This window comes from Mus musculus, chromosome 16 (genome assembly GCF_000001635.26).
Source record: "Mus musculus strain C57BL/6J chromosome 16, GRCm38.p6 C57BL/6J".
Classification (NCBI taxonomy): domain Eukaryota; kingdom Metazoa; phylum Chordata; class Mammalia; order Rodentia; family Muridae; genus Mus; species Mus musculus.
This window is the reverse complement of record NC_000082.6, coordinates 77000555-77144733: the sequence shown is the minus strand read 5'-3', so window position 1 is coordinate 77144733 and position 144179 is coordinate 77000555. Positions and strand designations below refer to the sequence as shown.

The following is a 144179-nucleotide window of genomic DNA, read 5'->3' as shown; positions in this document are numbered from 1 at the left end:
ATAATCTAATATTTTTCTTCCCTGATTCTCCACTTTTTTCCAAATTCCCTTCCACAAAGGAGTTCTAAAATGTCTAATCAACAGAATATCAATAACTGTCCCATTACAGGTAGCAATTTTTACGTTATATAACTTTGCATTACTGTGGGAATTTATCTGAAACAATCACCTTACCAAGAGGAAGCTTCAGTTTTGTATACTAGTTTGAAAGGCATCGATCCATGATAGTTTGTCTTTTTAGCCCTGTTGAGGAGCATACAGTCATAGTGAAAATTGTGCAGTAAAGCACAGCTGCTCACCTTCCAGCAACCAGAAAGCAAACACTTAGAGGAAGGAAGAGGCCAGGGTCGCAGTAAGGCTGGCCAGGGCCTGCTGCCAATGACTTACTACAGTTTGCCACACTTCTTAAAGCTTTCATCACTTTGTCAAAGCACCATCAACCAGAAGTCAAGTCTTTAACAAATCAGTTTGAGGGGACAGTTAAGGCCGAAGCCAGACATGGAATAAGCACAGTATCTTCTGACATACTTTGGTGCAATTTGAGCAAATAAAAAGCTGTACAAGATTTCAAAATCCAAGCATGGATGAGAAAGAGGGTCCCAAAGTCCTTCTTTCGAGGAGGCACATTGGCAAGATGGATGCTGAAAGATAGAGAGTCTGTTTTCCTCAGGAATATGGCTCTTAAGAGTCCATGTATGTCTTAGTAGATCCCATACACACATGACCATACAGCACTCAGTGGATTTTTAAACTGAATCTATGAAATTGGAAGGGATGGTAATGGGAAGGTTCAGGAAGGAGTGAAGGGGAGGTACCATGGGCAGAATTTATCAAAACAGCTATATGCATGTATGAAATTCTTAATCAAAAGTCATTTTTATTAAAAATTAAAATAACTACAAATGGAAAAAAGAAGCAACTGCCGATAGCTTATTTAGTCTTTAACCTTGTTCATCTGCAGAAATATTTATTAATATTTTTGTGACTGGGTGTTACTAAATTCGAAGCTATGATTCCAGTTGCAAGGGATTACATATGAGTCTGGTCATGGCATTTTTTGAATATGTATATAAAACATAATTTTATGAAGCAATATGATTTTCTGACATGTTAGAGTTTCATTGAGGGTTTTACTATGCATAATGTGTTTTACTGGTTTTCCTAGAAAAGGAGTCTCTTGAGAACAGTAAACTGCTATCTAAATCGCTGCTACTCACCTGGGAGAGAACTTTCAGTCCAAGAACTCGGCAGACAAGATCGTGGGAAGTGAGAACTGCAATTTATATTTTCTCTGAGCTTTCGTTTCAGAACAATGTGTATCATCTTTCAGGGTTTGCAGAACAGTAAACTCCGTTCGCGAGTTCCATTAGTGTTTTATTAAGGCTATATTTTTCTAAAGGCTGGAGGAAGGAATGTGAGTGAATTTTCCCACTGTATCCTAATGAAACCACTCTACTCAACACCTGAGGCATCTGAAGCAAGGTGACTAATCCAGTGATAGCACCCTCCCATAGCATGGGTACCAACACTGTTAATTCCCTGCGTTTGTGTTCATTGTCTGCCCCACGAAGGAACGGCATGAAACGCCGACTAGCATATGCTTTTCTCCTGGTGCTCACCAAAACGTGTTGCTGTGGAGTTGCTGACCCTCAAAGTTCACAAAACACAAACCTTGCCGATGTTAAGTACTGGGGTTGGGAAGAGATACTTGAAAGGCCACAGGGCGAGGACAGGCAGCAAGCAGGTGAGGAACCACCAGGAGTCACTGTCATGACAACCGTCATGACCCCTTCTCTTCACTCTCACAAACTGCAAACTCACAGATGACTGTGCCTGCATGAAAAGGAAACCATGTGACAACACAAGTGTGGGTTGGACTTGGCAGTGCAGTTTTGTGGAGATATATTAACTGAGAAAGAATTAAACAAACAAACAAACAAACAAACAAACAACAGCAAAATAGACGGACCTTGTTTTCCACAAGAGAGACACAAGGGAGACCATTTGACCCCAAACAAATCTTAACTACACTCTTACTTTCTCATCAAAGTTTTTTTTGCCTTTTCATTTATAGTTAACGTTAATTCTTTTTTAACATAAACCTTTTATTGTATTTTTCCACAATCTACTTTTTTTAATCAAAAAGCTGTATAATGACCATAAGGAAGGAAATATGCCAATATTGTTTTTCAAATGGTTCCAAAACTATAACAAAAATAAAAGTTGAATAACTTTATGTATTATTATAATTACCAAATAATAATATAATTAATTATTACCAAATAATAAGATAACTTACTTTCTCCAAATTTTAATAAGAACCAAATTGGTATCAATCAGTAAATAAAAGACCTACTTATACATGACCTTTAAGAGCAAAGTCATGATACCATAGGAGAAATCAGAAGCCAAATGCTTAGATTCTGTTGTGATTTACACAGATAGGAAGAGGGTCAAGAAACACACAGAGAATTATGTCATACTCTGTTTCTGGCATATGCACTAACTCTCATAGCGTGATGTTGAAAGACCTTTTTCAAGATCCGATTTAAGAAAATGTTAACCTTAATTCTGAAATATATATTAAGTATTATTAAATAATTTCCCCAGTCATTTCCAAACATAAGAGTATATATTTAATGTTTATTCAGCAAATTTCCAAACCAAATGAAAATATACATTCTTACATGTGCTGCCAATTCCAACATAGAATATTTAAGGTCAATGATAATTAAGAAATATCTGATAAAAATCTTGGAAATACTATGTAGACACTTTCATCTTATCTCTCTTCTTGATGTGTGTGTGTGTGTGTGTGTGTGTGTGTGTGTGTGTATGTGTGTGTGTGTGTGTGTGTATTCATCAGGGGCTAACCCTAGGAGCTGAATGAAATATGCCATCATACAATAAACATAGATGCTTATTTAAAGAAAGAAAGAAATAAAGAAAGAAAGAGAGAGAGAGGGAGGGAGGGAGGGAGGGAGGGAGGGAGGGAGGGAGGGAGGGAGGAAGAAAGGAAGAAAGGAAGAAAGGAAGAAAGGAAGAAAGGAAGAAAGGAAGAAAGGAAGAAAGGAAGAAAGGAAGAAAGGAAGAAAGAAAGAAAGAAAGAAAGAAAGAAAGAAAGAAAGAAAGAAAGAAAGAAAGAAAGAAAGAAAGAAAGAAAAAACTTATGTCTAGTGAATACTAACTCTGTTTATTACCAGAGACTGATGTATCCTAACACAGACCCAGAATTATGTTTTGTTGTATTAAATAATGGCGTCTATTCTGAGAAGCTGACAGCTGCATGGATCACACGGGGCATACAACCCTTGTGCTCGAATGCTTCTTAGATATCATTCAGGAGAAAGCTGCCTTCTATCCCGCAAAGACTCCCGTTGCAAGCTTTCTCATTGTGCTATCATCAAACACCTCTTGTCTGCAGATTCAGAAACATCTATATTAAATAAGCAAAAAGTTGCGAGTTCCTCCTGAAATGCACCTTTTTAAAAAAATCATTGTGGAAGAGACTCAAACACTATTGATGGGATAGTTTGGAAATAAATTAATAATGATTAACTGGGGAGGTAGCAAAGAATGCTAACAAAGAAAAAAAAAGGATGAATTTCGTGTAGAAATTCAAGTGAGAAGTTAGCACACTGCTGCCTGTGCTTTGGACTGTTCACTGCCCAATCCTACCTGCCCTTGGGGTTGGAGGTGCCGTGGCACAGTCAAGAACACAGACTCTGGGAGCAGGTGAGAAATGCCCAACAAACTCTCTGAACACAGCAGCAAGCTCCCTTAATACCCTCCACCTGTGCCCCATTGGTCCCAAGAAAGCGTCTCTTCTAAACAGCAGTTCTTGATTGGCTGGCATTGTTTACACCAGCGATCCTTGGTCTCTTAGGCGGTCCTCAATTAGGTCCTCCTGCAAGAGATGCTTTGGCGGCTTGCAGCCCCTGGCATTTACATAGAGGTGGCCCAGCCATTCTTGCTACAGTACCCCATGATTTTTGCAGATCACTGCCAAACCTAACACAGGTTCAAGAACTGCTTTATCCGTCAGGGTTCTGCACCCACAATATCGAGACTATGCTCACTCAAAGAGATTATATCCTTGGGATACCAAAGAATTTAGTCAGTACACACATGTTAATTGAACGCCTACCAGATGGGATACTTCAAGCTGCAATAAAAATCAAATAATATCTATATTTTTCCCAAATATAATTTCTTTGCAGAGACATGCCTCCTTCAAGCATAGCCCACCATAAGATGGTCAAGGAAGACAGTCCCATTGCAAGTTTCCATCACTCTCCACAGATGTTCCCATGAATGGACGGCTGATGTGTGCAAAGATGAGTGTGGTTTCCCTACAAAATTGCTGGAAAGTTATTGGTACTCTGAGCCTTTCAAGTCTCAGTGTGACGTAAAATGCACTCTGGGGAGAGTATTCATGAGCTTTCATAATGCAAAACTTTCAGGAAAATGCTGGCTGTTTGGACCTTTTCCAGCCCGTGCCTCCCTCCTTAAACCGAAGCAAATGAGCACATAGTCAAATCGTAGACTCGGAGCTTGATTGAAGAAAGTTTCCTGATTAGACATGTTGAGGACATTTCAACACTGATCCCAGGTTGTATGTGGGAGCCAAAAGTTTTCTGAGATCACTTTTTCCTGGTCATTATCCTGGCTGTAAATATCCATACTACTTCATGTCTCACTGAGCTAAGAAAGCTGAAAGAAGGAGAAAACGAGAGCCACATCCACATACCATAAAGATGGGAATCGCAGTTTCAATGCTAGGTCTTGGGAGAGCTTAAACACCAACAATTCTAATGTCTCCCTTGAATTTCTTTTTTTGTAAAGCAACTTGGTTTACACGGATCAGGATATCTTGAGGTTATAAGCAATTGTGTCAAAGGAACTCTTGGTGCTCACAATTCTGACAAAAGTCACAAAGTTCTGCTGTAAAGGGAATTTCTGGCAACACAAAACTTTGAGTTTCTCACACTCAATACTGTAATAAAAAAAATGTCAACTTGGCAGCATGAGTAGAGAGAAAACAAGCCAGTTAGCAGTGATTGCTTAGCACATAAGCGCAGTGCACACAGGGACACACTTTGGAGCTGGTGCTACCTAGAAGTTCTGTAGAAAAATTCAATGAGCCATTTCTACAGCTTCCATCAGCGACTTGCCAAAGAGTTGGGCACTCTTGTCCCTTCATCTTTGATGATGCTTTGGGGGACACATAATAGGTATGAGTGCCAACATGCAGTTTCACCAAGTCACATCCATCTCTACCTAGAAGGCCTCAAGGAGTTTACATTTTCAATCTGCTTTATTTCTTCCGTCTTCTTTTCTTCCTCCCCTCTCTTCTTCATGCTGATCTTTCTGTGACTTCCTTCTGTCCCACTACCACTTAGAAGAACCTTTGTTTTTCCTTCACACCTTTATTATTATTATTATTATTATTATTATTATTATTATTAATCTTATGTTCAGAGTTACCATATATGTAATTTTTGACAGTCTCTTACACTTATGCCATTGTACTTTGTTATAATTTGTGCTTCTCCCCCATTTCCCTTCCCTATTTTCTCACCCCTCCTCTGGTCCTCCTCTTCATACTTAGTAGCCTCGATCTCTCGTCATGTCATATTCCAGTTTTCCACACCCACCCTTACTAAAATGTCTCTCTGCCTCTGAGATCCCACTTTTAGTTTCATAAATTATATCCATGTGTACATAGGCATATAAACCCAGATTTGGTACAAGAGGAAACATGAAGCATTTGTCTGAGTTTGGCTTCTGTTAACACAATGATCTCCACTTCAGAGGATTTTCCTTCAAATGACATGGTTTTCTCCTAATGTACCAAAACATCTTTCTTAGGTTAGAGAAATGAATGAGAGGCATCTCCCCTCTCCCCCATTATGTTCAGTAGTGACTCTAGACACATATGTACAAAAGACAGTAAGAAATATCAGGGATAGAAAGAGATTTAAAAAGTCAGTAAATGTGAGAACCCAAGCAATGACATTATAGTAAGATTATTGTTTGTGAGGACTTGCAGGCTGGTATCCAGTCGAGCTGAAGTCTGAACCCCCATGGTCATAATTCACCTACATGACACAGCAGGCGTTCCCTCATGCTCCTGGAACTCTAGCCCCTGCCTAAGTTACTGCCCAACACAGACCCCACAAGAGAAGCATGGTCAGTAGTCACATAAGCAATGGCCCAAGCTTCTGACCTTCAGGCTAAACTCCTCCCCAGTTACCTAGCAACAGTGAAGACCATAAAAGGGGCTGTTAAGCCCCCACCTTGCTCTCTTACTCTCTTGCTCTTACTCCTTTGTTTCTTTACCTCTCACTTCTCTCTCTCCCCTCTCTTTGTCTTCTCTCCTTTCTCCTTTCTCTTTGTCTTCTCCTTTCCTGTTTCCTCTCCTTCTCTCTCTCTCTCTCTCTCTCTCTCTCTCTCTCTCTCTCTCTCTCTCTCTCTCTCTCTCTTCTCTCTTTCTCCCTGCATTTCTATAATAAAGCTCTTAAAACATATAGAGTCTCTGCTCCATCAAGATCCGCTAAGCACTCTGGTTAATGTTGGGAACTTCTTCCCCTATTCCCTCTCTTCTACAACCCTGGGGCTTTAGCAAGGTAGCTCCGTGTTCCTTGGTCGGGGGCTGCCTCTTCTCCACACCCCACTGAGTGGGGTCAGCCTTAGATGCTCATCCAGGGTCGAGTGGAAAAGTGTCCTGCAGCTCTGCCTACATCCACCTGCCCAGAGCACAGGAACTCTGGCAAGATGTTAGGCCCCTTTTCCTCCCCACTTTTCCCCAGGTCCCACAGGCCCCCCCCCCTTATTTTGTTCCCAACAATTGCTTTCACTTTTTTGCATATATTCAAGGCTCAAATTGAAGAAGCCATTCAGAAATGCTTACAACCATCAATATAATAATGCTGTAGCAAAGCCTGCATTTCCCTGTCCACGGGATCTGGAGATGAGCATCCTAATTTACAGTAGCTCAGTTCCCAAGTCCTTTCCAGGACAAGAGTCAGTAGGAATTCTCACTTGGCCAGCAGTAAGAGGCAGTTCTTTGTAAGTGACTCTTGTAATAGGTCAAGGAATGCCAAAGGGAATTAGGAAGTCTAGCTCCATCCAGCTGTACGAACGCCACACAAATCTGTTGTATCCATGCCAACTGGATCCTGGCATTCCACGTCAGTTCTGTTGTAATGAAACCCATAAATAAGACAGAAAAGTGGAACAAGAAATTACTCTGGATGAAGAAGATGACCAGCAGAAGAGGGAAGAAAGAACAAGAAAGCATGATAAAGAACAAATATGGAAAAAATTTCATAATTATGAAAAATTTTCATTGTCAAAATAGGCATGACAATGTTAAAAGGAAATTCATCATTTTATACAACGACTACCTGAAGATAACAAGGACCAACATGAAGAAGTGAGAAAGGGAAGGAAGGAGAGAGGGAAGACAAGAGGAAAGAAGGAGGAAGGAAGGAAGGAAGGAAAGGAGGAAGGAAATCCCATTAGTTCTCTCTGATTCACCTAAAGAAGGCCTACTAGGGGGTTGGAAATTTCAACAATGCCTTTCTCCCAGTCAGTGTTAAAGCTTGCTCTCTATGAGGACATGTCAGGCAAGCCTTCAGGCCAGAAGGTGTTAGAAATGTCAGAGCAGGATAATCTAAGTTCCTAAGTGCACCCTTCAGTAATGCAGTGTCCCCTTCCCAAACACAAATTTCACCGACCTGAAAGAGAACCCAGATTTCAACTCTCGCCTCACACAAAGGAAGAGGTGATCTCAAGGTCCTCTCTAACTACAGAGGTTGCCTGCTAACCAGATATATCCAACTATGTGATGCCTACTCTTATAACAATGTGTACAGAAATGCTCAAGATACAAAAACTCAGATTAACAAGAATTAGGAAAATCTGAACCCAAAACAGTAGACAAATACTAACATAGTGCAAATGTTGAATTATAGCTAAGGAAATTAATAATAATTCTAGTTTAGAATATTTAATGGAAATATTGGTTTCTCAGTGTAACGGGGTAGCTCAATTAGAGGTTACTAATAAATGAAAACTAATATTCTATAAAACATGTTTATAAAACAGTCAAACATAAGCAACTATTAAAAAAATTTAGTGGAAGCAATTAAGAACAGCCTAAAGTGAAAGAAAACCATGTGGGCACTAAAATATCCATTTCACTTCATCTACATACCTGATTTTCAACTAAAGTATAGATAGGGTTCATTACTCACAAATACATATTTTTCTTTAGCACCCCTCTAACTTGTACACAGTTATCCCATAATCACTGTAAGTGCAATTATTATAAATTCATACCTAAATGCTCATAAATTAGTATTACTCAAATCCTGTCAAGTACAATTATGCCCATTATTTATGGAACCTACTAGTTAGTGAAAGTAGTCAATCAAAATGGAAACTTAAGTAGTTTTCTGTCCAGCTTGAACTACTTTGCTTACTCAAAGGCTCTTCGGGTCTTTTAACCTCCAGTTCCTTTAAAACAAACCCAAATTATTTAACTGAGTTTCACAGCCCTAAGATAATCTTTCATTAAACGCTCCTTCTTCTCTCTCCTTTCAAGTCACTTTTATTGGGTCCTTATTGATGAGACAATGGCATGACACAGGGAGTTTTCTTCCCCTGAGAATAGATGATAATGTTCCTTGTAAACTTTTCCACTGTTAAAATCAGCCAGTGGCTGAGCCCAGTGTGGACTGAACCAGTTGGCATCTTCCAGACCATGACTGTTCTCCTCTCTGGATGTTTCATCTGTCGGAGTTTTCTAAAGTGGAAAAAAATCTGAATGATTAATTTTCAAAGTTAAATGCAAGTAATATAAAGTTACCCATTTCCCCTTCTGTAGATTTTGTTTCAAGGTGCATTGACCTTGGAGATAGGTCTTATGGGTAAAAGAGGTTTCAGTTTTATTATTAATATAAACAAAGGAAGGAAGTTCCTTTTCTGTAATCCTTTTTTGTTCTAATGTGCTACTGCACTCATGAAGAATTTTATCTGAGAAAACAAATAAAATCCTCTTCCATGGAAATAAGGAAGACTACCCAAACCACAGAAAATTAAACTTTATTTTTGCTAGACTCCATAGTATTGAGATAAAATAAAAAAACATAAGTTATAATTATTTCAAAATTAGTAAATCACAAAAGTATAGGGGATGTAAAGTTACTTATATGCAACATGAAGATAACATTTATTTCATTTGCCAGATATTTTATTTTAGAATAAATATCTGGAATCGTCAGATAACAACTCTATGACAAACACTTAAGGAGCTCGTCACGGCCTTGTCTGCTGGTTAAATGTAGGCTCAGACTCACACACGCGTTTAGCTGTGAAGTTTAGAAAACCCAGGGCATCCCAGTGCCTTAGCTTTAATGATGCTTCCTTTCCTCTTCCACTTAAATTACAGATTTGTTATGCATGATTTCAAAACATATAGAAACTGCTGAACCTTTGAAAGTACAATATGCGATATGGCTGAAATCATAGGTAAGCTCCAGGAATCTTAGCATAGCAATATACTTATCCTCGTAATATATTTGTTTTAATTTTATGGTTGTTAGATTTTTTTTTTTTTTGAGTAATACATCGGCAGGGGAGCAAGTGTTGCTTCCAGTGACTTCTGCCCTCGTTGCTTTTGTAGCTACCACAAAACACACCTGTGACAGTAAGAATTTAGAACATTATGAGGGCCCTATCCTGAATACAGGGTTTCTGCAGAGATGCCCAAGAGGTAACAGCTATGTGAAGTTCTACTCATACCAAGATCAACTTCGGAAACAGTCCTTCTTTTCCCTCCAGCCAACATCTAGAAGCTATTGTTTTATGTAAATCTCTATACTCATAGAGACTCACCATTTATATTTGTCCTGCCTATGTATGGGGCCTTACTCAGTCACTTCAAGGACCTTTGAGAATTCTCTTCACAAACAGAAGGGAAAATTTTATGGGAATTAAATGGCACTAGGAAAAGTAGAGCAAATTAGAAATCGTTCCGGAATAACTTTCATATGTTACTTTACAGTGTGTTATACACGCAAACATAACTGGTGGCTTTTTCCTTACCCAGTCGGACCGGGTGAGCATAGTCCTGTGTCTTCGATGATGATTGAACAACACACGAAAGTCATCTTGGCCCTCACTCTGCATATGCAATCTGAACTCAATTTTGAAGAAACCACAGATTTTTCCTTCAGGGGAGGGACTGTTTGTGGCTTGGTGGTTTCTTTTGTAAGAAAATTATGCTCCGGCAGAACATTTTCACGGGCTGAATATGAAAAATTACGACACTGTCCCCGATTGGAACCTAAATATTTCAAATGCGTGTTACAAAAATGAGACATTAACTATTTCTTTTTTTTTTTTTTTTCACAGTTAAAGAGCGTACCTAGCAATACGTAAAATTGGCTGCCCACCAACTGGTATGGCTTGATTTATGAATCAGTAGATTATGGAATCTTTTGCCAAATCTTTTCTTTTTATAGGGAAAGTAATCTCACTTGCCTTTGCCAGTTGTAAATTGACTGCCTAACAGATCTCACCCCACCCTCCCCTGCCCTGCTTTTGACACTGGAGATGAACCTTGCAAATAGCTTTCCCTTGACAAATGGTATATTGCTAAGTGTTGTGAAGAGGTCGCTCTAGAGGTCAATCTAGGGGGGAAGAGGTTTTCTCCCTGCTTGGTGAGGCAGTGCACAGCATCTTGGACTACAGGAGGAACCCACCCTTGAGTTCTGCTGCATGACAGGGTTTCTTAGGGGCAACATCACTGGTATTTTAGAAACTTCTTCCTAACACTTCAGCCCCTTAGCCACCTTCCCAGAGAATTATACAAAGTAACACTTCCTGGAAACAGTTCCGAGACACCATAGAAAGTAGCCACCTAGCAATTTCTCCTGGCAATGTGTCAGGGCGAACTTCTCCCCCACTGAATAGACTATGGTCCTAACAGGCCACGGCTGTGGTACTCCAACAGCAGGAAGGAGTATCGGATTATTCTATCCTCAGCTGCTCTGCCTTAGTCTTAGAGATAATGGCTATTCACTCCATCTATGATTCGGGATCGTTTAGAACTCTTTTCTCCATTGGTGGGTAATGTGTATAGACTATACTTAACAGCGTATACTTAACTCTCTCTTTTAAATTATGTTAATGGCCCCTTTCTATTGATTGGTTCTTGAATAATGTATGCTTTCAAACCACCATAACTCCAGCAAGTATAAATCTTATCATTTAAAACATTACTTATAAACTATAATAATGTCCAAATTATAAAACATTCCTTTCAAAACTTGCGGTCTCTTCTCATGGAAGTTGAGATTAGAGTTGTGGTAACCGGGATGGGAAAAAATAGGGAAGAAGGAGGGATGGGCAAAGGTTAACCAATAGGCCGTCCTTTAGAGTCACAGAGAAACAGGAAGCACTAGTGATGCGTGCACACAGCTACACCGAGCTGTGCACTCCAGAAAGCTGGACAGAGCAAAAGGAAGTTTTAAAAAGCATTTTGATTTTTTTGACTTTTAATTTATTCTTCTTTCATATATTACATCACCACTGCAGTTTACCCTCCCTCAATCTCCTCCCCCCACATCCCCTATACCCTGAATCCAACTGCCTCCCTCTTCACCTCTCCTCAGGCCTTCTAAAGGACATCAAGCAACCAAATATAACATAACAAACTACAATAAGACCAGGCACATATTCTTACATACAAGCTGGATGAGACTACCCAGCAGGAGAGAAAAGGGGTCCAAAAGGCAATCAAAAGAGTCAGAGACAGGCACTGCTCTAACTATTAGGTGTCCCACAAGAACACTGAGCTATACAACCATATTGTATATGCAGAGAAGCTAGGTCGGACCCCTGCATGCTTCCTGATCTCTGTGAGCCTCTGAGTCCTAACCACTTCTTGTAGTGTCCTTGATCCCTCTGGCTCCTCCAGTCCTTCCTCCCCATCTTCCACAAAGGGTTATTACCATAGAGAGTTGAGACAATTCACATTTATGCTGATGGAAAAGTTAAAACATACCATGGATACATGTGTCATAAGTATTATATGGAATGACATGTGTGTCTATAAATATATAGCACATTTTCTTAAAATTTAGTGCCTGATAAAAACAAATTTAAACAAAAAAAAATGTTGTCCCACAGCTTTTAGGCAGACATTATTTTAAGTGTCTGCTTAGTTAATAATGCAAATGTGCCACTCAATATATATTATGTATATATTATATATAATAAAATGTATAATATATTACTAAACTAATAAATGTGTCTCCTTTTGAAAGCAATTTAACTTAGTGAAAAAAATGCTATAATGTTTACACAGACATAGATTATTAAAAATACTAAGTTAACGGCATCAACTTCTTCAGTTGGGAAATTAGACCCAGGCTTCTGCATAAGCCAGCTGGTTCTCTGCCACTGGGATACATCCCTAACCTGTCAAATAACTGTGTATCTTTAAGAAGTAAGTTTCTCTACATTAGAAGTTGCTAGAGTGGAAAGTCATTCCACATCATTTCAACTATAGAGGTCAACAGAATTCTGATTATATTGTTATTAAGGACCATGCTCACATATTTAAAATTAATTCTTTCATACCATCTCCATACAAATGTCTGCTCTTTCTCTTACCTGATACAGAATTCATTCAAAATTTTAGAGCTTACTTTCATAACGTCTGAGATTTATGATTACTTACTTGAAGGCAGTAGATATATAGGCTGTCCAACATAGACACACATGGAAATATATGCAGTTCTTATGGAGTTGGCAGGAGATGTAGAGAACGAGGCTCAGGAGAGCCCCAAGAAGATCTTCTCTGGAGATCCAGGGAGCAGGCACTGCTGGGCTACTCTGTAAATGAACTGCAGGAAACAGAGGACTTCTGGGAACATTCCTCCGTCCGTTCCTCCTTCCACTCAAACTCTGTTATCCTCAGAGGGTTAGCCCAATTTCTTCAGCTCAGATCATATGGCCAACCCTTTAGGAGAGAGCACAGATTCATGGATTCCTTGTCTCACCAAATAACATACAAAGGAAGAGTTAATTTATATAATGGGTGTCAAGATATTGTTAAAGCAGATCTGAAGTTCCCCCAATATCAGCAACTTTCCAATACACAAACCATTTGCCTCAAACTATCATTCTGTAAATACCATGAAGTGTCTAAGTAGAATATAGAATACACATAGACAGTATATTTTGGGTATGTATGTTTTAAAAAAGGAATGCACAACCTCCCCCAAAGACCAAAAAGACCCATTTTGACTAACATTCTTCTTAGTTTTTCATGAAAGACTACTATTTACACTGTTGCCATCTGTCTTAAGGTTTGTATTCTTGCACAAAACATCATGACCAGGAAGCAAGTTGAGGACAAAAGGGTTTATTCAGCTTACACTTCCACACTGCTGTTCATCACCAAAGGAAGTCAGGACAGGAACTCACGCAGGGCAGGGCAGGAATTTGGAGGCAGGAGCTGATGCAGGAGGAATTTGGAGGCCTTGGAGGAATGCTGCTTACTGGATTACTTCCCCTGGCTTGCTCAGCTCGCTTTCTTATAGAACCCAAGACTACCAGCCAAGGGATGACACCACCTATAATGAGCCCTCCCACACTTGATCACTAATTGAGAAAATGCCTTACAGCTGGATCTCACGGAGGCATTTCCTCAAGGGAGGCTCCTTTCTCTGTGATAACTCCAGCTTGTGTCAAGTTGACACATAAAACCAGCCAGTACACCATCATACCAAAACTATCAGACACAGCGATGTGCCACCTTCTACTAAATGACCCACCCCACCCCCTTTTCCAGCATAAGAGGAGAGGAGGTCCTGATGTCTGGTTCTATCCTTTAACCACTTTATACACTCAAAAACTTGATAACTCACTATCTGAGTGATTGGGGTTTTGTGGTTTTGTGCAAATAATCACAATCTTGGTTCTTTCAAACAACTGATTTTTTTTTTCATAATCAGTACCTTGTAGGTACTCAGGGTAAGTCCTCAAAATCAGTCAGATGTAGTACAATTAATGAAATAACCAGGGACAATGGATTTTAGCTTTGAGGTGTTATAAAGAGAGTTACGAAAGATTTGGTATCATGCAGAGAGAAAGCCCAGGATCTTTCAGCACTACACAAGCCCCCACCATCTGCTAATGAATGTTGAGAGCAGGAGAAATAGCCCAGGGAAGGGTATACCAACTGTTTTTTAAATAACAAATGGAGAACCCCCAAAACATACATAAAGTAACATTTCATAGCCTGAGATATTTGTGTTTATGTATTTAGGATCACATATATGTGTGTGTGTGTGTATATACATATGTATGTATGTATATATGTATGCATGTATCAACAATTAATGAAAAGAGGCCAGGTATTTGAAAGAGAAGTGGGAGGGGGAGAGAAGTACTAGGGAGAGATGGGTCTGTATGGAGGAAAAGGATGGAGAAATGATACTATTTTATAATCTCAATAAATAAAAGAAAGAATTTTAAAAAGGAGTGTTGATATTTTTATATATCAGAGAACGCCAGAATTTAGAATAAAGTGCAGACTGTCTTAAGAAAATGGTGACTTTATTCACTGATGCAATAAAGGGACAATGTTCCTAGGACACTGCAATCTTCCTGCACTCTGTCTGTCGCACTGCTGACTTTCTCTGTCTTTCTCAAGGACAGACATGTTCAACATCTGCTCAAGTTTGGTAAGATGTCTCAGCAATTTTAAAATAGACATAACTTTTATTTAGTGTTATCCCAGCTTAATTTTTAGTTATCAGAGGAAAAAATACAAAGGGAACAGGGCTTTTACTTCCCTGCTGAGCTTATCCATAAGGGAAATATAATTTTGCCACAAGAACGTACAGTGTCCCACTAAAGATCAATGCATAGACAGAGAGCATGCCCTTTCTGGTTCTGGATTCCTGACTGGTCACAAGCACTAAATTAACTAACAATAGCTCTCCCAAGGCAGCTACTTCATGTCTGTAGTATAAGAAGATAATTATTTAAATTGTATCACATTTATTCAATATTTACTATACGTGTTTGCTGAGTTGAAGACAAGCCTATGTTCAGGCCACAAAAGTATACTAAGGCACTGATCTTACCATGAAAGGTTGTATATTACAGTCCTGGGGATGCTAAAACACTGGGATGTCTCATGAAGTATTGGGAGCCATCCTTGGACAGAGATTGTGAGAACAGCTACGTGAGTCCAAGCAATGGATTGCCAAATGGAATCAAATGGGCTTCGGCAATATTAGGTCGAATTTTATATCTATATTCAGCTGAATTACAAAGAGTGGCATTGCAGCATGGTCAACCATTTTTTTTCTGAAGACAGTTGAAAAACAAAGCCACAAATGAAAAGCATTCTGCAAGCAAAATAGAAGTGATGCTAGTAAGAACGGCAGGTTCGATTCTCCTGTTTTATTTCCAGGACAGGCACAGTATCTTTTCAGCTACAGCTAAGAGGCATGGGTACAAAAGGATCATGGAAAATTGTCTCTGTTAACTCTCTTGCTCATCTTGTTCTATTAACTAAGTAACTCATTTTTTTTATAACTCTTGAGAATAAAGGAACAAAAATACACACAAATATATATAAATATGATTGGAATGTAAATTAAATAAATACACATGGAATGAAAATGCTCATGGATTTCACAACATAAAAACAGAACGACTTTTGAAAATAAAAGCACACACATTTCAGCAAAGATAGGCATTCTCTCTTCCGATTTTATTTTACTATTTAAGTTCTCAAATGCGGTATTATAACACCACCTACTGGGAAGCGAGAAGAAAACAGCTCAGCTATCTAAAGATCTCTTCCTCAAACTAGAAGCATTTTAACAGTTAGCATAGAGAAATTTAAGGAACGGCCAACATACATGGTGACAAATAGCCAGAGATGACAAATAGCAACAGATTGCCATCATTAACTAAACCCCTCACAGGTCTTGCTGCCCCCTTATTTTGGTTTTCTCTTCTGTTGTTTCATGGAGAGAAAAAAGCGTTTTAGTTCTCTTAGCAGTGTTTATTAATTAGAACACAGCCAGGTTTTTCTTCTGACATTGAGAAAAGTTTGCTTTTTTCCCTCGTACAGTGATGGACTGACACTGTTTTAACATTTTTCTCTGGCGTCTGAGGCGTCTTGCCTTCTGGCTGTGTGGCCCGAAGTCCTGTTGTAACTAACTCTCTTACACCTCCTGAACTGCTGAAGCCACTGCGTGCTTCCTGCCTCTGTTGTCTTAGCACCTCTCACCTCAGTGCTCTTACTCAAGGATGTCTGTTCCTAATTTTAAAAACAACAACAACAACAACATACAAACAAACAAACAAACAAAAAACTTGTCCCTTAAAGTAAACATCAGAACTTACCTACTTCATTTGACACTCTATTCTGTGGGTTTCCTTCAAACATAGGCCTGTTCTTTTTCTTTTGGGGGTTAATATAATCATCTCTCCCTTTCCTTTCCTACCCATAAGACCCTCCTCTCAGCTAGAGAAAGTACCCAAGGAGCTAAAGAGATCTGCAACCCTATAGGTGGAACAACAATATGAACTAACCAGTACCCTGGAGCTCTTGACTCTAGCTGCATATGTATCAAAAGATGGCCTAGTCGGCCATCACTGGAAAGAGAGGCCCATTGGTCAGGCAAACTTTATATGCCCCAGTACAGGGGAACGCCAGGGCCAAAAAGTGGGAGTGGGTGGGTAGGGGATTGGGGGGAGGGAAGGGTATGGGGGACTTTTGGGATAGCATTGGAAATGTAAATGAGGAAAATACCTAATAAAAATATTTAAAAAAACCCTCCTCTCCTGGCTTTCAAATCCATTGGCTTTTTTTTTCATTAATAGATATTACGTGCATGTATGTATATACATAATATATACACCCAAATACAAACTGCTCAATCTGTATAGTGTTACTTGTGTGTACATTTTCAGGGATTACAATTTGGTATTGGATAACCAATCGGTGTGTTCTTTTCTGAGGGAGACTGTTTCTCCCACTCTGAGCATTCCTTGTTTGCCTGTCATTCTTGGTGTAGGGCTGCAGCCTTCAAATGCCCTCAGAGCTCAGTTCTGGCCCTGCACTTCTCTGTGTCATCATATTAAGTTACAGAAAATATGCTTAGTGCATCGCAGAGCTGAGCCTTCTTTTCCACTCCCCAAATTGGCAGTGCCCATTGAAAGCGTGCAAAATAAACTTTAAAAATGAAATCCCATACTGGAAGCAATCCCGAAGGACTCCAGATATCCCTTTCAAATCACATATCACCCTCAAATGGAACCATTTCCTGAAATGGCTGGCCATCTTTATGCACCTTCCATTTTTAATTTAGTTTAACCATCTGTGAGCGCCTTCTTGTAACTTGGCTTTAACTTGGGTTTTGGAACATTTAATACATGAAACTCTACTGGGTGCACAATTGTGCGGCGGCGTTCATTCATGGTTTCTTCCCATTGATATAAGTGGCTTCAGTGAGCATGCTTTTAATTCTATGTAATAATCCACTGCATGCATATGGTGCAATTTGTCAGTTGACTGCTGACAGATGTAGGTTGTGCCCAGATTTGAATGTTATTTCTAAGAATTCTTCGGACATATAAACTGAGGCATGTGTGTCTCAAATATATTCAATATATAGGATACAGAAGATACATAGGATCTGCTGAATGATGTACTATCAACTTGAAATATTTTGGTTGCGAAGTGGTTGCACTACTTTAGACATTCACCTACATTATATGGTGAGTTTACCCTGTGTTACATCCTTCTGCAGCCTCTGGCAGGGACAAAGCCTGACGTCAGTCTTAATGTGTTTGTAGTTTCTCCCTTGGTCTAACTGAACCCTGATTGCTAATGAAGTTGACTATCTTCCAGGATTATCATTGGTTGAGTATTTCTGATTTGGTGAAATGCTGCCCATGTGCATATATATATATATATATATATATATATATATATATATATACACATATTGCATATACTTTATTTTTAATGATCAGGTATTTTCAGAGATTTTAATGCATTTCAAATCATATATGCATTTTTCTCCTTTGCAACTTACTTCCTTTGATGCCCCTTTGTCTTCTGTGACTTACAAAGTCTTTCAAAACCACCATTGCTGCTTGCAGTTTGGCACTGTACTCTTTCATACTTTCTGGGCTCTGTGTTTCTATAATCAGTTTATTGACTCTGCTAAGTCACAACTTGGGAATATCTCAAGGAACATAGCATAATGATCTTAGCCAACTCTAGCTTTCACAGTCTTGTTACCTGGACACAGTCCTCTTGCACCTTGCAGATATCTCTGTCGAGTGCATACTTTCTGCGTTCCTGATCTGTAGGGAGTCTTTTTGTAGCTGCTCTGCAGTCCTGCAGATTGAGTTCAGTGCTTCATTCCCAGAAGCATACACCATCTCTACTGAGTCACACCCCCAGCTCGAGGGACTTTTTGCCTGAAGCTGATGAGATGCTTCAGCAGATAACCATAAATGCTGTTCTTGCAGAAATAACACACTTGCCAGAAAACTGCCTGCAACTTCAGCTCCAGGGGATCTTACACCATCTTCTGGAATATGTGTGTACTTGCAGGATATACACAAATCAAAAATAGCATCTTTTAAAGATATCATTCTGGATCAATTTTGATTGTGGAGAAATTCATGGTACTCTAAGATCTTACTAGTACACTGCCATCTAAAAGATTTCTATGATTTAGCCATCATGGAACATATTTCTAAGAAGCCTTTCTGCCACAAATATAAACATAGAGCTGAATGCAAATACATAGACAACCATACTGGCTGGTTTGTGTGCCAACTTGACACAAGCTGGAGTTATCACAGAGAGAGGAGCCTCCCTGGAGGAAATGCCTCCATGAGATACAGCTGTAAGGCATTTTCTCAGTTAGAGATCAAGGGTGGGAACCACATAGACTTATACAGAAAATTTCAATCACAAGCACACTTTAAGACCCAGAGATAATACACAAATCCCTGCATACAAGTTTTGGAATCAGTTTCAGTATAAAAAGGGATCCTTACAGGAAATGAGTGTACAGCTCTTTACCTCATTTATCTGAGCTGTAACTGTGTCCTTCTGCTCTAGGCTCTGGGTGCTGAGGCTAGACCTCTAAGCTTCTGTCCTCAACTCCTCAACTTATTTCAACGTTGCCTTCATTTCATTTCAGGTTTTGACAATTAGTGCTACAGGAAAGTTGGAAGGTAGGAAAACCAAGGCTATTTTCTTCTCGTCATTGCTGATTCTATCAATGTTGAACTAAGAACATAGTTAGTTCATTGTAGTTTTGAACAACTCTCAGGACTTCCAGAACTAGCCAAATGATGTGTCCAAACAGCCCAGTTGTGAGTTTCCCAGCAGAACTGAACATCAGTGTCCAGCTGACTTGTTGAAGCTCCGTCGTTCTGACATCATTTGTGCTTCCCTGCTCTTAGGACTATGAGATGTATCCTGCATTTAAATTTCTGATTCCATTCTCAAGTCAAGGTCCTTACAGCTACTTCACAGCCAGTCTGGCATTCCTTCATCACACGTGTGGTTAGAGGTGCTACCTACACAGACAGTAAACTAGTTTATGGCAGACCTGAGATAGAAATCAATACTGAAACCTAATGTGTTCTAATTAGGATTTCTAAACATGCTTGACAAAGGGATATTATTTCAAAGATGAAAAGTCCACATAAGTAAGGTGTTGGGATAGTCTTGTAAAGGTCTTTGTATTATTCAAATGTTGATTTCTGTACAGGCAGAGAGCTGAATGCTGACTGGATTTTGGTATTATTTTTATGGATAATCAACTGCCTGAGTATTTTGTAAACATACACCTCCCACCTCCATCAACTTCTGATTGGCTTCATAATGATCTGATGGACAACTGCTGGGCAAAGAGGAAAGGCAAGACTTCTGGGCTGACATAGGAACTCTGGGGAAGAATTAGGCATGGGGGATTTGGCTATTGCGACACAGAGATGCAAAAGACAGAAACCAGTTCTGAATGAGAGGCAAGAGGCCATATGGCAAGACAAGGACTAGAATTAGTCAGGTTAGAGCTAGCTATGGGCTAGCCAGCTAAGACCTAAGCTCTAATAAATAATAATAAGTCTCTGAGTTGTTATTGGGACAGGTGGGTCAGAGACAGTCCAGTGATACTAAGGAACTGATGCTTCATCATTTAAATGAGAACATAGTAAAAAAATTATAAGTGGCCACAAGTCATCTGATACTACTGAGTATCTGAAATACGGCCCGAGTGACTAAGTGGTATTCTTTTAAAGTAGCTAAAGGCAAACACATTACAGATTCAATGTCTTGAGGGTTAGAAAAGTTGCAAAAGTGAATCAGAAAAGTTCCCAGATAGTTTAGCAGGTACTTGAGCTATTAAAAAAAAAAAGCATCATCTCGCTTTAGAGGAGTCCAGTCCTGCCATGGAAAACACACACATGAAACCAGCTCCATAGGAAGGTCACCGAGTCACAGTGTGAAAGGTGGATTGCAGGGGAAAGAGCCAGGACAGGAGGCTACTCTTCAATAAATCCAATCGTCCAAAGGCAGAGTTGGGTGATAGCCATGAGATTCAGGAGCTCCCTCGACAACACTTGGCATTAGTGAAGATAGAATATATATATATACTGGATTTCTAGACTTATATCCTTCACTGAAGCAGAGAAGAGCATCAGATCCATGGAACAATGAGGAGTTTAATTTGGATTAAAGCTGCCTGGTTAAAGCACCTTTGAAATATCCAGGAATATCTACAGCTTTATGGCCATGAACATGCCTAGCTTGTCTGAAACACCCACTTCTGAGGAGACAGACAATAGGAATACACCGGTCTAACACCAAGAGGTGTTTTCAGTCAGAAATCACTGGCTTATGAATAATAAAGAATACAAGTAGGAAAAGTCAATTGAAGAAATGTTTTAGGAAGTCACAGACCTTGGAAAGCAGAGCAAGAGTAACTAACACCAACAAACTGGAAAAAAAAAGATGGAGGACAATAAATTAAGTGTGCGAACCCTCTACGTGCAGCATCAATGGAACACATGGCAAAATGGGGGTGCTTCCTGTCTAGGGGAAGTACAACACTTTCAGGCCCTGTCGTCACTGAAAGGCAGTAATAAAAACCTAACTCGTCCACGCTCCTTAATTACCCAGTCTGTCAAAGTAGGATTAAAATCAACAACAGCAACAAAAAACAACAACAAAAAAAGTGGAACAACTATGTAATCTTGTGTATTGAGTCAGTTCTCACCTAAGAAGCATTTTAATAATACAAAGATGCTCAGCTGAGGGAAGAGGCTTATTGAATGCTAGGACATCCTGGGCTATATAGAAGAGTGCTAGAGCTGGTTAAATAGGAGAGCCTGTCTCAACTAATATGACATCAGCACTTAGTAATTAAAAAATAGTGGCTTACACATTCCTGATGCACAAGTTAATACTACCGGAGAAGCAGTAAACAATTCGAGAACAAAAGATATTTTTAAAGGCAAACCCAAAGATCTGAGACAACTCTGGGGTGGAACAAAGTGAATTGCTTCTGCCAAAGAGCAAGCATATTTTTGAAGCCTCGATAGAGATGAATAAAGATGTACAAGGTCACGAAGATGGGGTCTGCATGAATGCAGGGTCAAGAACTCCCTGTGCTAACATGATACCAGTCAGGTTAAACAGTGCTCTGGAGCCAACCTCTTGAGAACTAATACCCTTAAATGCAGTGTCTGCAAACTCGGGATTTAAAAGGATGAGATACTGCCAGAATATCTTAGGTCTATTCATGGTTTCTGGTCCCCTTAAGCCATGAATATTTAAGTCTTAGGTTCTTTCTTAACTGACGTATATCCTGAATATTTCAAAATGTAAAAGGGGAATAGGAATACTTACAGGAACCAAAATGACCCTGTTTGAATGTTGACCCCGTCATGGATAACTGTTTTATGAAGCTCCATCTCTCAAGTCACAAGCTACAAGTTACACTTAAAACTCAACAAGTAACATAAATTCCAAAGACCTAAACCTTGAGAACAGGGGAAACAGCCTCAGGAAAACATGTTGAATGTCTAGGTGTGGGTAAATTTCATTTATATTATAACTAAGCTATTTCAGATTCAATCCTAGGGATGAATACACTTGCTTATATGATTCTGTTTCGTTATTGTTTAGTGTCAGCATGTCCGTGTGTGTTCACAGGACAGCCTGTGAGAGTCAATGCCCTCCAGCTACCCTGGGGGGGTTCCCGCACTGAACTCGATTGCCAGGCTCGGTGGCAAATTCCTTTGCCCACTGAGCTGTCCCACAGGATCAAGAGCTAGTTTCTTACGAACTAAATATACTGCTTACCTCATGCCTAAGAACCATGCAATTCCTTGGATGTGCTTCTTGACAGAATAATGTCCACCTGGTATTTGACTCCTTTTGTGCCCTGGCAGGCAACTGCATACATCAATATAAAGCAGTTCGCCATTTTAATAGGATATCATAACATGTGTAATAACTAGCAAAGTGGCAACCACAGTGACAAGTTTCTAGACCTTTAAAAGGACAAGGACTCTAAACCCAAACACACTTTGATGCCCACGATATGCAACACCTCATTTTACACAGGTCGGGTCCCCAGGATTCCTCCTGGCTGCCTCACTGCACAAAATTCCCTTGGCCAAATGATCACACAAGTGGCTGTGTTAGCTTTCTCTAGTGCATTGGCTGTCAATCTGTGGGTCACGACCCCCTTTGCAGTCATAATCTGATATCCTTCATATCAGAGATTACAATTCATAGCAGTAGCAGTTATGAAGTGTTGGGAGCCGCGCCCACATTCGCCGTTACAAGATGGCGCTGACAGCTGTGTTCTAAGTGGTAAACAAATAATCTGCGCATGTGCCAAGGGTATCTTATGACTACTTGTGCTCTGCCTTCCCCGTGACGTCAACTCGGCCGATGGGCTGCAGCCAATCAGGGAGTGACACGTCCGAGGCGAAGGAGAATGCTCCTTAAGAGGGACGGGGTTTCGTTTTTTCTCTCTCTTGCTTCTTGCTCTCTTGCTTCTTGCTCTCTTGCTTCTTGCTCTCTTGCTTCTTGCTCTCTTGCTTCTTGCTCTCTTGCTTCTTGCTCTCTTGCTTCCTGCACCCTGGCTCCTGAAGATGTAAGAAATAAAGCTTTGCCGCAGAAGATTCTGGTCTGTGGTGTTCTTCCTGGCCGGTCGTGAGAACGCGTCGAATAACAATTGGTGCCGAATTCCGGGACGAGAAAAAACTCGGGACTGGCGCAAGGAAGATCCCTCATTCCAGAACCAGAACTGCGGGTCGCGGTAATAAAGGTTCCCGTAAAGCAGACTGTTAAGAAGGATTCAACTACATGAATTCAGAACTTTTCAGCTGGGGAACGGCGGTAACCCGTAAGTATAGCTTTACGAGGTAAGCCTGGCCTTGAACTTTCTAAGGAAATTCAAGACAGTCTATCAGAAGTAAAGTGGAAAATAGCTTTATAAGGTATGTTTGGCCTTGAACTTTCTCTAGTGTTAGAAGCCCTTTTGTTCCTTTTCACATGTTATCAAGTGGTTAAGGCAGGGCGGATTCTGGATGAAGTTCAGGACAATCTATCAGAAGTAAAGCGGGGAGAGAGAATAGGAGCAAAGAGAAAATATGGTTCACAAAATAAGTATACAGGCCTTTCCAAGGGTCTTGAACCTGAGGAAAAGTTTAGGTCAGGTAAGAATACCTGGGGAGAGATTAGAAGGAAGGAGAAGGAAAAAGAAAAGAAAAAAGATCAATCAGCAGAGGTTTTTAGGAGAAGGAGCCTATACTCATCACTAGGTGAGCTCAAGGAGCCAGTTCTTAGTAGTTCTGAATCAGATGAAAAGGCTATTAGGGCCTGGAAGGCGCTCTCCCGAGCAGGTGAAGCCACTGGACAATAATGACAGAGGCAGGCTCTTGCAGCCTACAAGGTCTTATTGTCCACCCTGGAGTTGTAGATCAGGATTGTAAAGGGGAACTTCAGGTTCTCTGTTCTTGTCCTCAAGTTGTCTTTTCTATATCACAAAGAGACAAAATAGCTCAACTAATAATTTTGCCAAGCCTACATGGCTGTTTTTTCTTCCTCTGGTATTCCTAGAGCTGCCAGAGAGATTGGTTCTACTGAAAATGATTCTGATTACTTAATAATGCCTTTAGATTGTTGTCAAATTTTATCTACTCACGTAGGGGTAAACCCTCGTGGCGTCAGGCCATTACAGGTCTGACAAATGGATGTCACGCATATTTCCTCCTTTGAGAGAAATCAATATTTACATGTTTAGATAAGAAGAGATCACCTCCATACCTTAAATGATTTTCAAAAGCTGTTGGGAGATATTAATTGGCTTAGACCTTTTTTAAAGATTCCTTCTGCTGAGTTAAGGCCTTTGTTTAGTATTTTAGAAGGAGATCCTCATATCTCCTCCCCTAGGACTCTTACTCTAGCTGCTAACCAGGCCTTACAAAAGGTGGAAAAGGCCTTACAAAATGCACAATTACAACGTATTGAGGATTCGCAACCTTTCAGTTTGTGTGTCTTTAAGACAGCACAATTGCCAACTGCAGTTTTGTGGCAGAATGGGCCATTGTTGTGGATCCATCCAAACGTATCCCCAGCTAAAATAATAGATTGGTATCCTGATGCAATTGCACAGCTTGCCCTTAAAGGCCTAAAAGCAGCAATCACCCACTTTGGGCAAAGTCCATATCTTTTAATTGTACCTTATACCGCTGCACAGGTTCAAACCTTGGCAGCCGCATCTAATGATTGGGCAGTTTTAGTTACCTCCTTTTCAGGAAAAATAGATAACCATTATCCAAAACATCCAATCTTACAGTTTGCCCAAAATCAATCTGTTGTGTTTCCACAAATAACAGTAAGAAACCCACTTAAAAATGGGATTGTGGTATATACTGATGGATCAAAAACTGGCATAGGTGCCTATGTGGCTAATGGTAAAGTGGTATCCAAACAATATAATGAAAATTCACCTCAAGTGGTAGAATGTTTAGTGGTCTTAGAAGTTTTAAAAACCTTTTTAGAACCCCTTAATATTGTGTCAGATTCCTGTTATGTGGTAAATGCAGTAAATCTTTTAGAAGTGGCTGGAGTGATTAAGCCTTCCAGTAGAGTTGCCAATATTTTTCAGCAGATACAATTAGTTTTGTTATCTAGAAGATCTCCTGTTTATATTACTCATGTTAGAGCCCACTCAGGCCTACCTGGCCCCATGGCTCTGGGAAACGATTTGGCAGATAAGGCCACTAAAGTGATGGCTGCTGCCCTATCATCCCCGGTAGAGGCTGCAAAAAATTTTCATAACAATTTTCATGTGACGGCTGAAACATTACGCAGTCGTTTCTCCTTGACAAAAAAAGAAGCCCGTGACATTGTTACTCAATGTCAAAGCTGCTGTGAGTTCTTGCCAGTTCCTCATGTGGGAATTAACCCACGCGGTATTCGACCTCTACAGGTCTGGCAAATGGATGTTACACATGTTTCTTCCTTTGGAAAACTTCAATATCTCCATGTGTCCATTGACACATGTTCTGGCATCATGTTTGCTTCTCCGTTAACCGGAGAAAAAGCCTCACATGTGATTCAACATTGTCTTGAGGCATGGAGTGCTTGGGGGAAACCCAGACTCCTTAAGACTGATAATGGACCAGCTTATACGTCTCAAAAATTCCAACAGTTCTGCCGTCAGATGGACGTAACCCACCTGACTGGACTTCCATACAACCCTCAAGGACAGGGTATTGTTGAGCGTGCGCATCGCACCCTCAAAGCCTATCTTATAAAACAGAAGAGGGGAACTTTTGAGGAGACTGTACCCCGAGCACCAAGAGTGTCTGTGTCTTTGGCACTCTTTACACTCAATTTTTTAAATATTGATGTTCATGGCCATACTGCGGCTGAACGTCATTGTACAGAGCCAGATAGGCCCAATGAGATGGTTAAATGGAAAAATGTCCTTGATAATAAATGGTATGGCCCGGATCCTATCTTGATAAGATCCAGGGGAGCTATCTGTGTTTTCCCACAGAATGAAGACAACCCATTTTGGGTACCAGAAAGACTCACCCGAAAAATCCAGACTGACCAAGGGAATACTAATGTCCCTCGTCTTGGTGATGTCCAGGGCGTCAATAATAAAGAGAGAGCAGCGTTGGGGGATAATGTCGACATTTCCACTCCCAATGACGGTGATGTATAATGCTCAAGTATTCTCCTGCTTTTTTACCACTAACTAGGAACTGGGTTTGGCCTTAATTCAGACAGCCTTGGCTCTGTCTGGACAGGTCCAGACAACTGACACCATTAACACTTTGTCAGCCTCAGTGACTACAGTCATAGATAAACAGGCCTCAGCTAATGTCAAGATACAGAGAGGTCTCATGCTGGTTAATCAACTCATAGATCTTGTCCAGATACAACTAGATGTATTATGACAAATAACTCAGCAGGGTTGTGAACAAAAGTTTCCGGGATTGTGTGTTATTTCCATTCAGTATGTTAAATTTACTAGGGCAGCTAATTTGTCAAAAAGTCTTTTTCAGTATATGTTACAGAATTGGATGGCTGAATTTGAACAGATCCTTCGGGAATTGAGACTTCAGGTCAACTCCACGCGCTTGGACCTGTCGCTGACCAAAGGATTACCCAATTGGATCTCCTCAGCATTTTCTTTCTTTAAAAAATGGGTGGGATTTATATTATTTGGAGATACACTTTGCTGTGGATTAGTGTTGCTTCTTTGATTGGTCTGTAAGCTTAAGGCCCAAACTAGGAGAGACAAGGTGGTTATTGCCCAGGCGCTTGCAGGACTAGAACATGGAGCTCCCCCTGATATATGGTTATCTATGCTTAGGCAATAGGTCGCTGGCCACTCAGCTCTTATATCCCATGAGGCTAGACTCATTGCACGGGATAGAGTGAGTGTGCTTCAGCAGCCCGAGAGAGTTGCAAGGCTAAGCACTGCAATGGAAAGGCTCTGCGGCATATATGAGCCTATTCTAGGGAGACATGTCATCTTTCATGAAGGTTCAGTGTCCTAGTTCCCTTCCCCCAGGCAAAACGACACGGGAGCAGGTCAGGGTTGCTCTGGGTAAAAGCCTGTAAGCCTAAGAGCTAATCCTGTACATGGCTCCTTTACCTACACACTGGGGATTTGACCTCTATCTCCACTCTCATTAATATGGGTGGCCTATTTGCTCTTATTAAAAGGATAGGGGGAGATGTTGGGAGCCGCGCCCACATTCGCCGTTACAAGATGGCGCTGACAGCTGTGTTCTAAGTGGTAAACAAATAATCTGCGCATGTGCCAAGGGTATCTTATGACTACTTGTGCTCTGCCTTCCCCGTGACGTCAACTCGGCCGATGGGCTGCAGCCAATCAGGGAGTGACACGTCCGAGGCGAAGGAGAATGCTCCTTAAGAGGGACGGGGTTTCGTTTTTTCTCTCTCTTGCTTCTTGCTCTCTTGCTTCTTGCTCTCTTGCTTCTTGCTCTCTTGCTTCTTGCTCTCTTGCTTCTTGCTCTCTTGCTTCTTGCTCTCTTGCTTCCTGCACCCTGGCTCCTGAAGATGTAAGAAATAAAGCTTTGCCGCAGAAGATTCTGGTCTGTGGTGTTCTTCCTGGCCGGTCGTGAGAACGCGTCTAATAACAATGAAGTAGCAACAAAAGAATTTTATGGCTGAGGGTCACCACAACATGAGGAACTGAGCTAAAGGGTCCGAGCAGCAGGAACATTGAGAAGCCCTGGCTGGCTGGGCTGTTGGATTCTTAGTGACAGGCACTTGTAGAGTGTATGGTGACGCTACAAGAAGCAATAGACACACAGCATAAGGATATATTTTACTATGCTAACAAAGTATCAGTTATAAAGAATTTTTATAAATTCAAAAATAGATCGGTGGTAACATGATTACCTTTAAAGCATGAATCTAAATTTTCATTCACAACATCACTTCATTGATCTTAAAACAGTAGTTCCATTCATAAAATAGTCTACGTCTTTTACGGTTTTTTTTTTTTTTTTTTTTTGGAAAAAAAAAAGGAGGCAAATAAAAAGTTAAGATTCTTATAATTCCTAGTTGAACAGTATCAATTTCATTTCACAGCATTGATTAGTAGAGGACATTTCTCAATTAAAGTAGTATATAATTTACAAAAATAGAATAATTATATAATGAAAAACATTGCCCTCCATTATGAAGAATACATGTATGTGCATGTATGTGTGTGTATATGTGCACATTTTTTTTCTTTTTAAATTTCACAATAGCCCTTATTCAAGTACTTTTTCAGGTTTCTCTTGAAATAATCACCTTGTATTATTTATACATACAGAAAAGAACAAACGTTTAATCTAAGTAAAGGTTAAAAGTTTCAGTGCAGTTTGACTTAAAACCCAGTCGCTCACTTTAGTGAAATCTGACTGAACATAACATGTTTAGGTCCAAGAACTCAGTGGATATAGACACAGTGAAGTGCTAAACACTCAGTACATTTCCAATATGGTTCCATTATACTAACACAAAAGGGCTATTATTGTATGCATCATCCAATGTCCACCCCATGGCTAAACTCATGTATATAACTAAAATACACACCATTATACAATATACCTGCTTACAAACACTTAGGTAGCCATAAATAAAACTTTATTCTTTGATTTCATTTACAAGCTACCAAATATTATGTATCATAGACAGTGCTAAACACTTAATGGCTTAGTCTTGGAGGTCCCAGACTAAATGGAAAGCTGTTTGTAAAGAAAACTGAGAGGCAATACTGCAATAGAAGGCAGCAAAAGCATACTTTTGCCACAAGAAATCAATTCATTTGTAATTATACATTGGTTTCGGATAAAACAAGGTGAGTGCCATGCGATTCTCGGGTTTATTGTTTGCAGTCTTGGCTAAGGTCGGCATAGTCGTTTTGTCTTTTGCAGTTATTAAAATAAAAAGTTAAAAACTCTAGCAGCAGCAAGCAATCCCCGCGGCAGGTAGCCGGGGTGAGAACAGAGTTTCTATGGTGACCCTGGGAAGTCCGGGCAGTTTATCTTCCATCAGCAGGCGTACGACTGAGGGACAACATGATCCGGGCGAATCGCTCACAGAGTTCGTGCGCAGAGTAGGAAGGTAACTTTGGTGGCTCGTGGAAACCTTTAATCTCTGTAGAACAATCAAGCAGTTTTGGCAGAAAATCCGTGAGCTTTTCTTGGAGGTTTGCTGCAAATACAAATAGATTTTTCTCAGCACAGAGAGAGGTGAAAGGGGCACCTCTGCAGGCTTCTTATGGGAGAGGAGACAACGGCAAACACATGAAATTTCCTTCATTTGGGGATCTGAGTTTGGCTTTTGTTGATTTTTACATACATGGCAACGGAAATGTGCACTTGCTAGCTTGTAACGGAGGGAGGGGCGTGGCCATAGAGTGAAGGAGGCAGGACTCCAGAATATCAAACCAGGCAGAAGATGACAAAGCCCTCTTCTGCTGCCGAGCCCCTCCCTGGGGCCTAACGGCACTGCTCAAACTTACCTTCCATTTCTTGCCCCAGGTATGAACACCAGCGATTCCTCATGTCTTCCACAGCAAGGATATCTTTCTCTTCCATGTCATCCACCAGCAACAAGGGCAGAAAGGGAACGATAAACTCATTCATAATAATTAAGCCATTGTTCACGTCTCCGTCCTCTCCAGACTCAAACAGCTCGGCCGCTTGCTCGTTTAATTTCTTAATGGAACAAGAGAAGAGAACACATTTTGCTTCATCGTAAGTTAAGAAAGGAGAACCTGAACATGATGATACTGCAGACAACCTCATCAATATGTTCAACGAGTAGCAGAACAAACAGCCATCAGGTATAACGCTACTAATATACACACCAAACACACACCTCTCTCAGAAAAAGCTATGTAGATAACAAAGACAATAGAGAAAGAAAAGAAAATCAGAGTCTTTCAGTTGTCTGATTGAAACCTGTAAAGACAACACGTCACACTAAAATTGATGTAAACTGAGTCGTTCTAATATCTAAGAGAAAATATTTCATGAAAAGAGTCACTTAAAAATTCTTTTCCTACATTTAATACATATAACAACACTAGAGAGGTTTTTTCTCATCTTTCTTAAACAGGGAAAACAATTATTACTCAGTGGCTTACATTATAGATGGGAGCAATACTGGCAGGAAATAGTGAGTTAAACGTAATCAAATACATTTTGGCGGAATTTGTAATTCCATATGGGAGAGCTAGCTGATTTAGTATGCATTAATCAAAGTCTCTACATATGTAAAGTTAGGTAATGTAGACTAAAAGCATTTTTAAAGTAACTTGAAAAACGACAATAATAATAATAATAATAATAATAATAATAATTTAGAGAGACAAAAATATCTGAAGAAAAACTATCAGCCTCCCACTGCAAATAGAAGCTAGTGTGTTCAAGGAAAGTTTGCAACTTCAGTCCAGCATGATTTACTACTCTCAGGAAACTAATTGTTTGCTGTAGAGAATATCTTTCTTCATGACTAGTCCTCCCGTTTGAGCAAAAGGGGAGTGGCAATATGATGATAAAAATCTGCTACTACAAGGAACGCAGTGTTGCATTAAATCAAGGAAAGTGTTTTATCATTAAAAATACTTTTATGCAGATATCATGATTTTTATCCGACAGTGTTTACAGTCAATTACCTATGTGCAAGCCTGTAAACTGTGTCTAACATAGGAAAATGCACACACCTGCAATTTATACTCACCAGTAAGCACTCTCTTCTGTAATGTGATATCAGCTCCCCATCGTGGCCTCTGTACGGACCCTTAGACAAGAGCTCTTTGTTATTCTGATAAGCACAGAGAAGGAACAGCAAGGAGTCTATATAACTTGAAATAAACACACAGTATTAGTATTTCAATATTATAATCTCCAATTATAAAACAATCTAAGTGTATGTTTAAATGTCTATTTTCTACAACACAATAAGTTCGGCGCATCAAATGAACAAACACACCTTTCAACAAGAGCAAAGCATGAAGGTAGAAGAGTAAGACAAAAGAAGAAAGAACATGGGAATGGCCTCAGCTACAGCACTCAGGAGTCCTCCTGCTGTCTTTGTATATGGGGGTTTGATGGTTTCCACTTAGGACCAAAATTTAAGCCTGATGTGAGACCAACAATGTTTTTAACACAATATTTTTCTGTAAACAGATTGTTTTTGTTTACTTTATAGTTACATGGATCATTTGGCTCATGCAGTGACTATGTAAGCCAGGTTTTTGTATGAAGAGAAAAATTTCTGGCCTCTGAGAAAAACATCAAAGAAAAATGCCCAAAGGAGATGGTGAGGTAGAAAGCAGAAAACATACTTCCAATTTGGAAACGTATTAGCATAAATTAAGAATGGTTAAATTGGGAAGGGCGAGTGAAGGGAGGACATAGGAGCTGGTATGGGGAGGGGTAAACACTACCAAAGATCATTTTAAAAAGATATATACTAAATAAGCTTAATACATACATGCATGCATGCATACATACATAGATACATCTACACACACACACACACACACACACACACCTTAAAATAGAGTTACACTATAACAGGTCAACAATGCCTCTACTAGACACCAGAAGAGAATAAATGAAAAGCTGAGTGCCCTGTCTGAGTTATTTCTTTTGGAACTGTTGACCACTGAGTTTTCCACAGACCCCCAAACATTACAAGCTGCACTGTCTTTAGTAACACTTGACTTGAGGGCAAGCTCCTACTGCTGAAAACAGCACAACTACAAAAATGACTACTGACAACAGCAGCACAAGCATTGTGGGAGTGGCTGACCACTCGGATAGTATTTACATACCCAGGTACAAGACCAACCTCATAAACGACAGGCAGCGTCAGTAGGCTAAGGGGCTGTGGCTAGACGGGGGTAGGTCCTCAGCAGAAACTCTACTCTATAGAGTGGGCACTGGTCATAAATGGATCAAAGAATGTGGCCAGTACTACTAAGAAACTGAATCTATACCTACAGAATCTGAACTTGTCACTCAAGGTTAGTAGTACCTTGGACAGTTGGACAGTTACATCCTAGAAATAAGTGCCTACTTGTCATTAAAAACACGCCATTGCCTTAGTGGGAATTTCCTACAGTTTATTAACACAAACGAAGGAATAGGTCAGTAGTCATTTTGCTTGGCTTCAGAAAGACACTGCATTGAAAATAAAGCAGTCACTTTTAAAAAAATGACTAGGTTAAGTATTTTGATACTCAGTTAGAAATTATATAATATATGGAAAAATGAATATAAGCTAGCAAATAACAGAAACAAAAAGTACATGAAATGTTTTCATAATACAAGTTAAAATACTGATGTTTTTATTATTTTAAGATGACTGTATTATATAACAGAAAGAAAAGGTATGGATTTGGGTGGGTGGGAGAGTGTGGAGGGTATGGGGGAGGGGAACAAATAATTATATTTAAAAATCTACTTTCAATTAGAAAAAGAAAAAAGTAAAATAACAAGTTTATACATTGAAAATTTAAAATTATCTTCAATTTAAAAGTATCATTTAGAAGTTTTTACAGAAAAACTTGTTTGTTTGGGTTTTTTTTTTTTTTTTTGTTGGTGTGCAATGGGACTAAACCTTAGGCCTTGTGCATACCAGGCAAGGATACTATCACTGAATACCTTTCAACCACAGATGCTCTGTTTATGGTACCTGGGGATTCAGATGAAGACAAAGACTGGCCTCTGATGTAAGTCAAGCTTAGATGAGGAAGAATATAGTAACCAGTGACGCCCCAGGTTCACTGTAGGGAATGCAACTAGTTACATATGCTGGGCCCCTTTGTTCCCATATTTTATGGATGGGTTTCATACAAAACTTTCCATTATAGTCCACTAGGCTCTAAAAGGCGTATCCAAGCTCATGGTCACAATAAACCATGTTTTAACTCAGCCCTGGTCAACTCAATGGGCAAGGAAAAAAAGAAAAAGAAAAAGAAAAAGAAAAAGAAAAAGAAAAAGAAAAAGAAAAAGAAAAAGAAAAAGAAAAAGAAAAAGAAAACCAGACAAGAGCAGACATGAATGCTTGTGGGAACTTGGTGGGGCAGAGTTGCAGAGGTCAGGGAGGGAGATGGGAGAGGGTCAAGGGTCAATATGACTGTGAACATGCAATGTGTACATGTGGGAAACTATTGATCAAACTTTAACGAAACAAAAAAGTAACTAATGAAAAACAAAAACACAAATGGCAACCTTTTGGATTTAGAGTAAAAACAAAATACACTTTATAGTGAGGATATTTAACATTGTACTAAATTTGAAATATTCTATCATTTAAAGTTGTTTTGAGCTAAAACTTTCCCTAACGTGTATTCTATGGATATTTTGCATCAGATGTGAATTACTGAATAGCATTAATGATAAGAACAAACATTTTTCCCATATTCGTCCTCTCTGCCTTACCTTTCTCTCTGAAAGTTTTCTAGTCCAGTTATGAGATACATAGTTGTTTCTCGGAATTTCTTATAATCTGCATGCCACTCCTGTATATAAAATAGTAAAAATGAAAAGAATAAAACTATGGTAAGAATATAAAACAATGTATTGTTCTGATAGTTTTGCAAACAAAGAGAAATGAATTTAAAATTTAAATAACTTAGCACACTACTTTTTAGTTTAATTATAATAATTATAATAATTATAGTAGTAACAATACTTATCAGGCATTTAGTCAGGGGTTAGAAATTAATATTACTAGAAGGTTAAGAATATAAGGCATAAAATAATGAAATGGCAGGATGACCAAATGTTTTTTTTTTTTCCCAGAAGACATTCTTCAGTATAAAATGTACTAATATTAGAAGAGTCCAGACAGGAACATTCTATTGATGCAGTTCTGTCCAGAGCTCCAACTTGTTGCTTGATATAGAATTTTAAGGAAATAAAAAATGCCATAGTTCACTTATTTATTATGAAATATGGGGGATTTCAATCGTGTTGCCAAGCACTCTGCTGACCTACGGTGAAAAGTAAGACTCCCTCTCCCACAAGCAATGGTAGGCAGGGACACTCAGGGCCAACAAGCCACAGCAACAGCAAGAGCCCCTGCTTTTTAAAGGATGCTTAATAAAAATTAGTTAAAAAATAAAAAATTCAATATAAGGTTTATCTAGAGATAGTTCCACCAAACCTTGTAAACTTGCTCCGACTCCGTTCTGACGGGCAAATGCAGAGGAGGGCATTCTTCTCTACGTCGCCCTTCCCCAAACACACAATTTCAATTCTTGCAAGTCATAATTTTGATACTATGAGTTGATAACCATAAAAAGGTAAAATCCTACAAGATCCTGTTACCTATTCTGAAGTTGCCCTTAGAAACTCCAAGCAGCAAAGTTAAAAGTTTGTAAATAAGACCAAAGATTAATGAAAGACATACGTAAAAGTAAATTTTTCAAACTTAATTTTAAAAGCACAAATAGACACTACATTTCAAATTTGGTAAGTTAAAATATATTTTCAAACCAATGTCAACAAAGGATTTTGTCTATACACCCAGACAAATCTCATTAGCCATGAGACAAGTGTGCATGTACACACTCAGAGACAGCACTGTCTGAGGATCACCATGTCAGATGCCACGTGATGGCTAAAATGACTGTTTAATGTCTTTCTAACATGTAGGATGGATCAACGGGAAAGCAGAAAACATAGCAAATAATCAGGATAGACAGAAGGGCAGTTAGACTTGTAGGTTCTGTGTGCAGTCAGAGAGCTGTAAATTCCTACCTGTGAAACCTTCAGCCCGTTCAGCTCCTATCCCTATACCTCCTGTGTTCATGTACAGACCAGTAATAATAAAACAAATAATAAATAAAAAGCATGTACCACCACATCTGGCTGTTTTTAAACATTCTCTTACAAATTTATGTGTGTGTGTGTGTGTGTGTGTGTGTGTGTGTGTGTGTGTGTGTGTGTGTTGGCTGTGGGGAAGAGAGAGGCACGCTTCCCAGGGTAATTGTGTGGAGGTAAGAGGACCTCTCTGTGCCATTGTCCCATGGAATTGGAGGATAATATCTGGATTAAATTAGTCAATACACCCGCAGTGCTTAGAAGAACATTCAGCAGGCTCTTTATTTGCAATTTCAACATTAATGCAGTAAATTGCACTTATTAAAGAGAAAAACTATGTATAGAAGTAATTGAAAACTGGTTTATGAAATACAAGAGCACTTATAAACATAAAAACCAAAGGTTTTCTTTAAAACACTTTAGCCATTTAAAACATTTTGTTCCATTCTCCATTATGACGTATGCAATGTGTCTACTAGAGGTCAGTATTTCCCAAAAGCACACTACCTCATATTCTTCCAAGTTCACTTCTTCAGGTTTGATCATTTCCAGTTTGGCTTGGGCAACTTTCATTATGTTGTGACACCTTCAAATATAAGAAAGGCATTTCTAAATTAAAAACAAAATCCATAAAAACCATAAAAGCATGTTGCATAAAACTAAATTTCCAAACACATAAAAACAAAATCTTCACAATTGCCAGTGGGATGACGCAAAGGTTTGGTGGCCTGATCACTGTCAATCAGCAGTTCTCACAAGTGCCTAGAGTGGTCCTCTGATCTTCACACATATACCACAGGAGGCATGTCTCACCCCCTTCACCACCCCAGCAACACACACAAATAACTTCACACATATACCATGTCAAGCATGTCTTACTCCCAACCCCCAACAATGCACACAAACATGAACAAAAATTTTAAAGATTTAAAAAAGGGCTGGATACAGTGGTGCACACCCTTAATTCCAGCACTCAGAAATCAGATTTAAGATCTCTGTGAGTTTGAGTGTATCCTGGTCTATACAATGAGTTCCAAAAGACAAATCATGGTTATAAAGTGTTTCAGAAAAAAAAAAAAGTAACATTTAGTATCTTGAAATTCTATACTTGGAGTCTTTTTTAAATGATATTCAGACTAACAAGAAAAAAAATAACATTAGTTTTATAACAGATTCTGACAAAATATAGTTGCAAGTGAAAAAATTAACTATTTTATGTCAAAATTTCTGTATACACTCGACTTTCTTCATGGATTGTCTCAGAGAAGCAAACTCACCTCCAGCTTCCAGTGGCTACTGGGAATATATGGGAGATGCTTGGGTCTTTCTAACCCAAGGGACTGGCTTCTCTCAGTATTGGTTAGAGTTGCTGCTGTATCTGATAAGCCACATGGAAGCCTGACAATAAAATTACTTAGCCTAAAATCTCCACAGTATAGACGGTGAAAAATCACATTTTCTTTCATAATTTGAATTATCCAAATTACTTTTAGGTAAAACTTTAAAAGGCCATAGATAGAAACTTTAAGAGAAATGGAAAAGCAAACAATCAAATTAATGGAAGGTAGGTTTGTGCTATATTTGTTATAGTTTTTGTGCAAACAAAAGATTTACACTTGAGATTAGCAAATCCAAACCAAACCAGAATAAGACAAGTATGAACACATGAAGTAGATGCTTTGGGATTTTAGGTTACCTTTCATCAAAACTCAAATTTCTATCTCCAAATTGTTCGAGTAATGTTTTCTCAATGATTTTCTTTGGTGCCTGGTTCTGGATAAAGTAGACCAGGACATGATGTAAACGATAATCTGTTTCTGGTGGAGTATCTTCTTGGGCCAACTTAACCAGCCTAGAATACTCTAATTTAATTGCCTAGAAAACAAGAGCAAAGAATTTATTAATTATTATTAATTAACTTAAACTTCATCACTGTTTTAATGGTAATTATTTAAATGTTCATTTTTACTTTTAATGTGTAAGTAAACTGGTTCATTTAAGTGTCCCCAAATTCCATACTTTAAAAGAATTTTCTGAATGATCAACTACATAGGCCCTTCACTATCCCATCATCTTCCAAATGTCCTTATGTTTCTACACACAGAAGCGATGACGCAGTGTATCTGCATATGGTGTGGATCACTTTGTGAAATTCAGACTTTTGTGAAAGAGCTTTGCCAAAGTCTCTCTTGGGACATCACTAGCTGTGTTGTGCATCTGTGTGCATTTGCCACACTAGATTACATACCAAGAGTTCCAGGAGTTGAACATTCCTAGAACACCCAGACCTGTACAAGAAAGCGGGCTCTTGCGAGAAGTTACATTAATACAACTATTTCACAGGCAGTCACAGGAAGGTGCTTTGGGGCCTAGTCACCACAAGGGACTATGACTGCTATTACAGTATTTAGATTTTATGACGATAGTAATAGTGATGATACATGCTATAGTATCACTTGTTTCTTTAACCATAAGATGCTTCAAACTTGAGAACTAATAACACAAAATATTAATATATTTTTCCACATATGAGCACAATCTAGATGATATATAACTGAATATTTGTAGACTCACATATCTAATACTGATGAATTAATCCCATGAAGCCCACATGATTAAAAATAACACATTCAAATTTTCCCTTTATTTTTGTGTCTAAGTTGTAGCTCTGCTAGTCATAAAAATACTTGCATACAACACACATTACAAAAATTTCATTCAATTAAAAAGGTTTATTAGTTTCTTCCCTTCACTTTCTTTTTGTTTATAACTTCAAGTAATCCTATAAGCTATGTTGCTATATTTTAGAGGGAAAATAACTAAAACCATGGGTTGAAATATTTTATTTATGGTAAATAATACTTAAGGTTAGTCAGTCCCTCCTACACAACAAAGCATTACAAATAGAAGATGATGTTCATTTTTTATAGTAATAAGATTTTCAAAAATACTTTCCCTGTGGGGAAAAATGACTTTCCCCCTCCAGATATACTGTCAAGTCTTATTGCTGTGCTTAAAGATCACAATAAAAATAAAATGTATTTTGACATTTAAGATTATCAGGGTTACTGCATATTTAAGTAGCACATATAAAGTTTTCACAATGATTTCTTTTAAAAATCTTATTTTTCAATTTTTGGTAAGGAGAGCTACATGTACTTTTAAAAACCAATGTATCCTAATCACCATTAAAGTTATATGCCCCTGCATTTTAATATGCTTATCTCCTGGATTTACTCAGTGAGTCTCCTAATTTTCCAAGGTGACTCCAGTCACATCACTTTCCATGTATACTTTCTCAACTAGTAACAGAAATGGACAGATTTCTGTGCTGTTTCTTCTAGCAGAGTCTAACTGCCACTGGATTAAAGCGAACATGATAAACTGTCTCAAATGAGTCTCTATCGTGTTTCTGATTATATTTTTCATTATTTTAGCTGTCTACATTGAGAAATATTTTAGGATAATTACTACAGATATTGCAAGAATATAACATATTATAATGTGAAATATTAAAGTAGTCAATAAACCTGGTTGACTCTAAAAGGCCCAATGTCTACATTCTAGTACTAATTATAATAGAATAAAGCCTTCTACTATGAACTTGATAATGTGTTACTAAATAAATGAATTTCTTACCATGACTCTAACATTAAGAATATGTACTAAAGTCTATAGTCAACATGATAAAACCAGATATTTTTATATCACATAAACAGATATTATGAAAGTAATGAGATACTTTTGGGAGAACAGTTTAATGGTATAATCAAGAGACTACACTGTAAATTTGTTAAAAAGCATAGGATTATAATAAAATAAATATTCTAAAATGTATTATCCTTGTTCATCCTAACTTGCATGTACAATTTTGTAACAAAACATTTATGCACCTAAGAACAATGTAAAATATAAGCAATTTACCTAACAAAATGATGAAAACTTATAAAAAGACATAGCAAAGGATGACAGATTGAAAAGTCATATCTGTGTAACTTTAAAAAAATAATCCAATTATTAAAACATAATTTCCAACTTCATCTTAAATTAACACATGAACTCAAATTCATTAAGAGTTCGGGGGGGGGGGGGGGAAGTAACAATTAATTCTAAAAAATCATAAAAACTTAAAAAGGTTCTTGAAGTATTTCATTTATAAAAAATAAAAATGAGGTGTTTTTATATAAAACATCAAATATACTAATAACACATGAGGCAATATGTTCATTGCTTAGAAAATACACGAGTAGAATACAGAAACACGTACAATCCTAGTTGCCAATGGAGAATTATTATATGATAAACGTGGGATTTTAAATCAGTATTAAAAGATGGATTAGACAAAGTTCTTTGGAAGTGTTAGATAGTTTTCCATTTGAAGAAAGTTGAAATCCTATAAACTAAGTCAAGGTTCAAAGCATGAAATCATAGGAATGAATGATTTCAGTAGTTTTAGCAGTCATCAAGACTTTTATATTTATAAAAAAGGTACTTATTAAAGTTCTTACCACAAAGAAGCATAAAATACAGATTATAAACCACAAAATACAACTGGAAATCTACTGTTGAGTTATCAAATCTCACTTAACATGAATAAATTTTTATTCATATATTTATATTTATATATTTCCACAATATAAAATGAACGACGACAGTTATGTTAAATACCAGCACACAAAATATTTCTGCAAAGACACTGATGCTTAAGACAAACCAAATAGAACTGTCAATGAGCTAAATTCCAATAAAGTAAAGTAATACGACAGTCATTTAAAGGATTCGGAGGAAACAGCTGTCAGAGAAAATTATTCAAAGTTTATACTTCCATGGATGTATTAGTTGTTTAAATATTACTTCCTCTAAGAAGATTTCTAGATACCAACTCAGTCTTTTATTTTATGTAATCCCTTCTTAATTCCGTTTTCCTTTATCATATATTGCAATTTAATAAATGTTTGCTTCCCCACTAGAAATCAAGATTCACTCAGGAAGAAGTCCAACCCAAAACTATACTAACGGTATCCACTGGGTTTAGGGCCATGTCTTTTTTTTTTTTCCTTTAACAAAATGCTTTATTAGATATTTTCTTTATTTACATTTCAAATGTTATCCCCTTTCCTCATTTCCCCTCCAAAAATCCTACTATCCTACCCCCATCCCCCTGCTCACTAGCCCACCCACTTCCGCTTCCCTGTCCGAGCATTCCCCTACACTGTGGCATTGAGTCTTCACAAGGCCAAGGGCCTCTCCTCTTATTGATGTCCCACAAGGCTATCCTCTGCTACATCTGCAGTTGGAGCCATGAAGTCTTTCCATGTATTGGTGGTTTAGTCCCTGAGAGCTCTGGGGGTACTGGTTGGTTCATATTGTTGCTCCTCCTATGCGGCTGTAAAGCCCTTCAGTTCCTTGAGTCTTTTCTCTAGCTCCTCCATTGGGGGCCGTGCCTTATAAACCGTTAAATCAATCAAGTGCCTTACAATGGAATACCATTATGTCCACATGGTATACTACAAACTACAGGTACATTCAATGATACAGAATTCTAAACATGCTACTGAGACACACTAAGAAGAATGAAGAACAAAGCATTACAAGTATATAAGGTACAGTGTCACACCAACAGAAACACTACCAACAGAAGGGCACGGCTGCAATTGGTCAAGAAGCTTACAGGGAGGAGCACAGGTGAGTGACCCAGGAGCACCTCAGAGTTCCACTTCACGGCCTGATTGATAGTTACATGGGCATCTGTCCCTTCTGTGATAATCTATTGGGTTGTAACCTACTACCACTGTACTTTTAAGTCATTTTATAAATGAAAATAAGTTTACTTTCCATATCAAAGTTAAAGAAAGGTGCAGCAGTGGTAATAGGTACTAAGGTGTAGAAGGAAGTGACCTTCAGCTTGGAAGGTATCAGCTTGGAATAATTACTGTGAGGCAATGATACCCTATCAAGAACCTTATTTCATAATACAGAAGTCCACTTATCTCACAAAACCCTGAGTATACGACTGTACGAGCTACAGACAGCTGTTTCATTTAAACAAACAAACAAACAAACAAAAGAAGTTTTATGTCTTTCAAGGAAAATAAAAAGCTATTCTCATATTACCGTATGGTCTTTGCTTCCAGCATGTACAAATACTTAATAATAACCAGTCCTTTACAACTGTTCTTTGATTTTTATATCTCTTAAATTTTAATTTTTCTCATTGGAGCAATTTTAATTTGCCTTTTCAGGGAACTTTCTCTTTAAACCATTTCACTTAAAGGTTTTATTCTTTTTTGTTTGTTTGTTTGTATGTGCATGTGTATGTTTGTGAGTGCATTTCCATGCAGCATGTGTGATTGTGCACGTGTGTGTGTGTGTGTGTGTGTGTGTGTGTGTGTGTGTATACAAATGTATGGAAGCCAGACATTAACCCAGTTGTCTCCCTCACCACTACTTGATTTTTTTGAGACAAGATCTTTCACTAGAATTCATTCACTATGTTGTCTGGCCCATGAGCTCCAGGGATCCACTTGTCTGTGCCTCCCCATTGTGATTCTTGTAAGCTAGCATTACAAGTATGTACCTTTATGTCTACACTTTTCATGGGGTCCTCGGGATCACACTAGAGTCTCATGCTTGCACACCAAACACTTATCTACTGATTTTCTTCCAGACAGTGTTTGGTTTTATTTGTTTGTTTTGTTTTTGGTTTTTAATTTTTTATTAGGTATTTTCTTCATTTACATTTCCAATGCTATCCCAAAAGTCCCCCATACCCTCCCCCCACCACCACTCCCCTACCCACTACTCCTACTTCTTAGCCCTGGTGTTCCCCTGTACTGAGGCATATAAAGTTTGCAAGACCAATGGGCCTCTCTTTCCAGTGATGGCCGACTAGGCCATCTTTTGATACATATGCAGCTAGAGACAAGAGCTCCGGGGTACTGGTTAGTTCATATTGTTGTTCAACCTATAGGGTTGAAGACCCCTTTAGCTCCTTGGTTACTTTCTCTAGCTCCTCCATTGGGGGCCCTGTGATCCATCCAATAGCTGACTGTGAGCATCCACTTCTGTGTTTGCTAGGCCCCGGCATAGTCTCACAAGAGACAGCTACATCTGGGTCCTTATACCAAAATCTTGCTAGTGTATGCAATGGTGTCAGCGTTTGGAGGCTGATAATGGGATCTATCCCCGGGTATGGAAGTCTCTAGATGGTCCATCCTTATGTCTCAGCTCCAAACTTTGTCTCTGTAACTCCTTCCATGGGTGTTTTGTTTTATTCTTAAAATGGAAACCGGTCTTAACAAAAGAAGACAGCTTGGGAAAGGATTTGGTAGAATACCTTAGCCCAGTCTGCCTGCCTATTAACTCTTTCATACTACGTACATACAGTAGACTCCTTAGTGGGAAGGCCTTTGTGTGACTCTAAGTCAAGGTTAAATCATACCAGTTCACATACTCAAGCCTATTTCTTGTAAGATGACATTCCCACAGGATAATTTCCTATTATCCTGTAATTCATAAGGTAACCACTACCAATCAAATATATCATTTGAAAACTAATGTGTGTGGTGAGATGTCTCACCAGATAAAGGCACTTGTGCTGTAAGCCTGGCATCCTGGGTTCCATTCAGAGCCCACATAAAGGCACAAAGAGAGGACAGACTCCACAAAGTTGACTTCTGACTTCTACATGCGAGTTAAGGTGTGTGTACCCTGCCACGCACACATGCATTCTAACAGTAAATAACATAAAAATTGGTCTGATGATAACGCATTAATAAGTAGAGCTGAAAGTACTTAATCAAGCTCAGAGTTAAATTTTATTTCTCTCACAATAAAAAAGTTCTATAAAGTCAACTTAAAGTTTTTCTGATAATGTTAAGATACAGAGAAAATAACCTTTCCTCCCAAGTTATTAGCTATTAGGCCCTGAAAAGAATAACATGTAGAGTATATAGTTCAAGGAGCACAGGTAGGGTGGAGACGCCATCATGGGCCAATACTAGGTTTTCATCCTGGTACGTGCCGGCTCATCCTTACAAGTGATGTGAGCACGCAGAGCTGGTAAGGAGTCCCAGGGAATTGTGGAGAGGTGGATGCATGGGTTGGGAAGGAGACAGCGGAGGATTCTAAATGTAATAAAGGTCACAGGCTCATATGTTAATAGCCACTAGTGAGTCTTCAAACTGCCAGTTTTCTGTAATGATTCCTGAAAATTCTTACTAATCTGCGATTCAAAGATTATTAAGTGTGGTATTCACTATATTTTGAAAGGCAGATTTATTGTATTTAAAAAGGTAGAACTTATCGAACAATCTGTCTAACCAATCCCTGTTTCAGAACCTCACTTCTCATTCCCTTTCTTAGCTCTTCCTTTCATTGTACATAAGTACCTGGTACTCGAGGAGGCGAGGAATGGATGAAATATAGAAAACGCATCAAGTGAATATCCACGGTAACAACAATAACAGGTTTCAAATCAATGAGCTATGCCTGGCTAAAGGTAACCTAGGTTTCTATTGCTCTGAGAATACAAAATTGTAACAGCAGGCTGGAGAGGTCTCCGTGGTTAAAGCACTGGCTGTTCTTCCAGAGGACCTGGGATCAATTCCCAGCACCCACATGTTGGGTCACCATCATCTGGGACTCCTGTTCCAAGAGAATCTGATGTCCTTTTCTGGCCTCTGTGAGCACTGAATAAAAAGCTGCAATTGAAGTAATGCAATGTAACAGAAATGTATGCAAAATACCGAATGACAGAAAATAAAAGTTAAAAAGCATTTAAAATTGGTAAAAAGAAAGTAAGAGAAGACTCAAGCAACTGGTAGAGGGAGGAACTGATGTCAAATATATTAAGTGTATGGGTGGGGGCAACTAGAGGGAAATGAAAGGTCCAACGGAGGGAAGGAAATAATGCCACCCATAAGGAGCACAGCTAGCAACACATGCAGAAGCTACTCCAATCTCCTTTCTTTACTTTTTTTCTGGTGGCCTTGTCATCTTTCTTCTTCTTTTTTTTTTTAAAGAAGAGATTTTTTTTTTAAGTTCTTACATTTGATCTTAAAAGGCTGCTCAATTTCTCCTTTAGCCATAGTAACAGAAAGTTGCAACTTAACACTTCAAGTTGGATATTCAAAAAGGCCAGGGAATATCAGTAAAATTGATAATTTCTAACAAATCCATAAGGACTTATTGAGAAGGCAAATTAGTACACTGCTTCTGTTCTGTACACTGTTCAGAGGGTCTGGCTTCTGAGGAAGAGAGCAGGTGATGACAATGTAGAGGTGATGACAATGTAGAGGTGATGACAACCTATAGAAGGTGAAGGGAAAGCTTTAGGGTATTGGTAAACGAGTGTGTGTGCGCTCACATGCACACACGAGGTCTTTGGTAAATCTCAGAAAGTAATGCCTTGGACATGATGTTTCTTCTCTTTCCAATGAAAAGGACACACAATAAGGCTCTGGAGAGTGCACACACTTAAAAGGGAATGAATGCGTGGGACGGTGAAAGGAAGCAACGGGACGCTCTCCCATTTCTTGAGTTGAGGAGAATATTTAAAACTCAGAATAGATGCAAAGCAAGGAAGATGAAGCAAAACCTAAGAATGGAATCAATAATTTTGAGAAACAGAACTAGTTTTGAGTCAACGGGAAAATTAAAGGGAGCATATTGCAATACTGACCTGCAGTGTGACCTCTACACAAGAAATAAACCGTGACCAGAGGCAATTCCACAGCCCATGTCATTGTTTTCCCGTACCCTTAATGTCTTGATTACATTACTGGCAACGAGGGAGAGACACGCTACTGCAATAACTCAGGTGAAATATTCTCATTGTTTTTTAATTATTTGCATTAAAAAAAAACAAAAGAAATGTTGGATTCTTACACACAAGCAGCTCCTAGAATACCAGATTGTCATAATTCAGACAGGAAAAGAGAAATTTATTTAAAGAGATAAGGTGCTAGAAGACAATACATTAAAAAAAAAAAAAAAGAAAGTGGTAATAGTACCTTAAAGAACCCTGCTTCAGGGCCACACCTGTCATACACACTCCTGGATTTACCTATCGCCATGATAACGCCTTGCATACTGGGGGTCATCATGACCTGCCACGGGGGTTGAAAGGAAGCTTGCTGAACGGTTAACAGGAAAATGCAGAAACAAAAGCAAAAAACCTTTAACAAAATGAAACAAGCTGCTTGCATGCAACTTAAAAGCCTTTGTTTTCTACCACTCATGCGTTTATAAAAGAGCAAATGGTTTCTGATGTATGAGTCAAAGCACCATTCAGTCCTCTGGGCAGTGGCCCAGCTGGCTTGCAGGATGCCCCTGTCTGTTCAAAGATCAGAAAGCATTCTCTCTAAAGTGCAGAATTGTAAGAAGGCGCCCCCTTCTGGACAAAGCAGAAAGTGAATACTTCTCCAAGAGAACCATTTCAAAACTGGCACCAACACTTAGTAAATAAATGAATAGCCTGAAAACTCCAGTTGAATCTCATTCCTGCTCCCAGGCAAAGGCCCTTCGTACAACTGTGCAACCAGTGTATCTGTAAGCAACCAAGAGTCTCAAGGCACATGCACTGTTAGGCAAGGACGCCAACAGAGTACATCAAAACATACAGGTCTAAGGGCAGAAATTTCCCCACCAAAGGTAGTATATTCAATAAAGAGAGTAGTCACAATTCTTTCACAAATGCCAAAACCAGCTCACACTGAAAACAAGCAACTGGATGCTTTGTAATACGTGAGTACTTTCATTAAATTGGATCAGTTTGTATGAGAGCAAACACGGAACAATGTAAGGCAGTATTACATATACTATAGACAGTTCTAGAAAATGGCTCATCCTTAGCTGCTTGCCTTTCCAATGTCTTAGAAATAAGTAGCACGACGCTGTCTCAGTGCAGCTAAGAGTCTGTGGTCACTCCCTCGAGTTCCCTGAAACTGTCCCTCATAGTTTATTCTGGATCATACATGTAAGGTTGCACGTGTCCACCATTCATTGTCTGCTTACCGAAGTCCTTTGATCATTCCTTCTCTCTTAAATCTAGCCTGTCAGTAGGCATGCTTTCTCATAACGGCACAGTGATACTATGTCTTACAATACTTCCAAATTTGATGATTAATTTTTACATAATCATAATTAAAATTCAGGAATACATTTTTCAGGAATTAAATATATTTCACACACATTCAGTTCTTATCCAAAGATACAACCACTAAAAAGCTGTGGTATCTCTCTGACCACAAATCATCCAAGCTTCCCCATCGCTTACTTAAAAAATTGCTTATCTGTCCTCTCTCAAACACAGAAAAGAACCACCTAAAGAATTTCAAGGGGAAAATACATCCCAAGTAATGATAGATAAATAGTCCGATGAAGCAGACTACTGGGTGGAAGAGAACTTTACCATGAGAAAGAACAAAGCTGGAGGCTGGTGGAACAACTCAGTAGCTAAGACAATCAGCAGAGAAGGAGGAAGACGGGATGCCCATAGAGAAGAAGGCGCTGCCAGGCATTCAGTGATGCCCACCAGGCATCCTGTTTGTTGTTACAGCATGAGTCAACAGCAGCAAGACTATCAATTACCCATCTTGCAGCCATTCTGTAGGGCTTTCTGGTGGTAGGGGATGATGGACAAAGTCTAAAGTGAAGTATACAAGTAATTTAGTAGTCTGCTAGGAAAATATCAGTTATTTTTAAAGTAATATGGGCATTATATAATTAAGCAAATCTTACTCTAATTATCAGCCTGAGAGTAAACTGATGTTAAAAAAAATCATTCTTTTCATCTATTCTCTAAGCTTGCTGCTTTCATCTTATATTTAATATCCAGGTTCTGTTAGTAACTGGCAAGGCTTCACACCATCAGAGGCAAAGCTGTAGGTTATGCAGCAACAGACATGAAGCGTGTGGGTACAGTCATGCCTACGGTGTTTGTACATATCTGCAAAGAGTGAGAGCAAACCGTGCCGAGCACTGCAACCAAGGTACCTCGTCATCGTACCCTCCCTCTTTTGCCTCAATCACAAATTTCCCTAAGTGGGGAATCTCCACCTCTACACCTTGCTGGCTAGAAGGTGGTTGGCTCGTGGTGTTTGCAGGTTTCTGTAGGAGAAAACCATTGGCAAGCAGATTAGAAAGACAACAATGGAAGCGATCTCTTTACACACAGAGGTTTATAATCTCTTTATATACTATCTCTATTCACTACATATAAAATGAAACCACTTTAAAGTAAATATTAGACGCAGGTTAATTAATCAAATTGTAATACAAAACTGTAGCCTTTCTTTTTGCATACCAGATACTTCAGGTAGCTTTCACCAAAGCATTTTAGACTTAAGGGTATATAAAAATACTAAAGACCAGAGTCACATTGAATGGTAGTATTTGAGGCAAACAGTCCTAGTTACTCCAGAAAGCTTTTTGTTGCAACTCTATGAAGTTAAGATTATGACCTACTCTAATCCCAGCAGTTTGCAAGGGTAAGGCTTTCACATAGTCTTGTTTAACCAATAGGCTTAGAGCTTGAATGCCCCCAATGTCTCAGTCAGCAGGCGGCAGAAGCGCAGGGCGTATCTGGGCAGCTTGCTTCAGTCGTTGCAATGTGGACCAGAACTTTCTTCATCAAAAATAGACATGAGTTCAAATACAAAATATGAATAAGGACACTTACAAGTTTTATTCCTATTTGAAATATAAGTGAATTTTAATGTTGTGCACATTTTCTTCCACTCTAGAAATACGTATCCAAATAGACTTTGACAATGGAATCAGAAGTAATGGTCAAGAACAGTATTTTGTCTTTTAAAAGAAAGGTTTATCTTAAGAGTGTTATTTTGTAACACATTTAGGGTGCTCTACTTATCTCAATTTTCATCATCTCCAAAGGAAATTCCCTGCTTTGTTGTTGTGATCTTGAGCTAATATTTAAGTATCTTGTGTTTATCAGCTGTAAAACTGGTAGATATTGCCAAATCATTAAAAAAATTATACTGTAATTATTTTAAACCAATCTTACTATCTCACATATTTTATAGAGATGAATTTGTTACAATTAAGAATTGTTAATACTTCTAGCATTTGAGACAACGTGCAAGATCTCCATTAACAAAAGTGAACTGTAAGCTCGTAAGTTGCAATCCATGTTGAGACTTCGATATTGACTTACTAGCAGCTCAATCTATTATTGTAAAGACAGAAAGGGGGGCCTGGAGACATGGCTCCCTGATGAAGAACACATCCTGCTCTTGCAGCGAAACTGAGCTCAATTTCCAGCACCCACATCAGGCATCTCACACTAACCTCCAACTCCAACTCACAGGGACCCAATGTCCTTTTCTGGATTCTGTAGGCACTTGCACTCACATGTGCACAAACCTACATGCAAAGACTCACATACATAGAACTAAAGGTGAAATAAAAGAAAAACCTTCATGAAAATAGCTACAGGGACACTGTAAAAGAACTGTCTGGAGGTGGCCCTAGACACCCTTTAATAACAAGCCCTTTGTGCTACTGTTCAGTCTCAAAAGCATGATGTTGGTTCTGGCAATCCTGGAAGCACAAAAGAACTCAAACTCATGCAGGATATTTTTCATATAAACTAGCTGAAGGTGTACTAAAGTAAACACTTATTTTTAATGTCCTATTATTTCAAGCATAGTGAACAAATTAACACAAATAAAACAAAGGCTACAAAATTAGGAAGGTTTTCCGTTAGCATGATAGAAAAAATTAAAATAGCCTGAAACTCACTGGCTGTATGATTTTGTAAAATGTTCTCATGGAAGGGATTGAGAACATGAGTCACAGGACTACAGAACTTACGTCTGACTAGAAATCCCTTCCAGGGTAAACTGTTTCTTTCAGTAAAACTGAAGTAACCATGAAGTTAATGAGTATGTTTGTGTTTTATTTTGACATCAGGTGTCACTTTCATGTCACCAGGGCACTGATATGGAACCCTGTTTAATAAGTAAATACAGGGACTCTATTCTAAAAAACCATAGAAAACGGGTAGGCCAAGTTGCCAGTGCCTATGCACTGGCCAGCAACTGAAGCCAGGCACAGCATCTTCCTCTTGCCATCTGCTTTCCATACTCACAAATATCCTAAAGTGTTCACTTAGAAATTAAACAACTCTCTAGGAAAGCAAGCTGCCTCAACACTTGAAGGCTGCTCATATCTTCTGTAAGTCTAAGTATTATGGGATGTCATGCCTACTCTACAGCTGGAACGTAAGGTGCTGTGAGAAGCCCAGGGCTGAGGGCAAGCAAGGAACCCCCACACTGACACCCACTATCAAAATAAAACAAACCAGATAAAATCTTCAGCGTTAACCTCAGAGGCACTTCAATTTTGCAGAAAAAAAAAAAAAAAAAAAGAAGAAGAAACCTGAAAGTCAAGTAAGAAGTTTCCTCAAGATTGCATTTCTAGTAAGAAATGAAGTGAATACGCCAAAGTCACGGAAATGGTATCTGAAGTCTGAAGATTCTCACTGTAGTTTCTCATATATGCTAAGTATAACTGGAAAAAAGATAACAGGAAGTGGTTGTAGAGGCCTAAGCAGTGGTCCTGAGACCAAGAGCCACAAACTCATCAGATGGTAGAAGCTCACAACTCTTCCACAAGTCCAGACTTCAGGGGCAACAATACAGGTATTATTTCAGGAGACAAGGAACGAGGAGAAGAGCCTTCCCACGGTAGTCCCCTGCGCTATTTATAAAAAGGTACACAAACCAGTGAATCTGGGGAATGTAAATTTATGTGATGACTGCATGAATTAAAACATTTAAGTAGTTGAACTGAGATGAAACATGATTCTATATTACAAGTTATGATTTTGGTTTTCTGAGCCCAGATAAAAGCATGATATATTTTAGGCTTTAATGACTCACAGCACCAATTTATGAAGAGCCCAAGTTAAAATTTTGTACTGGTAAAAGTACTCTCTCCCCATGCCAACTGTCAGTCCTTGTTTCCCGAGCTTTCCTGTTCCCAAGGCCCCCAAGACAGAGTTTTCAGACTCATGAAACAAAGTATTTACCCAAAAGGTTTATAGATATTAGCATAGGTTCTTAAATGTATTTATAGAATCTAAGACATTTGCAGGATTTATAACCATAAAATATATTTAAATTAATTTTCATATTAAGAAGACTGTAATAATATTTTTCAAGCTAGAAGTAAAAGAATTTCTGGTTATTACTTAGGTCATTAGATATAACTTGTAGGATGCCTTATTTGCTGGAAACTTCGGTTAATGGGTAGTTTAAGGTAACAGGAGGCTATTGTTGAGACCAGCATCACTTGCAAAGTACAACTTTTGTCATGTAAATGTCTGAACTATCCAATGATCTTCAGCTCTCCAGGGAGAGACTCTTCACATCCTGAGGGAGCCTCAGTCAGCCTCCATCTCCAGTCAGCCTCCATCTCCAGTCAGCCTCCATGGGGCTGTTTGTATTAACTACGAAAATGGGGGTGGGGGGTGCAGTACAGAATTCTTCAGGTACTGACTCAACCCTACATCTCTGGTCAATTTGTTCTTATAAAACAAACTGAAAAGCCCACTTACAGTAAAATGATAATGACAATTTCTCTCCAGGACACACGCAAACTTCACGTAATATTTCTTTTCTATTAATATTCTCACTTTTTGTTAAAGACTTTCCATGGAACATTGGCAACTGTGCCTTACTTTCTCAGTTACTTCAGTATTGACACATCACAGACCAAGGGAAAAAATACTGTTGAACTTTGTGCTTCTCTTTAAATTCCCAGCCAAATGAAAAAAAATTAGTCTGTAGTCTGAGTCTTTTTAGTCCTCTGACAAGAAACATATGAGAGGGTTTTATTTAAAATCACACACTGAGGAAATGACAGCCCGCACTCCCAGATCATGCTCATGGCCAAATCCCAGTGTCCACTGACTGCCAGCCAGGCTGCTTCTCCATTACAGTGGGAACGCTGCAATGGCTATGTTCCGAGAGCCAGAAGAAAAGTTCTTACCGACTGCAAAACTGTCTCTGGCCCTTTATCTTCAAGATCATGTGACGCCTTGGCAATCACTCGGAGCGTTTCTTCTTTCCAGTGCTTTGACAAGTCACTTCTTGATGGCTGCTCTAGATAGTCTGCGCCTCCTGCTTGTGCTGCAGAGAAAAGAATCAATGTGTATCTAACATAAACCACAAGGCACTATACAGAAACCGGGAGCTTATGTCTAATTCTGAAGTTATACAGGAACCAAGCTAAGTTCGGTGCTGTCAAAACACATCCTTCAATGAAAAATGCATGAAATACTGCATGAATCCAAGAAGTGACCAACAAACAGTATCCCAAACAGGACAAACAGAACCAAGAGTATACAACTACTAAAGAACATACTCACAGTATGTTTTATGTAAGGAAACTTTTCTACATGAAAAGGACCAGTCTCTTTTTGAAAAGTTATCTAGTTTTTGCCTAAAAGGAGAACTGTATTGACACAACAGCTTTGGTACAGGGTTCCACAATGAGTACAAGTTGGTTGGTTGTTTGCTTGTTTTCCCATTTAACAAATCCTAACCGTGAGTCAATCCTACCATCTCCATTTTGATTCCGCCCCTTGTAAGCTCTCTGAATGGAAATGACACCACGTTGGCACACTGATGCCAATATGAATTTGTGACTTCAAATATCATTCAGGAAAAGAATTCAAAGTACACTTCCAACTCAACCTATCTTTTGAGCTCCACCTAACAGTTCCAACACTACTCTGAATATCCAAGCAAAGCTTTTCCTTACTGGGTTTCAGCATTTTCCTCCTATGTCATCCTGTGTCCTCGGCTCAAAATGGCTAGCACACTACCACTTCTGCATACACTAAGAGACGCTTGCCCTAGCTTTGCACACTACCACTTCTGCACACACTAAGAGACGCTTGCCCTAGCTTTGCACACTACCACTTCTGCATACACTAAGAGACGCTTGCCCTAGCTTTGCATACTCCGCCTATGTGTTCTAACACTTTCTGGAAACTTGCTTATTTATTTAAGTATCAGTTTTAGAGCAGAGTTCCTAAGACCTCATGTAATTAATATTATTTACCTGTTAGTATTAATAAGTCTATAGTATGTGTGGGGGAGGGGGTGTCTTGTAAACCCACTGTATCCCTCCTTGATGTAATCCCTTTGTCCCCTCCCAAAATATGAAAATGCAGAGGGCTCCATAGAGGCAAATGACTCTTGCTCAAAGAGAAAATCACTAACAGAGGAGAATCCCAATTCTACAGACACACAAACTTGCCTTTTAAAGATGACTTTACCTCAATTATAGCTTAATGATTACTTTATTTGAAGCTCATATCCCCTGCCACCTGCAAAAGTCTCATGAGCAAGCATGCTATTTCCCTTCTGCATTGCTAATTCTCCAAGGCCCAGCACGAATAGGAACATAATTTAATACAACAAAGGAATCTGCAGTTCTGATAAAGAATGAGCATGAGGAGTGACAAGGTAAATTCTCCAAACTGCTACTGGAAGGAATGAGTCATTGAAGAACTACCCCATGAGACAGACCAGAGCTACAGGCAGCCCCCACTTAACATTTTTTTTTCTTTTATATATATTATTAGGTATTTTCTTTATTTACATTTCAAATGTTATCCCCTTTCCAAGTTTCCCCTCAGAAAATCCCCTACCCCTTCCCTGCCTCCCCCTTATCCCCAACCCACCCACTCCCATTCCCAGTCCTGGCCTTCCCCTATACTGGGGCATAGAACCTTCACAGGACCTAGGGTCTCTCCTCTCATTGATGACCGACTAGGCCATCCTCTGCTACATATGCAGCTAGAGCCATGAGTCCCACCATGTGTTTTCTTTGATTAGTGGTTTAGTTCCATGGAGCTCTGGGGGTACTGGTTAGTTCATATTGTTGTTCCTATGGGGCGTCAGACCTCTTCAACTCCTTGGGTACTTTCTCTAGCTCTTTAATGGGAACCTTGTGTTCTGTCCAATGGATGATTGTGAGCATCCACTTCTATTTGCCAGGCACTGGCAGAGACACTCAGGAGACAGCTATATCAGACTCCTGTCAGCAGGCTCTTGTTGGCATCTGCCATAGTGTCTGGGTTTGGTGGTTGTATATGGGATGGATCCCCAAGTGGGACAATCTCTGGATGGTCATTCCTTCAGTCTCTGCTCTGAACTTTGTCTCTGTAACTCCTTCCAATGGTATTTTGTTCCCCATTCTAAGAAGGATTCTGAGCTTCTGGGCTAATATCCAGTTATCAGTGAGTGCATATCATCTGTGTTCTTTTGTGATTGGGTTTCCTCACTCAAGATGGTATCCTCCAGATCCATCCATTTGTCTAAGAATTTCATAAATTCATTGTTTTTAATAGCTGAGTAGTACTCCATTGTGTAAATGTACCACATTTTCTGTATCCATTCCTCTGTTGAGGGACATCTGGGTTCTTTCCAGCTTCTGTCTATTATAAATAAGGTTGCTATGAACATAGTGGAGCATGTGTCCTTATTACATGTTGAAAGAGCCTCGAAGATATGGGGACATTTTATTGTTATCATTAAAATGTTTTCCATTCAAAATGTAGTACTATAACTTCAAAATACACGAATGGACATTCATTTCACCAATACATTTTAATTAAACTCATGTGCCCTGGGTACAAGGCTAGGTAGTAAGTCTCAAGGAGAAACAAAATAAACAGTAATGTCGTCTCTTAGAATAAATTGTGGACAAAGTCACTGATGAAAAATTGAAGAATTTGTAAAAATTGTAACAAAGGGTAATTTGACTGAGAACCTTCATAAATTCATACATTTGAGTGTTTGATCCTCAGTTTTTGCAACTGTTTGGAAAAGATTTAGAGGCATTTTAGATAGACTTTAAGTTTTAAAAGCACTCTCCTCTCTCTCTCTCTCTCTCTCTCTCTCTCTCTCTCTCTCTCTCTCTCTCTCTCTGTGTGTGTGTGTATGTGTCTCTCTGTATGTGTGTCTCTCTCTCTTCTCTCTTTACCCTTTATTTCCTCTCTCTCCCCCTCCCTTCTCTCAAAGAAAACACAAAGAGTCAGCTAGATCACACACAGCACAGCAAACAGCAAAGGTACTAACAGAAGAAGGTGAGTGGGCAAAGCGTTAACCGTCTTGAATGCTATAAATGTTTTTAGTTGACCAAGAGGTTGAAAAGGTTCTAACACAATAGCAGCAGGGCAAGTCTGTCAGAAGAAAATCACGGGCTATGCAAAGTGTGGCTGATATGCAAAAAAAAGTCTCTCAGATCTAGCTCTAGCACATACAGAAAATTATACTGTTGCATTTTGAATAATGAATTAAAGAAAGTGGAACTGAGGCCAAGTATTCTAAGTTACTTGAATACTGAGTGAGATGATTACACTGTCAATAACAGGCAGCAACAAAGGCACACAGACGCGATGAGATACAAAGAGTAGTTTGTAAGCCATATTAGGAATCAGAACTTGAACACAAAGGTAATTCCAAGTTTTATCAGGGGCAATTGTGAAAATAGAGGTGAATTTTACTATAAGAAAAACTAGAAGTGAAGACCGCTTAAAGGATGTGTATTAAGGAAGGAGGGAAGTTGAAAGACGTTTTTTCCCTACATGTATAACTATTTCCTGATTGGTACTGATATGTTCAGTTTCCCTACTGAGGAGAGGGTGTAGATAGTGGAGTCTACTGGAGAGGCATCTCCCTCTGGATAGCTTCCTGCAGGAACCTTAAGCTTCATGCTTGGAGCTTAGGACCATATTTTCCTGTGTTTGGCACAGTTTCTTTTCACCATATGGCAAAAATAATGGCTGATAGAATAATGAGCTTAACACAATATGAGCAAAAAAAAAAAAAAAAGAAAATCTGATCAGACACTGGTCTAACTATCAGTCGAAGACTTAGGAATAGTAAGTTGCCTAAGAGTGAGAATAAGTATCCACTATAATTCATGAAGGCCAAGATGTGCCTCTATATAGAAATGTGATTCTAAAAAACTTTATGGGTAATATTAAATGATTTTGACTAAGTATCACACAGAACTACTTTCTCTAGCTAGAAAAAAACTAAGATAAATATTTATATATTCCAACTATTTTAATTTTCTACAAATTAAGATGAATCTAAGTATATTATAATATATTAAATATAGTGATATTCATAGCCTCCTATGAATAAATTATGGACTCAATATATACTCTTCGGATGGTGTTGATTATTAAAGATTTTTTTTGAAAGATATGGCAGCTGATGTGTGTCTTGAAAGACTTTTAGGCAAGATTGTTTTGGAAATAAGGGGCATCCAGGCAGAAGAAATAGTTTATAGAAACCATTTTAAGGATAAATAAGGTAATAAGCAAATCAAAATTAAGTACAACCTAAGAAGGGTAATAAAAAAACATCGCAGTGAAAACAAATTGAAGTGATCCTGAAAGGATTCATAGAGAGTTTGTGATATTTAAAGTATCTTAAAACATCCAAAGTCATAAATCACGTTAACAGTGTCACTGTTGTCGGAAAGTCCCCTCTAGGTGAGAGCTTTGGGGGATAGAGTTACAGTAAAAGAAGGGACTAACTAGTGTCTTGTAGCCATAGAATAGAAACCAGAGAATCACTCAATGCACAAGGTACTCAGAGAGAGAGACAGACAGAAAGACACAGAAACAGAGAGAGAGACAAAGAGAAATGTGTTTTCTAATACCCAAATGTAGGCACTACTAAGATTTTTTTTCCTTTGGCATTTTCTATTTCAAGACATAACCATTCTAATAATTTTGTTTTAATGAAAAGAAAAAGAATGGTTTTATACACATTTTAAAACTTAAATAAGAAGAGACATTTTCAGTGGTGTTTCTTTTACTAAGTTGCTAATAATGAAAGGTTCAAGAAATCCACATGTTGCCAAACATGAACAATTTCTGTATCAGGTCATGCAATCAAGAAGATGAAAGCTTGACTTTACCCCATAGCACGTTCCAACGTAATGTCGGTAACCATGCCACCACATAAACTCACACTACTGTAGGTCCTTATAAATACAAAGAATCTAATGGGCAAAAATAATGCATCCTTCAGGATGCAATTTGTTGGGCCTGGAGTGATTGGGTTTGCTTTCTTTATTCTTGGAAATCTTCCTTGATTTCTATCATTGTTTAGTTGTTAAGTTTCCCAACAGCTCCCGTGTTGGAGATGTGTTCACAGGAGGATGGTGCTTTGGGCTGGTAGTCCAGGAAGTGGTCCTCTAACAGCAAGTAGCTCACAGGAGCACACCTTTAAAAGCTACAGTGAGGAGCCCTTTTCTTTTTCCTGATCAACAGAAAATAAGTAGCTATGTACTCCCTGTGTACTATGCACCAAGATGTTAGAGCAAGCCACAGGCACACAAGGAAGGAAGCCAGGAAATCAATCTTTTCTCCCTTAAGATATTTCATCTAACATAATTTGTTTCTGTAAAGAGTTCCATTACAAATGGTTGTGAGCCACCATGTGGTTGCTGGGAATTAAACTCAGGACCTCTGGAAGTAGTTAGTGTTCTTAACCACTGAGCCATCTCTCCATCCCCTTGGCGTACTTTAAAGCTTACTTCTCTATGGTTATAGTTTAACATTTAACAGCCCATGGTATTCTGCCCAATATCTAGAGGATGGAGCTCAACGCTCATGCAACTATGAAAAGTACTAATGGCACAGTGGATTATGAAAACAAGAAGACATAGTGTAGGGAGGAAGAGGTGAGGAATGGGTTGGACATGATCTACATACATTACATCCATGTCAGAAATTATGAAAGGGTAATTTTTTTAAATTGTTAAAAAGCCTTCACTAAGGATGAGCACTGACAATGACATTAATGAAATTTCCACGAGGAAAGATACAATTTAGAAAGGATTCAAAGCCCATCTGGTATGTAGTGTTTATTAAATTAATGATGCAGATATAAAATGAATAACACCCAGATCCTGCTATATGGGAACAGGACAATGCTAGGGACATTTGGATTCTAACAAGCCTTATTCTACTTCCTGTATTTTGAACCTGTAAGCCTGAGTTTATGGAAATGACCCAGAGAGGGCTCTGTCTGTTACATTTACATACATTTATGAACCTCTGAGATACACTTCCGACACAGTTTTGCATCATTTTCTACCTGTAATTTTGTTTCTTTTTCTGCTTTGCTTTGAATTGAAGTATATTACCCATGTTCTAAGGAATCAAATACTTTTCTTGATAAGGATTAAAACAAGTAAAATACTAATTTCGGAATTACCCATGTAAGGTATGACATGCTTTTCTGGATGAGGATTAAAATAAGTGAATATTAGTTCAGGAACTATTTCTCTCTGCAGTAGAATCCTGGGTCAGATGACAACCGCATATAACTATGATGCTTAAGAGGAACACCTCAGAGTTACCTGTGGATGCTTAAGAGTAAAAGCCTATTTTGGGAAGAAATACTCAGGAAGAGAAGCTCCTTGGCTGAAGGCGCAGGGTTATCTAGATACTTCATGAGTGCGGAACTCCAGGTGTTATGCCGTGTGACCCAATGCCCTCACCCATGCTCCTCAGTGGGTGTCATGGTTATGCGCTCCAGAGCAGGCAGAGGCGGGCAGGGAATGGCTCCACTCCTGTCTTTCTCACTTCTGAGATTCTCGGCTTTGAGCACATTCAACCTTCCCATTTCTTATGCCAGGCTGCTAAGAAGGACCCACAAGGACCACTAGAGTTACCTGCGGATGCTTAAGACTATACTTCCAATTAACCTGTGGCTTTTTACAATGCATACTCTAGATCCTCCCTGAAATTCCTTCCAGACTTAAGGAACTTTTAGGAATCAAAGCAGAGTGTTTGGGTTGGCCTGCTCTGCAGTGGCAGGATTATGGGGGAAACACTTTCCCATTGCTTGTCCGGCATTTTCCCTTCCGTGGGCAATGAATAGTAGTGGAAAAATAACACCACTAGATTTAGGAAACAACAAACAGTAGTTTGATTAATGTTGTATATCCTAATATCCTTAAGTAGGTATGGGTTTTAATTGGCTCCTGTCTTGAATCTTTATTGAGAAAAGTTCACAAGGAAGGAAGAGAAAAATCACACTGTAAATTATCTGGACAGCTTTTTCGTCATTGTTCCTCCTAGTCACACACAATCCTAGGGCACACCGATTCTAGAAATAACATAGAGGACTAAACAAATTATTTACATTGAAAACTATAAAGAGAAAAAGAAGGTGGCCACAGTGTTACATTTTCTGAACTAGTGATGAGATAAAAGTTGGCATGAGATACTAGCCTTATTTAATTATATGTGAACTCCTCTGCAGCAGAGAATAAGCTCCTACAGTATTAAAATAATGTCACCACAGATTTGCCTAAAACCAGTAAATCCCAGCCCTGAGAGGATGAGGTGAACTCATTGCTCTGAGTTCCAAATCAGCCTGGACTTGAGGAAAACCTTGTCTCAAAAAAAGAAACATCAGTGTGTGTGTGTGTGTGTGTGTGTGTGTGTGTGTGTGTGTGTGTGTTTAAACTTTTCAGTCTTATTCTTCACATTTATAGATGCAGCACATTTTGCTTGTACTCCGACAAAATGCACACTTCTTAAACAGGATGCAAAGCTTGTTCTCACAGTATAGCTGTTCTCAAACCTCAGCCCCATCCTGCAGAGATGTATGTGAACTAAAGATTTATATTCTTTATATATTCGTTATTTTGACTCCCCTCAAACAATATGCCTCCACTATTATCAAGTTGATTTTACACATTAAAAAGAAACATATTCAAAAATTAAAATGGAATTTCTAAAATTTCAAAACACACAAAAGTTCTTAGTAGGAAAGAAAGATCACAAAGACAGTGCGTGGATCACAGAGACATGACGTTTGTCATGGAGAAAGATAAGGTGACAATGTATAAGGTGGGTGGGCTGGAGGATGAACACAGGATGTGTATAGTTTGCCATGAAAATAAAATGCTACCCTTAAATTTAGAGTCTAATTTTACAGAGGCAGAAAATGTCTGAAATGTTATGTCTTGATATCACAAAATGTAGGTTAATCAAGAAAAACATTGGAGGTCAATAAATGGAGGGTCGCTGTGCCTGCACACTTAGATCCTATCACTTGGGTCAATGATGCAGCCCTTGCCTCCTAATAGTAAGAAGAATAATCACATGTGGATGGAGTGTGCATAAATCAAATTGGCTAAGTTCTAGGAAATGATTAGAATGATTTATACAAAAGACCAAGGAAGAAATTAAAGGAATAGAACTGGCAAAAAAAAAAAAAAAAAAAAAGATTGGAGCCAAGACATCCCTTGGTAGTTACTGAAACTATAATGCTGCAAATCCACCTTGCTCATATGTTCTACAAGGAAGCCATTGAGACACCATCCTGCACCATGACAAAGCTCACTGGCCACTAATAGCACTATATGGTCACACAGAGCATCCGATACTTACATACCTAAATACTGGACTTTTTGTTGGTATAATATTTTTATCTTTGTCTTTTAGAGCCTCTAACTTATATATTTCTTCAGTATCAATAAATTAACTGATCAACTTATTTCAAAAGAAGTCTGTCTAAACCTGTTCATGCCTGCATCAGTCACAGAGCTGTAATGGAGTAGTAAATATTTCCTAACAAATAAGTAATTCTGTTTAATGTTCAAAGTGAGAAAGCTAAAACCTACACAGAGGGTGCTACGATGAAATACCTCTGTGAAAGATGAAGGTAAGCAAGCAACCTTCCCCAAATGATTCCTTTAAAACAAAGACCAGAGCACGCAGATCCTGGGCAAAGGGCATGAGTTAGGGATAAACTTGTAGTCAGAGTCGAGAGAGACAGACAGACAGACATATGTATCCCTTTTTTCCCCCCTAGTTTGCAGAGTTTATCTAAGTGTACTTTTTACTTCCTCAATTCCCTATCCAGTTCAGAAAAATGGAACTTTCACAGCAATGAATGTATGGCCCTAAGATAAATTTGTAATTAATTTTTATAAAAATGGTTAAAAGATATTTTAACTTCAATTTTCCTAAAATCTCACCGTGTTGAATTTATCACTTATGTTGAATATTTTAATGGTTTTATCAGGTAATATTTAAGAATTACATTTTCTAGTATTTATACTTTTTATACATTTGCCACTTTTATTGGTCTATATATAATTTTTAACTTGGACGTTATTTTAAATGTTTATTTTTGACTAAAATCCTTCTATAGTTTTTAAACATTAGGTATTGATCACATGGCCCTAACTATACTGAACTAAACTCAAATTTTTTAAAAAACCAACTGAATTGTTAATTCCAGTATTATGCAATAACTGTGAGTATATTAATATTGTCTGTTGAGAGCTGTTTCCTAATAGACTCAGAAAAGCCAATTTGTGTCTTTCCTAATCACAGTTATTACAGCTTCCTGTCAAAAGGAGAATAGACGACTCCAAGCACAGAGAGGAGTCTTAGTGTCTACAGTGATTAAGGAAACTGTGGCCTGCGGTCATCCTGAGAGTTAGATGTTTGCTAACTTCTACTTCTTCTTCATACTTGACTGTAGTTAAACTTCATGCTTTGATTTCTTACATGTGCCAACATTAATGGCCTATATACCATTTGCTTGGAAGAGTTTTAAATGTTTACTTTGACTAACATTATTCTTTCCTTTTTTTTTTTTAAATGGGTGTAGAACACAAGGTCCTACCACTGTGTATAACAGTGAGCACAATTTATAATAAAACACAATAAAAATAAATGCTATTACCCTACTATAAACTATAACTTAATAAGCAGACAAACCTGTGGTGGCCGAAGCCTCTGCTTCCCGCAGTTTCGGCGCAGCTAGCAGCTTTTCTTGCAGTGATCGTTGGGCAAGCTGCGTGTCCCATTCTTCCAGTTCCTTCTCAAAGCGCTGGTTGTCCTCCTCAACAAAGTCTCTCAAGTCTGGAGGTAAGGTTTCCATTCCAACAAGGGCCTGCCCAGTCTCTTTATTAAACTCCTCTGAAAATCATATTTCAAAAACTAGTATAAAATTAAGAAGTCACGGAAAAATGCAAAGTTCAAAATAGAATGCATTTCAAGTGGCATATAAACTATATACTATTCATTATTACATACAGTCACCATAGCAAACATTACCTACATTTTCTTAAAAAGTCTAAAAGTGCTCAGAAAAACAAAGACATAACTATTAGAAAAATGAGTCGAAGGTTTCTGATAAGTTCCTAGAGTCTGAAGAGTAGCAAGGAGAGGCAATACAGAATTAATTAAAATGTCTGGTGATTCTAACATGAGCCTAACCTCACTTTGCTATTATAAGAAAATATCCAAAGTCTGATTATGCAGGAAATAACTGTTTCACCAAAGTCAGAAGCAATCTCTGACTATGTTAAGCTCAAAGTAGAACTAAAACCGTTTTTTATGTTAAGGGATTAAATACAACATAAAATCACATAAACTGTGAAGCTTATCAATGCAGCAAGGTGTTCTGAAACAATGTGCAACTAGTACTTCAATAGTCAAAGTGAGCTGTTGAAGTTTGCTCTGTGGCTATTTATTGTAATGCTAAATTCTGTACCCAAAGGTCTAGGCTTATGAGTAAGTAATCATGTTTACAAGCTTTTGTTATGCAAACCTTGTTCCTTAATTTAAAACTATTGGTTAAATCAAAATGGCTACAGCCAATTACTGGAGGGATTTGGGTAGGCAGGTTTTTCAGTTACCTGGTTGAGCATGGGAGAGGGGGGAGCAGGAGGGGGGAGGGGAGAAGACTCCATGGCACAAGTAGATCAGAAACATGGCCATGAGGGCTGCCTAGATGGAACATGGAAAGTTATAACTCGGAGTTATTGATGGAGAGGTGGATTCTAATAGATCAGAAGGTAGATTTGCCCAGCTGTAGTGCATTGAAGGCTTATTAGAAATATAAAAGTCTGTGTCTTTTATCTGGGAACTAAATGATCAAAAGCAGGGATAGAAACCCCACTGAGATTAAAGATTTCTTACAACATTAAACTTTAGTTATAAATGAACAGCCTAGTTAAGCTTACACGGCTACAGACAGAAGGGATATACTGGGTGTTTTCTTTATGCAAAGACTACATTAGGACAACAGAAATAAAAAGACTACAGTATATTTTCACAGGGATTTGGGCTTTGAGCCAAAGAGATTACAGTGTTCAAACCTAACCACACAATTGTCTGATGGAAGAAATGCTTTTGGTTTTTTTTAAAGATTTATTTATTTTATGTATGTGAGTACACCGTAGCCGTCTTCAGATATACCAGAAGAGGGCATTGGATCCCATTAAACATGGTTGTGAGTCACCATGTGGTTGCTGGCAATTGAACTCAAGATCTTGGAAGAGCAGTCAGTGTTATTAACCACTGAGCCATCTCTCCAGCCCCGAAATATGTTTTGAGAAAACCTGAACTGATGTTTTGGGAAGTATACAAAAAAAAACTGTGCAAGAGGAGATGGCATGAAGCTCAAATGTCAGTGAAGTATATAAAGTTCAAACTGGGCCATGAGGCTGGAGCAAATCTTAGAGGCCAGAAACAAAGGCCCTCTGTGCTAGACTAAGGGGTCAACCGTCAGCCAGTGTCCGGCTGGCTGCAGGAGCTAAGGAGCTCTCACTATGGGGAGCACAGTCGGATTTATGTTGGTTATTAGCTCTGAGTACAGTGTGACTGCCTGGTGTGGGTCCCGTTCCTGGAGTCCAGCTTAGGTTGTATCACCTCCCCATTCCAGCTTTTCATGAACACTTCTCAATGCAATTCTCCACCCTCAGTGAATTCATCACACAGCCAAATCATGACAGAAAAATCCTTACTCAAAAATGCCACACTGTGGGGTTGGAGACACAGCTCAGCAGTTTGCTGCTCTTGAATACCTGGGTTCAGTTTCCAACACCCACATGATGGCTCACAACAACCATCTCTGACTCTGGGTTCACACCTATCTTCTTGGGGGCAGGCACTAGGCTCTTACACAGTGCCCTTGCATACATGCAGGTAAAACACTCAGATATGGAAATAGCAGTGATGGCAGGGCATCGTCTTACCTTGTATTAGGAACTGTGCCTTGTCGTCTATGTACATTAAGCAGTATGCACTGGCATTTCGATAACCACCGAAAGAGTCCCTCACTAGCTCTTCCCATGAAGACTTGGTCACAGCAATATCATTATACTTCATCCACCGGCTCTCCCGGTGGTCAAAGATGTACGCCCAGTAGTGGCCGGCATTAGCCTGGCCCTCATGAACTAGGACGGCATGGAGGCGGTAAGGGACCTGGCGTGGAAAGAAATGCAAAGTTGAATTATACTGTCTACTAAACCATTTCCCAAGGCCATCTGCAAACTACCTATTTAAGGAAAGCTGGGGCACATTTTCTAAATAGAATAAAAGTCGCTGGGATTAAAGGTTTTGAGGAAAACAACAGAACAAATAAACAAAACATGCAAAATTATTCAGGGAGAAAATCTATGGAAGTTATTAAACTAAAAATATACAAACATATAAGAGAAAGTAATTTTCAAAACTGAAAATAGATTGTACGTGTTGGTGGCTGGCCCAGTACTTCTTTGTACTGAACAAAGGAGTTACAGTGGACATTTATACACACAGTTTCTCTCTGTCTTCACAGTTGTAGTGACAAAAACACCAGACTGCATGATCAATGTATATCCAAAGTAGGCTTGCATGCTTGTTGCTCTCTGAAGACAGTTTCTAACTATGCAAGCCTGTTGGCCTGCCTCCCAAACATATCTCCCTGCCTCAGCATCGCGAGCGCTGGGGTTACAGGCATTGCTCCCACACCCAGAAAGAAGTTAGAGTTGAACGGGGCTTCAGGGTTTCTACCCCAATTATTTGCCTTTAAATGGTCATATGCATTTTCCCTATGGACATATTTTTTTCTTAATGAATATGTTTGGAAAACTGCTTGTAAATTTTATTGTAAGATTTTTTAAAAGGAGTAACTTAGGTATAACATGAAGGAAATCTGTTATAAAATTTTATCAGAATGTTTTTCTCCTTAGTTTATACTATAATACCAAATATATTGCTTATTAGAATAAAATGTATTCAAGTTGTATGACAAAACATGTACCAAGAATTGGTGTGAGATAAATAGGATGAAGGTGAAGATGGAAGGATAACTCAACATTCTCGGCACACATGTCCAGCAGTCCACAACTGCCTGTAACTCTGGCTCTAAAGTCACCCTACAGCGTTGGCCTCCCAGGGCACCAATGCACACACAAACATACACAGAATTAAAAAGAAATCCTTACAAATAGCACACGGTGTGGCAACAGAGTGACAGGGGCCGGCAGCCCAGCGCTCACTTACTTGGATCATGGATTTGTCCGAGTACATGAGTTCAATTGTTCGATGGATTCTGGATATGCTTTCCTGCAGATCTACGGATAGAAGACGGGACTTAATGGAGGACACGGTCACCTGGATAGAAGACGGGACTTAATGGAGGACACGGTCACCTGGGTTTCTACTGAGACTAGTAACAGAGGGACGAAGGGGTTTTTGGTTTTGTTTTTTTGTTTTTTGTTTTTTATAATCACACTATTGAGGAAGAAAAGTTTTCTAAACTATTCTTTAAGATGCTATTATTGCAGTCTATGTGAAATGAGATGTTCAGAACAAAGAGAGTTAAAAATACAACAAAACAAAACAACTCAGGAAATATGCAGGGCCAAGAAAATCAAACTGCATTCAAGTTTGTACAGAAAGGTTTCAAGGAATGTTAACGCTCACCTCCCTATACATGTAGAGATAATAGGAAAAATCAACTATGCATGCAACTGGGACACTAAAATAGCCAAGTGAAATTTATAACGGAACTTCCATTTCCTATTATTTCTACTTACAGTAGAAAAGAATTTTATAAAAGTCTTCAAAGACTGGGTGTTCACAGCTACATTATTTCATAATTTTTAAATCTGAATAAGGTAAGTGTTGGTATCGATACATTAAAATATCACAGAATTGTAACGTTCTGTTAATCAGTTGAAAGAATCTGGAAGAAGCCAGAAAAGGCTACTACAAAAAAGTAACTTCAAACTCTGGAAAGATTAATTTTAGGCTGATACAAAATTAAGAAACCATAAGAGATAAATAAATGTAAGAGTACAAACATCTAAAACTTTAATCAACATCAGAACACAAAAGCCAGGTGCTGCAGAGATGGCTCAGTGGTTAAGAGCACTGGTTGCTCTTCCAGAGGTTCAATTCCCAGCACACACATGATTGCTCCCCTAAACATAATCTGAGAGGGGGTCTGATGCTCACTTCTGGCCTCCACAGGCACTGCACACAATGATTACCATCATATATGGAAGCAAGTCACCCACACAGAAATTAAGTTAAAAAACTAACAAAAGCAAATAAAAAACCAGCACAAAGGCCAAATGACAAACTAGAAGAGTAATACCGATAGCATGCACTATAGACAAAAAGACTCATGTCTAAATGAGGGCATTTTCTTGGAAGAAATAAAAACTAGAAAAATTGCTTACTATAAAAAAAAATAGGTTAAAGACCCGCTTTACAAGTTGTTACAGGGAATATGTAATATATATTTGTTTTATGGTATATATTAAACTGTCCCAAAATGTTTACAAAAGAGAAAAATAAGATAAATAAGACATTTTTAAAAATACTATCATCATAATGGTAGGCAAATCAAGACACTGAGATGTTATTTATCGCCTACCAGACTACTCCAGAGTAAATAAAATACACTCAGGGTCTGAGAGTCTCCTGAGAGTATTCTCTTCCAAACAGAACTATTTTAAAACATTCAAATTTTAAAATCTATATACTTTAGCCGAGAAATGGAATCTTAAGAAGCCTACTCTATTTATTTAAGAATATTCTATACATATATGTATATATGTAATGTATATACATATATATGTAATAGACCAACATTTTCTGCAGTTAATACATGAATATTAAATACATTATCCGGGCTTTGGAATACTACACAATCATATAAAAAAAAAAAATCAATGCTAGTTTGTTGTATCCATAGGAGTTAAAGACAGAAAACAAGAATCCCAAGTAAGTCTTTCCTGATCTCCAGTATGATGTGCACAGAATCTTAAGGCATGAATGCTCCCCAGGTTCATCTATCACAAATGACCACTGTGATCTCATCATGCTGTCTTTGTCTTCCAGGCAGGGACTCACACGTTTGTCCATTTGAAGTACATTTTATTTAGTATTCGTGCTACTGTAAATTCAGTGGCCCACTTGATTCCTCTCTCGGGCCTGTGGTCATTAACCTCCATGTGTCTGTTTTCTTTAAATATTATTTCAAACACTTTCATTTGTTTTCTCACTTTGTGCAGTACCTGAATGTCAAAAGTTTATCAGCATCTACTCTTCTGAATTACAAATACAGTCTGTCATGTCCAGAAGGGAATTATTCAATACTCCACACAGCATTCAATAAACTATTATTAGCCATTAAACTATGTTTAATTAATATAAGTAAAGTTATTTAAATATGCACAATAGTAACACAAACTCTCTAGTTACTAAGACTAACAATGCAACTATCTACTCTATTAAACTGGACTTTATTCATACTTATCCATAAAGTGGCAACTTAACTATCTAAAAGAAGACAGCTAGTGCTATTTAATGTAACCTCAACCTTTTAATATAAAATTACAATTTCTATTTTCCTGATAGCTGAAGTTTAGAGTTAGTAACGTATATTTTGACATGTAAAGATAATTATAATATAATCTACTGTGAAGTATCTTTTTAAAATGAAAAAGTTCATTTTAACAGTTAGAAATGAATTCAAAATAAAGTGTCTTTCAAGAAAGAAAGATAGCTCAGCAATGCATGTGTTCATCCACACGCACTCCCACACACCAAATCCTTATGTTGCTGTATACCTCCTGAAAATTTCCTATAGACTGGCACTGGGTCCATGGATCGGATCTGTAAGTCTCTTAGACTAGATTAAACAATGAGGCTGTACATGGGGTTCAGCATCTCTAGCATGATTCAATGTCCAGGTAGAAACAGAAATTAAAACTTCACTTTTTAAATGGTTATACCTAGAGAAAAACAGTTTTCCCCTCTTCATTATGCAAGCATCAGACGGAGTCCAGAACCAGTAAGTACAAATTCTGAGGCTCTATGACATTTCCCCACTGGAGTAGCTGTGAATACCAGTTTGATATAAATTTAGAACACTAAACTGGCAAATCAGACCATCTGTTACATCATTAATCAGCTAAGTAAGCTGGGGAAACCCTTGTGGTCCCTGTGAATCTGACACGAAGGGCAAGAACATAAAAAAATTAAAAAATGGGACAGCCAAAAAACAGTGTCTTCCACAAAATCTTTTCAGAAAAGATTTTTTTTTTCAAGGAAAAACTACACATGTTTAAAAATGAAATCCAAGCCATTTTTCCTTCTCAGAGTACAACATCATCTGAAGCGACAGCAGCCACACTCAGCGAGCTTCTTACCTCGCGTGTCATTTTCTATTTCCGTCCTCCAGCGATGTAAACAGCTCTCCAGCACGCACAGTTCTTCCTCTGTGATGTGCCTTGGTGCCGGATGCATGGGCAAATCTGGAGGTATCCGAGACTGAGTGAAGGGTTTGTGAATCACTGACCTCAAGGGCAGGGCGGCACCTGATGCGGGTGAGGAGGAGCCGGGCAGATCTGAAGCACAGGGTCCCTGCTGTTCTGTTGTGCTGTGGTTTCAAAGCACACATGCGACTGGTTAAACTTCCAAACTGAAGCCAGCTCTATAGATGATAGCATCCAAGCCCCTCACAATCTCAAGAGGAAATGATCTTAAGAAACACACAAACTGATCAAATATCAGACGAGACGTTTAGTACAAGAGGACTAAAATCTTATAAGGACGAAATCGTGGCTTTAAAGTAAGACTGCCTTCTTCTTTGTAATGGAAAATCTAATGCATATTCTAACTAAAGATCTCTCTCTCTCTCTCTCTCTCTCTGTCTCTCTTTCTCTCTCTAATACCAACTTGCATTATCAGAAACAAATTCTACTCTAAAAGCATCATCAACATATTATATGACGTTCAGAAACTACAAACCAAAACATTGAAAAGTATAATTCTGACCAGCGAAAAATATATAAAGATTCCAACAGATAGACAAGACCTCCTGAATTGATGAGGAATAAGGAGCAAGGGTGACTCACTTACCTTGGTAAGGACTGTGATGGTAGGGGGCCACTTGCTGAGGAACTAGCATCGATGTCATCAACGGGGGAAGTGCACACAGGTTTACTGGAGGCAAACTCCAATGCATACTGTAGAACATCTACCAATGGGAATCTTTTGGGACCGGAACCATAGCTTAAATATCTATTAATAAAATATACACGTTTTACCTATATTGTCAAAATAATTTGTGGCTTGAAGCCTTATAAAATAAGACTTTGCTTTTCTAATAAAGAAGGTGAAACTGAATATACACTTGAGAAATGGAAGGACGGCAAAGCTGATGAAAATTGCAAGTCCTATGTATGGCCGCACCTAAGACGGTGTTCTAAACTGCCCCCGTGGGAAAACAAACCCAGGACCATGTGCAAACATTCTCATCTCTGAATCCTGCACTAGCCTCATGGTTAAGGTCCTCACTTTTATCATCTTTTACCCCGTGAACACTTTCCATACATGTACTGGAACTTATTAAGATGTAAGCTCCCTGGAAGTACATGTTCACACTCAACATTGTATGTTATTAATGAGCAAATTAAACGTAACTCAGAAAGTTGTAGGTCGACAACTGGGGTTAGTCAAACTGCATTGCAGCCTGTAGGCTTATCCGGCCTGCATGGCATCACATTCCACATCTGATGGAGCTGTGACTTGTGAGAGCATAGGCACACTCAGCCCCTCCCTTCTGGTATGTGATAGCACCCACTCACGCCATGCACACTTCTATGAGCTGCGCAACCTCCCTTTGCTGCCCGGCTTCTTCCTGAAGGATTCACTGTGTGAAGCTTGGGAGGCTTGGGCGGGAAGAGTTCGAATCCTCTCGGTCCAGTTCACCCCGTGCTCTGCGCTAGCCTCCTGACTTCCACTTACCGCACCAGGAAAACAAGCTGGTGATAATCACGTCTTTCATTTCAATTTCTAAGATAATCATCTACAGCCTAGTAGGGATGCAATCTAGAGTCTAATGTAATTAATCAAAATTCAATCCGGAATGAATTATAAGCTTATAATATTATAATATAGTATATGCTTATAATAGGTTACATTATAAGTTACCCAAAGCATGTTGAAAATTAATAATCGAGTTAGCCACCAGGCACATGCCTTCCTGTCTTAAGCCCATGAAGGCTGAATTACCTCTCTAATCTTTGTTGTAATACTGTGAGGTAATCTTTAAGTCTCTTGATCTCTTCACGTTTAATTCTTGTTATTTCTCTATTTCTGTGCATATACCTATTAAGGAAAAAAAAAAGGCCATCATTAGTGTTACCAAATATCTTGGAAACTAGTATGATAATAAATCTAACTATTACTACAAAAGGTCAACTGAAGTTTTTTAAGATATCAGGTATAAAACACAAAAATATTTTAATACTTAATATTTATTACTATATATTTATAAGATAAAATGAATATACTCCCTTAACAGATAATAAGATGGAAATATCAAGCATCAATAAACCTTAGCTTCAAGGAAATAACAATTTTCACAAACCTACTACTTGTACAAACCGTACCTGTCCAGATATAAAACTTGGGGAAATTCTAGTTTATTGTGAATTTTTTCTGGTCTTCCCAATGCCTGGTTAAATTCAAATCTTGACAGTTCAAATGTTAATACCGGCGGCAATTCAGTGAACCAATGCTGAAAGAAACAATAACAGACACTTGGTCAGCCTGTTAGATTTCACCATCACAATTTTAAGGTCGGTAAATGATCCTGGTGCTGACGTTACTGTACTACAGCAAGCAGAGGGACTATGATGGTTTCCTTACAGCTGAACTTCAGCCTGACGTCCCCATAGCCTTTGTCCACATCAGAGGACAGAGGGAAACCTTATCTACACACTGCTAATCGTCCACAGTTGTAACATTCCAAATTCTCCCTAGGAGGGAAGGACTTCAGAGCTCCTTCACCTTCTGTCGCAGGCTGAGTGACACTTACTGAAACCAAACAGATTGTCAAACCGAAGACTTGACTCAAAGGGAAACAAATCTTTGTCTGGAACAAATGCGCACTGTTCTCATCCTAAAATTGGAAAATGTTATCTTCCCTTTCTCTCTCTTTTTTCTTCCTACTTTTACCTTGAATCTTACAACTATATATTATATTAATGTATGATAAAGATTTCTCAGCAACAAAGTTTATACTTGTAAAAGCTTTCAAATATAAACTAGCAATCAATGAGTTAAATTTCTTATTGCTCTGAGTGTGTCCTACCCACTCACGCCACACACACAGTTGTTTAGTGAACCACGAAATTTAACATTTTCAAAAAGCTTGTTTTTATGTAACAAGTTCAAGTTTTACAAAAGGATGCTATTTGTTTTAAAGGTTGAATATATACATTCAAAAGCCAACAAGTTCAGAGGTGTAAAATCATAAATATTTTTAAGTATTTATAAGTCCTGCAACAAGATACTATTAATCCCATGTTACAGGTATCATAGCTTTCAGTGCCAAAAACTGGTACCACACATCCCTCAGTGACTGCGCACAAACGTAACCTGAACCAAAACCAGGAATAAACATTGCAGGCTGAGGAAAATGGGATGGGCTGGAATCTTGACGATGGCACCTGTCTTCCAGTGAAGCTGCTAAAGCTAAGTGCTGAGGTGTGGCTCTTTATTCCTCCCCAAACACTAAGGATTACTGGCTAAGCAGGGGTTAAATTGAACATGAGTAAGATTGTCCCAGTTAAACTATAAGAAACATGATTTATAAGAGTCAACAAAACCTAATATAATAAGCATCTAAAGATGCAAACGAGAAAAGTCACATGATAGCATGTGGCATAGTTCTTTTTCAAGACTTATTTTCATTTTTAATTATGTGCGTGTGTCTGTGTCTTTGACCCTGTTCATGTCTTTGTCCATGTCTGTGTCTGACATGGGGCCTATGGTCCATCAGAAAATCCTGGATTGAGTCCCTGGAGATGGAGTCTCCTGACGTGGGAGCCTGGCACTGAACTCACAACTGGAAGAGGGGCGCATGCTCCTTTCTTTTCAGACATCTCTCCCGCCCCTACCCTATACTTCTTTACCATATCTAAAGTTAGATAAAAATTAAAACATTGTCTCTGATATCTCATAAACAAACCTCTGATTGATTCCTTAGGATAATAGTCCCTGCACCATTTTGTGATAATCAAACAGGCAAAAAGAGTTTTAGAAGAGTTACTTCCTTATTTTACCTCAATACGTTAAATATCATCTTTACAACTAATGTGAGACACATTTTAATTGATGAGAACCTACAGTGGCTGAGAAAAGTGAGGTGACCCGAACTATGATAAGGAGTCTTCCGCACAGTTTCTGTAACTCACGAAAGGATGCTCACAGAACATTAGGTAGCAGGCCTGCATTGGGAATGCATTTTCTCTATCAGCAACAGCCACTTCTGTTCTACTATTAGGTGAAAAGATTTCATTATCTCTGTCTACAGCTCATGGGGACAAGATTAAATAATTAATAATAATAATAATAATAATAATAAAAGACATTTCCTAAATTCACTTTAAGGAATCATTAGTTGTGTACCTAGCCCTGAACTATTAGTATTTTAAGTATAGTAGCATATAAATAGAATATTTTTCAGCACAATATATTAATTTATTCCCAAAGAAACAAGTGTCAATTTCTCATTAATATAAATTAACATTATCATGTAATGCTTCTTTGGGGGTTGGGTATGGGAAGGAGAAGTGGTCAAAAGGTCTCAAAGACCAGGCTGTCTTGAACCCTGCATGGACCCCAAGCTAGCCTTGAACTAGTGATCTTTCTGCCTCATCCTTTGTAATATGGGGATTAAAAGCATGCACCAACAGCTCAGTATCACTTTGTACTTCTTAAGCGGCTGATCAATCACTGCAAATTGTTTTGCTAGAGTCTGAGAAATCTTATATAAACTATGTCATTCAATTTGCAGTTGTCCCTGTCCTATCCACTAAAAATGTAACAGGAAATAACACTGAAGATTTATATATCCTGCTACATGGAGCGTATGTCCAGATGTCAGTCAGCAATCGCTTCACAGTGACTGATTTGGAAGACAATGATCTGTGCTGGTCTCTACAGTAGTGTGCGCCTTCTCCAACAGCTGGATGCACATGGATTGATACATGGATGCTATCAAAGAGAGAAGGAAACTCTTGGCTTTGGAAATTAAATCAGCAATGTAGATAAACAGGTTTGGGGTGTATTAAAGTCAGTTCTTTCACAAAAAAAGTAGGATCTTCCATTGTACCTTATGCAATCAAATAGCAATCTCCTAAGAACAGACATGTGTGCTTTGTAGGAGCCTGGCTTGCTCTACAGAAGCAGACAAATCCCAGGAACATGTGATTGCGAGCGAACATGTGCTTAGGTAAAAACTAACCAGGTTATTTCCATTTTAAGTTAACTACCATGCTGCTAATGACCACTACCTTAATGGGAAATCATAAAACATGAAACGATGTCCTGAAGATAGACAAAGAGACAAAGAGTAAAGAGGAGATTAAAAATTTTGAGATTAAAATCTAACATAAATTATATATCAGATATTCTATACAAGTTTCACAAATATGTCTTAGATTACTATAATTAAATGCAAATACATTTTTGAGTATTCTGTCCGTCATTCCCAGCTATGTGATCAGAACCTTATACTTGCATTAGGCCATGGAAAAGAGAACAGGAAGGAGGAGGAGGATAGACACGGAGCACTCACCTCCTGGCCTGACTTTCCTGAGTTATCGGAGTGTAAGGATTCGATCTCCCCTTCGATCATGGCGGCCTCCAGGCACTCATGCAGGTCTTTGAACCCGTTCACCTGAAGTGGATACTGACCGAACATTTCAGTGTTCTCAAATTTTTTTCCTATAAGATGGTGGGAGAAGTTAATTAATGTTCTTCAACTTAGCTTTTCAATTACAAAAAGTAAATGTATATATATGAGATATATGGATTCTTTCCCAAACCTGAAAGAGTACCAGTGATGGTGCTCCAGAGAATAATGGGTGAGTAAAACTTTCCTACCTCCACACACACAGGGAGAGGGAGAGAGAGAGAGAGAGAGTAACATGCATGCATTTTTATGCATGTGTGATAATGGGTTAGTAGAGCTTTCCACTGGCATAACATATAATGTATGTGGATTCCTTCAAACCTAGCCACAGACAGTAATTATAACTCATATGTATATAAGCTCTAAAGATAAGACATTGTGCTAACACTGTATGTGTGTTTATATGCACACATAAATGTGTGTATGTGCATGGGTGTGTGGGTAGGTGTGTAGTTGAGCCTCACGGGAAGACATCACAACATCCATTTGCCATAAGCCAACTGATGATTCAGTACGACAATGGTTATGGATGAGAGAATAAAAGAGCTAACATACTGTTAGGAACAGACAGTAGGGCAGTAAAAACTCCCACAGGAAGTTGACATTTAAACGGAGATTTGAACTTGAAGAGTGAGTAGAAGGTAACTAGGCCAGGTTGTTGGGCTGTGGACTCTTCTTGGCTAAGGAACAGCAAAGTCATAATATTAAGACTCCAAAACTTGGCATGTTTAAGGAACCAAAGAAAGCTAAGCACATCTTGGAGATGTGATGTAGTCAGGTGGGGAGGGCAAGATTTATAATGTCTTTCAGTCTTGCTTATAATTTTCTTACAGAACAATCATATCCATGAAGGTATGGACTTAGAAGCCCGGAAGCTGGCTTTGGTAGAAACACACACACACACACACACACACACACAAACACACTATATAATATATATACATACATACACACACACAGACACACATAAAATGGAGCATGGACAGGGCTACGTAGCTGGGTTATATGCAGGATGCAAACAGCGTAACATGAAATTGAAGATTAGAGAGTTCCATATGGCTCCCATGGACAATGCATGGTTTCTAGGGACTGAACACATGAGTCTAGGACTACTTTCCCTCACTGTTGTGCAGCAGTAAAAGTCACTGATTCAGAGTGATCAGGAGATTTCCATTTCAAGAGTTGAGGATGACTCTTCCCTAACTCCTTGCTTCCTAGTAGTGCAATATCCCAGTGGGGAATATGACTGCCTAGGGAACTGTAGAAAAGAAAGGGAGATCAGATGAAGCCCTGAGAAACCCACCTTCACATACAATAAGAAACATGCACAAGCATGCATGGCTGTGTATACACACACACACACACACACACACACACACACACACACACACACTTTCTAAAATGAATGTATTGAGGCCAGAGAACTTTCTTTTTCAGGAAGAGGCAAGATAAATAAGAGGAGAAAGAGTCAATCCCTAATGCATTAATAGATCGATAAGAACTAAACTGGATTTAATGAGTTTGCTCATAGGTAGAAAAATCAATAACTTCTCAAGATCTACCTTTGTCTGAATCATGGAGCCAGCTACTAAACCAAGGTGTGTAAAATATATAGAGCAATCAAGTGAAACCATGTCCTCACTACAAGGGGCATACACACTTTTTATTAGGAATGAATTAGTGCTTATCTTTTTACTTTCTGTAATATGAAGTAGCAGAACACATAGAAACACTGAGGTGGACTACAAGGGAGAGAAAGAAGTTAAGGGCTCAGAAAGGGAAGGGAATGAACTAAAGCTACGTAAGACCATGAGGCCCAGACTCTAAGAGCAGGAAGGGATGGCCCTTCCGCATTCTTAGGTCCTAAAGGGAAAGATGGAAAGAATGTGGTGAAGGAGTGCATGGATAGAGCTAATGAAATCTGCTGCTCACATACAGAGGGAATTACATTCTTCTAAAAAGAAATTAAGATGTTGGAATTCAATACAGAGTGTTGGGTAGACATTGCAGGCTTCAAAATAATTCCATGAAAATCCCTCTGAGAGAGAGAGAGAGAGAGAGAGAGAGAGAGAGAGAGAGAACTGGAGAACAGACTATAGTTTTGCAGTTTTGTAGCGCAGGTACATAGAGCTCCTTCCTTCTCCTCATGGTTCAGAGTTCTTACACACAAAGCATTACAACTATCCTTTTGTGAACTCAGCAACACTCAGGTACTCAGTATCAGGAGAGGGGCAGGGAAGAGTTTCACAACAGTCAGAGAGGTGGGCGAAAGGCAGAATTAGGGGTCTGTACGAGTGATCTTAATGGACAGCAGGAGGTAAGGGGAGTGCGAACGGAAAAGGCCTGAGAGGAGCAAAAGTCAGGTCACCAGGAGTGACATCCTCCAAATGCCCAAGTGCCAAGGATGCTTTGCAGGGATGTTAATGAAGCAGCAGCTACTAGGAGAGTAGACCCAGTTAAAGATAAAGAGCAGCAGTACACACAGGCAAATACAGAAGACCCAAGAGGAAACATCCTGACTTGTAATGAAAGCAAACGGGTGACTTTACCTTCAAGCACTCCCATGGCTAGGAATCTTCCATAGAACAGCTCTACCATAGGGTTCTTTGGCTTCTCTTCATCCCTAAAGCAGGTGTAAAAGATAGAACGATGCTTATCACTTTCAGATCTCTAAATAATTGGGAATGCATCAAAGTAACCATTACATGGAACAATATATGGCAAGATGATGTCATTTGCATGGCTATCATGCACACAGCTCTGCTATTTACTGTGTCACCCTGGGCACAGCTCCTAAATGTATTCTTCAGTGTCTTCACCTGTCAGCTAAGGATAATTACAGTCATTGAGGGCACAGGATAGATATGAGAGCTGAATGAGTTACTGCAGGGGACCAGCACAGAAGAGAAACCAGCTCTGCTCATCCTGTTATCGCTGTCTATTTCCATCTCAGACGTTCAGGCCTCTATGGCACTGGCCGTACTGGGAAGAGAAGAGATTGCTTAATCCAAAGAGGTTTCTGGAAAAGGAGCTAAGTCTTTCCCCACATTTACATAGAGAAGTCATAGAAACTGCAGCAGCAACTGTCACCAGTGAGGAACCTAATGCCGTGACTCTGAAGCAGAGGACCACAGTGTGGGTGTCCCTTTCTACGGTCAGACAGTTGTCCCAAGCTGCCCCGCATGAGATAGTTCCCTACTTGTTTGAAGACCAGCAGTCTTTACATTATCTTTTAGTACCTATAGTAAGCATCTTTAAAAGACGCTATTTTCCTGGTCTATATAAAATATTGAGATGTACTCACAACTATATGAAATTTTAAATTTGTGTTTAAATTAATCAAACTGGCTTGTGAAGCTCTACTTTCAATGAGAGAAACAACCATCAGGTTCTTGCTCCACGTGTGACACATGTCATCACAAGATCCTTAGACCCATGTAAGGCTCACTCCCTCAGGCCTCACTGCAATCCCATCCTCTATGTGCTTCTGTGTCTGAGGGTGACAACTTGATGCCTCATATGTAAATGACCTGGTATTTGTCTGTTCCATGATTAATTTAACTTCACTTAATGTGACTTCAAGGCCCACCCGTGAAGCATCAGAATATTCCTTTTACTGGAAGCTGGATAATACACCATTTTGTTCACTTAATCAGTGGAGATTTGGCCAATGGGTAAACAACTTTTGTAGCATGGGTATACAAATACTTCTTCAGACTCTGTTTTCAACTTATTAGTACACATGCCTACAAGTTAAGATGCAGATTTAGACTCTTCTTTTAATCTTTTAGAGAACTATCACAGTATGCTCTTGGCCTGCTATACGATTTCTTATATCAACATTGTACAAAGACCCTGACGCCACATTGCTTGGTATCATTTATTTCAGCTGCCACAAGGGTGAGAAGTGGTCTGATGCAATCCACAACAAGGCATGTTATATAACTTGCTTTCACCAATACAATGGAGGCAAATGTGGCAAGAGACCTTGCTGGGCAGAAATCTTGAGAGTTAGTGTTAATTTTCACTGCCAGGTTGACATGGTGAACTTATGCCTAGCAGAGGTTTCTGTTGCTCTGCAGCCCTGAATAAGTAGAGTAAGGACTCTGACTTACATACTGGGGGCATGAAAGGGAATAATAGAAGTCATTAGTTTGGTAGTTGTCACCCACACAATTATATAGCCCCACCAGCTAACAGCTGATAAACTAGAGGTGTTTATATACCACAATGACTTACTCTCTAGACACCTTTATAATAAATATTTGAAGTGTGGCAATCAAAGTTTCTGGAGACTGATTTGACACAGAAGAAAATATTTTAAAATAAAAAACTCTGACTCTTTGGATATAATTACTAACATGCATAGCCATTTTCATGTAGAAAATCAATATTCTAGGCCTCTCTCCTTTCCAGTCACACAAATTACCTCTTAGAAAGAGTAATGACCTATCTGATGACTTTGACTTCATAATTTTGCAGAAGTAGCTAGGAGTGAATGGCTATACTAATTCTGAATGCTTATTACTTGTTCCAAACTGTGTGTGTGAATTCTGCCATGCTCTGCACTGAAGGATTCCACGGCTTTCCCTGGTATGGGATTTCAGAAATTCTCTACTGTGGTCTTCGTCACATCCTCCCAGATGCTCTTTACTCTAAGCCTCAGATAAAGGACCTCAGACTGTGCTCACTTCAGTAGAAACAGGAGAAACACAACTGAAAGGAAACCAAGAAGGAATACAAAGTAGGAAGGTCGAGGAAATAAAACTTACTACCAAAGGCAAAGGGAAAAGAAACTTGGCTGGAGAAAACACTAAGACTATCATTGGAGAATGAATGACGCTATAACAGAGAGGCTACCACAGAAGAACACCATGTTCTAGAGCAGGTGAGTCAATGGTTGGGAAGCTCTGGTGAGTATCTTGCTAAGTGTTTGTGGCCTCTGCCTCAAAGATAATGTATGTAGAATTGTGGGAGAATAGGTTAGTTTCTCATCAAAGGAGAAACAGGATCACTCCTCTATGTACTTAAAAGCTGGCTTTATTGGCAAAAACAGAGAATGTTCTTCATGATGGGCACAGCAAAGCATCTCAAATCAGGTTAACATCACCAGAAAGAATTTTAAACTACTCAAAAGGAAATGAGGATATATTTCCAATAAAATTTAAGATGTAAACAAGAAACTGGGAGGGGAAAAAAACCTGTTTTCTGAACGTTTTAGAAAAAAGACAAACTTGGACATTAGTTTAGAAACCATGAGTAGGATCAAAAAAATGTAATAAAAATTTAGTAGGCAAAAGAATGGTTAAGCAAACTGGACAGTGGAAGGTAGAAGGTTATAATAGATGAAAGGTGATCAAGCAGCGTGCTTTCAGATATGTTCTATGATGGTTACCTGAGAGGAAAACTGGGACGTTCAGGGTAGGCATCATAGTACAGAGAACCTCCAAGAGCAATGGTTTACAATGAGGTTCAGTGACTGCTCAACTCAGTTAACTTTATATTCAACTACTTTGGGGCATTGGAAGGCTAGCTTACAGGGCAAGAAACATAAGATTTCCTAAGACAGAAACAAACTCTGAGGGAACATGGGCATGGAATGATCTCACACTTGGGAACACCATGATCTGATGGACCAGCCCATCTATTCCAGGACATGACTGGACAAAGAATGAAACAAGAATGAGGGACAATACAGAGAAGCCAACTCAGCTTTCACTAATCTTCCCTTCAAGGAACCAATCAAGGTGTCACCAGAGGAAGACATTTGAACGACAGCAAATGTAAAAGGCAAAGAGTAAACAAACAGGAAGACGATATCTAAAACACTACAATTTAACTCAAGCCTTCTGTTTTATGTTATGTTCATTTCTGTTGATGTGATAAAATACCCAGACCAAAAAGCAGCTTATGAGAATGGGAGAAAAACTTGATTTGGCTTATAATCCTGAGTAACAGCCCAACATTTCAGAATAGTGACCAAGGCAGGAGCTTCAGATAGCTGCTCCCATCATATCCACAGAAAACCTACTGCCCTCATGTGCCCGTTTACATTAGCTAGCTTTCTTCACTGTTACACAACTAGGGCTCAGTCCATGCTATGGTGCTGCCCACATTCAGGGTAGATTTTCCCACCTTGATGAATAAGAGATCCCCACACCTGCTCACACAGCAACTGCTCTAGATACTTCTTCAGTCAAGGTGCTCTCCTTAGCAGAATCTAAGTTGTTTTGGGTTGAACTTTAAAACTAACCATCATAAGGTCCTAAGAGAAGGAATGGGACAGACACACACAAACACACACACACAGGTATATGACACTTCAAAAGATGCAACATCAAGAGGCTGAAGATGGCTCAGTGTTTAAGAATGCTTCTTCTGTTCCTATAGAAGCCATAGGTTTGCTTCCCAGCATCCTCATAGAATCTAACAACAACCTGCAACTCAAGCCTCAGGATTTCAACAATGTCTTTTGGCCTACACAGGCATTGGGCCTTTACACGGTATATGCATACATTCATTTAAAACATTCATACACATAAGTCACTTAGAAAAAAAAAGATACAGCATTAAGAAATATATTCAAGACTTGGGACACCCCAAAGTAAGTCCAGAATCGTACTGCAAAGGCATTATCTCCACTGGATGCTAGGTCTTAGGTCTCAGAAACATCAAGAGCAGATTCAGTGCTGAACTTTCATAGGAAGATTTGGATGCATAGCTAAGATGAAGCTAAAACAGAAACGAGTCTGTCTACAGGTCTTAGCAGTTACGTAGCAGAACACATTCCGAGAGACAGTCTCAGTCAGAAAGGGGTTCTTACAATCTGTTCAGCTGTGTTCTGATGATCTCAGCGTCAAATGACCTCAGAAGAAAAATGCACACTAAGAGTCTGGATGGGCAGAAAGGGACACCTGACGACAGGGTAGTCAGTGTCTTACACTTCTACACACACCAAAAAGAAAGCAGCTTTCAAATGCCTATACCTGAAACAGTTTGCAAAATGTTTAATTTTTTCCATCAAATACTACATATTTGGTGGTAAGTTAATTTTACTTCTTTATTTTAATTGGTTGTATGTTTTTATTAGAAATACAAATATTGACTATTTCCTTTTTAATTTCAATTTTTTATAATTTTATGTACTTATATAATGAATTTTACTTTTTCACTTCTCACTTAGGTCACTTCCAACATTCAAGGCATGTTTCTGTGTGTGAGCCCCTGTGGATAACTACAGTTTCCTGCCAGAGCATGACTAAGAGGTTATTTATTGAAGAAAGCAAATTAGCAGATGCTACAGTGAAGAAAATGATGCCCTGTCCCTAACAAATGTTAAGTGCCCAAAGTCCCTCAATTCCCACAGCAAATCCACAATGAAATGTTGATGGGCCCAACCTTGTACAGATAAACAGCTACCTTGAGTTCTTGGGTGCAAAGGCTCTGCTGTGTAAGAAAGTGCCTTTTGTGCTGAGCATCTCTCATTCTCTGGACCTCTTCCTTCTATGCTGTGAAATGAACCTTGAAGAGTGGTATAGCTCTCCCACTTAGTGCTGAGAACTTCATTATCTCTAAGTCCTAACACACTGCCCAGTTAATCACTACCTACAGCAGTAGGAAGCTTCTGATTAAACTTGGCCCTGAAGTTTAATTAAACTCTGGATAAGTTTCTCTGAGCTTGCTTTCCATTAACAGACAGTGGTCTGCAAGCAACGCACTGTTACTTGCTGCCATTCTGCAGAACCAAAACCATTAGGGGTTTTTTTAGCTTATGCTTCACCCTACATTTCTGCCATTACTCTGAAAACAACTTAAGGTAGAATTACATTAAATTGAGTAAATGTCGAAGGCTCTGTGCTGGTGCTCACTGTGGATGTGCCCTCGTCAACTTCTGAAATCGAAAACAAAGCATCCTCCGCGCAGCATCAGCACCGCTAGAGCATCACAGGTGTCTAAGTGGCCGTCCACCGCTGCAGGTGAGGTTACCATGGAGCCCACGGACACTAAAGGGCTGGGACCTTGCTTTTAGTATTATTAATTGATTTGTATACACAAGGCAACGTAATCTAAATGGATTATTTAAATTATTCAGTCTTAAATTTCCGGGTATAACTCCTTTGAGTTTTTCCTTAAAAGATCAATGAGATATTTCAAACAATTTAAGTTCACTGCAAACCATGGTAACATGAGGCTGAAAAAGTTTAAACAAAACAAATTAATAGAAGGCAGTTATTTTCGGAAGAATGGAAGGAAGGTAATATTTTGAGCCTAGCATTTCCACCTGCGTTCTACGTATTGTTTAAAGCATGCTGCAGATCTCATGAGAGAGCCTTTGAGTAGCAGTCTAAGTGGTTGTGTAAGCGAATACACAAAGATGGAGCTGGAGAGATAGCAGTGCCTGCTGCCCTTGCAGAGAGCCTAGATTTAGTTCCTAGAATGCACCCGGCTACTACAAACCACCTCAGACTCTAATTCCAGGGAATCTGATACCTTCCTCTGGCCTCTACAGGCAGGCAGACATATGTGCTACACATACATACATGCAGACAAAGCACTCATACACATTAAATAAGCATAAAAAATCTTAAAAGAAAAAAATCATAGAAAAACACATAAAAGATCAGGAGTGTGGCCGCAGGAGGCTCAGCAAACTCCAAGCTGATGAGAAATCTTCCTTTCTGAAAGTAAGTGAATGGCGCCTGAGCACCAACATCCCACTGACCGGTCCTAGTCCCCATACACACACAAACCTGAGCACCAACATCCCACTGACCGGTCCTAGTCCCCACACACACAAAACAGCCAAGGCTTTGTGCTTACATGACGAATGAACAACAGGATTCTGGAGGTGGAATTGTTCATCCTGTCCTCGGGGTCACAGAAAGGACTTAATATGAAGTAAAATATTTTTAAATTTATGCCCAACTAACCCCTTCTCCCTCAAGAAATCCCGAATGCAGGAAAAACACAAGGCTGCAAGATTAGTACTTTCGGGAGTTGAGTTTTAAATCTTACATCAAGCCTGACAGTAGAAACTGACAGCCACCTGAAACTTGTTACCGCGGCTTCTAAACAGCCTTTTAATAATACAGATAATACTGGGACTCCCAAAAGTCTCTCTCGGTTGCACATTTGTACCGTACCAAGAGAAGAAAACGACTGTCGCTTACTCACTTCACCATCCGTAAACATCAGTGACTTACGTTTCCTCTTCAGCTTTCATTTGGAAGGCATCTTCCAACCAGTCCAATAACTTGTGTGTAAACTCACTCACATCTTGCTGTGGAAAGAAAAAAAGGTTGATTGGTACTTGATCCTACTAGCAAAGATCCTAGAGGCTGTAAATGAACACTTCCAGGTAGTCACGCCTCAGGAAAGTCATGTGGCTGTCTCATAAAATGCAATGCATTTCCATAATTTAACCAGGACACAGTATTATAACCACAAGGTTCTGTTTTAGGAAATACACACACTCAAATGTAACAAATGAGTTTATAAAAATAATTAGTTATATACTCTGACATGAATCAATGAAATGAACACTTTCTTTCACCTACTAAGTGTTGCTCTTAAGGTCTAGGAAGTGTTGCTCTTAAGGTCTAGGAAGTGTTGCTCTTAACACTCTAGTGTTATATAGTCAAACAAGACTAATGTCAGGACAAAAATCTAGTTGTATCTCCTTGAGAAAAATGGCAGCAAAAGAACATTTTACTCACTTAGAACCTCAAAAAGTGACTTTAACTGATTATGGGGCTTTGCAAAATTCACCTCATGGTGACTTAAGCTCAGATTTAAGTGACCCCCAATCCAAGGATGGCCATCTATGTGGGGCACAGAACAAGAGAAACAAGGACACACTTGAGTATAGACAGAGATCAAAACTAGCCTTTTTGGGCCAAGAATACCAGAACAGGACCAGAGGCAGGGAGGACACTGTGTCTGAGAGCACGGCTCTGGTAAGCATTTTAACTCCAAGCCCATGACCTCTGGGTCTGCAAATCATTTCCCATTGTTCCTGAGCCTAGAGATTTAAATTGATTTGTAAATGTTCACCTTTTTAAACAATTTTAATCTTGAAGATTGTAGCTAAAAAGAACCACCATTTTCTATTTATTGTGAGTCTTGCAAAGAATTATTCCCTGTACTTTTATGTAATCAATCTAAAATTTACAATTACAGTAACAGTTACAAAGGTTTAGCAAAGTTCCTTCTGATAAACAAGTGAGGTCTTCGCTGTCATAAAGCATTGTCAGCTGCAGAGAAGGGACAATGGGTACAATTCACAGAAACCCACTCATCAAAGACACGCCCTTAAGACTGGGTCACCATTCCAGACATGTCATATTCTGGGAGAATGTAAAACAAGTCCAAGGTAATTAAAAACTAATCATAATATTAATAATATAAGTACATATTTTATCCACTCACTAATGTGAATGTCAGAAAATCACACCTATACCAAAGTAACTGGTAAGCATCTACTTTTAAAGACCTCTAGGGAAAAAAAAAAAGCAACAACCATACAACTATTCTATACACCCAAAGGAAAGGCATTCACACACACTATAGCATTTACAAGCACAGAGCAGCAAAGCCCAAGCCATCTTCTTGAGGACTTTGCCTATCCAGAAAGAGCTCCACCTCTGTTCCACCTTTAAGTGGTAACCGACAAAAAGATGGGAGGCTTCTGTAGAAAGCAGAAAAAAAGTAAATTTCGAAAGCATATAGAAGAAAACCTGGCAAAGAACGGTAGTGAGCTTGGGCAAAATTAATTTGTACACAGAGCAGCAACTAGAAAGGACTGCCATCCATTCCCAAAGAGAAGGCTAGAGAAATAAGTTAGAAATGGGTAAATGAAGACAAGACATCTGGAAGCAGAAGTACTGTTCTAAAACTGGCAGTTTGGGAATCGGGGAATACTATTCTAATTATTTTAGCTTGTGTTAGTATTGCTGTAGTAAGAAGAAATAAGTTTGTTCCTACCAAAGGGTTTGGAAAATACTTAGAGCACTTGGCTGTTTGGAGAAAATTTTTAAGAGGAAACAGCACAATTGAAAATGTTCTGTGTCCGCATATATTTTATATACAAGGTAAAAATTTAAAAACAAAAAAGAAAACGGTAATAAACACATTATTTTTCATGAATCCTGCTCTAAACTTCCATTTCATGAACCCAAGTAACAAAGCTCACTACTCTCCCCCCCCCTCCCCCCCAGGCAGGGCAAAGCCTCACTACCCCCAGGCAGGGCGGAGCCTCACTACCCCCAGGCAGGGCGGGGCCTCACTACCCTCAGGCAGGGCGGAGCCTCACTACCCCCAGGCAGGGCGGGACCTCACTACCCCCAGGCACAGAGGAGCCTCACTACTTCCAGGCAGAACGCGGTACTCATTGGAGCACTTGAGTGCTATCATCTTTTTCAATATTTATTCTTTTCTACAACGATGTGTGCTCCTACTTGTGTTCTTGGTCTCTGAGACTCTTCAATTAGCAATGCTAGTTTATACTGATTGTATTTTAGAAGAAAAAAATCTCAAACATTGTTTATACCAAATGTTAATAAAAAGGGACTATGATATTACCATTAAAAACAAGAAAAATAAAGCAGTATTTTCAAAGAAAAATCTTTTATAGGTAATTAAAGAAAACTACTCTCTATTAGCTAAATCAGGGTCAAGAAAATCATATATAATTGTAGATTATTACATCTAGATTATTACAAGTTTGTTTAACTTGCTACTTATGGAACTGGAGAGATGACTCAGAAGTTGAGTACTCTCTACTCTTGCAGAGGACCCAGATTCGATTCCCAACACTTACACAGTGGCTCTGAACCATCTGTAAGGATCCAGGAGACCCAGTGCACCTCTAGCCTCCAGACACACAGAACACATGCAACACAAACTCCCGTCACATAAAATTTTAACTAATTTTTAATTATATGAATATTCTTAATTTTGTTCATTAGTTTTCCTCATCAACTCCCATCATTCTACAAATTACCCATGCACTTATTTATTTATTTATTTATTTATTTATTTATTTTTTCGAGACAAGGTTTCTCTGTGTAGTCCTGGCTGTTCTGGAACTTCACTCTGAACCAGGCTGGCCTCGAACTCAGAAATCTGCCTGCCTCTGCCTCCCAGGTGCTAGGATTAAAGGCGTGCACCACCACTGCCCGGCTCCCATACACTTATCTTATTACCTCCAATTTGTTCACTCTTTGCTTAATTTAGATTTTTCCCCCAATAATAAAACAATGATTCAATGGCTTCAAGTTAAAGTTTAGTAATGCCATCCTAACTCAGCCGACACCCTTGGAAAAGAGGACGAAGATTTATAAGGTTACGTGAAAACAGGAAGAGCCAGGAAGCTACCTGCTGTGAGTCATTGGATTTGAAGGCATCCTTCAGAATCTCAACTGCTCTGGACGGATCAACATACTTCCTCTTGGTACCAACAAGAAGTGCAAACAGATACCTCAGTTCCCGCATAAAAGGCAAATTCCGATGTTCCTGCAGAAGGAAGAAAAAAGAAGAAATGAAAAGCAACCCAATAAAAACAGCAAACTCTCCACTCATCAACCAATACTTCAACAGGAGGCGGGAAGTTAAAGGGCACCTATTAGGCCCTCTGTCTCATTAAAAAAAAACTATCAGCGACAAACCTCAAAGAGCTATGACAGAGGACCTCAAGCTAGCCTCACAATTTCTGCATAAATGTCACATATTCATAGCGAATTATGTCACTACGCAGCCAAGAATATCCACCTCATTTAGGTCTGCTCTTTAGACTCTTCCATTCATCAGGGTGCAGCTGCTTCTGACAAGGGGACAAGAAGAGTGTGTCAGTGTTCAGAGAGAGCTCAGCACACCAGGCACCATCTGAGCCCTGAGCTCTGGGCTCCAGGAATCCCACTGAAACAAAGGACCCTGCTCATGCTGGAGCGCTCCAGACTCGCCAGGCAGCAGAGCCTCCAAACACATTGCATGGAACTAGTGCTCTAAAAAGGACGACCAACCTCCACTAGTCATACAATGACCCTGATCACTGAACTAGTGTTAAGGCTCTGTCTAGTCCTTATGTAATGTCCTAATAAATACGAATACCTATTTATATATACTATTTTAGATTTATTAATAAAATTATTTTATAGATTTATTTTGGAAATTATAAGATTTAGAGTAAATGTATTTTAATTACTGCATTTTTTTTCAATTTAAATGTTTAGCACGTATAATGTTAGCAAAAGCATTAGCCAGATCAAACCCGAACTTGAAATCTTAATTTTATTCTCATTATGATTACACACTTCTCGATGATTTCAATATATCTTTTCTTTCCTTTTCTTTTTTTTTTTTTTTTCCACACAAAGCAGGTTCCCAACTCTAACTGGTTGGTTACATCAAACCTTCTGGGACAAAAAGCTTTTAGTCAGTATTTATTTTAAAGCAAAACAAAAAAAAGGAAACCATTCTTGAAATGATTTTATTAATGCTTCAGGGCAGAAATTCAGCTCTCATAATAATAGTTTTTATAACAGTAAGTTTAGGATAAATCTTAAAATACTATTAAATATGGGAAGGTTTTTAGTTTGCATAATTGGTATTTCTTTAACAATATCAACATAGATAATTTTATATAACTGACAGTCAGAGTAATAAAACCTACATAGAAACCATTGTTCTCTCAATGCACTACGAGGGGAGTCCTGAGAAACAAGTAGAAATTCAAAGATTTACTTAATCTCCAAACTATACACACCACTGAAGCATTCTCACATAGTGCTAATCACTAATGCTGAAATACCATTTCTGACCTATAAAGAACTGCAAATAACACGTACTTAAATATAGTATGTTCGTTCCATCAGCAGTAATAAAAGGCAACACGCGCACATGAAAACTTAATCCAGCTTCCTGTATTACTTTTAACTCTTTCAACAACTGCACTATATAAGTTAACTTTTAAAAGTATAAATACTATAAAATTTAATCTACCCAATAATTTCCCAGAATACCCTGTTTCTTGACTTCTCCATTATCATTCCACCTATGACAAATGAAGGCAACCCTTATAAAGTATATGGATGGAAGCAACATTTTATTAATCAAAAGACATCCTGCCAAGATTATTTGGAAAGTAAAATATTATGAAACATTTGTCTCAGCCCATAACTGCAGCTAGAAAAATCTGACTATCAAAAGGCATCACATCACACAATATAATTGACTAAATTATGAAAAACCAAGCACACATAAAAAGTTCAACACTCTTTTTATTTACTTTTGTAAACAGGCTTGTATTGTGTGTGAGCTAGCACAAGCCAGTGGTGTTGCTCTGAAGTTTAAATACAATTTTACCCAAGATGCTGTTTAGCTGCTGCTTAAAATAATGTGAAAATTCTTGTGAAGACACACACTTTCATTCTATTATAAAAAAAACTTTGGGGCCTTGGGATATTGTCAGCTCAAAGACTTTCTCTATGTGAGACGACGATCCATCAATTTTCAGATACCAAGTATTCTATACCGGAAACTTATCAACAGCTAAAGTAACAGTATACAAATCTATTCTAACCTTTATCTAAAATATGAACTGACTCTTAATGAATCCTGTCTCTTATTTAAAATGTACACAAAGTTTGTAGGAAGCTTTATTTTCTTAAAAAGATCATTTTACCAGTGCATATTAATGATATCTCTGTAATAAGATTAAACCAATCCCAGGTATATTCTGTATTTTAACAAATTGGTCTTTAGGTTCAATGTAATATCAACCTGTCATGTGGTCAATGCAAATTCACTATTTAAAGAAAATGGCTAATGTTATATGGAAACCTTTAAAGCAAAAAAATATCTTTCATTATCTCAAATTAAGTTAACATAAATCTATGACTGACAATTCACCATAATTTTGACACTGGTTTTCTGCATAAGCGTGTTTCAAAGAATGGAAACTGTAACTCTCCTTCCACTGCAAGAAATAAACTTCTCTCAGATGGGCTCCTTCACACTCGTGTAGCGTGTGCTCAGGCCGCATGCCCATAGCATGTGCTGAGTGGCCCAAAAGACCTCTGCTATAGAAACACTAAGAATGCCTAGCTTTTAAATCAAGTTACCTAGTGTGCTTGGTTTTATTCAAACTGAAAAATAAGAGACTGAAGTTCCACATCACAGTAAAATGAAAGAAATAAAAGGTAAACATCACACACACACACACATCTACAGTTGCAAGTAATTCTAACTAATGATATATAAATTATGCACGCCTTCTACCGGGACTCGAGAAGGGAGAATGGATGAGACTAACGTGATACGGACAGGCAGCAGTCCAAGAGTTCCCTTCAAAGCTATTAACACTTGAAGAGCTTTGCTTCAGTTCTCTAGTAGAATGGACCTGACAAACCGTTCTGGTTCCCCTTTAAAAAGCAGTTGTTCTTTGGCCTGCGCCGACCCAGAAATTACAGCTTAACAGCTGGCCTCACCTCAGGCTTTCTGTCCTCTGGTGTGCATTATAAATATTCCATGTATTTGCAGAAATAAATGGTTTTAAAAATTAAACACTAAAAGGAAAATGTAACTAAATAATTTATCACTGTAACAACGGGTCACACAAAGTTCATTACATCACTGAAACCTAAAACTTCATCTCCTTTGTCTCTAGAGCCGGTGTCGTTAAGGCTCCTCACTGGAGGTTACCTGATACCTGCACCAAACTAAATCAACCCCCTACACAAGGTTTTTACTCATTAAGTAGGAATGTATGCATACAAATCAGTCCAATTTTTATTAAAATTAAATTTATAAAATTAAAACTTTCTTAACAAATGGCTGACAAATTGTAAGTGCTTCACATGTTTCTTGATTAATGTGCTCAGCGCCTCTGTTGTTACTGTCAACGCTACAGAGAAGGAGCTCCCAGAAAAGTAGCCTGACTTGCTTTAGGGCCATAGCTAAAGCCCAAGCAATCAGACCCTGGAGTCTGCTCTCTTAGTCAGCCTCAGCTGCTCAACACTACCTTCCCATTCACGAGGGATACCTGTGCCCTGGCAAAGAGCACACAACCCCGGTTCAAAGGATGGTTCTGGATGATGAGGTGAAAAGAAACGCTGATGCTGATGAGAGGACTGAGGAGTCAATTAAGGAAAGACCTAGATTGGAGCAGGTCACCTCTGAATGTCTTCTCATTTGACAGCCTGAAAGCGAAGGGGTCCTAACCTGAGCATCTGGAACTGCTGTGCTACTGTGACACACAGGAGGAGACGCTTCACATTCATGATACAGAAAAGGGGATAGGAAGTTAATGTAATGGAGATAAATGGCATAACATGAAAATGTGAACAGTTTCAGATTTAATAAAGAAGATCTTCCAAAATACTTAGAAAAGAGCATGAGGACCGTAACACTTAGCTTTTAAAATCTTTTATAATTTTACCTTTTGGTTTCGGGGTAAATCTTGAGCATTTGATGGAGGCTTGTAATTCAGAACTAATCTTCTAAACTCCAAAAGATTGAATAATGACTGAAAAAGAACAATTTAAGATACCTAAGAGAAAAATTCTATTAATGGAATTGTGAATATCAATGTTCTCAAGGCTCATTCTTGACAATTCTACTACTTATAAAAAGATCTGTTGCAATTAGCACAAGGATGTCTTTTTTCATGAGAAAAGTCTTCTTTATATATTCTAAAATAATATTCTCATTTAAAAAATAATTTTGAATGAGAGTTTCAGGGAATACAGTGTAAGTGTACTTCTTTCTGAGTCACATTTGATACAGCATATAAACTGACACGATCAGCAACAATGTATTAACTTTTAGGAGATATAAATTGGATTACTTTATAGAGCATAAAAGTAGCATCACAAATCAATGATTACAAATTATTTTAAGTAGATAAATTTTGGTAAACCTGGTTCACCACTTGCGTAAAAACATAAAGACAAAAATAAAACAAAACACAACAAAAACAACAACAGAATGAAAGAAAAACCAGGAGTTGGGCAAATAGAAGCCCTGGGAAGCCTGGGACGAAGGGCCGAAAGCACTTTCCAGCAGAGCCTATGGGACACCAGACGGGATCTGTGGATCTGTCACAACTTGCAACCTCACTCCTCTTTCCTTGGTTCTTTGTTTGTTTTTGTTTTGTGGAAGTTTGTACTGCATAGCCCAGGCTGGTCTGAGACAGGCTGCATTTGAATTCAAAGAGATCCACGCGTTTCTGCCTCCTGAGTGCTGAGATAAAGCCCTGTACAACCAATGCCCAGGCAAGTTGTGTTATTGTTGTGTGTGGTTTTTTTGGTTTATTGCTGTTCTGTTTTGCTTTGGTTTTGATTTTTTTTTTTTTTTTTTTTTTTTTTTTTTTTTTTTTTTTTTTTTTTTTTTACTGTATAACCCTAGCTGTCCTGGAACTCTAATTATAGCCAAGAGAGTGGCCTTGACCTCAACAGATCTGCCTGCCTCTGCCTCCCAGTGCTAGAATTAAGGGCATGAGCCACCATCCCCCAGCTTCCAGCCAAGATGTTTTAATTACATATTATGAGCACATAAAATAATTCATTTTCTATTCTTGTTATTTTTGTTCCTCTGAAAAGGGGTCTTGCATGCCACCCAGGATGGCTCTAAGTACTAAACTCTAATGATTCGTCTGAGTGGACCATTTGAAAAAAATGGGAGCCCAGGAGCATTGTGCCTATGTTGTTTTTCCATACATTTAATAAATACTTACAGAATACGCATGGCTTTATGAGTGCTACAGGGCAAAGAAGGAAGGGCACCTCGTCTTACATGAGGTGGATCACCATGCAACTGTGGACTAAATGGGTGACAGGAGGCGCATGGATCAGAGAGGAAAGGAAAAGAGCCTCAGGTCAGAACCGAAGCAGAAAGGAAGAAGTTTAACGCCAGAGTTTAAACAAATAAAAAGGTTTTGGGTGTAGTAGCAAGAGTAAGGCAATGAAGCAGCAAGGGGAAAACGGGAAAGCCAAGCTTTCAGATGTGCAGGACATCCAAGGAGAAAAGGGCGAGCATCGAGCATCGGGACCTTCCGCAAACAGAGTGGAAGACCGGTACAGGAACTTGCTGGGACAGTTCAAGAGTAGAGAGATTTGGAATGATAGCACGCTCTGTCTAAGGGGACACCAAGATGGCGGTCTTGAGAAACAGTAGAAGAAGAACGCTATGGAAAAGCTTAAGGTGGAGGTATGAACCACTCGTGCGGAATTGTGAGGACACTGCCAAAGAACAATGAGAACCCCAGTGCTGTGCTTTGAACTTCCTTTGGAGTGGGTGTAAAAGAAACTGCGTTCTCTCCATTTTATAAACATTTCCTAAGGAAAGACTTGAAGCTGGCCGGTTCCTTCTCCTAGCCTGTTAAAGGGCCTATCACCCGGGAAGCAGCGGCTGCTGTGTGCTGAGCTGCAGCAGGGACACATCCACCTTCATCCTCTCACATAACTGCAAGCTGAGTGAGCTCCAACCCTGAGATGTTGGGAACTGAAACTGCGGAGCACTTATCAGTTTGAAGGAATTCCCACGGACTTTGTAAATTCCAATTAGAGCTTTGAATGTCAGTGGAGGCAATTTTAACTGAGAGTTATATTTATAAGTAAGGAATTACATCTCAGCTCACACCTAAGAATTAAGCAATATCAGAAAAAGAAAAATTAAAGATTAAAATTCCTAAACATCAAAATAAAAAGCCCCTCAAAATAATGGTGAACATTGAAAATACAGTTAAAAATACAACTTTATGTGAACTTGTGGAATTAACTCCCTACACAGATTTCCAGTGTGAAGATTTATATTTTTCCTAAAAGTCACTTTTATTAGGTTGTGACAACCTAACCTTCTCAAGGTAGAAAATTATCTGTATGGGGAGTTTAGGCTTCTGCTAGAGAAATCAAATATTCTTAAGTAGCTAAATTTGCTATCGTGGGTATAGTCACTACTAAACTTAAATAAAATATTAAAACTAATAAAATTACTACTTTCTATGAAGGAAAAATGAGTCACTTTTTAAACACACACATAACCTTGGTCATCTAGTGAACTTAGGGTAGGTGGATGGTTTCTTTGTCACATTAAACTGAAATAGAAAAAGAATAGGAAAGATAGAGTTTCCTTGTCTCTGTTAATTTATTACTTCAAATGGGAATAAATGGAAATTTCCATGAATATTGTCAGAAGTGAACAGCATTTATCTAGCTAACGAATGCTGCTTGGAGGACTTCCTCTCCTTGACCGTCTCAGTGAAAATGGCCTGACCACGGAGTCACGAGCATTAGTGCGCACAGTGCTGTGTAGAAGGCATGCCGGCAGGCCAGCACTTTCAGGAACACTCAGACCACAGCTTTACATCTGTTCTTCTAAACTATGCCACTGCTAGACAGGAGAAGAGAAGCCATCTCTAAAGACTAGCTTATCCTAAACAGCTTGTAATGTCTACAGGACTCCAGAGGATCAAGTAAATGTTAACTATTGCTTTGGACACACATGAATGAAAAATTCAGAGTGCAGCCTACGGTCAAAGAATTGCTACACATGCATAGATATCCAGATATTTCTTAGACTGCTAATGCATTAGAAAAGCAAGTGATGAGCCGTTTTCTTTATCAGTGTCTATTCCAGCACAATGAGAATGAGGCGTTAAGTCCAGAAAACCAAAAGGAATCTACCTAAATTGCACGTGTGCCACAAGCAAAGGGGGTGGGGCATGAAACCTATACTACACTTTGTAGAAATGAAAAAACAAACAAACAAACAAACAAACAAACAAACAAACATTAAAATCACAGATGAGTCGCCTAGCAATGACAGACAAACTAGCAGAAAATGAACGATGTGAAATACTTCTGACACTCACCGTGTGCAAGCTGAAGCAATCATAAAAACAAAACAGACTCAGGAAGCTGCAAAATAGTCTTTTTGAGCATCAAAACCAAAGGGCACATAGGCCCAATGATTCTAATTAGGAATAGTAAATCAAACCATTCTAACTCTCCTATGAAACTTATGAAATTTAACAAAATATCTAGAGAATAGTCACTTAAATTTGAAATTAAACTATTTATACCAACAGAGAATGAAAGAATTATGGCAATCATCATTACTACATAAAAAGTTGGAAATCAGAGATCACACTAAATATATTACAAAAAATTATTCCTTGTTGAGAAGATAATGGGTATGTGTATTTACAAACATCTCCTATTTTAGAGAAAGCTAATAAAACATACCACAAGAATTTTCTAAGGTAAAAATAAAATGTGTTAATCTTGATTTATCAATGTTTATTCTTTTTAGAATTCTCGCATATGTCCAGTGATATATTTGTACATCAACACCAGCTTCAAACAAAATGTCTCTTTAAAGAATCAATTTGTAATTATGTAAATATGTAGTCATGTAAAAATATGACTATTTCCCTTATATATAAATAAGTCTGATCTGAGTCACAAAAAGTTAACTCTAATTTCCTACCTTGGTTATAATTATTCTCTATACTTTCAGAATAGATATACCAACAAGATTATCTTCTTTCTACCTCTTCGGGAATCAATAAAACTGCACCAATTCCTAACAGCAAGAAGCCAGTAGAAATTAATCTTATATAACTGGAAGGAAATAACTTATGTTGTACATATTGGAAACTTCATGGCAGGTATTGTGCTATGCACCCTGTAACCTCAGTACTGAGGCCAGCCTGGGCTAAATAGAAAGATCTTGTTTGAAAATTAAATTTAAAAAAAAAAATCTTTTTAAAACAATGAAATCTTTCTTTAGCCAGATGTCATACCTATAACCCCGGCACTCCAAAGCTGAAGTAGCAGGTCTTATGTTCTAGGCTAGTCTGCGCTATAGAACAAGAACCAGTCTAAAACAAAGAACAGGAAATAAAGACAAACACAAACCAAAAAAAGGACAACAACAAAAGACACACTGGGAATTTTAAAGACAAGACGGTCTAGGGGATACTAAAATCAAACTACTTTATGCCACATCTATGAAAACCCTGCCTGAGTTTCTACTTGAAATGTAACAAGAAACATCCCACCCCGCCCCTCAGGCGCTCCTTAGGCCCCCTGACTGAGAGTCAGAGCTCCACCCTTACCTGAATAACTGCACTAAACCAGCAGGTGTTGCCGACATTCTTCAGACCGACTGGAGCTTTCTCTTGTCTTTTTCTGTCATAGGGGTTTCGAGAATCCCTCCAAACTTCTATAGGTGTTCTCTTCAAGCATGCTTTATTTTCTGCTATGCTGGCTTCAAGAACTCTTAAGAAATGAAAACATGGTGTTGAAAAAGAGCTATGCTATTACAGACCCCTCAAAGCAGCAGCATGCGATGGATTTGTTACACAGCTCTAATATGTTCAATGAAGTGATATGTGATAATGACATTGCTCAAGTAGCCGTTGGACGTGATTAAGAACATGGCAGTGGCAATAACCAATACATCAAGTGAAGTAAAGATTATTTCCTAAGAAGATTCAAATATAATGTCTCAATCAGACTAGCAATATAATCACAATTACCTAAACACAGACACAGACACAGACACACACACACACACACACGTGGTGAAGATTAGTCTACATATGCCACTGTGGTTCTAAGAGAGTACAATGCAGATGAAATTTCCTTTGCCTAGTGGCCTTGTAACCACTGTGTTACAGCCTAACACTAGGCATGTTTGTGTGATGACACAGTATAAACAAACTTACTGTACTCCAGTCCTTAAAACTACAGCAACTGCAATTATAGACAGCTGGAGCAACTATGCTCTCAGCACTCAGCATCTACGACACCGCATTTATACTTTCAATATGCTACTACTATATGCCCATCATTTTAAAGTATCCCAACTCACTACACGGCATACTGTAAAATGAATGCCACAGTAATCTGGCAGACTGGAAGTCTCAGGTTTGTCTCTTGCCTGCATCAAGGGCTGGAGCTGTTGTTAACCTAAGACATGACATCTAGGTTTTTGTAATCACATTCTGATGAAATTGTCTATTCACCCCTTTCTTAGAACTATCCCAAAGCCAAACAGTTTGTAACTTCAATAAGATTATATTGTATTAGTTAGAAAACACTGACAGAGGCTGCAAGGATAGCGTCGTTTCGTTGGTAAGAGGAAGTACTGACATGCTCAGTGACATGGTTTTCACCCTCAGTTCCCCAATACATAGATAGGTGATAGACAGACAGACAGACAGACAGAGACTGTCACTCAGATATACACACTCATAAGGAGAGGTCGGAGAAGTTCAAGGCAACATTGGATACACAATCAGACCCTGTCTCAAAATTTTCATGAAATAAACATGTAAAGAAGCAGCAGGGATTCCAAGTGGAAAGAAAAAGCATACCTTAGTAATATGCATTTGCATGGAGGCAATGTAAATATGAACCCAATAAACATGCAGACATTTTCAGGACAAAAATCTGGGATATAAAATTCTAGATAGTTTCATATTCATATGCTAATATAAACAAAAGTTTATGTGCACTTTTCATTGCATTTTTTGGCAAGTATAACTTTTATTTTATAACGTATCTCCCACATCACATTGCTGAACCCAAGGTCCCAGGGAGAGACGACTGTCTCAACACAAAGAGAACCACACTCAGAGCTGGCCTTTAGCCTCCGCACACAGATACATATGACCATGGCTTACATGCATACAGAGGCATTAAAGAGTATCACTACCCAACATAATTACATACCATATGTTCAAAATATTTACCATTGGCTCATAAAAAAATAAAAAAAAGCAAAAACAAAAAAGCAAAAACCTCATCTCATTTACTACATTTCTAAAAGTGAACTGGAAAGTAGATTCAACCAACTACAGAAGAAAACGAAAAAAATTATAAAAAAATAAATTTGTGACAAAATTATGTGTTTCACAATTACAAAATAAATTAAAGTTTCATAACCAAATAATGTTTTATTATATAAAGCATAGAAAGAACACAGGCACATGTTAATGATTTATTCAGAATAAAGTATATCTTATTGATCTTAAAGTTAAAGTTTATCTTTTTTTCTGGAATATAGAAGTAGTCACACACTCAGGCTTGGCACAAACTGTCCTTACCTACTGATGGCCTGCTCTTCATCGGTTATGCCCGTCTCCCTGAATGCCCTGTTTGACTCCGCCAAACTCAAGGCAATCGCTCTCTGAAGATCATCTTTGTCATCTCCAGTGAGATCAATTACATCTGAAAAGAAAATGATCTTTCTCAAAATTAAGTCAAACAAATAAAAATGAACCCCTATCACAGAGACGTCATGCGTAATAAACCTTGGCAGGCTAAAAGCCAGAAGCAAGGTAATTGTCTAATTTTGTAAGTATGCATATATCTAATAATCCAAACATAGCTACTATTAACTACTCTCGGTAACTTCATAGTTTCTTCTAGAAAAATCTAGAAAAGCCTTGGTATTTGTTGATTAACTATGCAATCTCTTATTAAAAGCAAATAAGCAGAAAGACTGCTGGGAGTATGGCTTATCAATAAAGAGCAGAGCAAGCACTAGAAAACTTTACACTGGTGCTCTCTGATTCATGTATTTATTACACTGACTGAGAACAGCATAGGAGTGTGTGTGTGCGCGCGCGCACGCGTGTGTGTGTGTGTGTGTGTGTGTGTGTGTGTGTGTGTGTGTGTGTGTGTGTGTGAGTGTGTGTGTTCTTTAGTCTGAGAATAAGCTATACTCTCAAAAGTCGTTATCTCTAGTGAGAAATGTAGGAGAGGGAGCTGTAAGGCACTGCCACTTCATTCTTTACACTTCAGTACCGTGTGATTACATTAGGACATAAATCCTTCCTTTCATTGAAAACAAGAATTTTACTTACACAGACATATGCAAATGAACATATTTCCCCCATTTCTTTTTTTTTTTTTCCTTTTTTTTTTTCTTTTTTGGTTTTTTGAGACAGGGTTCCTCTGTGTGGCCCTGGCTGTCTCCCCCATTTCTTAAGAGAACTTGAACATTACAAGTTCTACTTCTACATCCAATGACTAAAACCTGCAGCTTTTATCAACTTCAGTAGAATATGCTCAGTGCAGTTCTGTGATGTGTACTGGTCAGTTTCCTCGACAGAGACGACGCTGATGATGGATACTGTTATTACAATTTAAGCAGTAAAATAAATCCGTCCAATGAGAAAAAGAATGGGTAATCAGAATTGTTTTCATGTTTTGGACATAATATATATTCATATTCCTTAAACCTTAAGTATGTTTAAAATATTACACAAGAAAAAGAAAAGAAAAAAGAAAAAGAAGAGAAAAAAATGGGAAAAGCTGCCTTAATTTTATCACTGCATTTTAACAATTACAAAAATCTCTTTTTATTGTTACCTACCACTTTTTCTCCAAGAGGAGCACACAAGAACTTTTAAAATATTAGACATAGTTGCTGTAGAAAGGGTTCTTTAAATGACCTCATATACAATGAAACCTCATAAAAGACAGTAAGTTCTGCTACACCGTATTTAATCACAGCTGGGAAGATAGGTGAAGCATACAGTACAGAGTCCCGGGGTACAGTACCTGGAATGATGGGACCTCTCACATGCCATCAAGTACATGGTTTCATGTGACTGAGCACATGGTCCTCAGGACACAGCTAAGGAGGCTGTGGCTGTAAAGAGGAGCTATGTGGAGAATGGTGCTATAAAGAAGATGGAGCTATAAGAGGCCAGAGCTATAAGAAGGTCAAGCTTCCCAGTCCAGACTCAATAATGGAGACAAAGGGATGGGGTTGGGGGGAAGGTTGTAGGTGGTATGAAATGCATCACAAAACAAGAGCCATCGCAGTAATTAAAATGGCTAGAACCCGGAGAGTGATGGGGAGGAAATAAATTTGAAATAGGAAAGTAGAAAGCCAAGCTCTAGGAACAGGATCAATTAGTGCATGGATTCCATTCCCCCATACTTCTATTGTGTTTCCCTCAGAAAACAAACAAACCTGTCTTCCATATTCACTTGTAAAGAAGATTATGAATAGAATTCAGGTCACATCAATACCATTACTAACAGGAGACTATGGAGGTAGAAGCAACAGAGTGACCATGATCTTAGTGCTGCTGCTTTTTCCAATCTTTAATGGATGTGTAGATGTTGCTCTATAGTAGCACTCCAGTAGCCAATGTCTTACTGTATAAAGCTCACTCACAGAGTGAAACCAGTATTTTCTTAGCATTCCAATATCCAGTTGAAGCCACTCGGAGGTTAAGCATCGAGCTTTCTATTCACTAAGCCAAAGCTATGTACTAAGAAGTATGCACTCGATCAGAGCCACCCTCCAGGTTGTTCTCCTGGTGTGGCAAAGGACTTAGAAGCACTGCGAGGGTCAGTCCTACAATGATCTGCAGTCCCTGCCTAAAGCCGAGCACAAGACCCCTCCCTCAATTGCATGCGAGATGTTTTTAGGTCACTTGGATTAAATTCCTTCTCTAAAATTATAGAGCATATTGGCGGTTTCATGGCTAGCTGACTAGAAGACTACTTAGAAAGGCACTAACTTACACGTGCTCTCTTCATGATCTATGAATTGGAGTTGAATTAACACAAAAGTAAGCCATCGGAAAGGACAGCACCGTTAGACCTATGCCATAAGTGTAAGGATAAGAGTGGTACACAGGCTCCAATTCTAAGTCTTTCATTTCTTCCATCCCTCTTTCCCCACAATCAATTCTTCAGGCCTGATCTATTCATCCTAACAGACTTTCAAGAAGAGATGAGGGTAAAGACTATGATCATAATAATATGGATGTGCAATCCCTCTGCTGCTCTTGATATGTGCATTGCTGACGCAGAATGCTAGGAGCAAAGGATTGCATCTTAGCACAAATCACGGCACCAGAACCAATGCGAAATTCCCTTTATTGGGTTATAAATAAACACAGTTGATTCTTTTAAAAAAAAATCAGCTTCTCTTACGAGTTATAACTTTGATCCAAAAAAAAAAGGTAGTTTTACTAAACATTGAGTCTTAATTTACAAGGTTCTTAAATTGTTAATGACTAAAAATTCAGAGCATGTATGTGAAAGCCTGCTCTAAGAGCCTGTCCAAGGCTGGAGTTGCAAACTTAGTATTCTTCATACCATTTTTAGCTGAAAGAACAAATGACATACTACAAGGTATGAATGCCAAACTTCAATTTCCCCCGTGACACACAGTAACTTTAACTGTTGTCAATAACTGAGAAGAAACTTTCATCCAAGCTCAGAATTTTGAAACAAAAATATGTTTCAATTAGTATAATTCTGATAGTGTCTCAGAGTCTAAAGGCTTTTCTGCTAAGGCCAGTTCATAACCTGCTAACAATTTGGTATTTTAACATAGTAGTCTCTCATAATACAGACAGACGTGCAATTATCCATTCAGTCTTCCAGAATCATGTATGGGTAAGAGATCCATTCAAGTAGGACGGTAGGGGTAGACTGTAATATAGAACAGCACCAGAGGGAAAGCAATTAATCATTCACACCACAACTCACCCTTCAAAAATTAAGAACCACCGAGTTTTGGGATAGTAAACAAAATATCCGTTACTATTTGAATAATCAGTTAAAACCTCTTCCCTTTTCCAAATGAACATCTGCATAAAACCAGGCTTTCCTCACATAAAGAATGCAGAATGCAGTCCCTCCAACCCGGCCTGAGATCCCAGCTCTTCTCCAACACCATACATAGAGACACTTTCAACAGAGGAAAGCATGTACCCTCCCACTAATTTGTTTCAGAAATATACTTTATACAAAATGTTTATAGAAACATAATAGGTTGCTATTTGGGTAAAAATTAATTTCCTAAGCTTCTCTGAATTTTAAGTTTTAACTCAGAAAATAGTCTATTTCAACAAAAGCACTTGGAAGTGCACCATAAATTTGTGAGTTTCTAGGAGTCCTGAGATCAAACGTGTGCCGCGTTATTAAATACAAACATGTCCTCCAATATTTTTGGCTGGATAGGGTGGGAGCTTTTGTAATCTGGCTTTTACAACTGAGTTGAGACAAGATCAAGTGCAGTCACCTGGTGAACGTCAGCAAATGTTGCTACAAGCCCTCTGTGCCAGTCACCTCTGTGCCCTGTGTGCAGCAGCTCTGGATCGACGCTCATGTCCTCCACACTGTGGCCCAACCCAGTGTGTCCTGCTTTCTCATTCTTGTCTACACACATGCATACTGTCTGCCTTGCCCTGACAGCATCACAAACAAAAGACACTTGTTCCTTCCATTGGTATCAAAGGCAAAACCTGCCTGAGCTCCCAGGACCAGGCTCAGTGCTTCTTGCTACCCTTCTCTATCACCACATCTCTACTCCTCCAGGGGTTGGACAAATAGGAACAACTGTAACCCAGACGGGAACTGGAGCCTGCCTCGCCTGGTATTAGGCAAGAGAACATTTTAATGATGGAAAGGGTTAGCTGAGATCAGATACCACCAGGCCTTTGCTGAAACATTTTCTTCCAGCAAAGGAAAAGTTCTCATTTGTAAAGCCACTGTAATGACAATATTCTTCATGGTGTTCCCATGACTCTCCATAAAGCCGCTTGTCTTCTCCCATGGTTTTCCAACACTGTGGTCATAATGAATTTTTTTATGACCTAAGTACATACCGAATTATCTAGATTTTAAGTATCATTTTATTTAATAAGAAATTAGTAAGTAAAATACAACTTTTTCTATAATTCATGCATAGTTTTTTTTTCTTTTGTGATGGCTATTTTTGGTTATCAATATTACTACATCTGGAATTAACTAAAACAAACCAAAGAGGCTGGGACACCTGTGAGGATTTTTATTTTTCTTAATTAAATCATTTGAATCGAGAAGATCCACTTTGAGATGGAATGACTCATCTTTAATCTGGGCCACACCTTCTGCCGGCAGCCTATTATAACAGACATGGAAGAAGGAAGCCTACTCCTCTGCCTGCTTGCTCTTGCTCTTGCCCTTGCTAGCACACCTACTCCTTCACTGGCATCGAAGCCTACTTCTTTTGAATTCTGGCATATACTGATGAACAGCTGAGAAATCCAGTCTCGGGCCTCACTGAACTTCCTTTTCAGGAATTAATAGCACAGCGAGTATATTAAATGCTAGAGCTATCAGTTGTAGAATGAAAACTAGCATTTTCCATATGGTTATAAAAAAGAGCTCAGAATTAATTTGGCTATAAACAATTGGTAATTGGCAGAAGTAAGTTTAAAATTGATAGCCTTGGGGAAAAAAATCCATCCAAATACCAGTACATTATACCCTTATATGTGTGCCATGCTAAGATTTCAGAAAAACATTGCAAACTCTTCAGCTACCTACTCTCCCTGTACTACCACTGTGAGGACAAGGCTACTTAGTAGACAGGCTGGCTGGATACCACTTGAGTAGATTACATCATCTTCTGAGCAGGTATACCCATTTGTAAGATTGTCTAAATTAAAATAATTTCATAAGTCAGAAGTACAGCACATGATCCTCTCATTTATAAATGTTTACTCTCTAAGAAACTACCATGAAATTGATATACATATTATATATACATATATGTTTCTCTGCATCCCAAATACATGTATCCTATGGGGTTTTACACACACTTTCAGTCCTTGAATGGTTTGTAATTCACTTCATCATGAAAATACATTCTAAAATTTAAGTTTGTAGCCGGGCGTGGTGGCATATGCCTTTAATCCCAGCACTCTGGAGGCAGAGGCAGGCGGATTTCTGAGTTCCAGGCCAGCCTGGTCTACAAAGTGAGTTCCAGGACAACCTGAGCTATACAGAGAAACCCTGTCTCGAAAAAACAAAACAAAACAAAAAATTAAGTTTGTTTACAAGTACATCATTTAACCCAAAGTCTAGTTGAATGACAATGCAAAGATTTTAATCTGCAAAGGAGAAATGAATGTTTTCATTATGTCTTTATCTACATGAAGTTAAGTCCAGGGGAATGTTGTATTTTGTGTGATAAATGAATTTTATATTTGTCACCAATAAAGACTCCTAGGCTCAAGGGGGACAGTTGAGTAGGAAAACCCTGAACAGGAACTTGAGGAGACCTGGGTGATCCAAAGGCTGTTAGAAGGCTGCCTCACATGTACTAAGGCCTGGGGTTTCATCCCCAGGACTGAGAGGAAAGAAGGAGAAATGAATCCGAGGAGAGTTGAAGCAACAAGTTGGAATGCAAAACCAGAACTGTACATTGCACCGCTTGTTTTCGGGGAACCCCAAGGACCGGAGCCCCCTAAGACGGGAAGGCACAGATGAGACCTCGGGGAATCTCCCAAGTCCAGCTTCAGCACCTGCTGTCACTGGTCATGCCGAGAGCCAAACCCCATCTTGTCACAGGCTGGGCTGGCACTCACTTTCCTCACACAGCCCTGTGACTCCCTTCCTCGCCTCCCTCAGGTCTCTGTTCAAATGTCACCTCACCCAAGAAGCCTTCTCTAAGGACAGAGCCTAAAATAGCAGCTCCTGGTCCCAACCACAGCCACACCCATGTCGCCATCCTGGCCCGGCAATTCTGTTCTTTGTCAACTTCTGAGACCTCGCATTCCCCTTCCGCACTACCCTCCACAAGCAGACATTGTATCTTTCAACGGCTTACAAAGGCCCCTAAAATTATTGAAAATCTGTATGTATGTACCAAAACATATGAAATTTAACACCCAAATATGAAACTGAATTTTAAAAGTGGGCTATGTGTAGTGACGGTAATAAGATATGAGTATATGTTCCCATCTTCTACAAAGAGGACAGAAAAAGCAACACATTTACAAACTACTTTTATATAAACAGACATACACTCTCCAGTTCCTCCCTACTGTAAGTATTACGGTAATGCACTGTAGTGCTACTGTAAGTATTACGGTAATGCACTGTAGTGCTTGAGCACTGCACAGGCCTAGAAAACAGAAGCTGCACTTGCAAAAGAATGCAATGAATTTAGAAAGTTATCCAGGCCATTCCACAGTCCACATCTATTACCTAACTGGCTCTCCACGCCCTGGTGGATCTCATCAGCTACATCTTCAGACCATCCTAACCTATCTCTAACTTTGGCTGTCGGTGAATAGCCAATATAGTTTCATGCAACGGAAACTTCTAGACAAGAGTTGTAACTTCCATTGAATTGATTTCTTGTTTTCCTACCTAAAGTTGCTTTTTTACAACTGTGAGGAATGGGAAAAGGTAAGTATCCTTAGAGGTGAGAACACAAACTCTGCTCCCACCACCATCTAAGCTATAAGCAACCTTGGCCAAGCAACCGACAGTTCCCTAAGTTCCAGGGTACACAGTTCCGCTTACATAAAGGGAGGACACCTATAGCAATTCAAGTGTTTGAAGAGTCTAGTATAGTACTTAATTAGAACCTGTGTCAAAGCATTGTGTCAGTTTCTCTAAAGGTAAATAAAGCCATATTACTTTCTACGGAATGATTACCTACCCAAATCCCTCTTATCTTTTGATCCACATTTTGATTGCTCAACTGTGGTGCATCTTGCTCTGGTGGACATATACTGATTTTGTCCTATTTTGAAAAAGTTTAAAACAATTTAATAGGTGTGGTATAAAAGTGTTAATATTAAGTTTCAAGCTGGGCAAAACCCTTTGTAAAAGTCATGGCTAAAACAGTATGTGCCAAGACCCAAAACCATGACAGTTACTCTTTTGACTCTTACGTACAATTATAATAGCCAATACTGTGCACTGTAGTTTAGTCTAATTTAGTTGGCTATGTGGGAGGGTCAGAGGCACATGTCAGGTATACTCGCCAATTCCATCCCAGGCTAGTCCCTAAGACAGGGTCTATCATTAAACTGATCTAGGCTGGAAGCCAACAAGGACCAGTGATCCTCTTGTCTCTGCCTTCCACAGCACTGGAATTACACAAGCTTTCTATGTGGATTTAGGGATTTCAAACTCGGACCCCCATACCTGGGCAGTATACTCTGCAGCAGTAGATGATACTGCCATGATCTCATGGAATTTCATTCCCAATGTAAGCTGAAAGCTGGAGGCATTCCTTTGACATTGTGCATGCTAACGTAGGTCAGGATTATCCAAGTTATGAATAGGTCTAGAGTTTTTGCTAATTATATGGCAAATAACTTGAGCCTTCTCCCGGAATACACCACAGTTTTAAATTACAATAGCAAATGCTACCAATGGGCACCCAGTTCAGTAACTCTGAAGTTCAGAGTACAAGTGTCCTTGAAATTATAATTTTTTTCACTCAAATATAAAAAGTAAAACTAGAACTATGAGATGGGTCCACTTTTAAAAGAATTGAAAAGGTAAATTAATTCTTCAGTATAACAGAAATGGACCCAAATATAATTGTTCTTCATATCAAGGAACATAACTTCTAATTGCCTTTGTTTGTCAAAAGATGCATAACTGAAAACTCAATCGTAGCACCAAGTGGCCTGGCTAGAAAGCATCACTGTTTCTTCTTCTCTAAAGGAGGGATAGAGCACAAGTGGTTATATGTGCACTTGTATCAAGGCAGTAACATGTGCGTTGAACATAGGAGTATTTAATACAGAGTAAAAAAAAAATGTTTGCCAGTACTGAGGCCAGTAGGCTGGGAACATGACTTCATTTACACTCAAGCTTTGGCTAAGGAGAAGGAAGAAAGTAATAATTTACTGAAAATAAAACTTCCATATTTAAAACAAACTATGGGAGAGTTTCAGATGCCAATGTACTGCAAAGAAAATTGAGAACATGCTCAAGAGTGAAGCAGTTCGGTCCACATCAATGCCTGAGAAATTCCTCACTCAGAGAAGTCTGCACTCAGGCTCTCATTTGGAACAATTTCCAGTCGTGTATCTTTTCTTTCATGCATAAGCTTCCACTCCATAAATAGACAAACAGACACAGACACACACACAAAGACCCTTCACTTCTCAGCAATAAATTCAGAGTCAAACATAAGTATATCTTTACATAGCTCAAAAATCTCACTAAGTTCACTGAATTAAGAGCTATGCTTTCAATAAGAGCTATGCTTTCAATAAGTTTACAAAACAGAGTACAAACGAATATTACTACTAGGGTCATTGTGCAAGCACACCCTTAAATTTCAACAAGTCTGTGTCTCAATGGTCACAAGTCTAGGCAATGGCCACACTACCCGGTGAGCTTCCAACTTAACACGGTGCGTTTTATAATGAAACCACAGTTCAAACAAGGCATTCAAAATGATAACCAGAAACTTCAATCACCTACCTTTTACTCCAAGTCACACAATATTTTTCTAGGGTTATACATATACAGTGGGGCTTGGAGTAGGTGCTTTATCAGGAGACATCAGCCTTGTGAATGTGGGCTGTGTTCTCTCTAAGGGAACCTATGCAGGTCACCATTGGTGTCCCACAGCGTTTGCACTGGCCCTTGACAAATGTCTTGAACAGGTGTTACTGCTCAGCTTATGTAGTACTTTCTCCTCTTGCACAGCAAATAAGCCTTCCATTATTTATGGCAGTCTCAGGATTCCACTTTTGCCCCTTTGTCCATTGAGCTTTGTTTCATAAACATAACATTAACAGCAAGAGTACACAAGTGTCCTTCTAAAAAACCTTACCTCCCCAATTACAGCACGAAACTGGACTACCTGCCAGTTTGCATCTCTAACTATTGCCTTCAGTCAAAACCAGATGTTTTTCTCTTCCTTCCATTTTTTTTTCTTTTTTAAAAACTAAGTAATTAGCTCCTTTTGGCCCCATAGAACTGGATATTAGTCTCAACCACACAGCCTTCCCATACTTAGAACCCTATCTTCTCTCCTCCTCCCCGTCTCTTCTAACATTGATAGGTTTCTCAAGTTTATTCCTTTTCTTAGTCTTGAGATTTTTCTACACAAAATGTAGTAGCACCACTGTTCGTCCAAGTGGTTTCCAAATGAAGCACACCCTGGATGCAGGAAACACAGTTGTTCCAAGCAAGAGGACTGAGAAAACGTTCTCGACCAGGTAGCTGCTGAACTCTAAGATGAAAATAACCTATAGAGAGAGAAAGGTTGAAGACGCTTCCTAACTGTGGAAACAGCAAGAGCTTACCCTGAGAGACAAAGTGGCTCCGGTGTGGGTGCTGTGACTTCAACTCAGGTTGAGTCATTGTCAGAGTGTAAAGGAAGGGGAGAAGCAGAGACCAGAGATGAAGTGGGGCAAAGTCTGTCCGGAACTTGACATAAGCCAGAGCACCTCACTCATGCAAGCAGTACGGCTCCTATTGCCTGTTAGCTGCATGGAAAGGAAGTGAGAGATGGGCTCTCCTGCTGCGTTCCTAATTATTACTGCCCCAGAATGAAACCAGAAGTGCTCCTCACACATGCTAGTGATCTCGTGTCTCAAACCTAGAACGCATGAGAATAAATGCCTACATTTTATATACACCAGCTTTGTGCTTTGGGGAGCCTAATAATAAAACCACAGTCAAGCACATACTTTAACCATACCACCAGTACCACAGTTATTGAACAATAGCAAGGCTTTGGGAATATGAGTATACACTGGAAACTGTGAGTGCTACATGACAATATGCACATGATCGGGATAGGCTAGAGCCTTGGGCAAAGTCTCTCATGCACCTTGACTTAAGTGTGAAAGTGAAAGGGTGACTCTTTCATGCGTCACTGAAGTCACTGAAGGTGCACTTCAGAGTGGATGGGGTCTCCCAACAACTCGCTCAAGCTTTACTGTGCCTTTCATTCTGGATAATGAAGGATCTTGATTACAACATGATGAGCTTCTCTGCAAATCTTTATTTTAATGTGGAGTGAGGGAGGAAAGTTTTATAATACACTAAACATATTCTCATATAATATAAACATAGTCTCAACGCAATACTCAGCTTCTACTGAAAGCTGAAAAATGTAAATGACTGCCCTCCTAAAATTCTATACTTTAAATGAATATGATTCACACAGTTCTTTCATATTTCAAAGGCATGTAGACTATATGAGATATTCAAAACATAATAGATAACATAAATAAAATTATTTGTCTTTAACCTAGAAAAAAACACTAATAAAAATTTATATTCATTTATTTTTGTAGTTATGCTTCACCTCACTTAGTGAATAAAACTAATACATTGACAACCAAAAAAGTTTAATTCGTATCAATAAAACATTGAGAAGAAAAACTTACTTGCATCTGCCTGGCTTCCCACGCTGATGTACCTGTCGTTGCCTGGAAGCGCTGTCTGGTAATAGCCTGTCTCCTCCTGTGGGGGGGTCTTGGCATTCTTTGCAGTGAGGAAGGCTACTGCTAATTCCAAGTTTCCGTTACTATCCTTCAAATATCAATAAAGGAACACGCAATGAATTTCGAATAATGATATATAATCACACAAAATGTACATAATTTTATCCATAATGTTTTGTGGCAAAAATCATTTTGATTTGAAATTATTTTAATACAACTCTAACTTAATAGTAATATTTTATTATCCATAATTTATGATATTCGTTATTAAGACATCTAATACAGCCCTAAAATCAATTGTCTATTTTCTTAGTTTTCTATTACTTTCCTATCCATTTAGAAAAGTCAAATCATGAGCTTCCAAAGTGAAACAAATGAGTAATCTAGATTGCACCCCCCCCCCGGGGGGGGGGGTGTTCCATAAGAGTGAAAAGTGACTTGTTAAAATACAGCTTCTCTCACACGGATACTGGACACACAGCTAGGAACAAACTGGAGCAAAATGCCAAGGATTCATAGGACAGCAGAGGTTTAGAACTTGATAGGATGGAGAGGCAGGGAGAATTGCTAGGCAGAAATGGTTACTGCCATCAAGATGACAACTATGCACACACACACACACACACGCGCGCACACACACACACACACACACACACACACAAACATTCACACACATGTCACTGCTCATCAAAAGCACAGCTAATCAAAATATGCAAATGTTCATTTAGAATTCGAAAAAGCAAGGAGAGGAGGGTTGCTCAGTTTTGTCTTCAGAATCTCTAAAGGACTAATGATAGGTAAAATGTAATACTATCCCAAGGCAGCTAACTGAGGCAGCACAATGAACTCAGAGATAAATCAAGTCATCTCTGTATCAGAAGCTAGAATGTAAAAACCTCACAGGGTTGTTTGTTTTGTTTTGCTTTTAAAGGCAGTAGAACACTTTGGACATCGTATGATGTTCATGGTAAAAAGCTTGTGTTGGCTATGCATTAAAAAGAAAACTATGGAAGCAAAGTCTGAGAAATCCCTGCTAACCTATTAAGGAGAAGAGAGAATTCTGGGATGAAGATAATTGCAAAATAACCAACAGGCAAAAGAATGAAGAAGCAATTCCTGCCGCAGACTCATTCTAGCAGGGAGCTGAGGAGAGGGTGGTGGGAAGGCAACAACACAGCTTCACTGTGTGACGCCTTTATGTACATTATGAGACTAAGTGACTCTTCCAAGAGGCACCTTTAAGAGAGGCCACTGTCAGGCAAGTACACTGCTCACCAAAGGAACTGCAGTGAAGACTGAGGAAGTATTTACTGTGTGTCAAGAAACCTGCTAAGTGCTTCAACCCAAACACAGCAGGGATTTTACAACCTGGTGGCTATTCAGCCTGTATAACTAAGTATAGATTCTTGTTATGGTTTGGATCTAAAATGTAATTCACAGGCTCCTGAGTTGGAAGACCAGTACCCAGCTGATGGCAACATTGGGGAGGCTGAGTGACTTTCTCAGGAGTCAGGCTGTGTAAACTCAGGGAAGTGTGGACGGGGAGGGTCTCCCAGCTCTGCTTTCAGGTCTGCTGAGGTGTGAGCAGGCACCCTCACGCTCCTGCCACTGTGAATCCCCACCACGAGACAGCACTCGTAAACTGAGCCGAAACTGAGCCGAAACGAATCCACCCTCCTCTCTTGGCTTTTTAAAAGCTATGTGTGTGTGTGTGTGTGTGTGTGTCTGTGTGTGTCTGTGTATGTGTGTTTATGTGTACAGGAGTGCAGTGCCTGCAGAGGCCAGAAGAGGAGATCTGACCCAGTAGAGATGGAGAAAGCCAATAATGTGTTAGGAACCAAAATGCAGTCCTATGCAAGAGCAGCCAATGCTCATCGCCTTGAGCCACTTCTCCAGCCATCCCAAGTTCCACTTGTCAGGTATTTGGGCAGGGTTAAGGGAAGTAGCTAGTAGCATGTTCAGCTTACAGTGATGAAGTCAGTAGCTGTGGTTCCCAACACAAGGGACTTCTTGGTAAGAGAATCAATTCATTACTAAATCCCTTGAGAAATCAGAAAGGCTATCAGTTGGGGTTTAAATGTCCTATTTACTCTATCACCTAACTTGAAATGTAAGTTTGTGAAGAAGAAAAACCGCTTACACTTAAGGAATGTGGACAAGACTTAATTGATCTATATTTCTCAAATGTAAAACAGGGAGGGGGTCTCCTCCAAATGCACATAGCCAAGTGATGGGCTACACCCTCACCCTCACCCTCCACCCTCCATCCTCGGTGATCTCCTGGGAAAGGAGTGGGTTGGTCAGGTATTTATCAGAATGAAAGAAAGACGTGCTCCTAAGAACTGAGGGACTGCACAGTGCTGCTTCCTCCAATGACAAGATGCACAGCTCTGTATAAACTCCTGCCAGCATCCTTCTGGCAAACAGGACAAAGCAGCAGCTCCCACCAGAGCAGCAGACACAGCCTTAGTCAGGCACCGGCCGATGGCTGCTGTAGCTCCTGTTTCCAGCCTCTCCACACGCCGCTGTGTGATTTGGAGTGGGTTACTTAACGGTTTAGGTTTCGTCATTTTCAAAGTGGGGAAATGGAAGTATTTATCTCTTGGAAATATAAGACTAAATGAACAAACCCACATGAGGAACTGAAACGCAGGTTGTTGCTATCATTGGTGATATTTGCTCATAACCATCAAAAACTTTAAAATCGTAAACTATCTCTGGAAATTAAAGCTCTCTAGCTCAGAATCAGGGACCGTTTTGACTTTTTCTCTCATCGATGAGTTACAAAGGCTCCCATCTATGCCTGTGACTAAGGTGATAAAAATGTTCCATACAAATGAGCTCAAACTACAGTTCTATTTCAAGCATACACTTCATTGGCTTCATCCTTCTCCCTGTGAGCTAGCCACGGGATTTGACTCATCTGAGCAGCTCCATAAGGAAATGAGAGTGTATCTAGGATACAACCAAATGGCACGTTGGCTTTGATGCACACGCTACTGAAATTTGAGGTGGAATATCCTTACAGCATGCTTAACTAAATGAAGTTATCATGAGCAACATGATAGGTGAAAGCAATATATATTTCTCAGTCTCAGAAAGAAAAAGAGGTAAGCTGTGGGCCCTATTGCTTCTCTAATTTGTGTTCCTTCTTCACATTGTATTTTAACCCATACACTGAACCGCAGTCATATACTAAATCATGGTTGAAAAACATTATTCATGAGCACTGAAATTATGCCCTACCATTCTGCAGAAAAAGTATCTGCTATAGAGGGGCTACACACCACTCCAAGGTAGCAGGAATTACTTGTTTACAATTGCAACACACAAAATGAGGCTCTCGCTTTATAAGAGACTGCTTTCCCGTCTCTACAAATATATGGTTTAACTAATACAGTACACAAGAGAGAGAAAAGTACGCCGCAGATGTAAGCTGTAAGCTAAGGCCATACCTTCAGGGCTTGTTGGAGTATCTGGGCGTCATTAATCCCAGTAATTTCTCTCAGCTGATTCAAAAATGTCTGCTGGTGCTAGAGGGCAGAGAAGAAATCAGAATTATTACAGTAGAAACAATGAACCTATTTTGTTTTTCTTTTTTAAGAAAAAGAGAAAAAGAAAGAGGAGAGAAGAGAAGAGGTAAGCCTTGGAAGACACAGAATAAAAACACCACTCTTTTGAACAAGGAAAGACACCACATATCAGGGAGCCCTGCCGCAACTCTGACGTTTCTCTACAGCTGCCTTCTTTAAGACAGGGCATTACTATGTAGCCCTGGTTGACCTGGAACTCGGTGAAGATCAGGGCAGACCTTGAACTCCCAGGCATCCACCTGGGATTAGAGGTGAGTGCCACCACGCCTGGACTCTCGTTTTTCATTCCCAGCTTCCAGAGTTTCCCAAGCAGCTTCCGAGCTCACAGTTTTCAACCTGTCTTCATCGTCTCAGATCATGCCTCTGCAAGAATCTGAACCTGTTTGAGCTGGGCGCACTCCTGGGATGGTTAGGAGATGTGCGTGTATGTCACAGGCTGCCTATGAAACCAGCGAGTACATCTCAGGGTCCAAGGATGCAGCCAATGACAAGAAGACCCCCTGATCCTCCAACCTCACTGCCATAAAACAGCCTCAGTAGAACTGGTTTGGTCCACTTCAGTCACTTCCCTCCACAGTGTGTGAGACTAGGGAATTTCATAACCTGGACGGCACAAGATTCTACTACCAGTGCTTGCAAAGATCTTCAATCAGCAATTCCCACTGCATGCCCTTCTATTTTATTTCTTAAAACCTGATTCTCACAAACTGTGGAACAGCACTATGAACTAAAGTACAGAAAAAGTAAGACAGAAAGCAAGCCTCATTGCTACAATAACGTGGGTCTCTTGATTTATTACTTCAAAATGGTTTCTCCTTTCCCCTTTACCAAATCTGAGGGGAATTTGCGGGTAGTCTTAATTAACTACTGGTCGAGAGTATGCTGAGAAAAGGAGTATTTACAAAATTTCAATCTACAATGAATAAAGAGAAAAATTAGCTCTGTACTGGAAACTAGCAAGCCCCCTCCTTAACCAGGACATCTAAGTTACTATGACTGGTGACAAGACAAAAATGGCAGCATGCACCTGCTGACACACTGCAGCCTGGAGCTGTGCAGGTTTGACACAAGTACAAAACCTGAATTTAATCTTGAAGACTGACCAGACAACCTCAAGCAAGCCATCCAGAGCAAGTGAGTTGTTCGGTCATCATTAAGATGCCTAGACCACCAAAAACAAAGGGTGAGTCTCTTCCAGAAGGGAAATCCAGAAGTATTGCCCCACAACGCAACAAGAGAGGCTGGGTGCCCTGCAGAGTGTCAGTGCAGGTGACTGGAGAAGCAAAGGAAGCTGCTCAGTGGATGACAACATATTAGTCACGTTCCTGAATTGGATTATAGTAGGGGAACATCATCTTCCTTAGAAAATACCCTTGAAATGTTTAAGTGACAGAGTGGTCAAAGTGTACGCCACCCACAGGAGATTCTCAGATGCTTCCGTTAAAAAAAAAAAAAAAAAGCCATGGAAGTTCTTTGCATTAATATCTCCAAATCTAATTTCCCATAAGAGTTCTAGAAAACCCAGCCTGACATTAAAAAGTTCTTTAAGACTTCTTCTGCTTGCCGAGCAGTGGTGGCACATGACTTTAACCCCAGCACTCGGGAGGCAGAGGCAGGTGGATTTCTGAGTTCAAGGCCAGCCTGGTCTAGAGAGTGAGTTCCAGGACAGCCAGGGCTACACAGAGAAACCCTGTGTCAAAAACAAAACAAAACAAAACAAAACAAAACAAAACAAACAAACAAAAAAAGACTTCTTCTGCTTAAGGTCTGTGCAGATTAAAGTGTCAAGCCACTCACCCATTCAGGAGTTCAGAAAATAATTTTCTGGTAGGCAAAATCCATTATAAAAGTGAAATCAGAGATGTATGAATTCTTTCAAAGAAAAGAGAAAACTCAGCAAAGAGAAGCAGCACTACAGCAGATACTGTTAGGCAATGGTGGATTACTCACGCCATCTAAGAACTTCATTCCCATAAAAACCTTATTAAGGAACCAAGACGGCAGCACCTAATAATACAATAGATGTTAAGATACAAAAGAAAAGTATGTAAAGGCCAGGAAGTACACAGAAGTTTCATGAAAGCATCAAATGGACAATCTACAGGTTGCAATAAGAAAAGTCATATTTCTCTTTAAACCTCTCCTATTGATTTGTATTTGAAAAACTGGAGTAAAACTGACAGTGGAATCAATACCAAAGATTAGAAATTAAGTATATATTTTTAAAAAACATACAGGACTCTTTTCTATAATGTAAAACTTAGTTTAGTCACTATAACATGCTAAGAAAATGCCACAAGCCTATTTGCAATGTACAGGGCCTACAACCTCAATATTTTATTTACATTATTTTTTTAATGGCAAATTATTTAATCATGCATCTCAGAAAAATTATTGAACATCCCAAGGAAATTTAATTATTTTGTAGAAATGTTCATGTCCTTGAACCAAGAAAGCGGCTGTCACACATTAATGTTAACGAGATGACCAAATACGCATGGGACATTATAAAGACCAACATCCCACCGGAGACTGATTCCAGGAAAAATGTGCCTCAAATGACTTTATGCAAATCAACCTAGATGCAGTATGAACAAGGCAAACGCGCTTTTATTTTAATAACAAATGCAATACAAAGATGCTAGGAAGGGCCCATCCCAAACAGTACATAAACACCTTGGTGGTACTCCTTCCTTCCTTCCTTCCTCTAAAGACTTATTTCCCTATGGCAAAGAAGATAGACGTTCAACAGTGGTACGATCGAGGGCAACACACAAGCAGAAATGGGATGTATTTGGAGGGTTGGAAGTGCCTTATGGTTCCACAGATGCCTCACTAGAAGATTCGGGGAGCCCACTTAAGCCCACCCGCCACCCACCCCCTGCCAAATGGGGCAGACGTAGAAAAGAGCCATTCAGCCTGCCTGTAAATCAGTGATCATGATAGCACCGTCTTGGTATGCAACCAAATACTAAGGTGATTTTTATGGTACTAGTTGGCTGACACAGAGTTCATTAAAAAATGCAGAGAAATCATGCAGAGGACTTTTGCTGTATATCATAAATGTTCAGTGTTTTCTTTTTTTTTTTTAATGAGCAGTCAGTCTGACACACTGCCAAAGAACCCTGTTCTACCATGATTCATGTTTTCACAAATTTTGACTGGGAGTGAAGAGGAGATAAGGGGGTGGGGACACTGGAAAAGGGGAAGGAGGTGAGAAAAAAAGCTACAGACAAGGTTCTTAGCTAAACTGACAAGAAATAGAGAAGAGATCGGGGGGTGGGGGTGGGGGATACAACAGAGAAAACTCCAGGAGAAGTCGCCTGGTTGCAACACTGTCCTCTTTGTCATTAGCCCACAAGCTGTGCTCTCATCTTCTGTAGCTCTGTCCATATTGCTGATATTTCTGCAGTGATCATGATCCTGGTTTGTCTGGTAAGGCCTGGACCTTCCTTCGTGTGAGAGTTAATCTTTTCTGTCAGCCTGACTGGCTTTAGAATCACCATGGAAACTAAATCTGGGATGTCAGCGAAATATTTTCCAGATTAACTTAAAGGAGGTGGAAAGACTCACCTTAAATGGTCAGTGGGTACCATTCCATGGGTTAGGGTCTTAGACTAAATCTAAGAACGAGACAGGAAGCTGGGCATCTGACTGTGGACACATGTGACCAATCAACTCCTCTCCTTGTCACCAGACCTCCTCTGCCATGATGAACTGAACCTCTGAATGCTGTGAGCCAAAAGAACCCCCCAGCCCCTGCCTTATGTTTTGATGAAGCAGCAAGGCAGGTAACTCAGACACTTCACACTTCCCAGATTTGTCTCTGATAAACTCTTCTCCTCACTACAAGCATCCTGCATAGGAACCTCTGCTTCCCTAGCAAGTTCAGATGCAAGGTGGACTCGCTCCAATTGCCTATTTCTGGAGCCTATTGTTGAGTCCCAGTGGCCTCCTCTGTATGGATTTCTTAGGTGCTATAGAGCAGAACATAGCGGCTTCTGTTTGTTCCCACCGCCGGGCCAAAGAGCAAAACAGAATTCAATAGATTTGGTGGTTTGTGGACGCCACAAAAATCAATAAGCAAAGATGCCAAAATGCACACACACCTTCAAGCTCTGTCCTTTATTTCCACTGCACAATGACATCCTGCTTTTCTACAACTGCAAAATATAGCAAGCAGTTCCAGGATAAGGAAGCAAGTGGGTTTCAGCACAAATCCTTTACCTCACCAGTAGACTAGGGAATGCCAGGCTTTTTTCTTAATGTTTCAGAAAAAAAGTGGAATCACCCCTGGAACCTACCTATATGGAATACGGGGGCCAGAAGAGAAGGGCAATAGACACTGGTTAAATATTACTAAGTATGGATTGGAACATGCTTGTAGGACTCGTAGTTCTGTGTTAAGCTTTACTTAGTTACATCTCTGCTGTAAATATCCATTTGATGCTCTTTGAATGAGTCAAACTACAGAGAAGAGACCAGAAAGGCAGAAGCCTCCCTTAGGGTTATCAGTCTCAAGAACCATCAGCCAAGAAGCCTTGGCTCTTAGAAACCAGATAGATGGTGTCACAGCAGCCCAGCTTTTCTGGGCGTTTTACGATTACTCTGAGAACACGACAACAGCTGCAGTGTGACCAATACAGCCACTGCTGCAGACCTGCTCCAGGTATGAGCACCCCAGTCTGCCCTAGCCTCAGAAAGCAGCACTCTCTGCAAAACAAGCCTTCTGTTAACTCAGGCACTGACCCCAGAGCCATTTTCATTCAAACCAGGGAGGGATCGTAAGCAGACAGCTTGATTAACACAGATGTCAACTTGCACTTGCAGGAAGCACAGCATCCTGAGTGGGGCGAACACCTTGCTACAGAGGGCCAGCAGATAATAAGTAGGCTTCCTGGCTGCCTTCCTGAGTGAGTCCCTCTCTGCTGCTACCAGCTGGTGTGGCTTGAGAGCACTTAACAGGGCTGGAGTTCTCAGGGCAGTGGTTCTCTTTGAGCCGCTAACACAATGTGGTGGCAGCACGAGAAGGTCGGCTGCAGAGTTCCAGAGAGCAGCCAGGGACAGAAACTAAGTGAGCAGAAGAGGCCAAGACAAGCCGCAGTGCAGTCTCTGCTCACTGGCGGGATTCCAAGGACATGGAAGCTTTAGGAGTCAAGAATCCCAACACCGGGAGCCCGAGGGCTGGAACACTACCAGCAGTCAACATCCAAGGGTCCCAAGACCATAGGTCTCGGTGCTGTAACGGGAGCCTATTCGGGGCCTGAGGACCCACCATGCACAGCCCACCCGAGAGTTCTCACACTGGCAGGAACTGCCTTCTGGTGTCTGCTCGCTCCGCTCACTGCAGCTGAAAACGAAGGATTACAGCAGCTGTCAAATGTTGGAGCCACTCGTGGCTAAACCAGAACTGCAAGCCTCCAACCTGCATTTTTAAAATTAAGAAAAAAAAAAAAAAACAAAACAAAACCCGTTGGGTTTAAAGCCTTTGGGTTCAATAAGCCCTAGCTAGCTCTCAGGGTTTATAGTCTACCAGTGTAGACTATGCTGGTCTTGGGTACTCAAGGGCTAGGGACAATTATCACTAGAAAAGTCTCTCTTCACTGCTCACATCTAGGCAGGCAGAGTAGGGTGGCCCCAGTCAGCTCCCCAGTAACTTAAAGACACCTTAGTTAACATCAAGATAACTGCTGAGAATGCAAAAGTGGGAATGGCTAGCGGCAGAGGGGGTGGGTAAATTGTTCACTGTGCCCTTGTTAGACAAAATATTGGTTTCTAAATGCCTCCGGTTCATAAACTTAGCATGTGCTCTCTTCCCCAAGAAGTTATTCTCACGGAAGCTCCCTGAAGTCTCTTCAAGAGATTAACAGATGCAGACACAGGAATAAAAACAGGTCTTGGAAATTCAATAGCTACTGTCTTTTCCAGATCTTTCTCCCCTCAGTCATTAGCAATGATGTGAAAAATGAAGACTCTGAGCTTAAACTAATTATGTTCACTAGTTATGCTCACGTGAAATACTCAATGATAAGATAATGATAAGATAAAAAGCAATACAGACTATGGCAGGAAAGGGATTGTACTAACACTTGAGTGACTCTTTAGTCAGCCACTGCGTTTGTCAACTCAGTTTCCAAAATAAAGAAAATTCAGGTACAAAGAAAAGGAACTCACAGGTCAGTGTCCCCTCAAAGGTGGCTGCGGCCAGCAAACTTTAAAATGACCAGTAGAAAAAAACAAGTCTTCAGGTTTTCTGAGAATAAAGACTCAAACCTCAGATTACAGGCCAGCCACTGAGTGGGAGGCTTCTAGCTTCTGCTCTACAGACCCCTCAACTCTGCCACTTTAGGGTACGGAACCTGAGTGCATCTCCTCTTCAAATGCATTCTGCATCTGCTGATAACTGCAAACCTCCATAATGGGATTCTGGTGGTAATGCTGTGTCTCCTGCAGCCCTTCAGCCATGCCTTCACACAGAAATCTGACAGTAGGCTGGGAAGCACTTGTGGAACAGCAGAAATAAAACAAACACCAAGAAAAGAGATGAGTTGACCTATAGGAAATCACCAACACCAACAAGAAGTCAGGAACATAGCTAGTCCTAGATAAATGTAAGTTTCCATCCTTCTCACCCAAGAATTCTTATCCGCACCTGTCACCCAGTCCCTCAGTCCTATCTGCAATACTCCACAGCATTTCAGAAACTCTCCACCCCTACTAGGCCACAGATAAAACAATCGTAAGCCGGCACTGTCAGTACAAGTCTCCCAGTCACTGTTATTACACAGCGCTAGAACCAAAACTCCTACGGAATTTAGGTACATTTTGAGGCCAAATACGAACCCTACAGGAACAAACATGGTTTCTATGGGAACATCATTCATATTCAGTTCTAAAAACCAAACTGGCAAAGTCTTTTAGTATACACTGTGATTTTAAATTAGAGTACTTACATTCTAGAAGACACATAGGTAAACAAAATTTGGAGAATCAAGTCATATATTTTACCTTCCATATCTGTGGTTTAAATAAAATAAGCATTTAGCTAGTTCTGATGTAAATAAAGTTCTCCTGTTATGTATGTACTTCAAATTTCTTTCTGTGTTTGGTTCATTGTTGTTTTCTTGGTTTGTTTTGTTTTGTTTTGTTTGCTTGGTTTGGTTTTTTTTGGTTGGTTGGTTTTGTTTTTCTTGTTTCTGGTTTTTCGAGGCAGGTTACTCTTTGTAGCCCTGGCTGTACTAGAACTTAACTCAGTAGACCAAGATGACCCGAAATCAAGAGATCTGCCTGCCTCTGCCTCTGTCTCTACAGGGCTGGGATTAAAAGCTATGTGCCACCACTGCCCGGCTTGTATCTCTAATTTCTGCATTACATTTTCATAATTAATTTTCAGTGCAAAAGTAAAGTCCCTTATACTAATGAAATAAACATGCTTTGGACACTGAGAGAGGGTTCAGGGCCTAATCCTTGCCACCTAAGCATGAGGACCTAAGCTTGGTGGTCAAGTACCCACCACAAAGGCGATGCAGGGACCTGGACCTAGTGCCAGGGAGGAGAATCCCTGGGGTGGCCAGCCAGCCAGCCAGCCAAGAGCAGTCAGTAAGAGACCTGCCTCAGGAAATTAAGTAGAAACACAGGACGATAGCTCAATAATAATTGTCTAGGCTTCACACACGGACACACAAAGTGAAGAATCAATTTGTTAATCAAAACCCTTGCCCTAGTTGTTCTTCCTCTTCCTGTGAGAAAATATCCCATCAAAAGCAAGTTAAGGAGAAAGGAGCTTATTTTAGCTCACAAGTCCAGGTTATCTTCTATTATGGTGGGCAAGTCAAAAGAGTAGGCATTTGAAGCAGGGAGGTGGTCACATCCAGAGTCAGGAGGAGGGAGAGAAAATGGATGCATAGATATGCTTTCTCCCCTCGTACACAGTCCAAGGCCCAAACACAGGGAATTCTGTGACTCATAATGTGTGGACCTTTCTCACCCATCTCAAAGGAATAAAGATTATCACCACCCCAAAGACATGTCCAACAGGTCAACTCTCAGTGAAACTCTCTTTCCGGGTGATTACAGATTATGTCAAGTTGAAATCAAAACTAACCAACACTATTTTCAAAGCAGAACTTTCAAATTAAAAGGGTCTCATAATTCCTCACAGCTTAATGTCACAAAACAATTCCTTAAAGCAAATCCAACTTTTGGTCCTATTAATGACATAATGGCTAACTATGTACAGGCATGTTACTGTGCACTGTGTAAAGATTATCCTTGTATTATCCAAAGGCTGATTTCTATGACCACCATGCCCTCCCCCCCAAAAAAAACCAAACATCTCATTGCAATCCTTATTCTGAGAATCTCTTGTCTCAGTGTTGTGTAAGCTTTGCTCCCAATTACTCCCTGACTTATCAATAAAGAAACTTGTCAGTCAGTGACTGAGCAGAGGAGAGAATAGGGCTGGACTATTCCAGCCAGGGGAGCAGGAGGGAGACACAGGAAGTGGGGATCCCCGAGGAGGAGAAGGTCCAGGAGACACTGTGAGAATTCACCTGGAACAGAGAGAGCCAGATCGATACTAAAACGCAAGTATCTCGAATATTTTGGCTGGGAGGTAACCAGATTAGTTTGGAGAAATAAAATAGATTACTACTGCTCAGTTGTTGTGCCTTAAACCTGTTAAATAAATCTAATAGTCATTTCAATTATTTGGGAGCTATCTGGGTTAAGAGAAAAGCTGCAACCCAGAAATTTGCACTAACATTTTGCAGCCTACAGCAGAGGGTGCTGGATCTCCTGGGACTGAAGTTCTAAGCCGCACTTGAGGTGCTGTGAACTGAAGCCGCCCCTGAAAGCACTCCATACTCTTAGCCAGTGAGTCTTCTCCGCAGCATCTCTTTTCAGTGTTGCAACAGGGTCTCACTAAGCTGCCTATGCTGATCTTCAAATGAATCTGTAGCCCAGGCAGGTGTCCTGCTCCTGGCCCACGCCCTGCTTAGCTGGTCTTACAGGCCCATTCCATGAGCCCTATCTCCTCCTTCAGTTACTCTTGATCAAACATCTGTTCTTGGTGAATTATATAAAGCCTTCCTTACTATAATTTTTGTGTTCTCTCTCCTTTTTTTTTTGTCCTGGTTGGCCCTTAACTAGAAAATGTTCCTGACAGTTTTTTTAATTATTAAAATCTATTGTTATATATTTTCTAAGAAAATAGATCTCAAAACAATTAGGAGGGGAAGATTTACCCTTGAGAGAACAAATGCCTCTGGGAAACACAATCTAAGAAGGTTACAATCTGCTGGGCGTGGTGGCGCACGCCTTTAATCCCGGCACTTGGGAGGGAGAGGCAGGAGGATTTCTGAGTTTGAGGCCAGCCTGGTCTACAGAGTGAGTCACAGGACAGCCAGGGCTACACAGAGAAACCCTGTCTCAACAAACAAACAAACAAAAACAAACAGAAGGTTACAATCTAACCATGTAGGTTGAGCACTCTCCTACAGTACTATTAGGCACTCGATTCAAAATAGACATGGGCTGAGCTTTATAAAGGACCAGGTAATGCAATCATTGACCACTAGTGACGGAACTCAGCCTGCATCCTCCTGTCCTTCCCTGGAGGTTGCAGTGATATACCAAATGTCCCACCCTCGAGTGACACTGGTTAGTTTTTCCCAGGCAACTCCCATCCTGAAGCAATCCAGACTCTTCAAGCACCATGAGTCATCTTCCTAAGGTTAGAAAAAAAAAAGTCAATTCAAAGAGTTTTCAGGACTCTGTGCCAGAAAGCAAGAGAAAAGACAGAATATTTGTTCATTATTCTGCCACAGTTCTAGTCCAGCTATTTGTAGTAAACAAATAATATCAGATCAATTCAGGTTTCTTTGTCCTTGCTCTTCTCTCTAACAATGGAGCTCTCTCACATATTTATAACGTTCCCTCCACTTCAAGCCCTGAGTGCTGTCTCCTCCATTTTCCCTTAGCCTTTGGCTTATCATTTGGGCTCACACCCCCACAGACTACACGTTTTTCATCTGCATAAAACAGAGGAGGAAGAAATGAAGGCAGTCATGACACTGACTGATAATTGTATACTTATGCACAAAGCAGGCATCCAACTGGAATCCAGAACTGAGCTGAAGATGTAGCGTGAAGTTCATTTTGAATATAGAGACTTGGAAGCCGTGGGCCTAAACTGTAAAATACAAAAGGTCTCTAAGATGGAAACCACAAAGTAGGAAGCAGAAAGATTAAATTTTAGGAATGTAATGAACAGAAATACACACACATGCGCACGCGCGCGCGCGCACACACACACACACACACACACACTTTACAGGCTCACCAAATTCCTATCAAAGAGCTAAGAACCTTTTTTGCTGTTTTCTTCCTCAGTTATTCATATTGAGAAAAACAACAATCCCCTAGAAACTTTAATCCTTGAACTTTCACTATAAAGAGAATAAAAAGGCTCAGGATGCTAATGAGAAGGCTCAGTGCTAGGGCATGGTAACACATGTCTATAATCCCACCACTGGGGAGGCAGAGGCAGGCAGATCTTTGAGGGTTCCTGGCCAGTCAACCTGATCTACATAGTGAATTCTTATGTAGAGAGATCCTGTCTCAGAATAAGAAAGAGCGAAAGAGCAAAAGAGTGAAAGAGCAAAAGAAAGATAGAAAGAAAGAAAGAAAGAAAGAAAGAAAGAAAGAAAGAAAGGAAGGAAGGAAGGAAGGAAGGAAGGAAGGAAGGAAAGAAGGAAGGAAAAGAAAGAGAGAGAGAGAGAGAAAGAAAGAAAGAAAGAAAGAAAGAAAGAAAGGAAGGAAGGAAGGAAAAGAAAGAAAGAAAGAAAGAAAGAAAGAGAGAGGGGGAGGGAGGGAGGGAGGGAGGGAGAAAGAAAGAAAGAAAGAAAGAAAGAAAGAAAGAAAGAAAGAAAGAAAGAAAGAGGGAGGGAGACAGAGAGAGAGAGAGAGAGACAGAGAGGGAGACAGAGAGGGAGACAGAGAGGGAGACAGAGAGGGAGGGGAGGGGAGGGGAGGGGAGGGGAGGGAAGGGGAGGGAAGGGAAAAAGGCAGGGACAAGAGGAAGGCAGACTCTAGGGATGAGATGCCTGGAAAAGGACCTAACTTCTTCCACTCTCTTTCTCTTCTTTTCTGCCCACCATAATCTGAGTGGCTGCCTTTAACAGGCACTCTACCATGATGTGCACAAGCCCAAAAGCAATAGGGCCAACCAACCATGAACTCCATAGAGGGGCCGGCCAAACCTGCCCTTCTTTTCATGTGCTTGGCGTTATTCGGTTAGAGCAAAAGAAAACAAGCACGCGTAAATGCTGGACTACAAGGAACACCTTGAAATCAGAAGAAAATAAAGAGAAGATGAAGAAGAAGAATTTTACAAGCAAGAATCAGAACGCTCAATAAGCACTGGCAAAGATAAGCAAATAGATCATTAAGCTTCAGTATCTCCTGAAACACAAAAGGATGACCACGGTCTCACCAAAACTTTCACAGGCTAAGAACTGAAGAAAACATTTCCAACCTTACGAAATATATCTTTCAAAAAAACTGTGGCAAAGATTACATTTAGTACAAGACAAAGCATTCCCGGAATATAATGAGGAAGAGTGCAAGAATTCCAAGTCAATGTTTTCAGGAGATTCCCGAGAGGACAATAAAACAATAGCAAGGAAGAAAAATAATCACAAACACACAAGCACACACACACACACACACACACACACACACACACACACACACGGAGAGAAAGAGAGAACAGAGACAGAGAGAGACGGAGAGAGACAGAAAGAGAGACAGAGAGGGGGGAGACAGGAGATAGGAAGGGATAAAGTATAGACTCTATTAGCACTAGGAGATCATTTAGCAAGGTCACAGGACATAGGTTATGCAAAAATCAATTATAATCTATCTGCCAAAAAAACAAAACACAAACCTAAATAGCAACAACAAAAAAAATGCCCTCTAGAATAATATCAAAAAAGTCAACACTAATAAATGATACACCAGGATCTAGAAATGATATGCTATTAAGAAATTAAAATCTAAATTAACGAGGAACTGTAGAATGTTGTTAGATTAAACGGGTCTATGCACTCAGAATTGATCTCTATAATCAACACATTCCTACTCAAAACTCCTACCTTCATTTCGGCTCAACTGTACAAAGAACATTAGAATTTCTCATGGAAATGCAAAAAAACAGCAAGAACAGCCAAGACATTCTTTCAACAAAAAAGAATGCCGAAGAACTTCCCCAACCTATTTCAAAATATGTCCTTAAAACACAGTGCTTGTGACATTATATAGAATAAGAACAGAATGAAGGCAGGTGAGACTATCAAACCTCCTCGTCGATGGTCAACTAACCTCAACTCAATATCAACTGTTATCCTTTCACACAAAGGTACTGGGTCAATCACACATCCACATGAAGTTAGCCTTGAAATTCTGTGTTTGTACCAAATATTAGTCATACAAATTTTACTAAATTTCAAACATACATTCAATTTTATATACCTCAGAGCACACATACAAACAACTTCAAATAGGTTATAGAAAACATCCAGGCTAAAACTAAACTTGGAAGTGGAGAACCGGAAAAAGGAAACATAGTTAAAAGGGCTAATCTAAGGGAAATGACATAAATAAAATAGAACATCAAAATTTAAATATTTTTAATTCAAAGAAATTGGTAAGAAAATTAAATGGTCAGTCACGTCTAGGAAAATACAGAAAATAGGCAAAGGATTCTTAAGTCCCAATTAAGAAAATAGAAAATAAATGAGTGAACAATTTGACAAGGGGACAAGGAGATGGCTCAGCAGGCACAGACGCTTGTCCCTAAGCCTGGGAACCTAAGTTCTGTCCCCAGAATACGGACAAGAAGAGGCAACCACGCCTGCAAATTGTCTTCTGGCTTCCTCATGACATGTGTGCCTACACACACACACACACACACACACACAGAGAGAGAGAGAGAGAGAGAGAGAGAGAGAGAGAGAGAGAGAGAGAGATTAAATTAAGATACATGTAGAAAGAAATTGGCGACTAGAATGTTCGCAGGAAGTAAGGAGGAAAAGGGAGAGAGAAAGAAGTGGGCAAGCTTTGCAAGCTTCCGGTTGTCTTTGGATATAAGCTTGCAAACCTCTACCTGCTTCCCCAGGCAAGGAAGGAGTACAAGACACACTACCTACAAAGCCTTTCACCGGGAATGCAACATCCTTTTCCCTCCAGATCTGCAGATCATGAGCTTTGCCCAAGCCAGCCCCAAGGAAGCGCAACATAAGCTAATGGTAAGATCCGACTAGCTACCCTGGAGCCACATCACATAGGACAGGACCATGTGACCAAAGAGAGTCCTGTCCCTGTCTCACAACACAGGCAGTCCACAGCTAAGGTTGGCCACCAAGTGACCTGTTTACACCTGCCTAGTGACAGCTCTCTAGAAGCTCAGGCTCGCTGCTGTTGTCCCTCTAATGCCAGCCACCCAAGGCACCAAGGCAACCCTTCTAGTTCTGCAGTGCTATCATTATCCTGTAGCTGATGCTCCACTAGGTGGGAAACTGGAATGAATGTTAGTTTAGAGACTCTGCTTGGTGCACAATGTCTGCTGACTCTAGGCAAACTAAGCTGAGCTGCAGCTTCCTTCCAAAGACACAATCATTAAAGCTGTTTCTAGTTTACTTTTCATCCTCTTTCTCAGATCTTACTGTTCCACTTTCTTATTTTTATTAATTATTTTATTTATTTACATTTCAAATAGCATTGCCCTTCCCCCTCCCTGAGCCTCCAACTCCTTCCCCTCCCCCTCCCCGAGCCCCCAACATCCTCCCTTTCTCCCTTCCAGCGCCCCCACCTCCTCCCCTACCACCACCCCTCCCCCTTCCCCTCAAGGCTTCAGGGAAAGACTTGCCAGACTTTTTAGCTGAAATCTCCAGACCCAGCATCAGAGGAGGATACAGAAAGCTAGGAGCTCCAGCCCAAGCTGGTTTTTACAGCACTACCTTAAGGATCTAAGGCATCTGATTCTGCATGTACACTGTCATGAAATTAAGCACTAGGTTTTACATACACCTCTGTGCAATCGCTGTCCCCATTGGTGTTAACAGAGCATCCAGTCTTTCCTGATCCTTCTCTACATATTCCTGTATATATCTATCCTGCTTCGGTGGGAACTTAGCTCTCAGTTCTGCAGACAGTTCCTCCCTGATGACTAAAGCCCTTCATGTTTCCAATCCTTTTCCACTGAAAATACCAACAGACGCAGTGGGGCGGGGGAGGGCTTACAGTTCGAGTCAATCATCTAAACTCATCCTGTATCTACCATTTTCCTCCAAACTTCATTGTTTCCAAAACTTCTTCACTAACTAAATCAGAACAAGTGGCTTTTTGTTTGTTTTTGACAATGGTAGTTTAAAAGAGGCTCTCACTATGTAACCTAGACTGGTCCTGAGACTGCGTACCTGTGGCAGTACATCCACTGTGAAAATATTTTAGACACTGGTAATAAAATATGCATTATGAAGATTTCTAGAGTATATGTCCTATCAATAATTAAAGAGATAAATTGAATATTTGACCTGAGGCATGACAAAGAAAATGGTTCCTAGTTTTCAGCACTGATGCTTTTTTTTTTAATCAGATAAGTCTCTTAAGAAATAAAATGGATTGTGCGGCTTCATTTTACAAACACATTTATACTTATTATTTAGCTCTAATAACATTTTTAACATTTCAGTTGGGAAAAATAGTCAGCTGTTGCTACTACCTATGTCAAGGGAAAACTGGGTACTATATTAAAAGTGATATTTAAAAGTTATTCAGAACATAATCACCCATAGAAGGCCTCAAAAACTGTTAGTCAAAAGGAAACACAAACCAATATGAGTTTCCATTAAAAGTGGCTAAAGCATCAAAGACTAGCAAGAGCAAGTCTTGAGGAAATTATAAACCAACTAGACTTTTCTGAAAGAAAGTATGGCAGTCTGGGTCACAATTTGAGAGTTTATTTTAACATTTCTACTCCTATGTATTTGTCCAAACAAATACAGATTTGCCTGCCTACTCAAAGAGTTGCTGACAAATTTGATTTTATTTATATATATATATATATATATGTATATATATATATATATATATATGAATTTTTGTAACATGTAATATATATACACACACACATATATATGTATATATATATATATATATGTGTATAAAACAAAAAATTCCTAATGAAAAACTAGGAAGAACCAGAAATATACTGATGTCTCTATGTTGCCACAGCCATGGAAATATTCAGAAACAAACTGAAATACGGAAGATGTTTGAAGCTCAAAAACATTTTAATAGCAAAAACAAAACATTAAAAAATAGTCTGTGGATCCAGGTGAAAAACCAAGATTTGCCCAAACTAATCAACCCTAAATCATAGCTTACCGTGCTCAAACCACTTAAATCTGTTCTTCAATCAGAAAAAAATCGCCCCCAGTCTAAATGGTGCTCTACAATACGGTGCTGAATATCTCACATAACTTAATATCTGTATCCAAAAGTCAATAGCAAAGAGCAGCTCATTTCCTTTTGAGTGACAGACGGTGAGCTACGGTTCACTGCTGCTGTCCCACATCGAATGACAGACATATCCCCACACCAGAATCCTAGCCTGGGAAAAGAATTCAAACTCCAGTTGCTGCTGAAAGCATATCTCCTCTGCACTGAGCCCTGGGGACTGTTGGAACTGATCAAACAGGCAACGGGTCAGCTGGGTAGCTGAGCAGGTAAGAGCGCTTGCCTTTCAAGCCAGGGGACCTGGATTGCATTTCCAGAACCTCTCGCAAAGGTGAAAGGAGAGAGGTGACTACAAAGTTGTCCTCTGACCTTCAAAACTTGTTGGGACAGGTGTGCCTGCGTTCACACACACGTATCATGTGCACACTTGCTCGTGTAATAAACAGTAAGCTAGTGGCCAATGCTGGATGCGTTCCTTAGTCACTTTCTCCCGTAGACTTGGAGACTCTCACTGGACGTGATGCTCACTCCATCTTTCCAAATGGGTGCTGCTATGTCTGCTTCTTACATGGGTGCTGGAGACCAAACACAGGTTCTCATGTTTGGGCAAAGGACATTTTAGTGGCTGGCCTAGCTCTTTGGCCCCCAAGGCAGTATTTTTTTAGGGAACTGTTTTACTGCTTTTGAATTGTGGCATGGTGTGTCTAGAAAATATGATTGGTAACCATTATAAAAAATTATAAATATCTTTTTTTCCTTTTCCCCTCCTCCTTCTCCCTCTCCCCTACTCCTCTCAAGACTACTACAGTTTAACTTGCTATGTAGCCAGCTGGCCTAAAATGAGAACATTTCTGCCCCAGCTTGCTCAGTGATGGACATACCTGGATACTTATGGCAAAACTAATAAGATTTTTTTTTCTGACTACTGTTTTTGTATTTATACACAGAGCAAACAATGATAGCACTTTTTGAATAATCTGTTGTCTTGACTCTTTTCAATTGAAGAGGATATTTATGCCTCTATATATCCTCATACTACATTTAAAAATAATAATAAATGCCCACTTAGACCCGTTAAACACTCAGATCTGAAGAAGTTTCTCGTGTCTACAAAGTGTAAAGTTTTCTAAGAAGACTTAGAGACATTTCATGAGTTGCCCAAGGTCACAGAGCGCAATTTTGATCTAATCCACGTCCTGTCTCGTTCCTTCTACCACTTACTTTCCTGGATGCTTGTCAAGCCCTCTTTGTTTCTCAGGAACCAAATGTCAGTTCTTACTTAGGGATCTAAGGAGTCACTCTACTTGCTTTCCCTCCAACAACCATTCACATTAACTATTGACTGAGTCCTACTATGGGACAAGAACAGTTCTAAGTCCTCTTGTGCAGCCGAACAGGTAACTCACTCACGAGGCTGCTTTCCTGGTGAAGGGCTCAACTCTAAGTCACCTTGATTCCTGGGAGGAAGTTACCAATCCTTCCCTAATGAACTGGGATTTGGAATGTGAATGTATGTATCTAGTTTCTTCTAAGATATAATGATCCGACAGCAAGGTAAATAGCAAGCACAAAGGATGAAGATAGAGGGCCAAGAAAACAATAACCGCAAGTTTACCTGTACTCCACACATTGCCAAACCCTCTCGTATAACATCTCAAACCTCTCAAACGCTCTCTCTGCAGGTTTCCAACTTTTCCTAACTCCTGGTTTGGCAAACTTCAGGAATTAAGCAGAGACTACAGGAAGGGAAGACACTGCCCCTTCGAATTACATTGTTGCACCTTACTTAGATTTAAAAAAAAAGAAAAGAAAAGAAAAGAAAAAAGAAAAAAGAAAGAAAAGAAACACAAAGTTTTGTGTACTGTTGCTTTAAAAAGATACTAATCTTACAGCTCTTTACAATAAAAAGGAAGAAAAATCTTGAAAACAGAAAATCATTTCAACAACTATAATGGCCATTTACTTAAAATTTGTCAACAGATCTGCACACTTTTTAGAGAGGAGAAAAAAAAAAGAAAAGAAAAGAAAACTGCAAAAATTCTATCTACACAGCAGCCTGCTCCTGATAGCCCTTCCTTTCCCTGACAGTCTTTGAAGCTTCTAAGTGAAATTAGTTTCACTTTTGTTTCTTAAGTATAGAGTTCACTTCCTACTTCTTAAGGCAAAGTCCTAGCCCTAGTTTCTAGCGTCATTTTAAAACTTCAACTTTGAGTTACATTGTTTCAAAAGAATTTAAAACCATACTGTTTGGCCCTGTTCTAATACTGGTCACAAAATAACAGTGTATTAACAAGGCAAAGGAACACATTTAAAAAACTACAAATGTAGTTCAGTTGGTAGAGTTCTTGGCTAGCATGATGAGGCCCTAGGTTCAGTCCCCAACACCATTAAAAGTAAATATTCTGGGTGTACAAAAATATATGATGTTGCTCTAAAAGCATTCACCAATTATCAGTGAAATGATTTAACATACTCAACACATGCTAAAAACAGCATCACAATGTTAATATTTTGAATTAGAGAATATTCTCTTAGGGGAGAGGAGGCTTATTAAGCATGAATATTGGACTAGAAAACAAAGTTAACTTTCAGTAATTTGATTCTTGATTCTACAGACTTATGTATACAGTTCTGAGCCATCAAGGTAGTTATCTGACTATGCAAAGAAGTGGTTTAGTCAAAACGAAAGACAAAACCCATAAAGTCCTTGCAATCTTGAAGTTTAAGAGAAGCAAAAAAGACAGCAACTTTTCCCACTTTGAGATAAAGACGTTTTAAAATGCAAAATGAGTATAAAGAAAATGCTACTGAGCCTATTGCTTAACATGCCAAAGATCCCATGACCTTCCAACCAAAACTACAGCACACATTCAACATCAACATCTAAAGATTATAGTGTTCTAGGAACAACATACAGAATTGGGAGGCCAACTGTTTTCTTCGTTATTGTTATTCAGTCTTGAATTCTTCTGCCACATTACAAACTACATCACAGTTCACCATAATCGTCTCAATGTGCAAGAAGCATAGACTAAAATAGGCTCCAAAACCAACTTTAACCAAAGTGTCTAAAATAACAATGCACTATCCCTACTTTCCAACATTCTCTGACATCTTTGGTTATCTCAAGGAACATAAAATGCTAAAACTATTTTAATGACAAAAAGAAAAAAACGGGGGGGGGGGGCTGTTTGAAGGTATTGGTCTATTTTTTAGTACAACAGGCCTCACTTTAAAGACAAGCACAGGTAGGCTTTACAGCAAGTACCTAGTGTCAAAACTACAGCAGGGTGTGGCATCCATTACTCACACCGATGAGCCAAAGGAGGCTCTGGCTGTTCACTGTATACCTAATTGCTCCTACAATTAGAATTCAACTAAGCCAACATTTCCCCGGTGCTCAAAATGCTTTTCACACCAATAAGGGGGGAGGGGGGAGGGCAGAACAAGTAATGACCGTCTGCTCTTCAGGACATGGAGCAAGCTATGCTGGAGCTTTTAAAGATTCTTAAAGTAAAACCTAGAACTAGCAAGATACTGTTCGAGAAACAATATGTGATGACCCCCCTAACTCTGCGTGAAACTGATGCTAGAGTAAAGAACGAACAAGAGAGCAAGGTCAAACTTAGGGGACAAAAGATTTGAGTAACAGCCATAAAGGTCTCCTTACGCGCGAGATACTTTCTAGATCCAAGAGAGAATAAAATAAAGAAAAGAAAGAATAACCAACCAAACACTCTACTTGTACAGATTCCACCCTGGGTCGATGCGATGTACCTGCCCTGGAAGACAGGTAATTCGTTTTGGGGAGGTCCGGTTTTTTTTTCCCCAGAACAGCAGGCCTGGCACAATAAGACCTCCGAAAGAGAAACTGTCCAAAAGGGGTGACAAGTGACATTCTTGCAGAAGAAAAGGGACTGGAAAAGGAAGCGAAGGAGAAGAAAGTTTAATTACAAAGCCTGGCAGAGTGAGTACTGGAGGAATGCGGGGGTCACTCTGGGGACGCGGCGCCGTCGGTTCTGGGAGAGCAATCCGCAGAAGGGAGTGGACGCGAAGCCTCTCACTACTGCACACCCCGCTCCGCACGCAGCCCCGCGGGACCGAGCGCGACGCTCCCGGAGTGGCCCGGCCGGCCGGGAGGCCACGCGGCCCGTCGAGGAGCGGCGACCAGCCCGCGCCTCACCTTCTGCGCCGCGCTCTGCTGCAGCACATTCTGCTCCACGGTCATGGCCCCCGCGGCGGCCCCGCCTGTCGCGCTCTACCGGGCCCGGGGCAGCGACGCGGACGGCCCGGGAGGACGGCGCCCCCGCCAGCCGGGCGCGAAGGCGATGGCGGCGGGCGAACGCGGGCCCCGCGGGCAAGCGGCGAGACGCTACCGGAGAGCGCCACCGCGGCCGCCTCAGGTCCTCTGCGCCCCGATCCTCAGCGCCGCTGAGCCGCGGCGGCCCGGCCCATGGGCGCAGGCGACGGAGAGCACGATCAAGCCGGGCCGCGTCACGCGTTCGCACTCAGCTTCGCCTGACCGCTCCGGGGGGACCACTGCGGGCCGGCGGCAAGCGGACGGAGGGAGCGGCCACCCGGAATGGCGCTGTCCTCCGGCCGCCGCGACTCCGCCTCCAGCCCCTCCCTCGCCGCGGTCACCGCCCCCGCCCCGCCCTCCTGCCCCGCCCCCGCTCTGCCCCGCCCCACCCGTCCTAACCCTACATTGTGACCCGCGGGAGCGGAAGGAGGGGCTGTGTTGCTGCCCCGCCCCCTGGTGGGCCCCGCCCTCCGTCTAAGCTCCTCTCAGCGCGCGGGCTGGACGGCCAGAACCGCCCATCCTGCAGGTTACTGTGCACCATTTAAGGCTCTTGCTAAACTCTGACATTGCGACCCCCCGACCCCCAGTCGAGGCTAGAGCCATAGGACGGTATACCAGATCACCTTCCTGTCTAACGGTCTCCAAAACAATCAACGTCCTTCCATACCTGTAATGTCCCAAAACCTGGGCGGGCCCAGAACTCCAGCTATTTCCTATGTCACCCAAGCCTTTCTAGGAATTTCACAAGCCATGAACCTGCTGGAAGAAAAAAGTCAAATAAGCAGAACGCTGTTAGAAGTCCTTCTGGACTGTACTTTTCTCAACTATTCGTTACATACATCAGGACTGACATTCTGTGTTTATTTCATGCACTGGAATGTGTGACAGTCACTGCTAGACTGGGGATTTAAGGTTTATTTACTGAAGAGAATCTAAATGAATAGACATAAGGCAAACAACATTATGAAAGAATCACTGCCTAGATGATGCATAATTCTAATATCCCTGTTGCCAAATTAAACAAACGATTAACTACCGTATGTGGAATAGTCTACTGTAAACGGAATTGGAGGAAAAGCCTAACAGTAAGTAAGAAACCTGGAAGTAAAATATCTTCAATTGCACCAGCTAAACTAGGGACAGAGTAAGACCGAGACCCAGGGGAGGGTAGATTAATGAGCACAGGGTTACAAATACAATAATACAGTGCACATACAAGTTAGACTGTAATTTAATCCACGGCAAGAAAAGCAGGCTTGGTAAAGAATCCAAGAAATACCAGGTCTTATATCATCATAATAACTCGGAAAAAGTCTTGTAATAACTCTTTGTACTTTATAACCACATCTAATCTTCCTTTGGGATGTCTTCAACCCTCTTTTGTGATTCCTTCCTTGTATTTGTCATGTTCGTTTGACAAATTTTAAATTTTGACTTCATTCATGGTCCTAAATCCTTGACTACAAAGGTTGTGAAATGATTGGAGGTGAGGAATTTTATGGATACTGCAAGAATTCCAGAGCACATGCTGTTTATGAGAACACAGACCCGGAGAGCACGTGTCTGAGAATGGACCTCAGAGCTACGTTTCCACAGTTAGAGACCTCAGCGCTGTAACTTCTCATTCACAGAGTAGCTTTGTGATTCTCCACAGGGGAGAGAGTTTTACAAGGTCATTTTCTTCCATTCAAAAGTACAAAAATTACCTGAGATTTGAGATACTGCTCACTAGTAGTAAGCATGGAAGCACATAGCTACACATTTGATCTTCAGGACCACTGCTTTTAAAAAGTTAAAAATTAATGTGAAAAAACTATTACAATGGTTTTTTTTTAAATCTATTGCCAGATATTCAACTTTAACTTCAGGAATTTGGTAGTACAATAATTCCCCAGAGTTTCATTATTTAGTCTTAGTTTTAAAATCTTTAGTACCTACCTAGTAGATAAAAGTTTAATAGCCCACCTAGAGATTTAATTTCCAGCTCATTTCTGAAGATTTCTTACTCATTCAATGATTTTTGGCACACTGTCAATTGTCCAAGTATATGATTTTGAGATAACTTATTTGTAGGTTAACTTATATGTGTTTCTTTTTTAAAAAGATTGTAATTGGAATAATTGGAGAGCAGAAATTTGTGAATTAACATAAATTAGTACAAAAGCCCGTTTTTGAGAATTTGCGTATCTGTCAGCTTTGCTGCTCATGTATTTAGACCTTTGTCGTGTATTTAGAGGCTTTGAAAGACCTGGTAGCTGGAACTGTAGAGTCACAGAATATTGCATATGAACTCGTACCCTACTACATTACATGATTGATATTCGGTGAAAAATTATATGAAATACAAATCAAGTGTTTACTCATGATATAATCTGAGGATTTCTCAGGGCATACTGACTTAAGGTCCACGGTGACAGGATTGGGAATTGAGGCCTCAGGAAAGGTGAATAAGGTATAAAAATTCTACCATCGTGAATTAATTAATAATGAGTGAATATCAAAAGAGTATTATGAACAAACAAAATCCTTCCTCTCTTGTCACATCTTGTGCACGCGCGTCTCACACACATACACACACCTTCTGCCATGTGTGGTGCATCACAAAGGTCCTTGGTAGATGTAGGCTGAGCCCTGCATCCTAGACTACTTACACACTGGGACTATAAACCAAGAAATCTGGCATAGAATTAATGCACCAGTCTTTGGTACTCTACTTTGTGAGCATCAAATAAGCTAAGGGCAAACCCCAAATCTACTTTTTCAATTGAGAAAAGAACAATATTTCTAATATTCACTATTATCTATTTTGTGCACACATGTGGACCAAGAAACTGTTTTCTGTCTTAACTATACATTTGACTTTGTTTAGAAAGGCTTAAGATCTATTTCTGCACACTGGGAGCCTACTAGGTTGCCAAAGATATCTTAAGACGTTTAAAAGGATAAGAGCTTAGTTCTTAGTGTAAACTCGAAGTTTTGAAAATGACAAAGGCTCAAATCTACCTTAAGAGTATTGGAATTATTTTCCCCCTTTACATGCAGTGATAATCTAGAATAATTTTGTCACCACCTAAAGAAAACAACAAGGGAACTCGAAAAGAAGAGATTCTATGACGTCATAGTGTTGCTGTTAGCCGATAGAATACTCATAGATGAGGAGCCATCAGAAGAGTCCAGCTAACACAGGTACACGTGCTTGTTAAATCACATGAGCTGCTAGGATCCTAAGCTTAGGGATGTTCTGTGGTCCTAGCCATAACAGTCTCTATGACAAATCAGGGCCCTCTTCATATCTCTAGCTATCAATAGCACCTCCCTTGGTACTAGGTTACGATACTAGATTTCGCATAAGAAATGACCACAGATTCTTAAGGTTTCTTTATTGTTCTGGGGGATAGAAATCTAGGAGCAGAGATCAGACTAGGTGTAAGTTTGTCTTGCTGTTTCTCTTCTTAGCTTCCAAATGGCTACTGTCTTTGTCCCACTGTACACATAAGCCTATCTGTATCTTTTCCTAAGAATATTGGTGATATTGGATGGTCCCTGAAGAAAAGTCACAATCACCCATTTGATCTTCTTTATAGAATTAGATTCTGAAGTATGAAGGTCCAGTATTTCAGTGTTTAAATCTTCTGGAAACGTACTCCAGTCTAGCACAACCATGTTCAATATATTTTCCTTATCCCTACACACCACACCCTGGTGCCTTCCGATATTCTTTGGCTGTCCAACTCATAACCTCTTAGATTGCTAAGAGTTGCTTTGCAACATAAAAGGATAGAAACTCTACACATGCTCTATCACTACTGACATTCCCATGAAAATAGTTTTGCTGGAGACAATGTTCTCTGAATTGAAAGTTAATATAAATATGAATTAGGATAACCTGGACTGGTTGCACGGCTCAGTGGATGTAGATACCTGTCTCTAAGCCAGTTGACTTGAGTTCGATCCCCAGGATGCCCAGGATATGATAAAGGGAAAGAACCAAGAGTTGTTTTCTGGCTCCATCCCTACATACCTGCACACATAAATAAATACCCAACTTCGCCTAGTTCATATAACAATATAAACTATTGGTTACAAAGTATCCTCTGAAAGCAAGGTCGGCACAGAGAAAAGGCTGCACGCATCTGATTGATGGACAGCATGGATATAGATGGTTTTACCTCACCTTGAGCAAGCCCCAAATGGTGCTCTCACACTGAAGATGGGTTACAGTCCTCAGACCCTTTTCTCATTACCTTTCTTCCATCCAGATGTATAAAAAATGGTAGGCATACATTTTAAAAATTATCCTATGACATATATATATATATATATATATATATATATATATGCAAATGAAAATACATAAGAAAGTAATTTCATTTTATAAGCCTTATTTCTCCACTTTCAGAGTACATTGTGTGTGTGTGTGTGTGTGTGTGTGTGTGTGTGTGTGTGTGGTGTATGTGTAAAGAGAAAAATCTTGTGTATAGACATGAAAAATTTAGCTCTACCATACCATCTGAGCCAAGTTCTGTAAATCGTCCACACTACCCATGCTCCTTTCAGATTCCTGGCCCTTGTGGAGAGATTAGGCCTGCACGTACATGCCCTCAAGTCATGTGACTTCAGCATGTCTTTGGCTAATGCATGGGTGGGTGGCCCACTGAAGTGTGTGAGAAATAGAAAGGTTAAGCTGCGCTTCTCTCACCCCCAGCTTCACCGTGTGGCACCCCTTACACTGTATTTGCTGAACAGTCTTAGATCTTATCAGATCTAACTCACTTCCTTAGGTTGGGATTTCCTGCTAAGTCAGGTTTTGCGACATGCAAACTTTATCTCTACTCTTTATTCTGCCACCTTTGAGACTGTGAACACTTTATGTTTCCAGTAATCCCACCACCACCCAAGAACCACTCTGGGCCAGCCTCTCGATCTCTCCAATATTCGATGGCTACTTAGAAATCATGCCTGCTTTGCTCTTAGCTTAATAGGAGTTAAGCTAAGACCAATTGATAACCATTACCCTAATGAAAACTTCTGCCCTCCGTCTGGTGCAGTGGCTGCCCTCTTTTGGCTTTTTACAGAGAAAGCCCATCATTTGGGGCTCCCTCAATATTTATGGCGGAAGAAAGAGAGGAGCCACAGCAAATATATAATAATCCCCTGGGGGAAGAACCCCTGTTACCCAATTTAAAGAGCTGTCCCATCATCCTCACCCCCTCCCATGTAAGGGACCATATGCAACCTATTTAGCCCTAATAGAAGTCACTAGGCCCTTTCATCCTCCCCACCACCACCCCCCCCCCCGCCCCCGGCAGCGTGTATGCTGTTAATTTGCTCCCCTGGCTGTCAAGATCCTTTGTCAAATTAGACACCAATCTGCTTTCACTTCTACTCACACAGGTTTCCACCCTTTTATGGGAAAGAGCCACTCCCTCTACATGCAGCATAGCAGAACCCTCAGTCCCCTGCTCAGTCTAATTAATATCTTAGGGAAATGCCCTCACCAATCAGACTGCCTGGACAGGAATATACACAGCCTCCCTTGCACAAACAGATCAATTTCACTACATACACACACACACACACACACACACACACACACACACACACACACACGTATAAAGGGGCTTCTTGACTGTTTCCTCGACATCCCTCTTGCTCTGCCTCAGAGGATAATAAAAACATGATCCACTTGTGCATCCCTCATTACTACCCCAGCTTTACAAACTATGGGCACTCACCCCTGAGGTCTCAAGTCCAATGCCCTACGGCAAATTGGTGTCACCTACATTCCTTAATTTGGCAGACAAAACTATATCTTGGTGGCCGTTGGCACATATGTTTTGTATGGCCTACAGCCCAAACAATAGAAAACTCAAAAAGACTAATTCACCATATTGTCTACACCTTTGCCCTCATGGCCATTCCCCAACATATGACAGCTGACAATGGCCCTGCCTTTACCAGCTCCCAATTCCAAACCTTCTGCTCACAGTGAGGAACTGCCCACCATACAAGGATTCGACAAAAACCCCAGGGCCAAAAGATAATAGAAAGAACACATTATACCTTAAAAGGCCTACTTACAAAACAAAAGGCAAATGCCTACTCCCAACCCCAACGTACAATTAATGATGACTCTGACTACTCTAAATATACTTAATATCTACAAAAGTGCCAAATAGTCTTCTATCTCCCTCCATTAGCACACACTAGGAATAACCACTCCCACCCTAGTCCGATGGTGCTATTTCTTAGACAGGATTCAGAGAGGACCAGACCCCTCTCCTTACAACTACAAGATGTTGTGTTTGTATTTTTCCACGGGACCAGCTTAGGCCTATTTCATCATCCCACCAAACAAGAAGATAGCCTGCTTCTCGCTTGACAGATCAAGGAAGGAGGAGGTGGAGGAGATGACAGAACAAGATCTACTGAAAAGACATCCATGACCTGGTGGCAGGTGCCCAAGCCATGTGCTCCCAATACCCACAACTGGATTCTTTTTGCTGAAGAGAGAAAAGACATCCATGACCTGGTGGCAGGTGCCCAAGCCATGTGCTCCCAATACCCACAACTAGATTCTTTTTGCTGAAGAGACCTATGATGAACACAACAAAATCATAGGAATCCAGGACTCCCCACTTGAAGGATACTAAACTAGGATGGAAATTACCTCTACACCCCGATTGCATCTCCACTATCCCCGGCCCATTCCTCTGCTTTCCTTTTTGCAACACAGGTGATTACCTCCAGGGGGCCTCTGTACATGCAGGTTGTAAACACTGGGCATGTAGAATTGAATCCACCAGACATGGTGGCACCATGCTCGACCATCTGAAAACTCGTTTTCACCTTCCCATCAGTGATCCCTGGGAAAAAACGATGGCGAGCAGGAGTTGTGGGGGAGCTCTACCCTAATAACTATGCTAAACACCCTGTAGTTGACCTACATGTTTCTCTCCAGCTTGTCCCTGCCTCCAAGTCCATCTTTACCCACATTAACCTTCTTCAACAGGAAAGCCAAGCTCAGGAGGTCCAAGCCACTCCCTCCTGGCTACAGTACATCCAATATACAGCTGACCTCCTCCCCTTAACCACCCACCCCAGTCCCTCTTAGTGCTTCTCTGTCTTTCCCTTTCCTGGCCACTACTGGCAGCTGGTCCCATTAGAAGCTTGCTCCAAGAACCTCATGGAGACTTATTCACATGAAAGTCACAAAACATTCCTTTCTTCAATCTACCCCTACACTTTTGTCTTATAGGACCCTCTTCAAGATCCCATCCTACATGTCCCTGCGATATCACTGTCACCAAGCCAATATGTGCTTGCTTATCCCCCACTTTCTCTGGTGCAACAACACTACTGGTTCCTGCATTGTACCCCCTTTTAAAGGCTTCTGTACCCCCATGATGATTGTTCCCCAAGTTTATCTCTATGAGCCTAAAGCACTTGCTTTAGAGCTAGGAGGTCTAAAGAAAAGAGTTTTTCATCCCTCTGCTCTTGGGACTGGATCTCACCAACTTATTGGGCATTCCTGGAGCAGCCAGAGCAGCCCTCCTCCAAACATACCATCTGACCAGTGGCTTCCAGAATAAGCTTGATAAGGCCATGGCTTCCACCACAGACAGTCCTGAGTCCCTCCAGTGACAGATCATCTCCCTGGCATGGATTGTTCTCAAAAACTGGAGGGCCTGGACTTAATGACTGATGAACGGGGGGGGGGGGGGGGGGGGGCGGGGGGAGTTGCATTGTGTTGGGGGAAGAATGTTGTTTCCATGTCAGTAAATCTGGGCTGGGGGAACCAGACATACATATGCTCAAAGGTCTCAGGAGAGATCTCCGGGCACATTATGCACCCAACACCTCTACCCCATTGTACTCAAACACTCTGATAGATTGCCTTCTCCCCTGCTTTGACCCCATACTGGCCTTTCGAGCCGTATTCCTCGTGGCACCCTGGCTCATCCAATTTCTAAAACAGTAGATTTTAGCATTGCAAAAATAACTGCCAACTGGGTTCTCTTTCAGTACCAAATCATTCCCTACATAAAAGGTAATGTCTATGATGACACCTCTCCCCCGCTTTGTAAAATAAAAATGGGGGGGGGGCGGATGTGGGTCAAATGCCACCAGGGGAATGAGCCTGGAGCAAGAAAAAGATCAAGATAGTTTCAAACCCTGAAATTTTACCTTGAGATTAGCAGGAGTAAGGACGGCTCGCTCCCTTTTCTGGGCCTGCATAGCCCTGGGAATGTAGCTCTAGGACACTCACTCACCTCCTGCACCTTTGATGTAGTCACATAGCCTGATGGCCAAATTACAGGTTTCATTTCCTCTCTCCCTATAAGAACATGTGTAGCAAGCACCTAACATTTCTCTTCATGTAAATGAAGCATTCCCAGTATCTCAGCCTCAGCCAATAATATACATTCATGTAGAAAACCCATACTCATTCCTTGAGGTTTACATAGCTTTAATTACCCCTGAAGAAAAAGATCTGTGAACAAGGAAAACTGTCTGAAAGAAGGCTTCTTTGCCCCACCCCCCAAGTCAGCACTCAAGACAACTAATCCTGACTAACCTGTCTGGACAAGCTCTCTTCCTTTCATTCCAACCCAGTGTGGCAATAATACATGAATATCCCAATGGCAGAAGCAGAACTGGACCCTCGTCTACTTAGTAAAAACATATAAACAAGAGTTCTAAGGATATCTGGGGGTGAGTCTTATGTCTTAAACACAATGTAATCATGTCCTACCATTGCCTAGTAAACTACTGTTTGCACACACCAAAAAAATCACATTTATGCTCAGAAGCTAGAGTAGTGTATAGGTTCTATCCTCAAGCCCTCCAATGCCATTCTCTCTCTCTCTCTCTCTCTCTCTCTCTCCTTTCTTCTTTTTCTTTGCTGTTTGTTTTGTTTGTTCATTTATTTGTTTATTAAGACAGGGTTTCTCTGTGTAGCCCTGGCTGTCCTGGAACTCACTCTGTAGAGCAGATTGTCCTTGAACTCAGAGCTCTGCCTGCCTCTGCCTCCTGAGTGTGCCACTACTACTGAGCCCAGTGTCAATTTCAAAGGCTCCCTCAACATTTGACAATGACTTATTTGTCTCACCATTCCAGAGGTGATAGCCTACCATGGAAGGGAAGCCATGACAGAATTGACATTGCAGTGGGGAGTCCAGGCTGCTGGAACCTGAGAATCGAAATCCCACAAGCCTATGTTCAGCTACCTGCTTCTGCCACCAATTTCTCATCTTCAAAAGGCTCCATAAACGCCCAAAACAGTTCAAAGCAACTAAGGATCAACTGATGAAACATTTGTCCTTATGGTGGATATCCCATGACAAAAAAATTTATATTAACAAGACAACAGTTTTACAAGTTGGTGGTTGTGACACTGTTGGGTTTTGACTTTAAAGTAGGGTGTTACTATAGCCCAGACTGGTCTTGAATACACAGTGTAGCCCAGCATAGGCTGACCTGGAAGTCATGGAAGTCCTCCTGCCACCTCTTTTCAATTGTTGGAACTGTATGTGTAAATGTTGAAATTATAAGCACTATGCTTGGCTTAAGACAACCTTCATTATCTCACATTCCCTTCCCTGATTCTGTCATAACTTGTATTGCCACACTCCACCCCAAAAGACCCATCTCCTTACCTGTTCCCAGATCTAAATGCTGGACGAGCAGCAATGATATGGATCAGTTCACACCAGACACACTAGATGATTATATTCTCCTAATTGTTGGCACTATCTTTCCCAAGTACCTAATTAAATATGGTTTTCCTCTTGTCCATCTGTCTGTTGTTGAATTGTTTTGAAGCCCAGAGGGTGTAAGGCATTTTTGTACTTCCCCCACCATTAGATAAACCCAGTAGATTGGCAGGCAGGAAGAAGAACCAGTCAGCTGGGATTGACTACTGCAATTCCAGGAAAACAAGACAAGCAGCAGGGTTAAGTGAGGTTGGTTGGAGAACTTGGCAGACTATAAAGGAATTGTGCTATTGAGATTCCAGTAGTAGTTTAATAAGTCAGATCGTGTACAAGTGACCGTGCCTAGAAATTCCTGGGCAGCTCTGGCTTCAGACCCTTGGCGAATATTTCTATTTTGGGTAAAAGGAAAATGAACAAAAATAAATATTACAAAATTAAAATATATATTAAGGTTATAGAAATCAGAAAATAAATTATATGCATGAAGGAAGAGAAGCCTTAAATATTGGTCAGAAATGATGTTCAGCTTAGAATAATGGCATTTATATCACATGGGTGATCACTAAACATAAATGAATTATTTATAAACAAAATAATACAAATTAATAAATTATAAGAAAATATACATCCCTACTTTCTAGCCTTCAGAAACTATTTAGTATGGGTGTTTCATGTCATCTTATAAAAGGAGATATGAATATGACAATCTACTAATGTATCTGCTTATTACTTTGATCTATTTTGTATAAAATATGCAGAATTTTAATTGTAAAGTTTACCTTGATAGTTCTGTTTAAATCTTCCATAACCTTTGCTTGTACTATTATGTTACAATAGTCTCTTTGACTGAACAGGATACATTCAAGACACTCACTTATCCCAACACTTTGGATCATACCAAATTGGCATTTTTTTCCTATAAATATTTGTGAACCAGTTTAATATTTAAGTGTGAGGTACAGTAAGTGGTTGACAATAATCATTAATGAAAAAGAAACAAAATGCTACGTCCAAGTTACTTAACTAACTCTCAACATATCTCATTGTCCCTTTATATTTTCACGAGAAAGAGAACACTCTCTAGCTTCTCTTTCACATGATTAACTTGTCACCTTCATTCCTTCTGCACTTTGAGGTTCTTCTTCACTGAAATCAATATTTCTTGACCACAAGTGCTGTGATACCAGGATGGTGGAGATTGAGCAGTAGGATGGCTACCCACTGACAACAGGGAGGTAGTGTATACAGTATGGAAACACTGGACCAAGAAATGATTCACTTCATATATGCAAAACAGCACTATCTATCTATCTATCTATCTATCTATCTATCTATCTATCTATCTATCTATCTATCTATCTATCTACCTACCTATATCCACACTGCTCAGTGCATTTTGCTTAATATTTTCAGACTATAGTTAACTATGCATAATCAAACCATGGTGCTCAAGTAGCACTGAAGTCCTGTGAACGGAAAATTATTTCCTTATGGTTGAGAGAATGCAATCTCCAACCCGGGTGGGGACCTAGTATTCTGAAAGTGGGCAGGTCAATTATTTGACCATTTGACCATTGAGGGAAGTACTATCCCCCAGGAAGGCGGGTTCCCCTTATGCCACACTAAGGAAGTCAGAGAGATATTTTTCCTCTCCTGAGGTCATGCACTTTTCCTTCCCCACATTCTGATTCCTTAGTCCTTATAACCTGCCACAAGATTCTGTCAGGTCTGCCTGCTGTGCACAGTTTCTTTCTTTCACTCTACCAATCTTTCTTCCTTTCCTTTTTTTCTGATTTCTTGTTCTTACACTGTCCTGACCCAAGGATGCTTTTTCTGGTACTTTATGATTCTGTTTTCTTTTTCTAAAGCTCTCCTCCCGGCCTCGTGGCTGTTACTCAGCTATGCAGGCTACCTACTACATCCTGTCTTAAAACCAAACCCTAGGGCTTGCTTTCTTCTTTCTTGCCATCTTGCCATGCCTGGATGACAACATCTACAGATTGCCTGCTATGGAGTTTTTCTTTTAAACTCTAATAAAATTATCCTTAAACTTCCTTACTGAATCCATCCTTTTCTTCATAAGAGTGAGAACCTTAAGAGAGACTCCCAGTTTCTCCAGGAATGTGTGGTAACTATGTCAGAACTGCCCCAACTTTTCATGAGAGAACATGGGCTGCCCATAAACCCAGTTTACACACTGTTTGTTTGTTTGTTTGTTTGTTTGTTTAAGTTTAGAACCCCCTACTTTTCACAACATCATCTCCAAAATTGCCCTTGCTGCTTTGTGAGTTAGGAAAGCTATTCTAGGTTTCCATTTCAAGGTGATACAGTCAACAGCCTGTGGTGCACGTATTATTTCCTCTAACATGTGCTAAGTTCTTTAATAGTATTTCACTCTGATAGCCATCCTATGAAGTTGGACTTAAGGACGTTCCGCAAAAAGGGAGAAACTGCAATGGGTTAGAATGAAGCCAGTTGCCCTAAGGCACACACCCACAATCTGTTATTTCAGTTTGACCCCAGGTAGGAGTCTGCATGGACTCAAATCTTCAATGTTAGATAGTTTCAGCAGAAATTCTTAAAACGGGATTAAAGGATTGCCGGAATTCTTCAAACTCTTCCCAGGTTGGCAAGACCCAGCCACTCACAACTGGATACCTGTGATAGCAGATTTTCTCCCTATATTTCAGCCCAGAACAATTGAAAGGACAAGAAGCTTGGAGAATTTCATAGACATTTGCAAAAATGTAAAACAGTATCATTCCTACTGGTTTTTTGTTTGTTTTCATGAAATATAAATATTTTCATAAAATATGTTTATTGTTAAATGATGCTAAGTGCTATGCACATCTCCATGCTTCTAGTTAGTCACTGTCAAAAGTCATGGAAAACTAAGGGCTTAGCAAAGAAAAGGTGATTCTCAGCCTAAAGTCTTACTGAAGTTTCTTCCCACCTGAGAATCCAGAAGTCCATTACAAATAAGAATGTCTGTTGTGAAAATTCCCTCCATGAAAATAATATTCATTATATATATATGTTTCAAATAAGAATATGAAATTAGCAATGAATTATGCTTAAGACCATAAGTGTGGTCTTTCTCTCTTCCTAGCTGTAAAGCTGGACTGTCAAAAGCCTCTCATAAGAAGCCATGTTTACAGCAAAAGATGGGCCTTAATCCTTGTGACTTGTACCTATCTCTTCCCTAGCAGGTTTGAATTCTCAAGAACTAAAACCGTGTGAAAAGAGGGTTTGGTTTTGTAGCCTCTTGAGTCCTAACTCAGAAAGAGAACCACCAAACAATTGTTTACATAATCGTGTAGCTTGTTTTCCTGTATCTGTGATAATATATTCTGATGTAAGCTAAAGTCGGAAAATATTGATTCTGGTTCATAGTTCAAAGGTGATACCTATTATGATGTCGAAGTCAATGTGGCACAGATTAATGGAGTTGGTCCCACCACATCCACAAACAGGAAGGCAAGAGACATGAATGTATGCTACCACTTAGCCCTTTTCCTCCACATACACAGTTTGGAATTCTGTGCAGGGAGTGGAATCACCCACAGTGCATGGGTTCTTCCACCTCTATGAACACAAGGGAGGAGTTATGCTGGGGTTGTTCTAATTCTGTAAAGTTGAGAAGACGCACCATCGTGAATGAATCCTATTGCAGCATTCAAGCAGGATTATTTCTTAGGAAGACCACACCCATTTCTGGGTTTGTACTAACCTTTTCACCTATCATATCCTCCT

At 39.7% G+C, this 144179-nt stretch overlaps 1 protein-coding gene and 1 long non-coding RNA gene across 5 annotated transcripts; one reads left to right on the top strand and one right to left on the bottom strand.

The window, feature by feature from the left end:
- Window positions 1-27950: 27950 nt before the first annotated feature.
- Usp25 (ubiquitin specific peptidase 25) lies at window positions 27951-131050 on the bottom strand. 4 transcript variants are annotated; one of them, XM_006523055.3, is made up of 26 exons: window positions 130594-131050; window positions 110754-110831; window positions 107242-107386; window positions 96169-96292; window positions 94174-94336; window positions 89494-89580; window positions 85434-85571; window positions 82262-82338; window positions 75608-75681; window positions 72942-73090; window positions 69748-69875; window positions 69368-69463; window positions 68213-68374; window positions 67501-67730; window positions 64340-64410; window positions 63049-63277; window positions 60785-60985; window positions 50992-51131; window positions 46972-47085; window positions 44988-45110; window positions 36671-36849; window positions 35482-35560; window positions 33589-33668; window positions 30878-31001; window positions 29655-29850; window positions 27951-29344 (listed from the first exon to the last, which is right to left on the bottom strand). In XM_006523055.3, exons 1-26 carry the CDS (start codon window positions 130636-130638, stop codon window positions 29172-29174), a joined length of 3405 nt encoding a protein of 1134 aa, XP_006523118.1. In that variant the 5' UTR covers window positions 130639-131050; the 3' UTR covers window positions 27951-29171. The 4 variants fall into 4 exon arrangements, with proteins under 4 accessions (XP_006523118.1, XP_006523119.1, XP_006523120.1 ...); XM_006523056.3 differs by having other exon boundaries at window positions 44988-45083; window positions 130594-131049; NM_013918.2 differs by lacking the exons at window positions 44988-45110; window positions 46972-47085 and having other exon boundaries at window positions 27954-29344; window positions 130594-130665.
- Window positions 131051-133852: 2802 nt separating this feature from the next.
- 1700041M19Rik (RIKEN cDNA 1700041M19 gene) lies at window positions 133853-140506 on the top strand. The gene is made up of 3 exons (NR_040573.1): window positions 133853-133896; window positions 137038-137446; window positions 139831-140506. It is a non-coding gene; the product is annotated as an RIKEN cDNA 1700041M19 gene (long non-coding RNA).
- Window positions 140507-144179: the final 3673 nt, after the last annotated feature.

Excerpts from the sequence above, each read along its gene's own strand:
- Usp25 (XM_006523055.3), bottom strand. The coding sequence starts at position 130,638 with ATGACCGTGGAGCAGAATGTGCTGCAGCAGAGCGCGGCGCAGAAG. Across the intron at positions 73,091-75,607 it reads AGCCATGGGAGTGCTTGAAG|GAAAAAAATTTGAGAACACT; the intron begins GTAAAGTCACCC and ends ACCATCTTATAG. Across the intron at positions 29,851-30,877 it reads ACAGAAGAGAGTGCTTACTG|AAATTAAACGAGCAAGCGGC; the intron begins GTGAGTATAAAT and ends TGTTCCATTAAG.